Source organism: Sorghum bicolor, chromosome 5 (genome assembly GCF_000003195.3).
Source record: "Sorghum bicolor cultivar BTx623 chromosome 5, Sorghum_bicolor_NCBIv3, whole genome shotgun sequence".
In the NCBI taxonomy this organism is placed as follows: Eukaryota; Viridiplantae; Streptophyta; class Magnoliopsida; order Poales; family Poaceae; genus Sorghum; species Sorghum bicolor.
This window is the reverse complement of record NC_012874.2, coordinates 60,810,170-60,954,348: the sequence shown is the minus strand read 5'-3', so window position 1 is coordinate 60,954,348 and position 144,179 is coordinate 60,810,170. Positions and strand designations below refer to the sequence as shown.

General features: G+C 43.2%; 6 protein-coding genes and 1 long non-coding RNA gene across 25 annotated transcripts; 3 read left to right on the top strand and 4 right to left on the bottom strand.

The window, feature by feature from the left end:
* LOC8066054 (probable glycosyltransferase 6) lies at window positions 47,171-49,030 on the top strand. The gene has a single exon (XM_021461169.1). The coding sequence runs from the start codon at window positions 47,296-47,298 to the stop codon at window positions 48,742-48,744; it is 1,449 nt and encodes a 482-aa protein (XP_021316844.1). The 5' UTR covers window positions 47,171-47,295; the 3' UTR covers window positions 48,745-49,030.
* Window positions 55,574-62,932, bottom strand: LOC110435570. 16 transcript variants are annotated; one of them, XR_002453323.1, is made up of 5 exons: window positions 59,262-62,932; window positions 58,131-58,226; window positions 56,674-57,732; window positions 56,465-56,579; window positions 55,574-55,898 (listed from the first exon to the last, which is right to left on the bottom strand). It is a non-coding gene; the product is annotated as an uncharacterized LOC110435570 (long non-coding RNA). The 16 variants fall into 16 exon arrangements; XR_002453319.1 differs by having other exon boundaries at window positions 56,674-58,226; window positions 59,262-59,356; window positions 60,899-62,932; XR_002453320.1 differs by having other exon boundaries at window positions 56,674-59,356; window positions 60,899-60,964; window positions 61,069-62,932.
* On the top strand, window positions 71,148-73,763 carry LOC8057011 (patatin-like phospholipase domain-containing protein 4). Its single transcript, XM_002450860.2, has 7 exons — window positions 71,148-71,710; window positions 72,146-72,289; window positions 72,432-72,504; window positions 72,626-72,731; window positions 72,825-72,921; window positions 73,101-73,196; window positions 73,294-73,763. The coding sequence occupies exons 1-7, from the start codon at window positions 71,195-71,197 to the stop codon at window positions 73,435-73,437; spliced, it is 1,176 nt and encodes a 391-aa protein (XP_002450905.1). The 5' UTR covers window positions 71,148-71,194; the 3' UTR covers window positions 73,438-73,763.
* LOC8057010 (transmembrane protein 87B) lies at window positions 73,906-78,567 on the bottom strand. Of its 2 annotated transcripts, XM_021461344.1 has the most exons (5): window positions 78,145-78,562; window positions 76,468-77,404; window positions 76,018-76,113; window positions 74,636-74,772; window positions 73,906-74,464 (listed from the first exon to the last, which is right to left on the bottom strand). In XM_021461344.1, the coding sequence occupies exons 1-5, from the start codon at window positions 78,348-78,350 to the stop codon at window positions 74,299-74,301; spliced, it is 1,542 nt and encodes a 513-aa protein (XP_021317019.1). In that variant the 5' UTR covers window positions 78,351-78,562; the 3' UTR covers window positions 73,906-74,298. The 2 variants fall into 2 exon arrangements, with proteins under 2 accessions (XP_021317019.1, XP_021317020.1); XM_021461345.1 differs by lacking the exon at window positions 73,906-74,464 and having other exon boundaries at window positions 74,632-74,772; window positions 78,145-78,567.
* On the bottom strand, window positions 97,912-100,950 carry LOC8057008 (probable glycosyltransferase 6). The gene has a single exon (XM_002449604.2). It carries the CDS (start codon window positions 100,948-100,950, stop codon window positions 99,553-99,555), a length of 1,398 nt encoding a protein of 465 aa, XP_002449649.2. The 3' UTR covers window positions 97,912-99,552.
* Window positions 105,403-107,147, bottom strand: LOC8066053 (probable glycosyltransferase 6). Its single transcript, XM_002449603.2, has one exon. The coding sequence runs from the start codon at window positions 106,934-106,936 to the stop codon at window positions 105,587-105,589; it is 1,350 nt and encodes a 449-aa protein (XP_002449648.1). The 5' UTR covers window positions 106,937-107,147; the 3' UTR covers window positions 105,403-105,586.
* On the top strand, window positions 118,758-124,932 carry LOC8066052 (ultraviolet-B receptor UVR8). 3 transcript variants are annotated; one of them, XM_021461807.1, is made up of 15 exons: window positions 118,758-119,105; window positions 119,468-119,544; window positions 120,067-120,145; window positions 120,878-120,937; window positions 121,607-121,702; window positions 121,792-121,885; window positions 122,359-122,401; window positions 122,502-122,547; window positions 122,628-122,668; window positions 122,771-122,873; window positions 122,988-123,086; window positions 123,162-123,220; window positions 123,334-123,370; window positions 124,145-124,224; window positions 124,336-124,932. In XM_021461807.1, exons 1-15 carry the CDS (start codon window positions 118,859-118,861, stop codon window positions 124,459-124,461), a joined length of 1,287 nt encoding a protein of 428 aa, XP_021317482.1. In that variant the 5' UTR covers window positions 118,758-118,858; the 3' UTR covers window positions 124,462-124,932. The 3 variants fall into 3 exon arrangements, with proteins under 3 accessions (XP_021317482.1, XP_021317481.1, XP_002450904.1); XM_021461806.1 differs by having other exon boundaries at window positions 118,760-119,105; window positions 121,601-121,702; XM_002450859.2 differs by having other exon boundaries at window positions 118,761-119,105; window positions 121,601-121,702; window positions 122,988-123,042; window positions 123,154-123,220.

Sequence of the window (144,179 nt, the reverse complement as noted above, 5' to 3'; positions counted from 1 at the left end):
AATCGTATATTATGTGACATTGTTGACATTATCCGTATTCGAATCCAAATCTGACCAAAAATATGAAAACAAATATGATATCAGTGATATTCGTTCATATCTGATCCATTGTCATCCCTACCTAGCACCCAATTTAGAGCATCTCCAAGAGATTAGCCAAATCATTTTCTAAAGATAAATTTAGTTATTGTTGAAGAAAAAATGTTTTCAGTAGACTCTGTAAATGACTCTTTAAATTTAGTATCTCTCTATCCCACCTTATTCGCTCTCTACTTTTGGATAGTCTATCTCACTAGCCATTCTTTACAAAGTCTGTTGGAGTACTCTAATGTTTTTTTGTTAAATCTATTTTAGAGAGTAGCTAAATCAGTAAATTTAGCTAGTCTTTTTGGCTAATCTCTTAGAGATGCTCTTAGCAGGCTGCAAAGCATGCCCATGCGCTCAAAACGAGGTTTGAAGTTGCTATTGGTTGCACATGCATCGGGATTTTTGGAATAGTAGAACTTAATGCAAATATCTAGTAAACCAATATCTAATTTCTATATTTTTTAACCATTATATTTCTTAGGGCATGTACAACCCGCAGACGACCCTTTGTATCTAAAAACCTTGAATCTAACATACAGACATTTAAAATGACAAGTCATACGACCCATAAACAAAGAATAGTCTATACGGTGTTTAATGTTTTATATAAAGTGAAGATCAATTATGTATTTCACTTTGTATAGCATTTGTATAGCATTGTGTTGCATCGAACTTTTTAGGAATTGCAATAGTTTATTTCTCAAAGCATATCACCAAAAGAGATAACCAAAATATGACTAAAATACTTAAAGTATTTGAGCTTGTTCACTGTTCCTACTCAGATACAAATTCAGGTAGTAATCGAATGTTCGTGTGTTGTTGTAAAAAGAAACATCACATGTTAAAATGTTATTGCATCTGGACGAAGCGGACGTTGGTCGCTTGGCAACCCTGCCTGGGATCGCTACGCGCCACCTAGCATGGCCCGACGACCGATAGCACTCACCTCCACGATGCATATCTGGTGCTCCTCCAGCTCTGTCGTCTCCGTCGGCGGCTGCTCCACCTCCGTTGGACCAAGCAACAGCGGTGCGCACACATCTACGGCTCGGAGGTGAGCGACGGGAGGCTCGGGGGCGAGCCACTAGGCAGTCGACGGTAGTCCCTAGGGTCACGAGCCGGTGGCCGGTGACGAGCGCTACGATCCCGATCGAGGGGCGGCCAACGAGATTGCGCGAGCAGGTAGGAGGCCACCGAGCTCTCGCGCGTAGAAGAGACCGGGCACTCATCCCCAATTTTTTACAATTTGTAACTTTTTTTTGAATAAAATTCTCTTTTGGACCCTGGAAAACTTAATCGGACCTAGGGGGTCAACGCCATGCTTCATGGCGTCGAGGTTACACGGCTCGACGCCATGGATCACGGCGTCGACCTCTCTGGCCGACCCCAGCGTGGCTTCTGACGTGGCGTCGTATGTGGCAGAAAAAAAAGGCTCGACGCCACAGATCCTGGCGCCGAGGTATTGAGACAAAAATCCCGCCCGGCCTTGCCCGCCCGAGGCCGCCTCCTTCGTTCTCCTCCCCCTCCACGCTCCACGCTCAAGGCCGCCCGCCACGCTCCCCGGCCGCCGCTCCCCCCAGGCGGCCCGCCGCGGCGCCTCCCCCTGCCGCCCCCGCCGGTGCTCCCGGCCCTCCCCGCGGGTGCCCCCTGCCGGCCCCGCCGCTGCCCCCGTCCGCCTCGCTGCTGCGTAGGAGGCGCGCGAAGCACCGAGGTTAGGTAATTTTTTTAGTTGTATAATTGTTTAGATAATGTATTTAGTTTTGTAAGTTTTATATTTTTAAAATAATTCATGTAGCAATTTTTTATATTGGTATTAGTTTTGGTATAATTTGTATGAATATGAGATATCCATTATGTAATATATTGTTTATGTAATATTTGTAAAGTTTAGTTATGTAATTTAGAGTAGTTTATCTAATATTTGTAAAATTTAGTTATGTAATTTAGTTAGATCAATCTAGTTTGTAATTTTAGTTATATAGTTAGTTACATACGTATTTACTTACATAGATATATAGGTGTTTTACCTATATTAGTTATATGCCTAGTAACTTGGGTGTTTTGTATATCAATTAGATGGACAATGTAGTAACTCTATATCATGGAGGAATTGTGGAGGAAGATCAGTTTGGCAATGTTGGTTTTGTTGGAATGCAAAGGGTCCCTTTGATGTTTGATGAGCGGCCCTTGTTTTCTGAATTGATGGGTAGTGCTCGTGATGAGCTTAAATGTAATTCAAATGAAGAAGAAATCTTAGTTGAGGGGGTACTTCATCATGGCCGGTCAGGGACAATTTTTAGGTGGTTGGTCCCAATTGTATCCGAGGTTCAATGGGACAAATATGTCAAAACTGTCATGAAGAATGAGTTTCAATGTTTGGATTTGGTTGTGCGCAACTTGTCCAAGGAGCCAACCCCTCTAGTGGATTCTCCTCTTAATTGCCAACCACCCATTGGTGGGTTCTCGCCGGAACCGGACAATCCGGCACCCTCAGCTCCCCCAGTACCCAGTCACGAGGTGGGTGTGGAAGATGTGGTTGTCGTTCTTGATGCTCAATCCGGTCCCAATGAGGCTGGAACATTTGTCGGTGGTGTTGGTGTTGGCTGCCTAGAGACCCCTATGACCCAGACAATTCAATGTAAGTTGCGTAGTTACATTATTCATTTTGTTAGCCTTCCTTCGTCTATTTTCGTTGTCTCAATTGTATCCATATTTGTGGTTTTGTTGTAGGTGACAATCCAAGTAATGATTGTTGTCATCCTGTGCCTCCATCATTTAATGTTGACGCAGCTTTTATATCATCTAATAGTTTGGATGTTAATATTGAGGATGATGAGGAGCCCTATGGCACAGCTAGAGTTGTTGATTCCGATGATGACCGTCCAGTTGCACCTTTAAGTGAACAAGAAATGGAGCTTATCAGACGTTTCTGTCCTGATCGTGATCCACTAGTTCATGAGTTTAGTGACCTCAGTCATTCTCAAAATGCTTATGCAGAGGGAAGAGATGATGAGCTGCTGGAGGCTCCTGAGCCTAGTGACAGTGTGCAAATTCAGAAGGGCATGATCTTTAATGACTTGCCCAGCTTAAGAAGGTGGTTACAACAATATTCTGTAATACGTAAAAGACCCTTCAAGGTGATGCATTCCTATGTTGAGCGCCGCTACACGGTTGTGTGTGAGATGTTAGATTGCAACTGGAGGGTCTGTGCTCGTAAACAGAAGGCCACCGGGAAGTTCAAGATCACAAAAATTGTAGGTCCACACACTTGTGCCCAGACTGACCTTCAACAGAAGCATTGACAGTTGACCTCTACCCTTATTGCTAGTACGTTATGCATAACTTTAAAGGGTCAGCCCAACTTGAAGGTCAGAACAATTATGGACATGGCTCAGAAGATATTTAAGTATGATATAAAGTATGGCAAAGCATGGAGGGCAAAGCAAAGGGCCTGGAAGATGATATATGGAGACTGGGAGGAGGGGTACGAGTAGCTGCCAGCAATGTTCAATGCAATGAAAGCAGCAAATCCAGGCATGCATTACAAGTACATTCCGAAGCCTAATGAATGGAGGAATGGGAGGTAGATATTCTTTCATGCTTTCTGGTGTTTTCCACAGTGTGTCCAGGCCTTTAGGCACTGCCGTCCAGTGTTATCAATTGATGGTACTTTTCTTCTTGGCAAGTACATGGGCACTCTTTTGGTAGCCATTTCCTGTGACGTAGACAACACATTGGTTCCTTTGGCTTTTGCTTTGGTGGAGAGAGAGAACAAAGATAGCTGGGGTTGGTTCATGTGCCTTGTTCGGATACATGTCATTGGCGCACATAGGGAGGTTGGTGTCATATCTGATAGGCACCAGGGCATACTCAGTGCCGTACAGGAGCAGATTCCTGGTTATGCACCTTTGCACCATCGTTGGTGTACTAGACACCTTGCAGAGAATTTACTTCGGAAGGATGGTACGAAGGACAACTTTCCTCTATTCGAGGAGGTTGCTCGAATGCTTGAGGTGTCGTTTTTTGAGGAGAAGTTGGAGCAGCTAAAAACCGCAACAAATGTAGAAGGTAGGCAGTGGCTGCTAGGTTTGATGAGAGAACCTGAGAAATGGACAAGAGCCCATGATGATGGTGGATGGAGGTACGAGTTTCAGACTAGCAACATGGCAGAGTCATTTAATAGTGTGCTCAAGGGTATACGTGCCATGCCAGTCAATGCCATTGTATCTTTTACCTTTTATAGGCTAGTGGCCTGGTTCAACGATAGACATGCTCAAGCATTGCAATTACAGAGTAATAATCTGAAATAGAGTGGCCTGGTTCAACGATAGACATGCTCAAGAAGCACCTTGACAAGGCAAAGGAAAGGGCTAGGACACATGACATAGAGTGTTTTGACCATGCCACTAGCAAGTACCAGGTCACTGAAAGGGGTGGTACAACGTCAGATGGTGAGATCCGACCATCAAGGAGTTATATTGTTGTCCTTACTGATTTTTTATGTGGATGTGGGAGACCAAGACAGTACCACTCTCCTTGTTCTCACTATATTGCAGCAGCTAGGCATCGCAACTTTGACTACAAGACCAAGATACCATGGGAGTTGAGTGTTGATAGCCTTGTGCTTACTTGGTCGCCCCGTTTTGAGCCTTTCCTAGATGAGGGGCAGTGGCCAGACTACATTGGCCCAAGGTACATTGCAGATCCAGGTGCTCGCTGGAACAAACGTGCAACCAGAAAGCGGACGAGGCATTAAGATGGTCATGGACCAGATTTCAGGTAGAACGAGGCGAGGGAGAGTGTTGGCTATTCTTAACATCATTACCAAAAGTAGACTAAGTTCTCTAAATCTAGTAACGGTGCCAAAAATGCCAAACCTATCCCTCATACCACTTAAGTCAAGTTGTCATCCCCAGCATGATATAAGAGACGCGGTATTGAAATATGCAATTGCTCTTCTAAATAAATAATGAATGGGATCTGCAAGCGCACAGATTAATACCGATGTAGCATTTTAACCGGGAAGTATTCCAGGTATCGTTATTTATATTTTTACCACTGGGAAGGGATTAACAATCATCACTATTGATTACAGAATAGAATATGAGATTGAGCATCTATCATTGCATGTATAATTGAGAACATTTATCTAACTCTTCATACAGGGATAAGTGTCACATAAAAGATATATGAAATAATGAACAGTGATAAGGATAATTAATCTGATCATAACTTAGCCACATAATAAATATGATAAGCACCTCAATTAGATACTCTAGAAAGTCATTAGCATGGTATTAGAACGAACTACAAGAATATTCCCTAAGTTATTCTCAACTATATAGTCTAGCATTATCATAATTAGTGTAAGCATACTTAGCAATCATTGTGAGACAAGACTACGCCCATGCATAGTGATATTAGCAAGGTAAATGAGAAACATAGCAATCACTCCCCTGTAATAATATTGCTCTGCCAGCCCAATACACGAGAGGGGGACTATATAAGAATCAATGAAGCTGTCACTATCACGAACTACCCCACGATCTGGCATATTGGGTACAATCGCAGATAAATACGGTATAAGCACCACGCCTACACAATATCTATCATTTACCCATGGATCCGATGGATAAACGCTATACGATCCTAAGCATGTATATAGATCCAATCTAACTAAGCCAAGTACATAACTATGATAAACTAAGAACAATATAATCTTGAATATAAGCAAGTAGAGCAAAGTCATAAGCAATATATTGAAGTAGAACAAAGTCATATTCATAATATTGAAGAACAAAGATAATTAGAAGAACAATTAGAAGCACAATTAGAGAATTACCAAGAATCCTCTTGACAGACCCGGAAACCAATCGAAGATTGACTCCTTCTAGTTCTAATCCTATGTAGCTATGCTAATCTAGATGTCCAATTGATGTGGTGGCTCTAATCTTGATCAGAGGCTTCTTCTCCCTTGAAGAACAATGAATTAGGGTTGAGAGGCTCTCTCCTCCAGGGGCCAGGGGGTCTGTGTTGGGTATTTTAAACGCAAACAGAAAAATCCGCAAGCGCACGGATACCGATGTAGCCTTCACCCGGGAGTATTCCAGAGTATCGATTTTCCACAGGGAACGTGAGTGTACTAATTAAGATCCAAGATCGCCCAAGGATAACTATATAATTATTTTTGGTGGGAAGAGAGGAAGTTTCCTGAGAGTTCTCTAGTTGATCTAAGAATCAAGAATTACTTCAAGATTATCTATATCGGGACATCAGAACACTAACCACAGAAAGAGATGAGAAGGGGGCTAGGAAGCTCCGACTACGGTCCTACAAACATCGATCCGAACGAGGTGGAATACGTCGACCGTTAGGGCTGTCACTACCCTAAGGCTACCACAACAATCCGCAGGATTGGGTGCAATTCCAGGTAATTGCAAGACTAAACACCACGTCTAATCTATTAATTACTACTCTAATGTTTCAAAGATTAGAGCACTTGATGCAAGCGGGAATCCAATAAATAACTTGAATGTAAATAAAAGTAATTAGAGAACTCAGGAATTATGAATTGAAGAACCTGGAGAACGATGAAGAACGAACCAGTTGCTGCAAAAGTACAATGTTGAGGAAGATCCGACAGATCCGGCTCCTCCTCCGCTCTCCTCTTCTCTCTCCCTATTTTCTAGATTACAACTAGAACTAACTAGAACTAGAACTAGAGGAACTAGAACTAGAACTAGATGAACTAGAACTAGATCTAGATGAACTAGAGGTAGAACTAGAAGAACTAGAGGGATCCTCTCTACTTGGATGAAGAATTGAAACCCTAACTTTGATTCTGTAGAAGAGGTATGAACTCCAGGGGCCAGGGGGTCTGGTTTTATAGTCCCTTCAAGTGAATCTGGGCCATCGGATCAAACCGACATTAATCGCACGGTTTTCCTTGATCCTTTAGGTCGGTGGAGCATAATCCGCGAAACGTGTCCTGATTGGGCACTGTAGCTGGGCGGGCGCCTAGGAGAGTAGGGCGGGCGCCCTGCCTCCGAGCCCGATTGCCTTCCCGTTTGGTCCCGTGGCTTCTGGAGTCTTCTAGATGATAGAAAATTGCGCGGCATGTTAATATCTCTATGTAAACCCGACGTGTGGGCCTTTCCTCCATATTTCCTGATAACCCCCTGCAGAAATAGACAAACACCAAAACTCGTGGAATTCTGTCAGATAAAACCCTAAGTCTAGGTGTTGGTTGCATTTGGATCCTTTTCTATGATTAATTGATGGTTAAATATGAGCATTAAGGACTGTCAACAGTCTGGTTTTATAGTCCCTTCAAGTGAATATGGGCCGTTGGATCAAACCGACATAGATTGTATGGTTTAGATTTATCCTTTAGGTCGGTGGAGATCTCCCACGAAGCAGAGTCCTAATTGGACTCCAGAGGTGGGCGGGCGCCCAGGGGAACAGGGCGGGCGCCCTGCCTCTGGCCCCGTTTCGCCTCCGCTTCGGTCTCGTGGCTTCTGGAGTCTTCTAGATGTAAGATAATTGCGCGGCACGATAATTGCGCCCTGCCTCTGGCCCCGCTTCGCCTCCGCTTCGATAAAACTTACTCATTTACCTTTCACCATGGGACTTGTAACCGTCACTTCTGTCTTGAGTAGTTAAAAGATAGAACGGTCTAGTCAAGCACCATGTCTCTTATTCTTGATCAGCTATAGCTCTGGAGTTTTTGCAGATTTTTAAATAAAACTCAGAGATTCCTTGTATGACTCTCTCTAGTCTCTCTTTTGTGGTATTTCTGGATCCTTACCAAGGCATTAATGGTGTATGCCTTCTCTCAAAGTATGTGGTATTTGTGGTATAAGGCATAGTGGCATTGCCTTCTCTCTCACCCTACTCTAATAAGGTTTTGATATCTGGAGCTCATAGGTGGGAGACAGCTAATACATACTTTCAAGACATTTATTGCATAGTCAAACCATGGATCCAGAAGAACAAGTCAATAAGTCAAATCAAGATGTGCATGTGTGGCGAATGAATGGTGTAAGGTGATGATGGTGATAACAATGGTGAAAGTCTAATTCTACTTTTGCTCTTTTGAGGGGATACATACCTTTCTTGCTCTTTTGAAACTTTTTGAGGAGGGTGAGATGCTCTGTATTTTCTTTTTCTTTTCTCTCAGGTGGGTATCTTGTACCCCTAATTCTACTGTCGGACACTTGTCCATTTTTACCTCTCGTCTCACTTTTTCTTTTCTTTTGAGGTTCCGGGCACTTGCCCCTTTTTATTTCCTCGTATCTTCTTCTTTTTTTTCTCTTCTTTTTTTTTCTTTTTTTCTCTCTTTTTTTTAGAGCACTCATCTCTTGAAATAATGTAGCAAGTGGTAGTAACCAAGATAACTTGAGCATTTATTTCACTGGGGAAAACGGAAATGTTTTTGGCTATTCTCTCCCGGATTAGGAGTAGAATATTTTTGGGTGGTTCTGGGGATGGAAATGGGTGGATATATGTGGATGGTACTTCCGGAGTAGAAGTAGCATGTATGAATGAACGTGCAAGTGAATCTTGATTTAACCACATGACAGGCTCCTAAGGGTCTACACAGCTTGACCACACTCAATGCTCATAAGTAGTAAAGTAAATGTGTGGTTCATAGTCTAGCAAGCATGTATATATGGCTGTGGTAGGAATTTAAACTCTCATCATACAGGAACTCATCATGCAACATTTTAAAGATTTTTCAAAGATAAATTTCTCCAGAATTCTAGCATCTCTAGGAACAGATAAACAGCAGCTCAACCTTCCCATATCATATCCGTTAACGACTTAGACTTTAGATCAAGTACTCTTCCCACAAGTTCAGGTTTAGAGCAAATCTTAATTAATAACAGTCATGCCTAAACTTGAGAGAGATTTCAATTTTGAGAACTAGTCATGGCAGAGCAACTATTCATCATTTCCATGTGAGAGCTTATCATGAGGGTTCATAGCAAACTTTATTTATTTATTTATTTAGCAAACTAAGCAAAGATATAAGCACAAAATCTTTATTTGGGTTTTTATGATTATGCATCTTTTTATTATTTGAGTAAAATATAAACGCAAGTAGAAACACTTAGCTGGATAATGGGGGTGCTCTCCCCCAAGCTGGATTTGACGCAATTTCTTCTGATGTAGCTAGCAGGTGGTGGAGGTATATTTGAATGTCAGCAGCACCCTGACAGCGATTAGGATGTCCTCCGTCTGCTAGACTTCTTTGATCCTTGAATTCTGTGGAGCTCAAATAGACAACAAAGCTTTGTGGAACTAGTTAAGTGTTAGCATAAATATCTAGCCTTTATCATGTTGAGTCTCCTCAATAAATGTTACTCTCTTTAGTAGGATCATAATTTTATTTTTATAATTTTATTTTTATAGGACAGAAATATATTTATTTTATTTTTATGCCACCACAGTGAATGTACTTATGGGTTTTATGCCATGAGCACACTCACATGGGGCTTACTATTTTTACATTTTTATTTTCTTTTCAAGATGATATGAACCTGATTAACTAAGCAAACTATTTTAAAATAATTGAAAGGAAAAGATAACTACCAAGTTTACCTCTTGGCAAGGCGTTCGGTGTTTTTAAGTCCTCCGAACGGGACTCTCCATATTCTCAGTCGTCCTGGGATTCGCTGGATGGCATAGTCGGTGGTTCCGGCGGCGCTTCCTCTTTGTGTATAACTATCTTCTTTCTGCACACCTGACTCGGTGCTACGGTCTCCTCAGGACAGTTCTGTTCAAGCTGTATGTCTTTAGACCTTACGACTTCTCCTTCATAGTCTGTCCATCCGTCCTTGATGATTTGCCTCCTCTGGTTGCGGTTGCGTCGTATTCTTCTTGCCCTGACCTGCTTAGAGTCTTTGTGGGGGTATAAACCCCTATACCCTCATGGGCCTATATGGGCCGCACCATCAGAGGTGGCTCGGCCCACAAGATGAAGACGTGCGGCGCACGACTGGTCGGCGTGCACCGCAAGGCTACAAGATTTTGTACCAAATAGGATACTTTGCTTGTAACTCTGTCCCTTCAGGATATATAAGGAGGGGCAGGGGTCCCCTAGAGGACAAGTGATACATCATATTCTCTCAGCACAAATCAATACAACCAGACGCAGGACGTAGGTATTACGCCAACTCGGCGGCCGAACCTGGATAAAAAGCTTGTCCGTGTCTTGCGTCACCATCGAGTTCGTAGTTTGCGCACCGTCTACCGATAAACTACTACCGTGGGTATACCCCAAGGTAGACTGCCGACTAGCTTTCGTCGACAGTGGCGCGCCAGGTAGGGGGTGTGCGTACAGCTCTCCCGACGAACAAGATGGCCATCATCCCCGACTTCGCGGCCATGGCGGGCGACTTCACGTTCACCGTCAGCTTCAACAACTTCACCGCCATGACCACGGAGGAGGTGTAGATCCGATCTGCGCCAACCACTTCTTCATCGACGTCGGCGGCAGCTTCAACCACGCTGGCTACGACTCCGACTACTCCAGCAACGTCTCCGACCACGCCGACAACGCGTCACCCGCTTCCCTGCTACAAAGGGAGGCAGATCGACAACACCGACCTGCTCGGGCCATCGACCAAATTGTTTGGCCTACTTGCTCTGACCACGAGTCGCAATAATAATCGCCGCGAAGAACGACGCTACGACAACAGCGACCACCATCATGACAAGTCGAAAAGCTCGAAGGCCGGACAATTTTGTCGTCACTAACTAGACTTTCATCCAAAGATAAGTACACTTCTAATATCTTATTTATTTTTGGCATAATATTTTTTATTATTCTTCAAAACAACTTTTTTAGCCGACTAGTTTTTTCTCCTACACGAGCTTTCCAGAGCCGGTACTGTCTCCGACTCCTCCCTACACGTGCACGAGATCCGCCCTCTGCGTTCCGGGTGGTCGGCAGTACTCTCTGACGTGGCTGACAATCCTACGCATGCCTAGGTTCCGCACCTCATGCTGATTGTTGGCTAGACCAGAGCTGGTACAAGCTCTAGGATGAATTAACTACTTGTGCTAATTTTATAACAAAAAATCTAAAACTTATCTCAGTACTGATTTTTATCTAAAGTTTATTTATACATCATGTACTACCTATTCTTTATATTTATTTTTCAGGGGTTTGGCCCAGTCGACAAGCTACGCTCGGGGACTCGTCGACTATTCCCTACGCTGTGCCCGGGGACTGCTCCGACCACCGAGCACGTTTACGTTCCCAACCACGCTCGGGGACTTGTCGACTACTCTCTATGCTATGCTCGAAGACTGCGCCGACCACCGAGCACGTTTACGTTCCCAACCACGCTCGGGGACTTGTCCACCGGTCCCTACGCCGTGCTCGGGGACTGTGCCGACCACCGAGCACTATACGCTCGGGGACTGGTCGACCAGCTCACCAATTTAAGAGCTTGGGGACTGCACCGACCACCGAGCACTATACGCTCGGGGACTGGTCGACCAGCCCACCAATTTGAGAATTCGGGGACTGTACCGACCACCGAGCGTTCTATGCTCGGGGACTGGTCGATTAGTCTATTCAATTGCATACGAGCATGATATGCTCGGGGACTGGTAAATTCAATTTTTTAGACCTTGCTACAAGGCTCATACTTCGCCTTCCAGCAAGCTCGGGGACTACATCGGTACGATGCATCTGGCGATGCATCTCAGTTTCAGAATTTCTTTGAGGACTTTTCTTTTGACCCTGGCACCACGTGCCTACGTCACCTACTACCAGGCTCGGGGACTAAGTGGGCACACTTCACCTTGCGGTGAATGTGCTTGCTTTTTGAAAGACTATACTTTTCAGAAAAGTAAAGTGGGCACACTTCACCAGGAAAAAAATCTTTTTTAATTTGGAGCACCATGCATTCTTCGAACAACCTGCTTCTTTGATGTCAATGTTGATCAACTGTCTTTTGAGTTGGTCAAAATACCGTTGCAACTGTTTGGGCGACTTTCCTGTTTATTGAAGACGTCAAGCCTCGCTGATCGAAGAAGCTCAAGACGGCGTGTTACATCACAATACATGGTGCTCGGGGACTAGCTGTGGGGGTATAAACCCCTATACCCTCATGGGCCTATATGGGCCGCACCATCAGAGGTGGCTCGGCCCACAAGATGAAGACGTGCGGCGCACGACTGGTCGGCGTGCACCGCAAGGCTACAAGATTTTGTACCAAATAGGATACTTTGCTTGTAACTCTGTCCCTTCAGGATATATAAGGAGGGGCAGGGGTCCCCTAGAGGACAAGTGATACATCATATTCTCTCAGCACAAATCAATACAACCAGACGCAGGACGTAGGTATTACGCCAACTCGGCGGCCGAACCTGGATAAAAAGCTTGTCCGTGTCTTGCGTCACCATCGAGTTCGTAGTTTGCGCACCGTCTACCGATAAACTACTACCGTGGGTATACCCCAAGGTAGACTGCCGACTAGCTTTCGTCGACAGTCTTCAACTATATAGTTAGGGTCAGTAAAATAGCAGCGTACCTTCTCAGAGGGGAAGTGCATGTGGACTTCTCCGGTTCCAATGTAGATGATTGCTTTAACAGTGCTGAGGAACGGTCTTCCAAGGATGATGGGTGGATCGTACTTGTCTTCTCCCATGTCAATAACCTTAAAATCATCTAGAGCTGAATGTATGTTGGTTGTAGGGACATGGTTCCATGCAGGAGCTGATAAGTGAATGCGGCCATTATGTTGACGTCTGACCCGGTGTCGCAAAGCATCTTCTGAAAGTTGTAACCATCAATGGAGCACCGGATGCTTAGCATACTTGGGTCGTCCTTTTTGGTTAGGAACGGTGACTTAAGTCGACGATCTTGACCTCCTTGAACTGCAGTGACCATCTTTGCTGACTTGGTCCATATTTGCTTGTTCCAGTTCCTCCTGTTGGTCCTCTTCCTTGGTTCATGTCGGGATTGCTCTGGGATTTGTGTAGTCTTGTTCTTGAAGGAAAATGTCTCCTTCTTCCCCTTGATGTAGAAACTGATCTTGGCAGCACTAGCGTAGATGACAGCTCCCGAGGTGTTCAGGAATGGCCTCCCTAGGATGATGGGTGCCCTCTCATCAGTATCAGTCTCTATCACCACGAAGTCTGCTGGAGCGTATAAGGTACCAACTCAGACGTAGAGGTTCTTCAATATTCCCTTTGGGAAACTTAGTGTCTGATCTGCAAGCTGCAAACACATGGTTGTTTCTGATAAAGGATGTGTAAAGAATTTTTCATAGAGTACCCTGGGCATAATGTTGACGCTGGAGCCAAAGTCGCAGAGTGCTTCTAGAAAGTCCACCATGCCGATGGAGATCGGGATGACGGGGCATCCTGGATTGTCTCTCTTGACCGGCAGAAGGTCAGTAATTACTTCCACGGGTTACTCCAGTAGTTATGTCCTCAAGCATCTCAGGGCAGTGATTGCCTGAGTGTCTAGTCTCTCCAGTGTGTTTGTGCTCGTAGATCTAGGTTCTTCACTTGGTGGAGTCTGGGAGTTGTAAAAGTCCTTCATATTTTGCTCGAAGTGTACCTGCTCATAGAGACAAGGCAGAGATCAAGTGCATTGGCCCTGTTGGTGGAAAACACCAACAGAACCAAAAGTGTATTTGTTCTCTCTAACCTTAAGCATAGTGAGCAAGACAAAATTGATGGATAATAAGACCATGGGTGTAACATTTAAAACATTTGTCAGATCAAATCGCTCAACCTAATGGAAAGATAATCTATCTATATTTATGTTTTGTTTATATCTTCCAAAGATTGAATGTGCAACATTTTAGCTCATATGATTAGGAGTGTGGAATCACAAAGGTGGAAGGACTAAACATGTTGAATCGATTGGGTTGGTTAATCTAGAGTTGTAAATCATACATGTTTGTCTCTTTTACTCATGTGAACGCCAGAACCAAGGAGAAGCTTATAAAAGTGATAGTCAAGTACTTTAAGATGTTACCTTACTTGAAGAGTGATGGTACAGTATCACCTTGTGGAAGCTTTCCTCTCTTAGCGGTTGTGCATCGTGTTTTTGGCACCCTCCATGGATCATCTCTTGTGAGCTATGTCTTCCTTGTGTAAATTGTTAAACTTCATGTGTGTCTCTCTTTGTCTCCAATGTGAGTTTATCTCAGGACTTCCCAGGTTGATATTGAAAGTTTTCCTACAGGGGTTAGTCCAACAAAATATCCAATATCTACTATAGCATACTATCGGCTCAAAGATCAACCTAGACACCATGTCTAATTTGATTTAGGAGGGCATTTTAACCTAAGCATCATGCTTAATTTAAAATCCCTTGGAAGTAAGATCATCATTCCTAACTAAGCACCATGCTTAATTAAGAGATAAATGAAACTACTCCAAACCTAAACATATACTAAAGCAAATAAAGGTAGCATGAGAGCATTTATAGAGATCTACTTAAGTGAAGATGAAGTAGTGTGTTTAGTATTTAACAAATTGAGCATGTCTCAAAGGTAAGGACAACCAACATAGCAACATTGCAAAGGATGTTTTTATGTAAAGTACTCCCCCAAGCTTGAATTTTGTAAAATTCAAGTTTGGATGAATTTAATTTAATGTTGTATGATGATTGGTTGGACATACCTTGTGCTTGTCATTCATCCGATCGTCTTGCTTCAATCCTGTAAACGTTAGTGACAAGAATACCCGAAGGAATATTTTTACAATTATCCTTATATGCTCAACACACAAGGTAATGTTGCAAATAATTAAAAGCTCATGTTACAATCTGATCAGTGCTTGTTTTAGGACACTAAGCTTGTCCTTGGGAAACCATCAATTTATGTCAGTGAAGTGGTTTCCCCTCCAACGCTGACCTATATCAAGATCAACTCAACGAGATCTGCAATATTTAATGTAGACATATGCATCGACAACCACCCTTTTAACGTTTTCATGAATAGAAAGGAAGAGGGGGTTGGAGATCTCGAATGTGGTGATGTTGGAGAGACCAATGGATTGTGAAGATGTTGCATATGAGCATGGAGTAAATGAAGTGGCTATGAAATAAATTCCATGCTCATTAATGCATAGAGTGAAATCCTTGTGGTATGGTGAAAGTGATAAGGTGAGTGTGGTAAAAGAGGAAAAGAAAAAGGATACACGGACGACTTGGTTCGAAACTAGCACAGCTACCGTTCCCCGGCAACGGCGCCAGAAAGCTTGTTGGGTATTTTAAACGCAAACAGAAAAATCCGCAAGCGCACGGATACCGATGTAGCCTTCACCCGGGAGTATTCTAGAGTATCGATTTTCCACAGGGAACGTGAGTGTACTAATTAAGATCCAAGATCGCCCAAGGATAACTATATAATTATTTTTGGTGGGAAGAGAGGAAGTTTCCTGAGAGTTCTCTAGTTGATCTAAGAATCAAGAATTACTTCAAGATTATCTATATCGGGACATCAGAACACTAACCACAGAAAGAGATGAGAAGGGGTCTAGGAAGCTCCGACTACGGTCCTACAAACATCGATCCGAACGAGGTGGAATACGTCGACCGTTAGGGCTGTCACTACCCTAAGGCTACCACAACAATCCGCAGGATTGGGTGCAATTCCAGGTAATTGCAAGACTAAACACCACGTCTAATCTATTAATTACTACTCTAATGTTTCAAAGATTAGAGCACTTGATGCAAGCGGGAATCCAATAAATAACTTGAATGTAAATAAAAGTAATTAGAGAACTCAGGAATTATGAATTGAAGAACCTGGAGAACGATGAAGAACGAACCAGTTGCTGCAAAAGTACAATGTTGAGGAAGATCCGACAGATCCGGCTCCTCCTCCGCTCTCCTCTTCTCTCTCCCTATTTTCTAGATTACAACTAGAACTAACTAGAACTAGAACTAGAGGAACTAGAACTAGAACTAGATGAACTAGAACTAGATCTAGATGAACTAGAGGTAGAACTAGAAGAACTAGAGGGATCCTCTCTACTTGGATGAAGAATTGAAACCCTAACTTTGATTCTGTAGAAGAGGTATGAACTCCAGGGGCCAGGGGGTCTGGTTTTATAGTCCCTTCAAGTGAATCTGGGCCATCGGATCAAACCGACATTAATCGCACGGTTTTCCTTGATCCTTTAGGTCGGTGGAGCATAATCCGCGAAACGTGTCCTGATTGGGCACTGTAGCTGGGCGGGCGCCCAGGAGAGTAGGGCGGGCGCCCTGCCTCCGAGCCCGATTGCCTTCCCGTTTGGTCCCGTGGCTTCTGGAGTCTTCTAGATGATAGAAAATTGCGCGGCATGTTAATATCTCTATGTAAACCCGACGTGTGGGCCTTTCCTCCATATTTCCTGATAACCCCCTGCAGAAATAGACAAACACCAAAACTCGTGGAATTCTGTCAGATAAAACCCTAAGTCTAGGTGTTGGTTGCATTTGGATCCTTTTCTATGATTAATTGATGGTTAAATATGAGCATTAAGGACCGTCAACAGTCTGGTTTTATAGTCCCTTCAAGTGAATATGGGCCGTTGGATCAAACCAACATAGATTGTATGGTTTAGATTTATCCTTTAGGTCGGTGGAGATCTCCCACGAAGCAGAGTCCTGATTGGACTCCAGAGGTGGGCGGGCGCCTAGGGGAACAGGGCGAGCGCCCTGCCTCTGGCCCCGTTTCGCCTCCGCTTCGGTCTCGTGGCTTCTGGAGTCTTCTAGATGTAAGATAATTGCGCGGCACGTTAATATCTCTATGTAATCCCGACGTGTGGGCCTTTCTTCCGTATTTTCTGATAACCCCCTGCAGAAATAGACAAACACCAAAACTCGTGGAATTCTGTGAGATAAAACCCTAAGTCTAGATGTTGATTTCATTTGGATCCTTTTCTTTGTTTATTTGATAATTAAATTTGATACTTAAGGACCATCAACAAACTCCCCCAAGCTTACCTCTTGCTCGTCCCTGAGCAAGGATAGACTCAGCAATGGATCATAAGTTGTTGCAATATCTTTAAAAATTGACGGTACACATGCTTTTAAATAAGATCTCATCTCTGAGTTAGAGTAAACTGTCAAGACTTAAAACTTACTTACTTTACCTTCACCATGGGACTTGTAACCGTCACTTCTGTCTTGAGTGGTTAAAAGATAGAACAGTCTAGTCAAGTGCCATGTCTCTTATTCTTCATCAGCTATAGCTCTGGTGTTTTTGCAGATTTTCAAATAAAACTCAGAGATTCCTTGTATGATTCTCTCATATCTCTCTTTTTTGGTATTTCTGGATCCTTACCAAGGCAGTGATGGTATATGCCTTCTCTCAAGATATGTAGTATTTGTGGTATAAAGCATAATGACATTGCCTTCTCTCTCACCCTACTCTAATAAGGCTTTAATATCTGGAGCTCATAGGTGGGAGATAAAATATACATACTTACAAGACATTTATTGTATAGTCAAACCATGGATCCAAAGAAACAAATCAATAAGTCAAATCAAGATGTGCATGTGTGGCGAATGAATGTTGTATGATGATGATGATGATAACAATGGTGAAAGTCTAATTCTACTTTTGCTCTTTTGAGGGGATACATACCTTCCTTGCTTTTTGAAATTTTATGAGGAGAATCAGATGCTCTTCTTTTTCTTTTCTCTCGGATGGGTATCTTGTACCCCTAATTCTACTGTCGGACACTTGTCCATTTTTACCTCTCGTCTTACTTTTTCTTTTCTTTCGAGGTTCCGGGCACTTGCCCCTTTTTATTTCCTCGTATTTATTTTTTTTAGAGCACTCATCTCTTGAGATAATATAGCAAGTGGTAGTAACAAGATAACTTGAGCATTTATTTCATAAGGCAAAACACACATATTTTTGGTCATTCTCTCCCGGATTTGGAGTAGAATATTTTTGGGTGATTCTGGAGATGGAAATGGATGGATATATTTGGATGGTACTTCCGGAGTAGAAGTAGCATATATGAGTGAACGTGCAAGTGAATCTTGATTTAACCACATGACAAGCTCCTAAGGGTCTACACAGCTTGACCACACTCAATGCTCATAAGCAGTAAATAGTAAATGTGTGGCTCAAAGTCTAGCAAACATGTATATATGGCTGTGGTAGGAATTTAAAACTCTCATCATACAGGAACTCATCATGCAATATTTTAAAGATTTTCAAAGATAAAATTCTCCAGAATTCTAGCATCTCTAAGAACAGATAAACAGCAGCTCAACCTTCCCATATCATATCCGTTAACAACTTAGACTTCAGATCAAGTTTTCATCCCACAAGTTTAGGTCTAGAGCAAGCTTTAAATTATAACAGTTATGTCCAAACTTGAGAGAGAACTTAAAATGTGCAAATTAGGCAGAGCAACTATTCATCGTATCCATGCTAGTATTTTATTTAGATACAGATTAGCATAGCCACTTTATTTATTTATTAAACACACTAAGCAAAAGATATATATATAAGCATAAAATCTTTATTTGGTTTTTCATAGTTATGTATATTTATATTCTAATATAATATAAGTATAAAGATACATAGAAATACTTATCGAGATAAATGGGGGTGCTCTCCCCCAAGCTGAATTTTGACGTAATTTCTCTTGATGTAGCTAGCAGGTGGCAGAGGTGTATTTGAAAGTCAGCAGCATTCTGACAGAGATTAGAATGTCCTTCGTCTGCTAGTCTTCTTGATTCTTAAATTTTGTGGAGCTCAAATAGACAACAAAGCTTGTGGAACTGATTAAGTGTTAGCATAAATATCTAGCCTTTATCATGTTGAGACTCCTTAATAATTATTACTCCCTGTTTTATATTTTCGTTTTATAAAGCAGAAAAGAAATTTTTATTTTATTTTTTATGCCACCACAGTGAATGTACTTATGGGTTTTATGCCACTCGTATACTCACATGGGCTTACTGTTTTTCATATTTTTATTTTATTTTTAAGATAATATGAATATGATTAACTAAGTAAAATAATTGAAATAATTGAAAGGGAAAGGATAACTACCAAGTTTACCTCTTGGCAAGGCGTTCGGTGTTTTTAAGTCCTCCGAACAGGACTCTCCTCTTTCTCAATTGTCCTGGGATTCGTTGGGTGGTGTAGTCGGTACTTCCGGCAGCGCCTCCTCTTCATGTATAGTTATCTTCATTTTCCACACCTGACTTGGTGCTTCGGTCTCCTCTAGATAATTCTGTTTAAACTCTACGTCTTCTGACCTTACAACTTCTCCTTCATAGTCTGCCCATCCGTCCTTGATGATCTGCCTTCTCTGGTTGCGGTTGCGTTGTTTTCTTACCTGCTTAGATTCTTCAACGATATAGTTAGGGTCAGTAAAATAACGGCGTACCTTCTCTGAGGGGAAGTGCATATGGACTTCTCCGGTTCCAATGTAGATAATTGCTTTAACGGTGCTGAGGAACGGTCTTCCAAGGATGATGGGTGGATCATACTCGTCTTCTCCCATGTCAATAACTTGAAAGTCTGTGTAGACAAAATGATCGTCTATTTTGACTGGGACATCAGTTACTATTCCTTTAACTTCTCAAAATGTCTGATCTGCCATCTGGAGCTGAATGTATGTTGGTCTTAGGGGCATGGTTCCGAACAAGAGCCGATAGGTGACTGTGGCCATTATGTTGACGCCCGATCCGGTGTCACAAAATGTCTTGTAGAAGTTGTATCCATTTATGGAGCAATAGATGCTTGGCATTCCTGGGTCGTCCTTCTTGGTCAAAAACGGTGACTTAAGTTGATGATCTTTGCCTCCATGAACTGCAGTGACCATGTTAGCTGACTCGGTCCACACTTGCTTGTTCCTGTTCCTCCTGTTGGCCCTCTTCCTTGATCCACGTCTGGATTGATCTAGAATTTGTGTAGTCTTGTTCTTGAAGAAAAATGTATCCTTCCTCCCTTTGATGTAGAAACTGATCTTGGCAGCACTAGCGTAGATGATAGCTCCCGTGGTGTTCAAGAATGGCCTCCCTAAGATGATGGGTGCTCTCTCATCATTACCGGTCTCTACCACTATGAAGTCTGCTGGGGCATACAAGGTACCAACTCGGACGCAAGGTTCTTCAATATTCCCTTTGGAAAACTTATCGCCTGATCTGCAAACTGCAAACACATGGTTGTCTCTAATAAAAGATATGTAAAGAATTTTTCATAGAGTACCCTGGGTATAATGTTGACGCTGGAGCCAAAGTCACAGAGTGCTTCTGGGACGTCCACCATGCCGATGGAGATCGGGATGACGAGGCGTCCTGGATCGCCTCTCTTGACCGGCAGAAGGTCAGTAGAGAATTCAGTGACGGGGTTACTCTAATTACCTACATCAAACATGTCTACAAGATTTACATATTCTAATCCTTCCGGTTGTGATGGTATATCGGGGTTAGTAGTAGGAACAGCAGCAGCTATTTGATTTAACTGAGATTCAATCATTTTATTAAAGCTAATTTGATTCTTGATGGCAGTAGAGAAATTATCCATTCTATTATTTATATTTTCTAGCATTTTATCATTAGATGCCAATTTCTTAGATAGGTTATCCATTAGCTTTCTTTGATTAGACACTAACTCTCTCAGAGGTGGAAAATTATTATTATTGTTGTAAGAATTGTTACCTTGATAATTACCTGAGTAGTTAGGCCTCTGTTGATTCCAACCTTGATTTTGTTGAGGACGGTTGTAGTAGTAGTTGTTGTTGATGTAGTTCACATCCTCAAGTATCTCAGGGCAGTGGTTGCCTGAGTGTCCAGTGTCTCCACACTCCTCACAAGTCATGTGAGAGTCATAGATGTGCATAACTTCTTTCTTGTCTCCAGCTCTATCATCGAACTTCTTCATGAGCAGGTCTAGCTTTGCAGATAGCATGTCTACCTCCTTCAGCTGATGCATACCTCCACCTCTCTTGCGTGTCTGGGTCCTCTCTTCATTCCAGCCTTGATTGGACGCCATCTTCTCCACAAGAGCTGTGGCTTGTGGTATAGTAAGTGATAAGAATGCTCCTCCAGCTGCAGCATCCATGGTCTCTCGGGCACTGTTGCCGAGCCCATGATAGAATGTCTGCATCAATAGCCAACTCTCCATTCCATGATGGGGACATTCTAGGATGTAGTCTTGAAAGCGCTCCCATGCTTCTGGAACAGATTCATCATTTTGTTGCTGAAAACTTGTAATCTTCCCACGAAGAGCATTGGTCTTGCCCATGGGAAAGAACTTAGCTAGAAAGTTTGTTGAGCAGAGTGCCCACGTAGTATTCTTCTCCTTTGTAGCGTAGAACCACTACTTCGCTCTCCCTAATAGTGAGAATGGGAAGAGGCGAAGTAGTATAGCATCTTTGGAAACTCCTGATATGGTAAATGTGTTGCAAATCTCCAGGAAGTGTTGTAGATGAGCACTAGCATCTTCGTGTGCCTTCCCACAGAACTAGTTGGATTGCACCATGTTGATAAGTCCAGGCTTGAGCTCAGAGTTGCCGTCGATCTCTGCAGCAGGTCCAGTGCGGATGTTGTCCGTAGTGGGAGCTGAGAACTCGCGGATTGATTTGTTCGCCATGGCTTCGAACTCTAAAGACAAGTTCCGGTGATCTTCTTGATTGGATGAAGCTTCTTGCTGAAGTGTTGATGATCTCTTCTTGAGCTTGGCTCTCGTCTTCTTGAATAATGCTTTGGGATTGTCAACAAAATTTCCTGGAAGATGTCTTCTATTCATACATTCCCCTGCATAAGATAAAATAGAAAAATATCGGGGTAAAACTGTATGAGAGGATAGATAAGCTCAATCATATTAGTGATGCGAATGATAACTCAAAATCTTTTATTCCATTCCTGATTAGTAATCAACCTTCCCCGGCAACGGCGCCAAAAATGCTTGTTGGGTATTCTTAACATCATTACCAAAAGTAGACTAAGTTCTCTAAATCTAGTAACGGTGCCAAAAATGTCAAACCTATCCCTTACACCACTTAAGCCAAGTTGTCATCCCCAGCATGATATAAGAGACGCGGTATTGAAATATGCAATTGCTCTTCTAAATAAATAATGAATGGGATCTGCAAGCGCACAGATTAATACCGATGTAGCATTTTAACCGGGAAGTATTCCAGGTATCGTTATTTATATTTTTACCACTGGGAAGGGATTAGAAATCATCACTAATGATTACAGAATAGAATATGAGATTGAGCATCTATCATTGCATGTATAATTGAGAACATTTATCTAACTCTTCATACAGGGATAAGTGTCACATAAAAGATATATGAAATAATGAATAGTGACAAGGATAATTAATCTGATCATAATTTAGCCACATAATAAATATGATAAGCACCTCAATTAGATACTCTAGAAAGTCATTAGCATGGTATTAGAACGAACTACAAGAATATTCCCTAAGTTATTCTCAACTATATAGTCTAGCATTATCATAATTAGTGCAAGCATACTTAGCAATCATTGTGAGACAAGACTACGCCCATGCATAGTGATATTAGCAAGGTAAATGAGAAACATAGCAATCACTCCCCTGTAATAATATTGCTCTGCCAGCCCAATACACGAGAGGGGGACTATATAAGAATCAATGAAGCTGTCACTATCACGAACTACCCCACGATCTGGCATATTGGGTACAATCGCAGATAAATACGGTATAAGCACCACGCCTATACAATATCTATCATTTACCCATGGATCCGATGGATAAACGCTATACGATCCTAAGCATGTATATAGATCCAATCTAACTAAGCCAAGTACATAACTATGATAAACTAAGAACAATATAATCTTGAATATAAGCAAGTAGAGCAAAGTCATAAGCAATATATTGAAGTAGAATAAAGTCATATTCATAATATTGAAGAACAAAGATAATTAGAAGAACAATTAGAAGCACAATTAGAGAATTACCAAGAATCCTCTTGACAGATCCGGAAACCAATCGAAGATTGACTCCTTCTAGTTCTAATCCTATGTAGCTATGCTAATCTAGATGTCTAATTGATGTGGTGGCTCTAATCTTGATCAGAGGCTTCTTCTCCCTTGAAGAACAATGAATTAGGGTTGAGAGGCTCTCTCCTATAGGGGCCAGGGGGTCTGGTTTTATAGTCCCTTCAAGTGAATATGGGCCGTTGGATCAAACCGACATAGATTGTATGGTTTAGATTCATCCTTTAGGTCGGTGGAGATCTCCCACGAAGCAGAGTCCTGATTGGACTCCAGAGGTGGGCGGGCGCCCAGGGGAACAGGGCGGGCGCCCTGCCTCTGGCCCCGTTTCGCCTCCGCTTCGGTCTCGTGGCTTCTGGAGTCTTCTAGATGTAAGATAATTGCACGGCACGTTAATATCTCTATGTAATCCCGACGTGTGGGCCTTTCTTCCGTATTTCCTGATAACCCCCTACAGAAATAGACAAACACCAAAACTCGTGGAATTCTGTCAGATAAAACCCTAAGTCTAGATGTTGATTTCATTTGGATCCTTTTCTTTCTTTATTTGATAATTAAATTTGATACTTAAGGACCGTCAATAGAGAGCAACCCCGTTTGTTACTGACCCCGAGCAAAATCAATGTGGCAAATGTGGTAGACTTGGGCACAACTCGCGTACTTGCCTTTGGCCGCTAAGTCAGGTGCATTTAATATTCTATGTACTTTAGTTGTTAAATACTTTCATATGCAACTTACTTTTTGGCAGACATACATATTCTAGTGCTCCTTTGTTTAATATAATGACATTGTAATGTATTTTTCTTATTTGCTTAATTACTAACTAATGGATCAAATTTGTTTATAGGATGGAGCAGTTCCACCTCCTGGATCCATACTACAAGGAGAAGCACCGAGGACGACTCACTGTAGAGGGGGCGGTACTTACTTTGATCTTTGCTTTTTAGTTATTATTAATTTTCTTACTTATGCATTAAATAACTTGATTGTAACGGTTGTAGGAACTACCCCCGCTTCGACCTCGAACGCATGACAAGTTCGAGGAGATGCGGTATGACGACAGGTACACACCTCTGCTACAGAGGGCTGGCCTGGATGTCATACCGTATCAGGTTTGTCGTGGGTTGCCTCCAATTAACCCCGCGGCGATCACAGCTTTGGTTGACAGGTGCACCATTTCTCTATAGTAATCGTATGTTATTTCCAACTAATTTTATCTATCTTTTTGAAAAACCTAATAACAATGTTCTTTAATTTATAGGTGGAGGCCAGAAACTCATAGTTTCCACCTACCTTGTGGAGAGATGACTGTTACACTCCAGGACAGTCAGAAGATCCTGAGTTTGAGTGTTAGAGGTCGTCCAGTTATCGGACACTGCAGGCCCGATGGTTGGAGGGACAGAGTTGAGGCCTTCCTTGGAAGACCACTTCCTCCGGAGGCATCGGCGTACCGCACCACAGGGGTACCAATTGCTTGGCTTAGGCAGAGCTTTGGTAACTGTCCGGCACATGCGGACCAGGAGACAGTTGCCTACTACTGTAGAGCTTGGATCTTGCACCTATTTGGGTGTGTTCTTTTCCCTGACGAGACAGGAGACACTGCATCGTGGATGTACCTCCCGTGCCTCACTGACCGGGACACCACAGGTACTTACAGCTGGGCTTACACAGTTATTATTAGTTTGCTTACTTATGCTTACTTATGTATTAAATAAATTGATTGTAACGGTTACAGGTACTTACAGCTGGGCTTCAGGAGTGCTGGCTTACCTATACCGTAGCCTTTGTGAGGCATGTCATCGGACCGCAAATAGTTCTTCCGTTGGTGGTTGTGTTTACCTACTGCAGCTTTGGATGTGGTCTCGTCTCCCAGTTGGACGGCCCATAGTTGACGCTCCTCGGGACTGGTTTGCAGTGGGCAACCCTCGTCACCGCCCGACGTTTGCCCATCTTTGGGACCAGGCGAAAGTCCCCTTCAGCATGACTTCACGTGCGTACGTACAGTATGCCAATGAGCTCGACACGCTTAGGCCCTCCATGGTGAGTAAAATGTAGTAGTTGGTATATAGTTCTTGTACTATGTCAGCATGATAGTTTGTCTAACTTGCCATATACATGTCTTTTATTTGCAGGTGAATTGGGAGCCGTACACGGACAATGATGCGCTGCATCTTGGAGTAAGCAGCATGTGTAGCGAGGATGAAGACTTATACTTGATCATATGCCCTCTGATTTGCTTCTATGCTGTTGAGTGGCACCTTCCAAATCGAGTAGCCCGCCAATTTGGCTTGTGCCAGCAATGGCCTGTCCCGCCGTTCGATACTTCCATGGAGCTGCACAAGTAAGTCATTTTGGTAAATTTTTCATGCAATTGATAGAAATGTTTACTGAAATTTATTCAAAGTTCATTATTTATTCAATGTTCAATACCATAAATGTTGCTGAAATTTACATGATTGCTGAAATTTATTTGCTACTTGGTCCAATATAAATGCTTGCTGAAATTTATAAGCCCCTATATCCATGTTGGTACTTTTTACAGCTTGCTGAAATTTATATAAATGTTGCTGAAATTTACATGCTTGCTGAAATTTATTTGCTACATTTTCATTCAATGTTTGCTGAAATTTATTCAAAGATGCATATTTATTCTAAGTTCAATACCACAAATATGCTTGTGCCTATCCATGCTTGCTGAAATTTATATCCTTAGTCATTTCCATCGTATTTGATGCATTCAATTCCAACCTACTTGCTGAAATTTACATGCTTGTTGAAATTTATTTCCTAATTGGTCCAATAGAAATGCTTGCTAAAATTTATAACCCCCTATATCCATGTTGCTAGTTGAATATTTATAACCCCCTACTGATTTTTTGAATCAATGTTGTTTAATATGTTTTATTATTTTCATCTTTAATATTTAATTTCAGGATTGATCGTCAGAAGTAGAAGAAGACAGTTGAGTTTCAGACGCTGCATCGTCACCACATAGAGGTGTGGGACCAGTTTCATGACAACCTCTACGAAAATGAGCAACCACATACCAACTACAATTTTCGTGCATATCTTACTTGGTACCTAGGTGTTACACGAACAAGGTTGAAAATTCAGTGGACCCAAGCAGATTATGCGTACCTTGAATCATCTGAGGATGAGGACACTTCCTATGACCTTGCAGCACGACAAGGGACACTTATCGAAGCAGCACCTGTCTTGGACCGAGTGGTACATGTCCTTTTCACTTTACAATTGTACGGTTGTTGTATTGAATAAATTGCATCTATATAAACTAATACGTGTCTTATCTTATAGGGCAACGCAATCAAGCAATCTCTACTTGACATCGAACGGTTTCCAAGAACAGGTGTGGACGAGAACACACTAAACAACTTTCTTGGAGTAAGTATTTGACATCAAATTTATCTAAGAACAAGTATTACGACCCTCATTTATTATATATCTAACAATATGTAATCTTTGCATAATAGAGACTAGCACATAGGCTTAGGCGTGCTGCAGCTCGTTGCGGTTGCGGTACTAGTGCTGCGATGAATGTGCATGTGCCACAGGAACAACAATGCAACACACCTGTTGTGCATGGTACATCTTCTTTGGGAGGTATAAATTCATTAAATTTGTTGTTTACTTGAACTGATCAATTTTCATGGTATGATATAATGAATTATGTGCACACATCATTTGAACAATGTTGATAGGATCTGGAGGACAGAGCTCGTCTCGGCCAACCATGGACACTTTTCAAAGAGATCATGATGAGGATGAAGAGGGGGTGGCCGAGGAGCGTGACTATGACGAGCTTGGGTTATCTCAGCTTCCTGATGCTCCTTCTACTCAGCCTACGCAGGTTGCAAGAAGGCGACGTCGTTCGCCTTTTAGGTACACTCCAGGCACCGATGCTCTTGGCCACAAGGGTAAGGGTAAGACTAGGAGGCAGTGATGATGACTTCTGTGCTAACACCATGGTAGCAGCTTAGAATTGATGGCATAACTTTTGTTATTTTGCATGTATCGACACTGTGAACTTTGTGAACTATTTGTACTATATGAGACTGTATGGTCTTTGTGGACTATTTGAACTATCATTTCTGATGGCGTATGTGCTTGTTTTGTGATATTTGGATGAATCAATGTTTGTATTGTAATGTGATGTCTATTTATAACTGTGGATGTACCTAAAATAGGGGAAACTCTTGCAAATTTTTTCCATGAATTATTCAATGTAGTGCACATATTCTGTGGTCCATTCCTATTGGTTGTCGCAGTGTAGGCTTTTCAGAAACAGTGAACCAATATGGGCTTTTCATTGAATCATCACATCCGAAACAGTGAACGAATCTAGCCTTTTCAGATGACAATCCAAATAGACTTTTCAGTTTTCAACTAGGCTTTTCAGTAATCGAATCTAGGCTTTTCAGATGACAATCCAAATAGACTTTTCGGTTTTCAACTAGGCTTTTCAGTATTCGAATCTAGGCTTTTCAGGTGCATTTATTGTATATTACAACGGCTACCAAGTATTGGGTTCCTATATATATACGCAGTGGTGAGAGCGTTGCTACTCACTTGAGATTGTTAAGTTGAAGTAAAAATGTCTGGAGGGTCGTCTAGAGGGAAGGGAAAAGGAAAGGGGGCGATGAAGGGTAATCCCTTTCTTTGGGAGGGTCCTCTTGGTCCTAAAGACTTTGAGGAAGCAATTTATGATAGGTTCCCCCTTGAGAGCAAACATGATTTTACTAAAGAGGCACCACTGAGGGCATATGATGACCGAAAAGAAGAGTGGCCAAAATGCATGCATGGTGAGGATTGTTTGGTGCAGATGTACACAGAGGGGATAGATGGAGGGCGTCGTTTCTTCAAATGTCCACGAGCATGGGCTAAAGCTACATACTTATTCAACCTTCAATAAGATACTCTCTTGTGCTAAAGCTACATACTTATTGCAGTCATCCTTGTCAAAAGAGAACTGTGGCTTCACCAGATGGGTCGATCCTAGACCTATTCATCCCCATGCAGAGTACATCTACTACCTGCAGGACCGTATCTTTGATTTAGAAACATAAGTTAGCAGTGGTTATAAGGACGACGAAGAGGACGACAACAGCAATGCTACTGGCTCACAAAACACAATATGCAATGATCCATACTGCATCTGCCCTAATCACAAGAACAAGGGCCCTCCTTCACCACCACCCCCACCACCATCAACAACAACGGGAGGATACTATGGAGAAGGGGCAACACAGTTTGCTATGTGGCCACACTACTAGGTCGAACTGAACTAATTCACAGGCCACATCCATATGTTTGTTGTTTGGTTTAATCACCTAAGGCATGTTAGGGTTAGTCGAAAGAACTATGCACCTTTGTGTGGTATATGTTCTCACATGCCATTTCATGTGCTTGTTAATTGTTTGAATTACCTAAGGCATGTTAGGTTTAGTCTCGGACCTCTGCACCCTTGTTTGGTGCATGTTTTGACATGCCATTCAATGTGATGTGTGCTATTAGTTATGCAATATACTAGTTTGTTAACTTCCATTTCAACTAATTAACCTCATTTCATTGCCTATGCAATACTAAAATAAAAATATTGACTACTAATAAAGAAACCAAATTAAAATTGCAAAAGTGCATTACATGACAACAAATTGAAAAGTCCAACAGTAAACAATATTGTTCATGAACCAAACATAGAACAAGCACATAATGTAACTACTGAGTGCAACGAGGCCACTTTCCCTTCCTCTGGGCATCTGGATTCTCATCCATCGCTGCCTTCGCTCGGCGCACACGCTCAAGCTTCTTTTCCCTCTCCTCCCGAGCCGCAGCAACACGTCTTCTTTCCTCCTCTTTCTTGTGCTCCCTCTTTTGAGCCTCCTCTCTGCGTCTCTTCTTTAATATCTCTGCACGCTCTGCATCCCACTCCTTTAGGCCTTGTAGAAGCCGCTTGTCGGACTCCTTAATCTCAGTGTCGATCCACTGCTCAAAATCACACAATGGTGGAGGGGTCTACAACAAATATATTTGTTAAAAAAATTAAATCATGCTTCATAGGACATAATATACTAAGTGCACAATAGAAAAATTAACTTACAATAAAGTTACTGCGGCGTTGTTTTGGTGTAGGCTCCCAGGCATAATTGGAACACATCCAATACCGCTGCCGATAGGTTTCCTTGTCTTCTGAAATGTCTACCTTGCAAGGATCACCACAAAAGCACATAGGTACTGGAACACCGCTAGGAAGCGGCTTGTGGATGTACGGACTACCGGTCGTCCGGCCATAGCTACAGTTCAAACATTTCAATTCTAATAAATCATAGCAATAAACGATTTAACCTAAAACTATAATTTACCAAATGATAAACAATAATGAATGAAATTTATCCAAACATGTCGAAAGGTTACCTTGGTTTGCTACTTTTTCCACGACGTGGCATTCTACGATTGCATAATATAAATATTAATCATCCATTCAAAAACCTAGTAATGGTTTATCTAAGTCTACAAAATACGTGTAATATAGTCAAATCAATGTGTCAAAAACTAAGAGGTGAAAGAGTATACCTGGCTCTTCAAGATCTATGGATCAAATCAAACTTTTGATGGTCCAAATATTGAATCCAAATTCGTGCTCGGTTTTTGGAGAGGAAGAGCCGAGAGGGGAGAAGAAAATATGAAAGGCGTCCACGGTTAGTGAAGGGTGTCTGCTGGTTTGTAGTTTAGAACTCGACGCCGTGATCTATGGAGTCGAGCTCGACGCCATGATCTACGGCGTCGAGCTTTCTGCCACGTCTCTGCCACGTCAGAAGCCACGCTGGGCACAGCCATGGACCTCGACGCCGTGATCCATGGCGTCGAGGCGTGTGACCTCGACGCCATGAAGCATGGCGTCGACCCCCTGGGTCCAAAAGATTAAGTTTTCCAGAGGTCCAAAAGAGATTTTTTTTCAAAAAAAGGCCAAATTTTAAAAAATTGGGGCACTCATCGGCATGCCGTGGAAGGTGAGGACACCAGCGCGAGCCAAGGCACACGGGATCCACCCCGCCAACGAGTCATCCTCACTCTTCATCTTTGATAAGCGAGAAATCCAAAATAGACGATATCTATATTTCGATATCCAATTGAAGAGGTTGTTGGAGCGTATTTTTTTCACAAACATCTCTATTTCTGTAAATTAGGAAAGATGGACTTTTTTGAGATGCTTTTAGCCTTTTTTGTGGGGGCATCAGCCAAACTTTAGTTGGACTATGAACCAAACAACATATTATCTCTAGATGCATAGCAAAATGAATGTAATAAAAAAAGTCAAAAGTAACTTATATTTTGAAACAAAGGAAGTAGTTTTGTACATGTTTAGATATTGGTGCCTACTTGACTATGGCAAACTTTAGGTTGCCTAATGTTAGTCGCTACTTTATGCTCATAAAGGATGTACAATAACTGTAATTTTTAAATATATACATATCCTTACTTTCATCAAGCTCAGGGTTCCTATGCGTAGATAATGAACTACTTCTCGCGTCCTAAAATAAGTGTCAATTTCGTTTTTCGAGAAGTCAATAACTTTAACTAAATTATGTTTAAGAACATTTTAATATTTATATAATTTAGTATTACTAGGAAATATGCCCGTGCGTTGCTACGGAAGAAAGATTGTATGGTTGGAAATTGCATGATGCACCTCCCAGTTGCCTTCCTCTCTATTGGGCTTCTAGCACCCACAATCGGCACCTCACACAGGATCACTGCCTCACCAACCTTCCACGACGTCCTACCCTAACCATAAGGTTCCTCTCTACCACTCCAGCATGACGCCCCGTCGCTCACCCTACGCAAACTCTTACAATTGTTTGTTGAGGATTAAAAAAAAGAAAAAATGGTTTTAATTATGTTCTTGATTTTCTAGTATCTAGTTAGATTTTGGTTCATCAGGTGTTGGGTTCAAGCCCTCAGATTTGCATAGTTTTTTTTCCCTAATTTGTTATTTATGGGCGGACAGAAAAAGTGGACAGACTAAAATTATTAAATATTAGGTAAAGATTTACATGTTCTCTATTACAATAGATTTTTTATTATTAGTCGGGTCCGTCGATGTCGTGATCAATTTGTTGCATTGTTGGAATTTGGAAACGGATCGGACTCTGTATTCTACTCGAACTCAATTGACCCGGCCGAGCTGTGTTCATATACTATGGACGGAGAGAAAAAGTGAGCAGACTGATTTTTTCATGATTAAATATTAGGTAAAGAATCATAGTCGGATGGACTGGTGAACAGAATTTTTTGGTGAACAAAATTTTATGGTGAACTAAATTTTTTACAATTTATTATTAAGTATAGATTAATTTTTTTATGCTAAGAAACCGTAGAAGCTAATAGCTAGAGATATCCCCAAGATAGCTGCTAAATAGGCCATATTTCGCGGCAGCTAAAATCTTATCAGGCCAAGAAAGTCCACCAGCAGCCCAACTAATACGTCCCAACCCACCCAAAAGGCCCCAAGGTAATCCTAGCGTGTATCCAGTCTTCCACTCATCTCTCTTGATAAAAAACGATGGCGGCGGCGGCAGCTTCCGGTCCCCGGAGCCCCAAGCCGCCGGCGGATCGACGACCTTTGTGCAGTTAGTGGAGCCACCAAGTGTAACACTCTCGTGTTAAGCGAACTAAAAATGGGACATGTCATCATGATCATTGCATCAAAAATATGTTAAGCACACACTAATGCATTAACCTAAAATAAGTTTATTTTGGATGAATGTGTTTAGGAATTTAAGTGTGTTTATTTTATGTATGGATGCTTGTTTGGAGTTTAAAAACGTTGGGTGAGGGTTTTCCGAGAAGCTTAAAGGGGGAAAACCCTAGTTTTCCAAAACCCTAAGTTGCCCCCTTTTGTGTAATTTAAAAACTAAGCAAAATTTGAAGTTGAGTTCAAAAGCAAAGTTGTAGATCTTGTCAAGATGTATAACTTTGGTGTTTTGAGTTTTTGGAGTTTCCATACAAAATTCAAAGTAATTTTGAAAATACAGATTTCCGGGAAGTGTCCCCTTTTCAAACTTAAATCTCCAATTCAAAATTTATTTGGAATTTTGAAAAGTGGTCAACATGAAAGTTGTAGAGTTTGAAAAGTTGAACAACTTTCATGTTGGGAGTTTTTCAAGTTGTTATACAAAATCAAAAGTAATTTTGGAAATTTTGTTTTGCCCCAATTCAAAAATTTGGAATTAAACTTGAATTTCAAACTGTTTGGCCAATTTAGCTATTTTTCCACTCAGTTTTGGCTCTGGTCACCAAAAGATATTTTGTAGCTCACAAAATTTTGTATAACTTTTATTTTGATGAAATTTTGACTTCTATTCAAAGTTTGGTTGCATTTCACAAAAAGTCAGAAAGGGTATTTTGGGGAAGAGGGGGATAAGCTCGGTCCCTGTTCATGGCGGTGGACCGCCGAGCTGGGATCGACGTTGCCAGCGCGTGAGCCGCCGTTTCACCCCGTCCTAGCGCGTGTTTACGTTCGTGACGATGTGGAGCAGCTGCTGGCAACCAGAGGCGCGACGTGCCCTTCTCTTCTGCGAGCACCGACTGCTTTTCCGCCACCGGAGCACCGAGGAGCAGTACCCCGTCCTCATCCAAATTGGCCGTGCTCGATCCTCCTCGCATCAAATTGAGCCGTCCACGATGATCGACACCTCCTTGCGCATCTCCAGAACCCACCTTTCTGTTCCCTTTCGCACCTGAGCGCCGGAATTCCTCGTTTTCCTCCTCGCCGGAGTAAATCGCCGCCGAGCTCGAGTCTTCTGTGGTCAGCCCATCCGGGCAACTTTCTGCTCTCTCTTTCTCTCATCTTTGCTTTGTCATGACCTTGTGATGCTCATCGGCTCATTATTTTCTCCGTTGCTTCACAGCTGTCACCGGAACGTCGGTTTCTTCGTCGGAGCTCGCCGCCGGAGTCTCTGGCCGCGTGGACAAGCAACACCCAACTATTCTCCGCTCCTTCTCTCTGCGTCAGCACACCCAGGGTGAGACGCCGATGCTTCCTGACCTCTCCACTCTTTCTCTACCGGTCCCGAGCCACCGGCGTAAGCACCGCCGCGGCCATGTCCGCCGCCGCTCGTGGCCAGAGCTCGCTAGAGCAGTAGAGTACGGGTTTGCTAGTTTGTTCGGTTGCGGGTTGCTTGCTGGTGCTCGTGCTCGTCTCAGTTTGGCTCGGGGTGACCGGAGTTGGCCGGCGTAACCCACGCCACCGCGCTCTGTCGCGCTCTGGACGGCCGGAGTGCCGAGGACCTCGCAGTTGTAAAGACGAGAAGAGGGAGGGGTTCGTGTGCAAAGCCGTAGACTCATGTGAATAGTAGCCTGGTCTGCGGGTTGGTTGCTAAGAAAGCCGAGGGCTTTTCTGCAAATCTACCAGCGCGCACGGGGGAGGGCCGGCTGGGCCAAGTTTCACGTGGGCTTGGGCCGAGCTCCTGGCTGCAGTAGCACAGTGTTGCTTTTCTTTTTCTTTTTGTTTAAAAATGAGTGATGTTTGAATTTATACCATGAATTATCTGCTGATCCAAAAATTATGAAAATTTTTGTATGGCTTCCTTAAAATGAGTAGAACATATGAAAAATATTAGATTCCATTTTCTGGCAGTTTGCATATATATGAAAATTTCCCCTGTTTAATAATAAATAAATCTTCCATGATTTTTAGTAAATTATGGATATATCCAAAAATCATGAAATTTAATATGTGAGCTTGTGTTAATGTTATTTAGCTTCATGATTAATTTCAGCTCTGTTTGATCAAGTATGCTCTGTTTCTTAATAAGGCTATTTAAAATGCTTATAAAAGAAATAGAAATAATTAACCCCTTTAGGCTTTGGGTGATATTTTGGATTGTTTGATAACCAGGGTTACTTAGCAATGATATGCTCCCTGGTTATGGTTTATTTCATGTAACTAATCCTTGTGATATGTTGAGTTCATAACCTTGTTTAATAAAAATAATAAAATGAATTTAGCAATAAACCATGCTTTGATAGCTAGCTTACTTTGTTTCTTTACCATGAAGGTAAATTGTACTCGAGATAGTCATATTTATTGTTGTCATCCAAGAACATGTAACATGTCTTTATTATGTCTTGAGTATAGTATAATCATGCATATGCACTTTTACGTATAGAGTACGCTCCGGAAGAATCTGATCCCCAGTGGGTTTCTTCCGAGTTTGTGGATTCTTCGAGAGTAGTTGAGTTTCCGAACGTCCCCTCCGATCAAGGCAAGCCCCGGACATTAAACTCTATCCTTGTATTTTCATAAAGTTATTTATATCACTTGAGTTAATATGATGCATTAGGTGAATAGGAGTTGAGTGAATCCTATTTGCTGCATTATCTACCTTGATGATTTCCATATTAACCTTGATACTTGCTTTATGAAAATGCTAGTATGCTTAGCCATGCTTATTAGATAAGTTTTCAAATGAGAAAGTTTGAAGGGTTGTTGTGGAATACTTTTATGGTTAATGATGTTTAACTTGAGACCGGTTGATGGACTTGCTTTAAGAATGGAGTCTTAAAGTAGTGTCTCCAACTGAGTCGATTAAGGACCGTACCGTTGATTGGCCTGTTGTGATTGAGACCTTTGAGTACAGCCCACATGCGGCGGTAAGCCTTACCTATAGCTATTCCGATACTTGAGAACGGCTAACCGCGTACTGGGAGTGGAGAGATGGCGAGAGTAGCGTGTACCCACCTTACGGATCTGAGATGACCGGGAAACATCTAGATTGGCTGTAGGATGGTGGTGTACTGTACTCTCGGGTGACGCTGGACCCGTTCTTGTATGGGAGGATCTATAGAAAAGGTTGACATATGCAAGATTAAGTTCTACATATGTCGTGTGGTACTGAATCCCCAGCTGGGTTTAATCGATTCGAATCGCCGTGTTTCCTCGGATATGGAGCCTCAATCCTCGTACCATCATCGTAGTAATAAGTGAATCTTTGGTATAAGAAAAAGGTGTTTTGTTTATGAAAGTTGGATAATGATCTTAGCTAGTTATAAGTGATAATCTTGAGTTAAAACTTGAAAGTAGGCTTTACGCTTAGTAAGCTTTTATGCAAAAGAAATACTTTGAACTTGCTAAAGCATTACCTTGAATCCCTATAGCCTGCATACCTGAGTCTTCATCTCTTTTATAGTCGGTTAAGTCTTGTTGAGTACTTTTGTACTCAGGGTTTCTTAACCCATGTTGCAGGTGAATCTCTTGCTAATCCTTTTGATGGTCATGGTTACTTTACTCTTGTGGAGGAAAGTGACGATGAGGTTTCTGATGTGTGACCTTGGGCAAGTAAAAGTTGTTGTGTGAATCTATGGTTTATGTAATAATAAAGTTCCGAAGCTTTTATGTACTTATGGTTTGTAAACTATGATCTTCAGTTTCAAACTATGTTATGTAACCTTTCCGCTTTTACTCTGATTTCTCTTACCTATGAAACGTTGTAATACTGTGATGCTTGATGAGGGAATTCCTGAAAGAATGTTACGTGGATGATTCGGGTTTCCCGAGGACACCCGACAGACTTCTTGAGTCATTTGGAACTCGTGCACGTCGATCAGAAGTCTTTGGGACAATGATGTGTGCATGTGGGCCACTTAATTCAGGAGGTTCTGCCACAGCTGGTATCAGAGCAGGTTTCCCTTAGAAAGTATAGCAGTATTCGATTTTAAAAACTTCAAAAGCTTTTGAGTCAAACTAAATTTCAAATTAGTTTGAGTCCAAATTGCTTCTAAGCTTGTCTTATGCTTCTAACTTGCCTCAATTCATTCTTTAGACTTATCCTTCTATTCAACTGGATATGTTTTTAGTATAATTATGGTGATATCTATATACAAGGAACGATGCTTATAATGTTATAATATTGCCCTATTTATGAAAAGAACGTTTATGCACTTTTATATCAAGTGATTAATTTAAAGTTAATTACTTGTTTGATGTATGCTTTGTTCGTAAGTACGCTTCATGCATCATTAATGATAACATGTAATTAACTTTCCTCCTTAAAGTGTTAATAACTAGGGGTAATATGTCCATCTAATTGTAAAACTCTATCCTTTAACCTTGGAACATATATAGTTCTAATATTCAAAATAAAACTATTTTGGCAGATGGCACGTACCCGCCTAACCGCCCGCAAGTCCACCGGAGGTCGTGTCCCCAGGCACCAGCTGGCACCAAGGGATCCGCCACCCTCCGATAGCAGTGACAGCAGCACTGACAACTCCAGCGACGGAAACGGAAGTGACACCAGCGGAGGTCCTCCTTCGCCAAGGACCTACAGGCTTATGAAGAATGATCTGCGCCTGATGCTCACTGACAACATCAACATGGAAGTTCAGCTGTATCATATGGCGGGGTATGTGGTCACTCTTGAGGCTTATGCCAACACCCTCCATGAGGAAGTGCACCAGCTGCAGGATGCCCTCAATCCACCCGAGGCTCCTGAAGCAGCAGAGGAAGGACCAGTTGTCATCCAAGTGGATAGTGATACTTCTGAGGATGAAGCAGAGGAACCAGGAACCCCCACTCCAGATGAGGGTGTTACCACCAGTGAGTCGGAGATGGATGACGACTAGGTGTTGAGAAGGCAAGAAGTATGACCGAGTGTGATCTTCTGACTTTGTAACTTAGTTAGTCAGAAAACCTCTAGTATGGGAAGTTGTGTAAGATAGTGGTTTCAAGTAGTCCTGCCCGGGAGCGGACTTGTATGATAAATAAGATGAACTGTTTGTGCTATGTAAGCCATGATGTATGATGGTTAAGTATGCATGTTAATTAAAGTGTGATGTGTTTTTAAACAGATGTCTGCTAACAACCATGGAGCTAGTTCTTCCCAGGGTGGGGATGATTTTCCTAATGCACCACCAGTTCCACCCTCCTTGGCTGATGCAATTGCAGCATTGGTCAATGCAACAACTCTGTTAGCACAAAATCAGAATGCTGGTCAGCGTGGCCGTGGTCGCCATAACAGAGAAGAAACCACATATGTTGACTTCACAGATACTCGTCCCCCAGTATTCACAAAAGCTGATGAACCTCTTGAAGCTGAGGATTGGCTTCGCACTATGGAGCAAAAGTTCAGTCTCATCAACTGTACTGAAACTCAGAAGCCAGTTTTTGCTGCTCAGCAGTTAAGAGGAGCAGCAGGAGTTTGGTGGGAAAACTTACTGGCTGTTCAACCAGCCCGCCACCGAATCACTTGGGGAGAATTCAAAGAAGCCTTCAGGGCCCATTACATTCCCAAGGGAGTTATGAAAATGAAGCTTGAAGAGTTCTTAGCTCTCCGTCAGGGGGATGACTCAGTTATACAGTATATTGGAAAGTTTAATCATCTATCCCAATATGCAATTGAGCAAGTCAACACTGATGAAAAGAAGAAGGATTGTTTCATGAGAGGCTTGAATACAAAGCTTCAGCTGATGATGGCATCATGTGGCAATATATCTTATCATGAGGCAGTGAACATTGCTATCTCCAGTGAAGAAAAGAATCGCAAACATAAGGAGGCTAAGAAGAAGAAGGGGTTTGTCTCAGGGTCGGGATCATCTGGCGGCAACAAGAAGCGTCAGAGGCTTGTTTATCACCCAGCTCAGCAGTTCCGCCCATCTTATCGCCCTCCTTATCAGCCACCTCAGCAGCAGAATATGCAGAGGAATTTTGCAAGGCCGACAATGCCATTCAATGCTCAACGTCAGCCAAATGCTCCTGCTATTCGTCCGCCAATGCCACAAGCTGCAAACAACCCTTGTCACAATTGTGGGAAGAGTGGACATTTTTCTCGTGAATGTCCATATCCAAGGCAAAATATTCCAAATGCTAATGCACCAAGACCAGTTGGAAATCAGCAAGCAAATACCAACGAGGGTAATGCCCAGAATCAGCAGAAGGGTAAGGGTACTCAGAAAACAGGAAGGGTTTTCCATACTCAAGTTGAAGCTATACCTGAGGGAGAACCAGTGATGCTTGGTATGTTCCCTGTTGCCCAACACCCAGCACTTACACTTTTTGATTCTGGAGCATCACATACTTTCATGAATAGAGCATTTGCGGAAAAGTATAATATACCTATTGGTGCAACCAAAGATGAGTTCTTTATACAGTCACCTGGGGGTCGACTATGCACTAAAGAAATGGTACATCAGGTACCAATAGACTTGGGTGGATATATATTTCCAACATCCATGATAGTGTTAAAAGATCCAAGTATAGATGTGATCTTGGGTATGAACTGGATGAGTCAGAGAGGTGCAGTTATAGACACCTTAAATAGAACTATCAGGGTCAACTTACCTAATAGCAAGTCTCAACTTCTTATCCATCTTCCTACCCTTAAGAGAGCAGTTGAGCAAGTGTGTGCTATCTCTGTTAAGGAAATCAAGGATATTCCAGTGGTCTGTGAGTTTCCTGACGTGTTTCCAGAAGATTTACCTGGTTTGCCACCGGATCGTGATGTGGAGTTTGAAATAGAGCTCAAGCCAGGGACAGCACCAATATCTAGAAGAGCTTATAGAATGCCACCAAAAGAGTTAGCAGAGTTGAAAACTCAGTTGCAAGAATTGATGGATAAAGGTTTTATTCGACCTAGTTCATCACCATGGGGTTGTCCGGCAATCTTTGTGAAGAAAAAGGACCATACCTTGAGGCTATGTGTAGACTATCGTCCTTTGAATGAGGTAACAATCAAGAATAAGTATCCTTTGCCCCGTATTGATCTTCTCTTTGATCAACTAACTGGTGCTAAGGTATTTTCAAAGATAGACTTGAGATCGGGGTATCATCAAATTAAGATCAAGCCAAAAGATGTTCCGAAAACAGCATTCACTACCAGATATGGTTTATATGAATATTTGGTCATGTCTTTCGGTCTGACAAATGCCCCAGCACATTTTATGTATCTGATGAATTCAGTGTTTATGCCAGAATTAGATAAGTTCGTGGTGGTATTCATTGATGACATTCTCATCTATTCCAAAACTAAAGAAGAGCATGAAGAGCATCTCAGGATAGTGTTGACTCGCCTAAGAGAACATCAGTTATATGCTAAGTTTAGCAAGTGTGAATTTTGGATAGATGAAGTTCAATTTTTGGGTCATGTCCTGTCGGCTGAAGGTGTTGCAGTAGACCCAAGTAAAGTTCAAGAAGTTCTTGACTGGAAGTCACCAACTTCAGTACATCAAGTTCGGAGTTTCTTAGGATTAGCAGGGTATTATCGCAGGTTTATCCCTGACTTCTCCAAGATCTCTAAACCAATGACAACACTGCTGAAGAATGATACCAAGTTTGTGTGGTCATCCGAATGTGAAGAAGCTTTTCGGACTTTGAAAAAGTTGTTGACCACTGCACCAGTGTTAGCTCAACCTGATATTGAAAAATCTTTTGATGTGTATTGTGATGCTTCAGGCAAAGGCATTGGGTGTGTACTAATGCAAGAAGGCAGAGTTATTGCATATGCTTCACGACAACTTAAGCGTCATGAAGAGCATTATCCAACCCATGATCTAGAGTTGGCAGCTGTAGTCCATGCTCTAAAGATATGGCGACATTATCTATTGGGCAATACTTGTCACATATATACTGATCATAAGAGTTTGAAATACATCTTTACTCAGTCAGAGTTGAATATGCGCCAGAGGAGATGGTTAGAACTGATAAAAGATTATGATATTGAGGTACATTATCACCCAGGCAAAGCCAATGTAGTGGCAGATGCACTCAGTCGAAAGAGTCATTGCAATTGTCTGGAAGTTAAGCCAACAAACCTTACCTTGTGTTATGAATTTGAGAAGTTAAGTCTTGAAATGATTCCACAAGGGAGTTTGGCAAATATGACAGTTCAATCATCTATCAAAGATCAGATTATTACAGCTCAGAGAGAAAATAAGGGTATGAGCTTTTTGAAAGAAAAGATCCAGTCTGAGCAGAATTCCAAGTTCAGAATAGATGAAGCTGGAGTAGTTTGGTTCAAGGATCGTTTAGTAGTTCCAAAGGTCCCTGATCTCAGAAAACAAATTCTTGATGAAGCTCATGCAACAAGACTTTCAATCCATCCAGGCAGTAATAAGATGTATCATGATTTGAAACAAAGATTCTGGTGGACTAAGATGAAGCTTGAAATTGCTAGTTATGTGGCTAGATGCGATACTTGTCAAAAGGTGAAAGCAGTTCATCTTAGGTCTGCTGGAGAATTGCAACCATTGCCAATTCCATCCTGGAAATGGGATGACATTAGTATGGACTTCATAGTGGGTTTACCCAGAACCTCGAGAGGGTTTGATTCCATATGGGTCATTGTTGATCGTCTGACCAAATCAGCTCATTTCATTCCAGTAAGAAAGGATTATCGAGCTTCTGATTATGCTAAGATATACTTTAACAGAATTGTGAGTCTACATGGTGTTCCAAAGACTATTGTATCTGATAGAGGGACACAATTTGTGAATGCTTTCTGGAAGCATCTGCATAAGTCCTTGGGTACCAAACTTCTGCATAGTACAGCTTATCATCCACAGACTGGAGGTCAGACTGAAAGAGTTAATCAGATCTTAGAAGATATGTTAAGGTTTTGTGTGCTCAGTTATTCAGAGAAGTGGCACGAATGTTTGCCTTTAGCAGAATTCTCTTATAATAATAGTTATCAAGAGAGCATTAAGATGGCACCATTCGAAGCTCTGTATGGCAGAAAGTGTAGGACACCTTTGAATTGGTCAGAACCTGGAGAACATAGTCTCTTCGGGGTTGACTTAGTCAAAGAAACCGAAGAAAAAGTCAGGCTCATTCGAGAGAACATGAAGGTAGCACAGTCCAGGCAAAAGAGTTATGCTGATAAGAGACGTCGATCTCTTAGCTTTGAGGTTGGTGATTATGTATACCTCAAAGTGTCACCTATGAAAGGAGTCACTCGTTTTGGAGTAAAAGGAAAGTTGGCACCTCGATATATAGGTCCATATCAAATCCTTGAAAGATGTGGGAAGGTGGCATATCGTCTAGATTTACCACCACAGTTGTTATCAGTTCACAATGTGTTCCATGTCTCTCAGTTGAAGAAATGTCTTAGAGTGCCTGATCATATCATTCATGTTGAAGAAATTGAGTTAAAGCCTGATCTGACATATTCAGAGTATCCTATCAAGATTCTGGATCAAAAAGATCGAGTCACTCGCAGAAGAACTATCAAATATTACAAGGTGCAATGGAATCAACATACCGAAGATGAAGCCACATGGGAATCCGAAGAGTTTCTCTTAGAACGTTTTCATGAGTTTCTTTCTTCCGTCTTACCCTTGTAATCTATAGTGTTATAATCTACCCCTGTTTTTTTTTTGTAAAGGTTGGTTTTGGAAGTGCTTGACAAACTTCCTTTTCCATTAGTTAGACTTTAAGGTAAATCTCGGGACGAGATTTCTTTAAGGGGGAAAGAGCTGTAACACTCTCGTGTTAAGCGAACTAAAAATGGGACATGTCATCATGATCATTGCATCAAAAATATGTTAAGCACACACTAATGCATTAACCTAAAATAAGTTTATTTTGGATGAATGTGTTTAGGAATTTAAGTGTGTTTATTTTATGTATGGATGCTTGTTTGGAGTTTAAAAACGTTGGGTGAGGGTTTTCCGAGAAGCTTAAAGGGGGAAAACCCTAGTTTTCCAAAACCCTAAGTTGCCCCCTTTTGTGTAATTTAAAAACTAAGCAAAATTTGAAGTTGAGTTCAAAAGCAAAGTTGTAGATCTTGTCAAGATGTATAACTTTGGTGTTTTGAGTTTTTGGAGTTTCCATACAAAATTCAAAGTAATTTTGAAAATACAGATTTCCGGGAAGTGTCCCCTTTTCAAACTTAAATCTCCAATTCAAAATTTATTTGGAATTTTGAAAAGTGGTCAACATGAAAGTTGTAGAGTTTGAAAAGTTGAACAACTTTCATGTTGGGAGTTTTTCAAGTTGTTATACAAAATCAAAAGTAATTTTGGAAATTTTGTTTTGCCCCAATTCAAAAATTTGGAATTAAACTTGAATTTCAAACTGTTTGGCCAATTTAGCTATTTTTCCACTCAGTTTTGGCTCTGGTCACCAAAAGATATTTTGTAGCTCACAAAATTTTGTATAACTTTTATTTTGATGAAATTTTGACTTCTATTCAAAGTTTGGTTGCATTTCACAAAAAGTCAGAAAGGGTATTTTGGGGAAGAGGGGGATAAGCTCGGTCCCTGTTCATGGCGGTGGACCGCCGAGCTGGGATCGACGTTGCCAGCGCGTGAGCCGCCGTTTCACCCCGTCCTAGCGCGTGTTTACGTTCGTGACGATGTGGAGCAGCTGCTGGCAACCAGAGGCGCGACGTGCCCTTCTCTTCTGCGAGCACCGACTGCTTTTCCGCCACCGGAGCACCGAGGAGCAGTACCCCGTCCTCATCCAAATTGGCCGTGCTCGATCCTCCTCGCATCAAATTGAGCCGTCCACGATGATCGACACCTCCTTGCGCATCTCCAGAACCCACCTTTCTGTTCCCTTTCGCACCTGAGCGCCGGAATTCCTCGTTTTCCTCCTCGCCGGAGTAAATCGCCGCCGAGCTCGAGTCTTCTGTGGTCAGCCCATCCGGGCAACTTTCTGCTCTCTCTTTCTCTCATCTTTGCTTTGTCATGACCTTGTGATGCTCATCGGCTCATTATTTTCTCCGTTGCTTCACAGCTGTCACCGGAACGTCGGTTTCTTCGTCGGAGCTCGCCGCCGGAGTCTCTGGCCGCGTGGACAAGCAACACCCAACTATTCTCCGCTCCTTCTCTCTGCGTCAGCACACCCAGGGTGAGACGCCGATGCTTCCTGACCTCTCCACTCTTTCTCTACCGGTCCCGAGCCACCGGCGTAAGCACCGCCGCGGCCATGTCCGCCGCCGCTCGTGGCCAGAGCTCGCTAGAGCAGTAGAGTACGGGTTTGCTAGTTTGTTCGGTTGCGGGTTGCTTGCTGGTGCTCGTGCTCGTCTCAGTTTGGCTCGGGGTGACCGGAGTTGGCCGGCGTAACCCACGCCACCGCGCTCTGTCGCGCTCTGGACGGCCGGAGTGCCGAGGACCTCGCAGTTGTAAAGACGAGAAGAGGGAGGGGTTCGTGTGCAAAGCCGTAGACTCATGTGAATAGTAGCCTGGTCTGCGGGTTGGTTGCTAAGAAAGCCGAGGGCTTTTCTGCAAATCTACCAGCGCGCACGGGGGAGGGCCGGCTGGGCCAAGTTTCACGTGGGCTTGGGCCGAGCTCCTGGCTGCAGTAGCACAGTGTTGCTTTTCTTTTTCTTTTTGTTTAAAAATGAGTGATGTTTGAATTTATACCATGAATTATCTGCTGATCCAAAAATTATGAAAATTTTTGTATGGCTTCCTTAAAATGAGTAGAACATATGAAAAATATTAGATTCCATTTTCTGGCAGTTTGCATATATATGAAAATTTCCCCTGTTTAATAATAAATAAATCTTCCATGATTTTTAGTAAATTATGGATATATCCAAAAATCATGAAATTTAATATGTGAGCTTGTGTTAATGTTATTTAGCTTCATGATTAATTTCATCTCTGTTTGATCAAGTATGCTCTGTTTCTTAATAAGGCTATTTAAAATGCTTATAAAAGAAATAGAAATAATTAACCCCTTTAGGCTTTGGGTGATATTTTGGATTGTTTGATAACCAGGGTTACTTAGCAATGATATGCTCCCTGGTTATGGTTTATTTCATGTAACTAATCCTTGTGATATGTTGAGTTCATAACCTTGTTTAATAAAAATAATAAAATGAATTTAGCAATAAACCATGCTTTGATAGCTAGCTTACTTTGTTTCTTTACCATGAAGGTAAATTGTACTCGAGATAGTCATATTTATTGTTGTCATCCAAGAACATGTAACATGTCTTTATTATGTCTTGAGTATAGTATAATCATGCATATGCACTTTTACGTATAGAGTACGCTCCGGAAGAATCTGATCCCCAGTGGGTTTCTTCCGAGTTTGTGGATTCTTCGAGAGTAGTTGAGTTTCCGAACGTCCCCTCCGATCAAGGCAAGCCCCGGACATTAAACTCTATCCTTGTATTTTCATAAAGTTATTTATATCACTTGAGTTAATATGATGCATTAGGTGAATAGGAGTTGAGTGAATCCTATTTGCTGCATTATCTACCTTGATGATTTCCATATTAACCTTGATACTTGCTTTATGAAAATGCTAGTATGCTTAGCCATGCTTATTAGATAAGTTTTCAAATGAGAAAGTTTGAAGGGTTGTTGTGGAATACTTTTATGGTTAATGATGTTTAACTTGAGACCGGTTGATGGACTTGCTTTAAGAATGGAGTCTTAAAGTAGTGTCTCCAACTGAGTCGATTAAGGACCGTACCGTTGATTGGCCTGTTGTGATTGAGACCTTTGAGTACAGCCCACATGCGGCGGTAAGCCTTACCTATAGCTATTCCGATACTTGAGAACGGCTAACCGCGTACTGGGAGTGGAGAGATGGCGAGAGTAGCGTGTACCCACCTTACGGATCTGAGATGACCGGGAAACATCTAGATTGGCTGTAGGATGGTGGTGTACTGTACTCTCGGGTGACGCTGGACCCGTTCTTGTATGGGAGGATCTATAGAAAAGGTTGACATATGCAAGATTAAGTTCTACATATGTCGTGTGGTACTGAATCCCCAGCTGGGTTTAATCGATTCGAATCGCCGTGTTTCCTCGGATATGGAGCCTCAATCCTCGTACCATCATCGTAGTAATAAGTGAATCTTTGGTATAAGAAAAAGGTGTTTTGTTTATGAAAGTTGGATAATGATCTTAGCTAGTTATAAGTGATAATCTTGAGTTAAAACTTGAAAGTAGGCTTTACGCTTAGTAAGCTTTTATGCAAAAGAAATACTTTGAACTTGCTAAAGCATTACCTTGAATCCCTATAGCCTGCATACCTGAGTCTTCATCTCTTTTATAGTCGGTTAAGTCTTGTTGAGTACTTTTGTACTCAGGGTTTCTTAACCCATGTTGCAGGTGAATCTCTTGCTAATCCTTTTGATGGTCATGGTTACTTTACTCTTGTGGAGGAAAGTGACGATGAGGTTTCTGATGTGTGACCTTGGGCAAGTAAAAGTTGTTGTGTGAATCTATGGTTTATGTAATAATAAAGTTCCGAAGCTTTTATGTACTTATGGTTTGTAAACTATGATCTTCAGTTTCAAACTATGTTATGTAACCTTTCCGCTTTTACTCTGATTTCTCTTACCTATGAAACGTTGTAATACTGTGATGCTTGATGAGGGAATTCCTGAAAGAATGTTACGTGGATGATTCGGGTTTCCCGAGGACACCCGACAGACTTCTTGAGTCATTTGGAACTCGTGCACGTCGATCAGAAGTCTTTGGGACAATGATGTGTGCATGTGGGCCACTTAATTCAGGAGGTTCTGCCACACCAAGCGCGGCTCTAAAGCTCTCAGAGGCCCCAAGCGGCACCAAGCGACGGCAGCGGTTAACAGCGACGCGGTCCTCGGAGCCCCCACGCGATGGCGACGGTTCTGCTGCAGACCTGCAGTCCTGTAGCACGAGCAGCCACCGATCTGCTGCAGCATGGTGGCAGCGGCGCCCACGACGTTCTACTGCAGCACGGCGGCGGTGGCAGGTCTGCTCGAGTTCTCTTCTTCAGATCTGCACTTCTTCTCCAATACAGCTACAACACTGAATTGAAGGCAGATGTGGTCTTTGTGAATTTTGTGGATGTTTGGATCGCTTTGTTAATATGTCCATCTACGGACGTCTGTGATGTGTTGGATTTGGATGCAATTTATTTTCCTTCCTTTTTTTGCAATGGCTATTCTACTTTGATTTTGGAGTGGAGATTGTTACGAAGTAGGGAGAGGCCAATGTATTACTGACTGACAGAAATTTGTGGCAGACTTGAAATTTTAACAAATATATATTAGGGATAGATTTTGCCAATTCCGTCTAGTTGTCCATGGTTGATTCGATTTGGTTAGATGTTTTATTTCCTTTGATTTGATTTGGATTTAGACTTGGATTTGATTGGTTGGATGTGATTTCGAGTCTGATTTGGGAGAGAAGTTTCTTTCTTGTCTATGTTGGGTCGGATGCAATTTTTTATCCGATCTTCACCATTGATATAAGTAGCCAGACCAAAAAAATCCATACCAAAAAAGTGGCGGAAATTTACCGCAGCTTTACCCGCTCTGCCTGTATTATCTGTGTTCTATATGGATTTTCATACGGACCGGAGTCGTGGCGGATACAAAAAGAAAATTAGCTGACGGACAGACTAACAAAGCAGACTCCGAAGGCAGAAGATTTTTTTTGACAGACTGAAATTTTCACAATTTAGTAGTAGGTATAGATTAGCTAGATCGTAATCTATTTTTATAATCAACTTATTTAGAGATACAAATACCGCTAATAATATTCAATAGTACGTGAACGGCTCAATAATAATACCATCATATCTAAACCAGCAAGAAGTTTCTATCTCATACGATATCTAGCAGTACGTACCGCTGGTATCTGTATCTCCTACGTACATTGCGTCATGCACAAGAAGGTCCTGTAGATATCTCTGTGGTCAGCGTACGGCAAAGGGCGAACGTGGCCGTCGTGCCGTGCCCATGCCCGGACCTCGCGCTAAGGGAAAGAAGAAAAAAACAACAGGTCCGATCCGGATCCGGTGCCCCCAGTCGCCCCGCACCGTCACGAGCTCACACGGCGTCGTCCGCTCACTGCCTGACTCACGACAGGACACATTGCCACAGCGCCCGGCCGCCTGCCTGCCTGCCTGCCTGCCTGCTTCAACAGCGCATTTTTTTTTAACAAAAAAAAAGGGCCTGCTTCAACAGCTTGACCGATCCATCCGCAGGCCGCGGCCCGCCCGCCCGCGCTTTTATCCAGCAAGCAGGAAGGGAACCACCACCGCTTCCTCGGCCGCTGCAGCCGCGCCCCCGTTTCGCTCTCCTCTTGCGCCGCGCTGCTCCCGTCAAGAAAAGCCACCCCCCCCCCGCCCGCCCGCGCCACTTGCCTTTGCCTCCCTTTCCCCCCGCCTCGAAACCCGAGCGAGCTTTAGCCTTGTGCCGCACACTTCCCACTTCCGTTCCACAACACCCACACGCGACCGAGGCGAGCGAGCCTGCGCCATGGCCGCGTCCGAGTCCGTGCCGTTCTGCGTCAAGGGCGGCGGCGGTGCGCCGAGGCCGCACGGCGGCCACCTGGTGCTCCCGGCGGGGCGGGTCCGGGAGGGGCTGGCGTTCGCGGCGGGCGCCGTGGTGGCCGCGCTCGTGCTCCTCTCCTCGGCCTCCGTCCTCGCGCCGCCGCCCGTGCCCAACATCGTCTCCCTGCCCGTGCCGTCATCGTCAGCCAACGCCGACGCCGCTTCATCCTCGCCGTCCGCCTCCGTGGCCGCCGTCGGGAAGGGCCCGCGCACGTTCTACGACGACCCGTCGCTGTCGTACGCCGTGGCGGTGGGTCAGCGGCGGCGGCGCGACATCACGGACTGGGACGCGAAGCGCGCGGCGTGGCTGCGGACGCGGGGCCTGGACGGCGCGTCGGCGGCGGCGGGGGTGGCGGGGCGGGTGGTGATGGTGACGGGGTCGCAGCCGGAGCCCTGCAAGGGCCCCGGCGGCGACCACGCGCTGCTGCGGTTCCTCAAGAACAAGCTGGACTACTGCCGGCTCCACGGGATCGAGCTGCTCTACAACACGGCGCTGCTGGAGCCGTCCATGGTGGCGTACTGGGCCAAGATCCCGGCCGTACGCGCCGCCATGCTGGCGCACCCGGACGCCGAGTGGGTGTGGTGGGTCGACGCCGACGCCGTCTTCACCGACATGGACTTCTCCCTCCCGCTGCACCGCTACGGCGGCCACAACCTGGTGGTGTACGGGTGGGAGCGGGAGGTGTACGAGGAGCGGTCATGGGTGGGGCTGAACGCCGGCGTGTTTCTCATCCGCAACTGCCAGTGGTCGCTGGACCTGATGGACGCGTGGGCGCGGATGGGGCCCGCGTCGCCGGAGTACGCGCGGTGGGGGAAGACGCTGCGGGAGGAGCTGGAGGGGAAGCCCAACGACGAGTCGGACGACCAGTCGGCGCTCGTGTACCTGCTGTCGCGGCACCCGGAGCGGGCGCGGTGGTCCAACGCCACGTTCCTCGAGTCCGGCTACTACTTCCAGGGGTACTGGGCGGAGATCGTGGACCGCCTCGACGGCGTGGCGGCGCGGTACGAGGCCGTGGAGCGCGGCGGGGTCGGGCGCGGGCTCCGACGCCGCCACGCGGAGCGCGAGCACCTCCTGTACGCGGCGGCGCGGCGCGAGGCGGTGAGGCGGCGCGACGGGAGTGGCGGCGGCGTCCCTGGGCCCGACGGCGGCGGGCAGAAGGGGTGGCGGCGCCCCTTCGTGACGCACTTCACGGGTTGCCAGCCCTGCGGCGGCGCGCCCAACCGGATGTACACGCGGAAGCGGTGCGCCGAGGGGATCCGCCGCGCGCTGGCGTTCGCGGACGACCAGGTGCTCCGCGCGTACGGGTTCCGACACGCCGCGCCGCTCAGCGACAGCGTCGCGCCGCTGCCGTTCGACTACCCCGCCGCGCACTGATGAGGGTGGCACCGGCACCGTCGTCCGTGGACGGTGGTCTATACGGCTATAAATGAGACAAGCTATGGATGCAGATTGTGTCAGTCATCAGTGTGTGCTGTAAATCTTGGATTTGGGTGTCATCATACTCGTACCGTCAGGGATTTGGGCCTGTTATGATGAGAGTGGGCAGATTTGGGCCTCTTTTTGTAACGCGTGGATTTCGTCCAAAGACTGAAATCACTGTGTTGTCGTGTTAGAGTAGGGCCCTGTTTAGTTCCTAAAAGTTTACTAAATTCTTTTAAGATTTTTTGTCACCTCAAATCAAATATTTAGACACATATATAAAGTATTAAATATATATTAAAAAATAACTAATTACACATTTGTAATTTATGAGATGAATTTTTTAAGATTAATTAGTTTATAATTGGACAATAATTATGAAATAGAAATAAAAGTGCTACTGTAGCTAAAATTTTTCACCAACTAAGGCCTTGTTTAGATGCTAAAACTTTTTGAGCATCTCCAAAGGCTTTGGCAAATTAACTTGGCATTTGTTGTTGTTTGCAAACTCCCATAACAAAATGCAAAGGATAAAAATAGGCCATCTCCAAGGGAATTGGCATTTGGACTTGGCAAAGGATAAAAATAGGAGGTCTCCAGGCGCGCGCGCTTTCCTTGCGCGTGACTTTGCACGCGTGATCAAGTTTGCAAAGCTGTCTACAACTTGGCATTTTTGCCAAGTTTGCTCCCTCATTTGCCAAGTTGCCCAAATTACAAACTCCAAATGCAAAATCGCTGGATATCCCTTTTGAAGCTTTTTGGCAAATTACTCAAATGCAAACCTCAAATGCAAAACCCTTGGAGATGCTCTAACACTTTCGTTTGTTTGTGGCAAATATTATCTAATCATGGACTAACTAAGGTCAAAAGATTGGTCTCCTGATTTACAGACAAACTATGTAATTATTTTTTGTTTTCATCTACATTTAATGCTTTATGCATATGCCACAAGATTCGATATCATAAAGAATCTTAAAAACTTTTTGGTTTTCGGGGTGAACTAAACAAGGCCTAGTACTGACATTGCTAAAAATGGAACCGTTTGATTCGGCAGGAATTCTGAGGAAACGACCATAGAACTTGAGTGAAAGAAATCCCATGTTCCGGACGGACGTGGTCAAGGCTACGTCTTGTTTATCGCGAGTTTAGACCTTGTTGAGTTGGTAAAAATTTTACGTTTCGGGTACCGTAGCACTTTCATTTGTATTTGATAATTAAGTCTTGTTTAGTTCACCTCAAAAATCAAAAACTTTTTAAGATTTCTCAATCTTGTTTATCGCGAGTTTAGACCTTGTTGAGTTGGTAAAAATTTTACATTTCGGGTACCGTAGCACTTTCATTTGTATTTGATAATTAAGTCTTGTTTAGTTCACCTCAAAAATCAAAAACTTTTTAAGATTTCTCTTCACATCGAATCTTGCGGCACATGCATGGAGAACTAAATATAGACAAAAATAAAAGCTAATTGCACAGTTTACCTGTAAATCGCGAGATAAATCTTTTAAACCTAGTTACTCCATGATTGGACAATGTTTGTCAAATAAAAACGAAAGTGCTACAGTCTCGAAAACCAAAAACTTTTTGGAACTAAACAAGACCTTATTATTCAATTATGGACTATGTTGAAAAGATTCGTCGAATTACAGGTGAACTGAATTTATCAAAATTCAAAAAGTTCCTAAAAACGAAAGTAATCCAAAAAAACTTTTTAGAACGATGACTTTGAGATTCGAGAGCGCTTGCCGCGGGTCAGTGTCGGCGTCGCGTCGGTGTGGCTGTTGCGCTGCGTCGGCGGCGGTCCGTCCCCATCCCATCCTCACCCGCATCCGCATCGGAAATCTTCCCGATCCCGAGGCAATTGCGTTGTTATTTGAGCAACAGCAGCGACAGTTGCATTGGTGATATGGGCTCTGACGATCCCTTGCCATGCCACGTGCCAGACATGGGCCGCTGCTCACTGCTGCACGAGGAGGACGACGACGACGAGATCCCACACCGGGACCGGGGGGGGGGCAATAGTAGGATCGCCGGGGGACTACTCGCCGACTCGTGTGGGTTCTTGGACTGTTGGTCGTCGCCTGGCGTGAGACCGAGGCGAAGCGACGACAACGAGCAGAGCAGGTACATATACTACCTGAAATTACTACTAGGCATTTTACTCACATGACCAGCTCGTGAACTTACGCGCAATTCTAATAATCTTTGGCATAGTCAAAGGATCCAAAAAATGATACTTAAAAATATATAATTCTCATTTTCCGAGAAGGTTAATCTTTAAATTTGACCATATGTAAAAAAAAAGACATTGACATTTGTGACACCGAATAATTAGATGAATTGTGAAAATATTTGCGTATAAAATCTATTCAGAGATATAAACGTTGACGATATTTTTCTATAAACTTGATTAAACTTAAGAATATTTGATTAACCTTACAACCATAACTTCATCTGTTTTTTGGAGGGAGAGAGTACACATGTCTGGTGTTTCTAGGTTGAGTATACCATGCCATGTCAATTGTTTGATCCGTACATAGTTCTTCTAAGCAAAGGATGAAGGTTTTCCTCATGAATCAATCGTCTAATATAAGCTACAACTACAAATTAGCACTTGAAGTGACTCAAGGTCTGTTCTGTCGTACCGGTCCTAGAATATGCTCCGATATAACAATTTTTTTTAATAATGGATATAAAATCCGGCTTCATCTATCTGAAGATAGAGTCAGGCCAATTATTACAAATCTCCAAACACCACTAAAAAAGTTCAGCTAAAGCACAAAAACACACACGCTAGGTAACAGAAAAATGTTCCTGTCTAAGCGAAACCAACAAGTCTTTGATGCAGCCATCCATTAGAACCAAAGAAATCTAAGGCTGATGTCTCAAAATGAGTGGCTACCGAGATTAAAAGACTCTTTCGATCTTCATGCCGCTGTAGTTGCGCCCATTTACGTAGCCAGTGGGTTCCCCTGAATAGTACCTGCAAGAAAGTTTTTGGGTTTGCATTTGTCAAAAACAATGTCATTTCTTGTTAACCAGATCGCCCATAATAGTGTGGATGTTGTCATTAATAAATACATTATACTTTTTGGTTCCTAGTTTAGTCCAAGAATTAAAAATTCATCCATATTAATTGGCGGTTTTAGCCCAAAAAGCATATGAATAGCGTGGCACAAAAATTTTGCATTAGAACAACTAAAAAAGAGATGGTTAATTGTCTCTGGTACATGATAAAAGGAGCATTTTTTTTGTCTCCAAACCAGTTTCTCTTAGCCAAATTATCTTTGGTTAACGGAACCCCTCTTTTTAAATACCACATGAAAATTTTTATTTCCATTGGCAGTTTCGTTTGCTAAATATCTTGTGACATCCTAACACCATTATTAATCAAGCAACATATATTGACTTGACTGTGTAAACCCTAGAGGCCTGTAAACCCCAAACAAACATATCTCTATCGTATAGTAAGTTAACTTGCTGTAAGGAGGCTACGATTCGATTCCAGTTTCTCAAGTTCGCACCAACTAAATTTCTTCTAAAAGAGATATTTAAATTAGGCAAACTCATGACTATAGCAATTGTATCTTGTTTCCTTCTAACAATACTAAACAACTCAGGAAACCTAGTTTTAGGGGTTTATTTCCTAGATAAGTATCAACCTAAAATCTAGTTTGTGATCCATATTTGACCACAAAGTAATTAGCAACTAGAACAACCCAAGTTGCATACTTGCAGTATACATTCTCATTGTAAGGAAAACGACACCCTACAAAGTGTCATTAAGTGTTTTGGTGATTGTATGACAATATGGTCGATGGGATTAACATTATTTGTTTGGAGAGTCAAAGTATCTCGAGTTTAACTAAATTTTGTTACATCTTACATCGTCCAAATAGACATTTGCCGGTTAATAAATCTCACTACGTGACTATGATTTTTAAGGATATTGCTAATATTAATAAATGTCTATAAAACAATAAAAGTGCTGCTGGAAATCAAGGTCTTTTTGTGGAACTAACATATACCCTTATGTGAGACACGTGTAAGGTGGTTTCAGCAAAGCGCTTATACTTGGAGCTACTTCCTCCATCCCAAATTGTAAGTCATTCCAAAAATCTTGGAGAGTCAAACTTTTCTAAGTTTGACCAATTTTATATTATAAAATAATAATTATTATAGTACTAACTAAGTATCATTAGATTCTTTCTTAATTATATTTTCATAGTATACTCACTTTACGTTACAAATCTTAGTATTTTTCTCTATAATTTTGGTCAAACATAAAAATACTTTGACTCTCCAGAATTGTTGGAAGGACTTACAAACCATAGTGCAGCTTCGGCGCCATGACGAAGCCAAATAATTGCTTCCAAGTGACTCAAATTTACCATGTACTCCGTCCATTGTCGAATATGCAAAGAAACAGAGTATTATGAACTCACGTTAACAGGCTATTTTTGGCTATAGACTTTCGTCATGTTAGGTCTTGTTTAGTTTACCCCAAAAATAAAAAAATTTTCAAGATTCTCTATCACATTGAATCTTGTGATATATGCATAGAGTATTAAATATAGATGAAAAAAAACTAATTGCATAGTTTGTTTGTAAATCACGAGATGAATCTTTTGAGCCTAGTTAGTCTATAATTGAATGATATTTGTCAAATAAAAATAAAAATGCTAAAGTATCAAAATCTAAATTTTTTTCGGAACTAAACAAGACCTTAAAGTCAGATACATCATCATACATGAAACGGATGCATTAACTGTCTAAGGGCGGTGGCACAGTGCTAACATGGGCTGTGACTATCACAACGAATCAATAAAGGCTTGTTTGGTTGCCCTCATGAGACCATACCATACATATATCTCGCGATATAGCGTGGTTCTATTTTATTGCCTGTATGCAGCTTTGGGTCAGACTGGCATGCAAAAAAGAGCCCACAGCCAGACTGAGGAGGAACATCCGAATCGGCCGTTCCTGGCCAGCCAGGCTGGGCAGATGCAACCGTTTACGTGGCTAATGGTGTATTAGTGCATGATTAGTAAATATCAAGTGATATTAGTGTACTTTAAAGTTGATTAAGATATAATTAGATAAAATAAGACCTGTAAGAGTGTATTTATACACAAATAAAAATTATAATCATAATATTATAATATTTTTATCTCATACAGCTTACCTTCGTACAGGCAACCAAACAGCATCTAATCAGAGCCTGGCTCCACATATGCATACAACCAAACTAGGCTTCCTGTATGCATTCGGCTAAGCCAAAGGCTGCATGGCTCCCTAGAGCTGGTCTGGTTGGGATGAGAAGGGAACGAAACAGACCAGAGTTTGTCTAGAATCGGACTGCCAAGAACTGCTGCGACTTTGACAAGCTGAAAAACATGATGTCAGTTCTGATGGAGATTAGGGAGTTGAGTACCTTGTTTCAAGAGTTTAATTTTTTCCTTTGCCTTTCGCTCTTGTAATTTTTTCAAGAGTTTGACTTTGACAAGCTGAAAAACACGATCCTAGTTTAGCACATATGTTAGCAAAACAGGTCACAAACAAAACTTGAGTCTGGTGGTGGTCTATTGCCATTTCTGGTCTCTTGGCCTTAGACCGTAATCCTCCCTTTTGATGAATGAAATCTCCACGATCGCCAAAAAAAAAGACTATGGCCTTGTTTAGTTCCGAAAAGTGAAAAGTTTTCGGTACTGTAGCACTTTCGTTTGTTTGTGACAAATATTATCCAATCATGGACTAACTAGGATCAAAAGATTCGTCTCGTGATTTACAGTTCAATTGTGTAATTAGTTTTTGTTTTCGTCTATATTTAATGTTTAATGCATGTGCCACAAGATTCAATGTGACGAGGAATCTTGAAAACTTTTTGGTTTTCGGGGTGAACTAAGGCCCTGTTTAGATTGGAGACCAAATTTTTTTTTGTGTCACATCGGATGTGTCGGAAGGTTGTCGGGAGGAGTTTTTAGAAACTAATAAAAAACAAATTACATAGCTCGTTAGAAAACTGTAAGACAAATCTATTAAGCATAACTAATCTGTTATTAGCACATGTGGGTTACTGTAGCACTTAAGACTAATCATGGAGTAACTAGGCTTAAAAGATTCGTCTCGCGATTTTCAACTAAACTGTGTAATTAGTTTATTTTTTTTATATACATTTAATGTTCCATGTATGTGTCCAAAGATTCGATGGGATGGATGAAAAAATTTTGGGTGGGAAACTAAACGGGGCCTAAACAAGGCCTATCACAATGAACCCGGATTTACGCTGTCAATGGGAACGCGACACGTGCACTGGGGCCCATCGAACTTGTTGCCCGTGGGCCGTGAAGTACTGAGCGGGCGCAACGTACTGTAGTATGCTTGGTGGAAAAGCGTGACACGGACACAGGTCAAATAGGCCTTGTTTAGTGCCGAAGCAAAACATTTCACGACACTGTAGCACTTTCGTTTATTTGTAGTAACTATTGTCAAATTATAGACTAACTAGACTCAAAAGATTCGTCTCGTCAATTCCGACTAAACTGTGTAATTAGTTTTTATTTTCATCTATATTTAATACTTCATGCATACGTCTAAAGATTCGATATGAAGAAAAATCTTGAAAAATTTTGGGTAGAGGTAAACAAGACCTTAATGGATTCCTCAATCTCGTCTTTTTCTCTTTTTTTTCCCTTCCTACGATTTCACCTCCTCCATTTCAAATTATAAGTTACTAGTGGACAGCACGCACCCTGTGCCGCGGTAAAGCAATGTAGCTTTTAGTAAATAACGCAGGAAAAGAGAGCTGGTTGTATATATATACATATTATCACAAACTTCAGTAATAATCGTGAGTAGTTGATAGGTACATTGTGCAAGATTAGTAGGGCGCAGACCCGATATTACAATAGGTTTTGGCAGTGTCGAACTACTATAGTACATGAGAGCGGCAGACATGCTTGTAAGGATGGTTATTTTTTGCTGGTCTTCAGGTTGGATTTTTGCTGGTCTTCAGGTTGGACGCGACGATGATCAGTAATTCATGCTGCGGTTGAATTCACATTCACATTCATGTTCGCTTGAGTTGTGTACCGGTGACAATCGCTCGATGTCTGTTAACAGAGGAAAAAATGCTGACGAAATGTAATTGTATGAATAATTGTTATTTCTTTTTGAGTTCAGAGTAATAGGCTCATTTGCTTGGTTTTTGTATGTCTATATTAAAACACCGAGAACTATTTAAAATAAAATGAAAAGCAGTTGTAACAATAGGAACTAACATTCTTAGTGTCGAAGTACTGCACATGCATATTGGTATGATTAACATTACAAATACCTGAATTTGTTAACAACACATGAGCCATAAAGAGAGAGAAGGAACAGAGAGCAAGGATATCAAACGAAGCAGCTTGAACTGAGAATTTGCTCTTTACATGGACACCCGCATATGTATTCACTTTTTAGAGATAATGTTAGGGCTGGTGCCATTTTTTAGGTGTAAGGACAAAATAGTGTAGTGTTGTAGAAAATTCTATGTGCAAAAAAAGCCAAAAAAACGCACACATAGTATTAACCTGTAGGTAACTGGTTTGTAAGAGTGGTAACACACATGATAGAGAAATTCATAAGGTCAACCGAATTTATCTTGTTTTTGTGCTCTAGGTCTAGAAAACATCACCTTGTTGTTGAAGAAAATAGATTGACGCATGACCAATATGGGCGATGCCATGCAAGATATCCGAGCAGGGTGCCAACAAGCAGCAACACCATATGGTCCATCCAAAATCGTGAATCTATATAAACAAAGTGCTGAAATCAACAGGAATGGGGCACATGTTGAAAAAACAAAACATAGTTTGGTGATATGGAAGAAAGGAGAGTACTCACCCTATGAAGATATTGAGCAGCAGGAAGAAATCGACAGCTGGCAGCCTGGCACTGTACACTGACTATTGAACTAAGCAAGCTTAGGTTACTAAGAAGGCTCCAATTTAAGATTAAAAGGCACTTGAATGTTGCCTTTCATGGGTGAAGTTTGGACTGATGAAACATATCTTGCTACAGTTCGTACATCACAAATCTGAAGTAGGCAACAAACTATTATTTACGTAACAAATGTAATATGTAACTTTTGAACGACAACATCGCACAACCTTAAACAGACATGATGAGCATTTTTTTTGGTTAAAAAAGTTACCACTACAACAAGAGCCCCCAAATCACATTGGAACCGATGTCCACAAAGTTGATAAATGAGATACTATACAGAGATAGATCATGAATAGGCAATATTGGTATTACAAAGTTAATGACACTACCAGGGAATTCAAAAAAGACTGTGAATTAACAATGACAACAAAAGTATGCTGCAGCAATGAAGATGGCAAAAATCTTTTTCTGAACAAAGACATGATTTTTAGAGGCCTTAGAAGCATAGCAATCATCATTTGTTCATCTACTTGGAGCTTCAAGGCATGCTGTGAACCGGTTTAACCTTTAAAATCACATGATATAAGCAACAGCCATGCCAAGTACCTCACAAGAGGCTGAACATCAGATCATATCATTGAGAAATAGATATGAAATTTTCATCACAGGCTGAAGAGGGGGAAAATAGCAAATAGCAAATGCTCAGAACATTGGAAGAGGCGTTCAGAAGGGGCGGAGCGGCGATTGGGGAGCGGCATGTGGACGAATTTTTTTGGCAACATGGACAAACCACGGCCAAGCAGATGAGCTGAGCAAAGGTGGACTAATAAGAAAACGTGAAGGTGACATGTCGGCGTGGAGCAGTAAGAAATATTGGGGCAACATGACCCCTCTGGCTGCCCGGCGAGTGCCTACGGCTTGTTAGGGTAAATGCAAACTCACACCATATAGGGTGATAAGCTCGTGAAGCTCTTTGGCAACATCATCCTTCTTAGTTATCACTTCCTGACAACAGTTCTGTGAAATAACAATGACAACGAAAGTATGCTTCACCAATAAAGAAGGCAAGAATCTTTATGAATAAAAACTGAATTTTTAGAGAACTCAGAAGCATAGCAATCATCATTTGTTAATCAACTTGGAGCTTCAAGGCATGCTGACAAACGATTTACCCTAAAAATCACATAATATAAGTGACAGCCATGCTAAGTACCTCACAAGCGGATGAGCATCAGATTATATCATTGAGCAAAAAATATAAAATTTTGGTCATAGGCTGAAGAGAGGGGAAACGGGAAATGGCAAATGCTGAGAACATTGGAAGAGGTGTTCAGCAAGGTGGAGTAACGATGGGGGAGTGACATGTGGGCGGAGTTTTTTAGACAACATGGAAAAAGCACGGCCAAGCGAATTACCTGTGCAGAGGTGGACCAATAATAAGAAAAGCCGAAGATGACATGTCACCGAGGTGGACCGGTAAAAAATTTCTGGGCGTTATTAGGGTAAATCCACTAAACAAAAAATAAGTCCATTTTAGCTAGCGTGGAAAAGGTACAAAATCTCTCACACACCATCAGATCACTCATAATAATAAGGTCAGCTATTTAAAAAATATCTGACTATGCATTTTTACCAGTAGAATATATGCTATAAATTTTGACCACGAACAAAGAAATAGCAGGTGTTGTGGATGGTACAAAATCATGGCAATTCATGGAATAATTATATTGCACAAATCAAGAAAGAGGATCAACATTCAAAATTACATGTGACCAACGAGCTAGCTAAAGGGACATGAAGTGATAAAGAGCATTCATCTTAAAAAATGTATTTACTATTTGTTCATAAGAAAATGGAGCCATGGAAACCAGGTGATCGGAAAGAAAAAATATATTTACTATTTGTTCATTATATTGTATTCTAATAAAGGATCCATCTTAGCTGCTGTACAAAAGTTATCAAATATCTGACACACCATCAAAGAATGGGTACATATACAGAAGCTAATCCTTGCAGACTTTTTAGCATTTCTAAATTGCTTAATACTGTTAGGCACTCTACTAATGTGCTACAGGTAAACAAACTCTCTCTCATCACTGCGTTCTCTAATTTGCATTACCCAAACCAGGAGAAGGGAAGAGTACTACAACTTTGGTGTAATAATGCATAGATAAATTCGCAAAAGAGAAAAATATGGCATGGCAATTTGGAAGAGAATAACTATCGATGGTAGCCTTGATTTGGCTGGGAAATCTAAACCTAGTGATTCCAGTAATGTTAGTAAATTGATCAAGGTCAACACAAGAAAGATAAAAGATCCTCAACGAAAACAAAGTAATAGGCCAATACTCATATATATGGAAAAAAATGTTTGTTGATTTAGAGTTTTTGTTTTTGTTGGAACTTAAAATGAGTTGTCAATGCGCGACTACATGGACCAAAGTTGCCTGTAGCAACAAATTTGTAAGCAATATATAATGAGAAACTCATAACTGCAATTGGTAACTATGTATCTCGCCTAATATGAAAACAAATAAAATATGTACCTTCTTTCAGCTGCATGATGCACTTAGACTCCTTGACCATCACTTGCAGTTTGCCAATCAATTTCAAAGATAGGCACTGCTAGCCAGCACCATGACTGAACCACCACAAGGCACACACCATGAGATCAAAAGCAGTGAGCATTTAGAAGTTGTCAGGTTGCCTAAACCTCAGGACATAAGACTAAAAAAATGTAAACTAATAACCAGCTGTTTCAGGTATACAATAAATTCCAAGTAATATGTAAATTAATTGATTACCTCTCTGATGCCTATATTTTTGTAATAACTTGCACATATAGAAACTGAGTGGCCATTTAAAAGGTCTGAAGTTGCACAAACTTTTAATAAACAATATTAGGTGGTGAAATTGTAAAAATATAGCCATATTCTGTCAAGCCATAGAACCATAATGATTTGCAACTGATTTTAGGTAGCATCTGAATGAAGGCAGGGAAAATAGAGTATTTCCTTTGGGTGACATAGTCTTGCTGCGATAAGTACTCCTCCATATCTATTTTACAATCGAGGATGTAAGCTAGATATTATCTGCAAGCTTCATCTCTAGCAATAGTAGCAAATATATTTGACATTTTTAACTAAACTGGAATGAACTGTCATAGTCAATATAACCTAAGCACTCATAATATACCATTAACAATAATAGTAAAAACCATCTTACATAAAGCACATAGACTAACTCGAAGAGACAAAAAATAAGAGTTGTTTTAGAGCATCCAGGAATTTCCATTGGACCAATGGCAAACTCATTAATAGTTTGAAGAGTTGGCAGCATAAGAGGCCAGCTATGTCTTAGCACAACACACCAGCTATTCAAGAAACAATAATTATGCTCTTATAAGTTGTAACACGTATAAGAAACTAGGAAGTACGTACTCATGTAACGATCCTGCAATTCTATTGATTCAACTTGAGCACATAAAATTCAGATGCAATGTAGACTATAGAAAGTGCATATACATCTATGCATTGTACCTCAATTGTAGACAGATCAGAACAGCAATAAAAAATCATGTAAGAACAAAAAAAGATACACACATCACACACTACAGGCAGAGTTTCCATCTAAAATCGACTACTGGCATCATTCAGGTCCCAGTAACTAATTAAAAAGCAACCATTCAGGTATGCCAAGGTTTGAACACAGGGGGCTTTGAAAATAATGGCATCACAAATGGTAGTGAAGAAAAAAACAATGTTACATTTAAGCTCATGAATATTCTTAGGAACAACAAAAACTTATTCTAAACATGGAGCAAATACCATTCGTGTAAGAAGTTATCTCAGCAACTAATTTAGGAAAAATACTAATAGTTCTCTGGATGAACTAAGGCAGTAAACAATCAACAACAACGATATTGCTCCATAGTATACAATTCTAACATTTCTCTTGAAAAAGTAGCAGATCAAGCTCAAAACATTCAGCCATGATAGTTTGAAGACAAGGAAACGAAAAATCATCACGAACTAAATAAGCATCAGGCACTTCATTAGCACATGAGATAGAAAAAGGTAATAAGCATCCTGTATCAACTATTCATGTGGATTAAGATGGTACCTACAGTCATGTACTCACTACTAAAAAGCGATTAAGGCCCAAAACAAAGTTCTAAACTCACCTATTTCCTTCAGAATATCCTAGGAAGATCATGTTGGATAGCACACTCTCCAAGAACCCATATGCCCTGAGAAATATTTCGACAAAAGCTCATTTGTTATCTAAAAAGTTAGCATAATGCAAATAACAAAAAGCACAGCTACTCATTTTTGTAAATGCAAATCTGCATACTTATACATGCACCTCTGCATAATTCCAAATATTGTTCATGTAATTCTTCGCATACCTAATATAAATCAAAAAATCAGCAATGTAGGACCGGGACATTTTTTCAGCACTCAAAGGCAGTAGATAAAATATGTGAGAAACCCGCATAGCAATAAATTTCTTTGTAGGGGCTCTGACTCATAATCCATTGCAATGTAACTAGGATATTTTTTTCAGCACTCAAAGGCAGTAGATATTGAGAAACTAGCATAGTAATAAATTTGTTTTTAGGGGTTCTGACTCATAATCCGTTGTAATGTAAATCTGCTTAGAGATAGTGAGTCTCTTCAAGAAGGCAAGAAACAACAGAGACAACATGAAGCAACTGAGCATGCATAATTAGAACCCAAACTAATCTGCGAGCATAGTATAATGGTAAACAATTAGAAGCAAACAACATGTTCGTAATAAGAGTAACTTAGCTGTAACCATATCTTGAACTCCTTCTCGGACATGTTTCTGTTGAGTTCAGTAATTAGCTCAACAATGTGCAAGATTATCCAAACAAAAAAAGAACCCCAATATAGTAAACCTAATTAGTTAACACAAATACGAACTATACAATGAGGTGGTCTAAACAGGACAATTCGGTGAAATAGGCAATATAACACAGCCACCAATTTGGAAACCAAACGACCTTCGATATCTCCTAGCTGTCTGCGAATTAAAATAGAACTCGATATAGCATGACAAATTTAATTAGAAGTTACAATATATCAGGTAAATATATCTTGAAAACAAATATGTATGATACACAGAGAATATACATATGGAAAGGCTGCGAATTAAAATAGAACTCGATATAGCATGACAAATTTAATTAGAAGTTACAATATATCAGGTAAATATATCTTGAGAACAAATATGTATGATACACAGAGAATATACATATGGAAAGGCTAAATCAGATTCAGAGTAAGGCTACCTGGTGCCTTTATCATTAGGAGCCATGGCAAAGAGATGAGGACCCGACCACAAGAAGCCACACCGGTGGACAGGTGAGAGCAGGCCGCACCTGCGCCCACCAGCGGTACCCGCAGGCGCCACGCTGTGCTGCACCGCTGACCCGCCTGAGCAGGGGAAGGAGGGGGGCCATGCGGCCGCGGCTGACATACGGAGCTGGCCACCACGGGGCTCAGCCACGCCTATGCGCATGCAGCTGGAGGGCTGCTCGCGCCGCCCCCTGCCGCATCGGGAGAGAGGGAGGGAAAGAGAAGAGATTGTCGGGACTCACCTGCGAGGGGAACGGAGGAGGAGGGGGCTGCCGGTGCGGACTCACCCGTGAGGGGAACAGAGGGGGAGAGAGAGGGGGTGGCCATCCGCCATGCCGCGCCTCGCGCCCATCGCCGTCTTGGTCGCCCCTGGTGGCAACATCGGGAAGAGGACGGAGGAAGAGAGAAGCTTCTGGTTTCCACCGGCGAGGGAGGGCGCGCAACCACGTCGGCGGCCACCAGCAGGGCCTGGTCGGTTCGCTGCGACCAGATCGGAGGCCCCCATGGCACCTAGGGTTTCCTCAGGCCAGACACAGTCATGGTCGCGGGGAGAGAGAGGAAGGGAGAGGACACGAGGGTGGGGAAGGGAGCGGTGGAGGTGCCGGTACGCTGCCTCGGGCCAGCCGGACGAGCTGGCCGCGGCTCCTGCCGCCACACTGGGAAGTCAGGCGAGATAGAGAGGAGGAGGAGGAGGAGGAGGAGGAGGGTGGCTGCGGCGTGCCGCTCCGCTGTTGGTCGGCGTCGTTGCCGTCGCCCCTGCTGGCGTCGGGAGGAGGAAGGAGGGAACGAAGAGAGAGAGGAGAGGAAGAGTCGAGGGGAAGGAGAGGCCGAGGAAAGAGGGGTCGGTATTTTTTTTACGGCAAACAGTACTTTGGGGTGACGTGGCTGGCCTAATCTTTCGGAGAATGACATAGGATTGAAGTAGAGAATTCTAAGAATTTTAGAGAGTTAAAGCATTTTTAAATTTGACTAAAAATATAAAAAGTAATATAAACATTTATGTCATAAAATAGGTACACTATAAAAATATAACTAACAAAGAATTTAATGGTATTTAGTTGATATAAAAATGTTATTATTTTGTTATATAAATTTAATAAAAGTTAAAAAACTTTGACACTCTAAAATTTATGAAATGACTTATAATTTGAGACGGAGCTAGTAATTTTCTCCACGAGAGCTGTTAGGATTAATTAGAATAATTAATTAAATGATCAATTAGTATATTTCTGTCATTAGACACGTGCTAATGACCGAACCGTCGTGACATCGTTTTAGGCCCCGTGGGCGCCAAAGCATCGTTCTTTGTGTCACTGACACAATAATATATATATATAAATTACTGTTCATTGAATACAGACAATCATTATCATCTATCACTTTTACATCAAACACGTTATCAGTCACGTGCTCTGTCCACTCGATAGCAAGTAGGCCAGAGAGAAGATCACCGGAATTTCGCCGGAAAGGTAGCCATGGCATCCCTACCTGTTCCCTCCATGAATGCCAAGGTTGATGCCATCACCGACGCCGTCGAAGCCGCCATCGCCCGCGGCAACAACCACCCTGGAGGCGTTCGCCGCTTCATCCTCCAGGGCGCCATCCGTTGTGCCCTTCGCGACATCGCCGAATGCCGCATCACTCCTCGCCGTCTTCACGGCGCTGGACCAAACGCTGGCGGCCGCCCGACGACGCCGCGCCCCGTGCCGCGTTCGTCGCGGCTGCAGTACGCCACTGGCGTTTGCCCCCGCCATGGAACGACTACCTTCGTTCGTAGGGTTGGGGGCCCGTCACTTGCCTCGCCGCCGCTGTCGTCTCTGCCAAGACCATCCACATCGATGTTGCCCCCGACGCCTTCATTCTCGCCGACCGTGCCTGCACAGCCATGGAACGGAGGCGTTCGTCCTCGCCACGCCGGTATGACCGCGTGGCCACCGGGCTTCGCCTATGATATGGACATCGGCCTCCCTCCGCCTCCTCCTCTCCCGGCCGGCCGTTCCTACGCCGAAGTCACTGCCGCCCGCCCCGCCTAGACGCGCGCCGACAATCTCCCGCGCGGCGGCGACCTCGGGCCGGGATTCGTCTCCTCCGTTGAGGGCTAAACTGCACGGGTGGGGTCGGTGGGGGTGGATCCGCCGCTCCCGGCTTGCAGCACCGGCCTCCATGGCCGGAGCTCGTCGGGGACGCGCGGGGTCCACCTCGCCGGCCGGCCTCCATGGCCGGAGAAAGGGTTTCGGCCCCGATGCGCCATGTGAGGAGACAAGGGGAAATGAGGAGGCCCTAGGCAACACTGGGGCTCGACGGCGGCGGTTAGAGGCAACGGCGGCGGCGGCAGGGCACCAGGTGGCGGCGGCGGTTGGGGGCTGGGTGGTTAGGGTTTCCAACCCTAACCACCAGCTTAAATAGGCCACGACGGTGGGCTGGCTGGCCTTGGCTGGGCCGCGCCTGGCCTTCGGCTGAGCCGTGCCCTTGGCCTTCGGCTGGGCCGCGCGCCTAGCCGGCTGGCTTGGCCGCTGGCCTGGCTGGCTGCCTTGGCTCCCTTTTCTTTTTCATTTTCTTTTATTTTATTTCTGACAGCAGTAGTTTTAAGTTAATTAGCATATGGTTTGCTAGATTAATCCCTGCAAGAACATCTATATTTGTATGATTGTTGTTGCTCTATACTGCTGGACATGGCCAATGTAAATAAATAATTGTGGTTTGAATATTTTATTTACAATGGCTTGTTATTTGATTATATTTTGGTATATGTGGTACTCTAAAAACCCCCTATTTGTACCACATATAACTATATTACATTGGTGACTTTGATAATTATTTTTGTGATCTGTTAGTGCACCCAAACCCCCCTGTTTTGTACTAACATAAGGTTACACTTAGAATTTTATAATAGAAATAGGGTATGTCGGTGCCCCAAACCACAAATTTTGCACCACATACAAGTTAAATTGCTATTTAACTTAGCTACAATTTAACTATGACATCTTTATAATCAGAATTATTTCTAGATTACCATAGGATTAAAATTTCAATATACATATCTTGATTATTTCGGTTAAATATACACAAGGTAATAGAGACTATGGCAAAGGCTGCGCTTAATTCTTCATGAATTATTCTGCCTAGAGACCATGCCATAGCAGTGATTTAATCACCTATTACTGAGAGGTCTACATCATTTTTCTTTGAAATTTGATGATTACCTGCATTGTGTATCCAAAATAAAAGTGTTGGATTGTTATATCATCATATTATTTTGATTATACACAAGGTAGTAGACTCCTAAGTAAAGGTTGCATTTAATTCTTTATGAATTATCTTGCCTTGAGACCATGCTTCAGCAGCAATCTAAATTGCCTACTATTAAGATCTACTCTTTGTCTATGACATAGAGACTATCTCACTTGTGTTTATCAAAATTAGTGGTGATTTGGTTGTATGGTCTACACAATCTCGTGACTAATTACAACAAATCCAACACTAAGATAAGATATAAATCATAAAAATATATTGCATTCAGAATTACAACTCTAACATGTTTTTAATTTACCATACGGTAAATTAATTAATCCATGGTTGTGCATGTAGGATTATGACTTCTACTAGAGAATTTGAGGAACTCTCTTTACACGGAGAGAATTATCCTACATGGGCTTCTGATATCAAGATTGCACTTGCATCTCGTAGTCTTTTGGCAACGATACAGGACCCCCAGAATGGGGATGCCTTGCAAGAAAAGCAAATTTATCAAGCTTTGGCTTTACTACGGTTTTATATTCATAAGGATATAAAATCTGAATATGTTATGATAGAAAATCCTCGTGAATTATGGAACGCTCTAAAAGAGCGATATGAACAACAAAAAGAACTCATTTGGCCACAAGCCAATCATGAATAGAATCACTTACGTCTCCAAGATTTCAAATATGTGGCAGATTATAACCATGTTGTTCATAAAATTTGCTCCAAGTTGAAGTTTTGCAAAAAAAGAGCCATCAGATAAAGACAAGATAGAGAAAACACTCTCTACCATGCTCCCATCTGATAGAGTATTGCAACAGCAATACAGGGCTCATAATTACCAAGCATATTCTCAGCTTATCCATACATTAACTCAGGTAGAAAAACATGATGAACTTCTTTTAAAGAATCATCATAAGCGCACTGTTGGTTCGGCGCCTCTACCTGAGGTTCACAATGTACAGGAAAAGCCTAAGAATAAGTTCAAAGGAAAGTTTCCGAAGAACAAATTTGGTAAACGCAAATTCAACAAAAAGCAAAGGTTTAATCACAATAAGAAGAACAAGGACAATGCAAAAGCTCCCAAAAATGACAACAAGTGTCATAGATGTGGAGATTTTTCGCATTTTGCCAAGAATTGCCGTACTCCAAAGCATTTAGTTGCTTTGTACCAAAAGTCCTTAAAAGAGGCTAAGCCTGCACGAGATAAGAAATATGAAGCACACTTCAATCTTGCAACTGAGGCTAACAAGGAAGTGGGTTGTTCCAAGATAGCCCCTAAGGAACAAACCCATAGTAAATCTCTCAATATTGAAGAGAAAATGCCATCGACACACAACATGCTCATAGATTTCAAATCTGGAGACATGTTTGGAGATTTAGAATAATCTCATAGTCTGAAACTTGATATCATAATAGATATATATATATCCCTATATATATAGTGTTGTAATTAGTCTAAGTCATATCTTATATCTTGTGTGCTTGTGAATTGTACATACTTGTTTTGTTAGATCAAGTTTGTATCAAGTTTTTCATATTGTAATATATCATACTTGATATTCAATATATTATTATATACTTGTATGATTCATTTATAGTATTTATTTTCTTTACTATACATATAGATGTCTGATGAACTCAATCCACTGGAGGAAGAATTATGTATTGTGGACTCAGGGGCCACAAACTCTATACTTAGAGAAATTAAATATTTCCAAACTCTTAAGAAAAGAGAAGGGAACATCTTGACTATTGCAGGTCATGATGCGTTAATAGTTGGTTCTGGACGAGCCACTATTACTCTCCCAATGGGTACACAGATTACGATAGAGGATGCATTGTTGTATCCCGAATCAACCCATACCCTTCTAAGTTTTAGAGACATCCGTAAGAATGGTTTTCATGTGGAAACACATGAAGACAGTAAAGAGGAATATCTTCTCTTTACCAAACTTACGGCATTTGGTAAACGAATTTGCGAAAAGATTTCTTCACTCCAACATGGATTGTATTTCACATACATAAAACCTGTAGAACATATTGCCTACAAAATAGTTTTCCGAGATGTCGATACATTCCGTAACTGGCATGATCGACTTGGGCATCCTGGAATAGGGATGATGAGGAAAATTATTAGCAATTCTACTGGTCATGACATGGAAAAAGCAAGATTTCCCCAAAATAAAGATTTTTGCTGCACTGCTTGTGCTACGGGGAAATTAATTTTAAGACCATCACATCTTAAAATACGAGCTGGACCACTTAAATTCCTTGAACGAATTCAAGGAGATATTTGTGGTCCGATTCAACCATTATCGGGGCCGTTCAGGTATTTCATGGTTTTAATAGACGCATCCACTAGATGGTCTTACGTGTGTCTTTTATCGAAACGTAATCATGCTTTTGCCAAAATAATGGCTCAACTTATTAAGTTGAAAGCTCATTATCCTGAACATCAGATTCAATCAATTCGAATGGACAATGCTGCTGAATTCTCATCCCGTGCTTTCAATGATTATTGCATGGCATTGGGAATTCAAGTCCAGCATTTAGTTCCCTACGTCCATACACAAAATGGTTTGGCTGAATCGTTGATTAAAAGAATCAAGCTCATTGCACGACCATTGTTAATGAATTGCAAATTGCCTACGTCATGTTGGGGTCATGCAGTCCTGCACGCTGCAGACCTAATCCAACTACGACCAACTGCATATCACGAAACCTCCCCAATGCAATTAGTACGTGGGAATCCTCCGAGTATTTCCCATTTGCGTAAGTTTGGGTGCGCTGTATACGTACCCATCTCACCACCTCAACGAACATCAATGGGCCCACACAGGAAATTGGGTATCTATATTGGATACTCATCTCCGTCAATTATTAAGTACTTAGAACCTCTTACAAGGGATCTATTTACTACCCGGTTCGCTGATAGTATTTTCAATGAGGATCATTTCTCGGCATTAGGGGGAGAATTGTACCAAAAGGAATGCCAGGAAATAGATTGGGATGCTAAAGGCATCTCATTTACTAATCCACGTACTACAGAAGCTGAACTACAAGTTCAAAAAATCATTGATTTGCAAAATATTGCAAATAATCTGCCAGGCGCTTTCGTTGATCATAAAGGTGTCACTAAATCTCTACATCCTGCAAGGAATGTGCCTGAACGAGTGGAGGTACCTAATAAAACCACTCAACCCCAATTTGGTAAAAAGAGGGGGAGAAGCACTTCCAAGGAACAAGATCTGATTATTGACAAGCAAAGACACCTAAAGGACACATATTGTCCACCAACTAGCTCAGTTATGCGCATAAACACTGAGGCTGGAACAGCTGAAAACCCTCGATCCATCATCTTGGGAAATCATGATGAATCTTTAAAGGTAGACGAAATTTCTATAAATTTCGCTGAGACTGGAGAATCTTACAATCGTAAGTCCATAATTGTCGACATTTATTTCTCTGAAGAAATTGCAAATATCATCCAAACTGATACAGATCCCAAGTCCATGGCAGAGTGCAAAAAGCGCTCAGATTGGGATAATTGGAAGATAGCAATTCAAACAGAGATTGCCTCGCTTTATAAAAGGGAAGTGTTTTCGGCTGTAATGCTAACACCCCCTGGTATCTTCCCTGTGGGATACAAATGGGTTTTTGTCTGCAAAAGGAATGAAAACAACGAAGTGGTGAGATATAAAGCAAGGCTAGTGGCACAAGGTTTTACGCAAAGACCTGGCGTTGATTTCAACGAAACTTACTCTCCAGTAATGAGCGGAATAACATTCTGATACTTAATAGCATTGGTAGTACAAAATTGTCTATCTATGCAGTTGATGGACGTCGTGACCGCATATTTATATGGGTCATTAGATTCGGATATATACATGAAGGTTCCAGATGGGATCAGTATACCGAACCCTAAGGCAAATCGCAATATGTATTGCGTAAAGTTGCAGAAGTCATTATATGGCTTAAAGCAGTCAGGCCGAATGTGGTACAATCGGTTAAGTGAATTCCTTAAGCTAAAGGGATACACAAATAATGATGACTATCCCTGTGTCTTCATTAAGAAGTCATCAACTGGATTCTGTATTATATCAGTTTATGTTGATGACCTCAATATTATCGGCAATGGATCCGATATTGATGAAGCACGTCATCATTTAAAGACGGAGTTTGAGATGAAAGATTTGGGTCAAACCAAATTTTGCTTGGGTTTACAACTTGAGCACTTACCTTCTGGTATATTCGTATACCAATCTACCTATGTCCAAAAGATATTGGAGAAATTCAATATGGACAAGTCATATCCAACAAAAACACCAATGGTAGTAAGGTCCTTAGATGTGGAAAAGGATCCATTTAGACCTCGGGAAGAGGATGAAGAGATATTGGGACCACATTTCCCATATCTCAGTGCCATAGGAGCACTAATGTATCTTGCTAACAATACCCGGCCGGATATTGCATTTGCAGTAAATTTGCTGGCAAGACATAGTGCTGCACCTACCAAACGCCATTGGGTAGGAGTCAAAATGGTATTTAGATACCTTAATGGCACAAAAGATCTTGGTTTATTTTATAGCAGAAATCAAGATCCAATTTTGTTAGGATATACAGACACTGGTTATCTATCAGATCCACATCATGGTAGATCCCAGACGGGCTTTGTTTTCTTACAAGGTGGTACAGTAATATCTTGGAAGTCTTCAAAGCAGACATTAACATCCACCTCTACCAATCACTCTGAAATAATTGCTTTATATGAAGCATCACGCGAATGCGTATGGCTTCGTAGAGTAATTCACCACATAACACAATCATGTGGTATTGGTATAGCTGAGACACCAACGATTATCTTTGAAGATAATTCGGCTTGTGTTACTCATATAGAGTCAGGATATATTAAGAGTAATATGACTAAGCATATTATTCCTAAATTATTCTACCCTCATGAGCTCCAAAAGAATGGAGAAATAGAGATCTTGCAAACGAAATCTTGTGATAATCTAGCAGATATTTTCACAAAATCTCTACCATACTCCACATTCAAGAAATGTGTTGATGGAATTGGTATGAGAAAGCTTAAAGATTTGCAAAGATCAGGGGGAGAATCTCTCTAAAAGATATTCTACTTCATCATTATATTATACTCTTTTTCCTTTATATGAGTTTTACTCTATTAAAGAGCTTTCTCACATAAAGTTTTTAATGAGGTAATAGTAACACAAGGTAATTGTCATATTATCTATTTTTCCTCATTGAGGTTTTTCAAGGATAATATTTGACATTTTGATCTCTGATCAAATTGTTTTAGACTAAGTCTTTAGGCCACCTAAAGGGTCTATTAACATTGATTTTATATATATCATGGTGTTTCTCCTTATTTTTCCCTAGGTTTTAGGGAGTTTTACCTGGTATATCCATATACTTTGGATTTTTCGCACAGGGTTTTTCCAAAGCTTCAAGACATTTACTGATGAACAAGAAACGGTGCCCACAAGAAGATTAACTGATCAAGGGGGAGTGTTAGGATTAATTAGAATAATTAATTAAATGGTCAATTGGTATATTTCTGTCATTAGACACGTGCTAATGACCGAACCGTCGCGACATCGTTTTAGGCCCGTGGGCGCCAAGGCATCGTTCTTTGTGTCACTGACACAATAACTACCTCTTTTATATATATATATATATATATATATATATATATATATATATATATATATATATATATATATATATTACTGTTCATTGAATATAGACAACCATTATCCTCTATCACTTTTACATCAAACAAGAGCTACACGACGCGTACGAATCCGTGGGAACCCCGCACCGCATCGCCTCGTATGCTTCGCGCGTGCACACGCGTCGGTGGCGCGGGCGCCGGCGGCCGACGAGAGCGCCTCATGGCCTCCCTCATCCGCTTCCTCTCTTCCTCCCCCTCCTACTCCACCACTCACCTCCCGCGCCAGCACCAGCCCCAGCCGCCGCCAGCCGCAGCCGCAGCGGCGCGCCCATCACGGTTCCGCCTCCTGTTCGCGCGCGCCGCGGCGCGGCGCGACCCCGAGCCGACGCCGGTGCCGGCGGTCGAGGAGAGGAGGTCGCTGGCCGTCAGGACGGGGGAGCTGTTCCTAGGGCTGGCGGCGCTGCTGCTGCGCGGGGCCGGGGCCGGGGCCGGGGCGGCGGTGGAGGAGGTGGAGGCGAGGGACGGGGTGGTGTGGGAGCAGCGACCCGAGGACGTGGACGCGGAGCGGGCGCGGCGGGAGCTCACTAGCCCCGGCTTCAGCTTCTCCGCGGCGGGGCTGCTCTTCCCCTACCACCTCGGCGCCGCGCAGTGCCTCATGGACCGCGGATACATCACCGTAATCTTACGCCGCATCTCGTATTAATCTTTCCCTTCCATGCGCACGCCTATCTGATGTCGTAATGATGCATTCCAGCTTTTGATAGGATTGAACAGATGAACTGTGATTTGTGATGTTGTGCTTACAAACTGTGGAGTCCCTTTCCAAACAAGATTGACAATATTGCAGCCAATAACTTAGCATAGTTATAGTTATAGAGCAATAATGGTTGAGTCTGGCACTAGTACTAGCTTCTTCGTCTCTTGGGACCTCTTGGTCTCAAGCTAGTTTATGGGTCGTAGCATCTAGCTATTTGCTTGTTACAGTTATGCATGGGAACTCATGTGTCCATGTGTGGTTCACGAATTTTGTGTGATATACATTATGCACTCTTAATGTTCATGTTGTGCAGCCCTCATTATAATGATTTTGTCTTTCCGGAACTTATATTAGGAGAAAACTCCGTTAGCTGGCTCATCAGCGGGTGCCATAATCTGTGCAGTGATCGCATCTGGGAACACAATGCAAGATGCTCTGCAGGTGACCAAAGTTCTAGCTGACAACTGCCGGAGTAAAGGCACTGCGTTTCGCCTTGGGGTATGTGTTCCCATTTTGCTTGGAATTCCTCTTTCCTCTAGGTATTGCAGATGAAGTTTGGCATCCCAGTTACTAAGCAGTCCTGTATTAGCGGATTGAATTTTATTTGGTTACACCCCTGTAATTCTGCGTGCTTCTGTAGGCTGTACTCAAGGATGTCCTTGATGAGTTTCTCCCAGATGATCTTCACATTAGGTGTAATGGAAGAATTCGTGGTAAGCTTCATTTTACAGTCACTGCCTCTCCATATTAGATATGAGTATCTTCTGGTATTTTGTTCTTGATAAGAAGTAACTTGGTTTTGCCATTTTGAGAATACTTATTCTTCTCATACAGTTGCTATTACTCGGCTATCCTGGAGGCCTAGGGGCTTGCTGGTGGACCAATTTGACTCCAAAGAAGATGTCATTAATGCAGTCATTACATCCTCCTTCATTCCTGGGTAAGATCCGCTAGCATGTTCTTTCCTATACGTTTATGTATCTATTATCTTTTTTGTTAGAAGTGTTAAACAACAGTTTTCTTCTGATTTCAGGTACTTAGCACCCAGACCAGCTACTTTCTTCCGTAATAGGCTCTGCATTGATGGGGGCCTTACATTGTTTATGCCGCCCACTTCTGCTGCAGAAACAGTATGTGCCTTTTGGTTTCTGCAATTCTGACGCTTAATCTTAATGTATGTGACTGGCAAAATCATATTAGACAAACAGCATATTGTACCACGGGTGGCACATAGTTCCATTTCAGATACATGAATACATACTATCTGTTTGTTCTGTGGTGCTCATTACTTATCTGCCTACCATTGTAGGTCCGAATATGTGCTTTTCCAGCCAGCCGCTTGGGATTGCAAGATATTGGGATCAGTCCAGATTGCAATCCAGAGAACAGAGCTAGTCCAAGACAGGTGACTCAAATTTTTTCCAACTTGTACATACTTCAATTCCATGGTCTATTGCTGACCACAGTACTTTGTTCTCAAATGCCCTCTAAACCTACTGCAGCTGTTTAACTGGGCTCTGGAACCTGCTGAAGATGAAACTCTAGACAAATTATACGAGCTTGGGTACCTGGACGCAGCTGTTTGGGCTGAGCAGAATTCTGCCGAGCTTATCACGAAGAATGGTCAATCCCTTGTCGCTGATTGAATCAAGCTCTGTTTGCTCAAAACTAATTTTGGTGTCCTAAGCTGAGTTCATGGGAGTTTGTACATGTAATATATTGTAAAGATAACACCCTCACTGTCGAAGGTGGCATTGTACTGCATTGGATTTGAGTGTGTAGAAGGAGCACATGAAATGGTGATGCCAGCATTTTAGCTGTGACAGTAGTGCAGAACATGTTGTTCGTAGGGTCTTAAAAGCTGATCAGCATAATCAAATGTGTATGATTATAGATGATGAGGTTTGACCTGAGCTTAAAACAGGTGGATAATGTTTGTGCCAGACATTTATGGAAACTTTTACATACTAAACTTTTGTGTAAGCGTAAATTGATAGTGAGTGAGTTGATCAGTAGCGGTCAGTGTTCGATTCTCTGATTGGATGTGACTATGTGAGCTTCCAGTCTTGGAAGTGAATCTGTCAATCCTTCGCTCAACAATTTCGTGCAGGATGTGATTATGCATCAGAAAATGTAAAACCGGCAAACAAAACAGTTATGTACATTGTTATAAATAATTTGCAACACCTTGGCCTATCTGAGGTCTACATCAAGCCAGAACCATATACCTCACAGGAATGGAGATAATCGCGCACTCCTACAACAACCTTATGTAACTTTGGAACAGAAGGGCATTGGAGACTTCTACAACCTGTAACTTTGGAACAGAAAGGAATTGGAGACTAGACCACCAAAGCACTTCTACAACCACCATATGTAACTTTGGAACAGATGGGCATTGGAGACTGGACCGCCAAAAATTAGACAGGAAAAGAAGTATTCTTGGAACATTATTGCTCCAAAATATCAATTGTTTCTGGGACCTGGGCATCAGGAACAAGAAAATGCTATTCCCGCTTGTCCTCCTCAGCCTCATCATCTAAGCTGAAAGCACCGCTAACACCAGCACTTCTGTCCTTGTCAATCTTTACCATCCCTACTTCACCATCTCCTTTTGTCAGAGATTGGGATTCCTCATCGTCATCGTCAGCAGCTTCACCTGAATATGCATATCTGAACAAAGAAACGGCATATTGATCACAGAGCGGTCCATACACATAGAACAGCTGCTATTTTTCTATTGAAGTTGGTAATTTTTTGGCACTTCATGGATGATATGGTAAGGCAAGAAGCAACCAGCAACCAGATAGATTATGCATTGCACTGAAAATGGAAGAGAATTACCTTTGCGAGCTTTGGGATGGTGCCCACAGATAACAAATCACAAGAAGCAACACAAACGCAAGAACATCCCAGAAGGCAGTTATGATCCAGGCACTCTGCCACCTCTCACTGAAGGGGTCTGTCGCTTTGAAATAGACCTACAAAATCAGTCAACAGTAACAAATAGGTGATTCAAATCTACAAGGTTCAAAACTGAAGATTCTCGAAAAAGAAATTTCAAATAAATTATGCCAGTTTAAATATCATCGATTAACAAGGAAACTATGTTATCTCCTTGTACGGAAATTTCAGAGGTTTATGCATATACAAAAAAATTTGTTTGATCATAGATGCTTATGAATCAGAATAACTTTAACCAATCCAACAGCCTATGAATAATACTGACACATGCATTGGATAAAAACTGCATGCCATTCCTAATAGGTTTCATGCCTTTGGTGGTGGTAAACACTGCATACCATTCATCAATTAGTTTGATGTCACTCCCTCCGTTCCAAATTATAAGATGTTTTAACTTTTCTATACACATTGCTTTAACTATTTATCTAGAGTTCTAGACAGTGTGTATATCTTAGTGCATAGCAAAAGATATGTACCTAGAAAAGCCAAAACGCCTTACAATTTGGAATAAAGGGAGTAGCATATTACTTTGAGAGAAAGCTCACTAAAAGAGGTCTTAGCTATTAGTGTAGATCACTAGATCTTATTCTTATGAATTGGCTCCTCAGCTGAAGATGATTTCGATGTAAAAACTAATATGGGAGTACTTTTCTTGAACACGCAGGAAAACAAGATGAGAATAAAATGACTATTCTAATCATAGAAACATGTTGATACAACACAATTTTATTCAATGTCCAATATTAGCACAATGACTATTCTTGTAAGTAGTTTGATCCAGTGGCACAAGACCAGTCATTGCCAATTTGCAATATTGTGGACAGCAGAAACTTGTTTAACGCATAATCATTGGTTTACGAAAGTCAGTATTAAGAACTGTAACCTAAGGAAATCTGCTAAAAGTGTAAAAGTGACATGTTGATGGTGATATTTTTCCATCAAATGGCAGAAGCGTTTCTATGAGAAAATAATTGGATTAAAAAAATCCTTATTTTGAATTCAGTGAAAAAGTAACAATCAAAATATCCCTATACATGAATAAGAAAAGATCCCAAGTCCATTGGTCAACTCCTTCTCTCGTATTGGAACGGCACAACTTCAGGACGTTATAAAGACGAAAAACTTGGACCTTCATTAATCTTACAGCAATCTAATGGACCAAAAGGCAGCAAGATAATCTCATGTTGTTAGAAGAAATACACCCAAATGTTCATGTATAGACATAATGTTCACTATGGATTTATTTAGAGAAATTTACATACCTCATAACCAATCCAGGCAACTGAAGCTATCACAGAAACAGCCAATGCATTTGTAAACTTTCTGTATATATCCAATTTCACAGAACTCCTCCTTGCCTGATGAACAAGAAAAGTAGCAAGTTTAAGAAGCAACACAAAACACTTCATTCAGGTTTAACAGGTTTCCTAACAATTTCTAACTGTTCAAGAGCCTGTCCTAACTTGCACTCTTCCTGGACACATGAACCTATGTACTTCATGCTTAATACAAGTATTAAGAATTTCTAGCATACTAATAAATCTGGCAGATCTAAATTAGCCACATTTCCTTAAATAACAAAGAACTACTGCATTACATATGGAAGTACTGACATTTGTGGAAATATACAAAGTCTAGACTGTATGAATTTACATAAAGAAAGCAAAATTAGAAATGCTTCTACTTGTTAAACTACACTAAATTTAGCTTACCTGTAGTTTCTCTAGAGTGCGGGAAAGAGATGTGAAAATCCAGAGTATGAGAAAAGCATCCAAAAATGCATCAGGAAGGACCAGGAAAAGCCTTGCTTTGCCTGATATATCATTAATTGTTCCAACATTTTCTGCGATGTCCAGCAACTCAGACGCCAGGAAATATGTAAGTCCGAGTAGCAACACCTTGGAAGTGAGTCCTCCCAAAGTTGGACGAACAACACCATAACCCATTGAGATAGAAAGGATGAGTAGACGCGAAACTGTTTTTCTGATAGCTCCAACAGTGACCACCCAAGTTGTGATTCCAACTGGCCGCACACCACTGCTGTTGAAGTTCAAGTATTCAAAGTACCATAGTGTCATCTCAAACAGACCAAGTGCAATGACTAGAGTGATCCAATTCTGGATTGGCAATATATCCCTCCAGAACCTTATGTATTGGCTAAACCAAACAATCATTACCAACAGATATGCCAGCGACATGAGAACATAAAATTTCATCAAAGGCGCCATTCGTCCTGGCAGATAACCACCAGGATTCTTCCAGATAGTCTTCCCACTCATAGTTAGGCCTCTCAGTTTTGGATCACAGGATATGAAGAACAAGTTGTACATGCCTGTCTTTGTAATGCGCACTGGCTCATCTTCTAACTTCACTGAAAGGTGATTAGCGCTGAAGTGTGTGTCTAGCACGTAGGGCCAATCTGGATCATCAGAGGACGGCCTCCTGATTACTTCCCCTTGCTTGCAGCCCTCTAGTTTAGCAAGGTCAGGGGTACAGCATATGGACCTCTGTCCACCATAGGCAGATCCCCCAATGTTATCCCTGTCTGCAGCTTCAAATAGGATAGCCTGTACCAAGCCTGTACTATGTGCCATTTTTGCATGTGATTCCGCAGCTTCTGGGGTTCTCCAAAATGTAACATTCACAAACCTGAGAGAATAAGACAGGACATGTAATATATCAAATTCAGTGCCACACCACATGGTTTAAGTGTTACAAAATTAGCCAATTAGTAAAGTCAATTGTACAAATTTAAGCCTATTTGTGTTTTCTGAAAGGATAATTGTACACGAATGGGATGGGATTCTCTAGATTAATGGCTAATGCAACCAAAAAAAAAAGAAAAGGAAAAGATCGATAACATTAAAGCTTGCCCTTGTTCAATGTGGTGGGCACTACCCTTTACAATAGGTAAGTACATGTTGAACACAAAGTAAAAAGGCAGCCATAAAACACAACCAAAATGCGCTGGTTTAACACAACCAAACAGCTGAGCCCCACTCTGAGTAAGATGAATGTGGGCAGCACCACCAAAATTAAAACAGGCTAAGCACATCCCCGTCTGCATCCAGCTCCTCAGCACGAGCCCAAATTCCCAAAGCACGGCGAGCGACCCCTTGCACATTTCACAACGAATCACAACACACTGATCGTTACCCAGGCGCTAAACCTTTCCACCAAATGTGGCACTAAGCAAGCAGAGCAGCGGAAGCTGCAGCAACCAGTTCCCATTTCCAGTGGCGCGCTCTAACTCCACCGTCCCCTTAGCTGTAGCATCACACTAGCTTATAAACTACGGCCAAACACTGCGTTCTCCAGCCATCCGAAGGCAAGGGGTGAGGGAGGGAGGGAGGGAAGCGGGCGTGGGGTCGAGAGAGAGGGTTCCTCACTTGATGAAGGAGGATGGAGGGGCGGCGGGGTCTGCCACGTCGGCGACGATGCCCTCGCTGCCGCCGGAGAGGAGGAAGGCGTTGCCCACCTCGCGGAAGGGTTCCCGGTCGTAGGTGTGGATCGACGCCTCCGCGCCGCGGGCCCACCACCCGGCGGCGAGGGCGGCGAGCCCGGCCGCGAGCACCGCGAGGCGGCGGAGATCCATAGGAGGGGGGGGGGGGGGGGAGGCGGGAGATCTCGGTCGCGGCTCGCGTGGTGCGGTGGGTGGTGGTTGGTCGGCGGAGTAGATCGGTCACTCGCTTGTCACCGGAAGCGAAGGAGGTGGGGCCGACCCCGTGGGGCCTGCTGGTCAGTGACGCCTGAGAAAGGACGGGAGTGGCAGCGCAGCGGAGGCAGGAGGGCGAAGAGAATGTTCGCGCAGCGGAATCACACAAGTGCTGGTGGCAGGAGCCTTTCGGATATGTGTCTTTTTTTTTATCACATAAAACTTTGTTTCCATTAACAACTAACTCCAGGTTTGTCCCTGGAGACTAGTTCAGATACAAAAGGCGGTGCTTGGCTCATGAACATATGAGAGCCAGAGGTAATAACACACGTACCATAAGCAGCCATACAATCGGCTACTTTGTTACAGATCCTAGAGCAAACAGAGATTTTACAACTGTTAAATTGAAAAAACATCAGCTCTCGGATCTGTATAAACAGAGCACCAAGTGGACTTCTATCCAAATCCGTCGATTTAAGCGCGCAGCCCAGCATAGATGCATCAGTTTCCAAAATCACATTAGTCATGCCCAATTGTGCAGCATGCTGCAAGGCATATAAAGCAGCTAGCGCTTCCGCTTGTAGGGGACAGGTAACACGAGAAATATTCCCGACACCTCCCTCCAGAAACTGTCCCAAACTATTTCGAATAATAAAACCCCAGCCTCCTTTTTTCAAATTCGCTCGAAAAGATCCATCGATATTAATTTTGTATATGTCATCTGGGGGTGGTCTCCAGCATTCCTCCTTGTTCAACTTATTGCTCTCTTTTTGATCTTTCGTAAGTTTTTCAAATTCCATCATATAATAAGCCACTGAATGACACACTTCAGCTTAAGTAGCCATTCTCTCGCCTACATTTGCTTTGTTCCGGGCTGACCACCATCGCCAAAGAAGGACCCAAGTTTTTAACTGATCCTTTTCCTTTAAAGTCCATATTTTCTCAATCACTTCTTTGCCTGATCTGCAAGTTTCCAGTAACTCCCTTATATTTTCCATGCACAATCTTCTCCAACATAGCTTAACTGCTTTGCACTTAAAAAATAAATGGCCACAATCTTCATCTAGTCTGTAGCAAATAGGACAACGAGTGTCAAGATTGACTCCTCGCCTTGCAATATTCCTTCTTAGCGGTAACGTGTTATGAGCAAAGTGCCACAGGAACATCTTGATCTTATTTGGAATATTAAGCTGCCACAATTTTCCCCATCTAAAGCCATATGTATTCTGATTTTCCGCCATTGACGTAGAAGCATCAGTCCCCTTCTGATGATCACGGATTTGTACTGCTAGCTTATATGCTGATTTAACAGAGAAAACATCTTTTGAGTCATAATGCCAAGCAGGCCAGTCTACAGCTTCATAATCAGTAGGAATCATAAGAATTGCCTCTGCATCCTCTGGCCAGAAAACATCACTGATTAAATTTTCATCCCATGTTCCTGTGCTCGGGTTTATAAGGTCTGATACTTTTGTTATAAGATAGCGACCCCTCGGGGTTATTGGTTTTCTGGTAGTTCCTCTTGGGATCCAGGGATCAGTCCAAATATTAACATTAGAACCGGACCCAATTCTCTAGATAATTCCTTCTTTTAACAGATTAATTCCATCAATTATGCTCCTCCATGTATATGAGATTCCAGCTCGAGCCTTACATTGTAGAATATTTGAGTTGGGGAAATATCTCGCTTTAAGAACCCGCCCGCATAAAGTATCTGGTTCTATTAGGATGCGCCATGCTTGACGGGCCAACATTGCCAAGTTAAAATGATATAGATCTCGAAATCCCAATCCCCCCCTTTTCTTTGATAGAGTTAGCTTTTCCCAACTGAGCCAATGAATTTTATTAGTTTTGTCTTGTTGGCTCCACCAATACCGTCCAACCATTGAACTTAAATCGTCACAAAAACTTTTTGTAAGATTAAAACAGGACATCGCATAAGTCGGGATTGCTTGGGCAACTGCCTTGATAAGGATTTCTTTACCCGCCTTGGAAAGCAATTTCTCTTGCCAACCTTGAATCCTTGCCCATATCCGTTGTTTGATATATTCAAAAGCTTTCTTCCTTGACTTACCTACAGAAATAGGCATCCCCAAATACTTTTCACTCCTTGCTTCTTGCATAATGGACAATTCCTTTCTCATTTCCCCTTTAAAGTAGTCTGAAGTATTAGGGCTGAACATGATGGAAGATTTGTCCTTATTAATTACCTGGCCCGAAACTCTTTCATAAATTTCAAGAATATGCTTTAGTTCATGTGCATCTTCTTTTCTGGCCCTCATTAGCATGAGTGAATCGTCTGCAAAGAAAAGATGGTTCACCCTAGGCGCCCCTCTGCAAATTTTAATTCCCTCTATTTTTCCAGCATTTTCAACGCTTTGAAGCATGGCTGACAGGCCTTCCGCACACAAAATGAATAGATATGGCGATAGGGGGTCACCCTGCCTTAAACCTCTTTTTGGCACTATTTGATCAGTATATTCACCATTAACATTAATGCGGTAGGATACCGTAGTGACACATTTCATGATTAGATGAATCCATTTATCATGAAACCCCAATTTTCGCATCATGCCCTGCAAGAAAGTCCATTCTACCCTGTCATATGCCTTACTCATATCCAATTTAATAGCAGCCACTCCATTTTTTCCTTTCCTTCTTGATCTGAGGTAATGGGTTAGTTCGTAGGATAACAACACATTATCTGTAATCAACCGACCCGGGACAAAAGCACTTTGGGAGGGAGATATAATCTCAGGTAAGAAGTTCTTAAGCCTATTTGCAAGCACTTTTGAAACAATCTTATATAGCACAGTGCATAAGCTGATGGGTCTGAGGTCTTTAAGCTTGGTTGGGTTTCTAACCTTCGGAATAAGGACAATTATAGTATCATTCCATCCATTTGGCATGTCACCACCATTCAGAACATTATGCACTTCTTGCTTCACCTGGTCCCCAACCACATGCCAGAACTTTTTATAAAAAATAGCAGGGTAGCCATCAGCTCCTAGGGCCTTTAAATCTCCAATATTGTCCAATGCTGTCCATATTTCCTCATCAGTAAATGGCTTCAAGAGTGCTTCATTCATTTCTTGGGTTACACATTCCTGGACACACTCAAGTATTTTGGTAATACATTCACATGAATCAGCACCTACAGAAGACAGAAAAAGTTGCTGGTAGTGGTTAGCTATAAATCTTCTCAAGTGCGGGCCCTGTACTGTTCCACCACCTTCATCCTCCAATTTCCTCACAAACTTTCTCCTTCTCTTTTCTGAAGCTTTAGCATGAAAAAATTTAGTATTCCGGTCACCCTTTGTTAGCCAAGCTATATGTGCTCTTTGCTTCCAGTAGACATGAAGTTGGTCCTGTAAGCGTTCTAACTTATACCGCATTAAATGTTCCCGGTTTACTTGTTCTTGTGAAATTCTCATTCTCCTACATTTCTCCAAGTCATTTCTCACCTTCTTAATTCGTTTCTCTAATTCCCCCAAAACATTTTTGTCCCATTCCCATAAGTCATACAACACCATACTTTGTAAATCCATCATGCAAGCACCCCCATTCTCTACAGCTGCTGCCCATGCTTCTTGTACCCGAGCACTACATTCTTCCTCCTCGAGCCATTTAGCCTCAAACTTCCTTATTATTTCCCGTGGCTTCCCCCACTCATTGAGACCCCTATCCCCAACCTCTATTATTATTGGGCGATGGTCTGAATGGCGTTGTTCACCATGGATTACTCTCACCAGAGGAAAACAACTGCGCCATGCATTATTTGCCACCGCTCGGTCTAGTCTTTCCTTTGTATAACTTGCAGCATCTCGATGGTGGTTTCTCCATGTGAAGGCATCACCGACAAAACCTAGATCATGTAATTGACAATCTTCTAATGCTTGTCTGAATTTCTCCATGCATCGCTCACTTCGTGGGACGCCTCCTTCCTTTTCACAATTGAAAAGTATTTCATTAAAATCACCACAGCATAGCCAAGGTAAATTGTTTTGATCTTTTAGGGTACGTAAGAGTTCCCAAGTGTTAATTTTCTCCTCATTTCTTGATTCCCCATAAATTCCTGTAAATCTCCATTCGAGGCCGTCTTCTTCTTTCACCACAGTGTCAATATGATATTCTGAATAACTCCGTATAGTAACATCAACCTCTCTTTTCCAGAAAAGTGTTATACCTCTGCTTGTTCCTACACTATCGACCGCAATCATATTTGGCATATTCAGTCTCCATCGCCACCACTCCATCCATTTACTATCATGCTTTGTTTCAGAAAGAAAAAGCACGTCGGGGGCTTCGTGCTTCTGGACATCCAGAAGTCCTCGAACTGCCGGGCCATTCCCCAACCGCCGGCAGTTCCAAGCGATAAGCCTCATTTTTCCTGGCGGAACTGCTCTTGCAGTCCCGCCTGAAACAAATCATTTTGCAATATTATCTCCTCTCCACTCACCTTTTGCTTTTTTAGCTCCTCTCCGTACTCCATGTCCTCGTCCTGCAAATGCCTCTTTTTTGCCTCTAGTAAATCTCCACATTTTGCAAAGTTCCTTAGTTCCCGAGGAATTCGTTTGTAAGATCCCCGATGCTTCCTTTCATCCTGATATTCTTTTCCATCATTGTGTACAGGGGCCGACAAAGCCTGACTTGCATCTAGTGCAGCTATAATCACCCCCTCTTGTTGCACACAATCCACCTCCATTTGACCAAGCTCGTCATTTCCAGCCACTTCCTCACCCCGAGTGAAGTTCCCATCCCTTCCTGGAAGTATTACCTCCTCTCCTAACTCCTTCCCATTATTTTCAGGGAAAACAACCTGGGCCAGATGAGAAGCACTGTTATATGAAAACTCAATTTCAGGTTGCCCTTTCCTTGGTAGATCTTTCCTAGTATCTCCATTTACAGCATCTTCAAGAATAGGCTTCTGTGGATCGCTAATGGTTCCATCCTCAATAAAATTCCTATCAATCCGGGAAGATTCCTTCGTCAAACTAATTTTTGATTTAGTTATTTCCTTCTCTTGACTATTATTTGATTTGTCTCTGCACTTTAGCTTTAGGAAGCTCCCTGAACTACCTCCATCAGACCATTTACTTTTATTATCATTCACCACTCTCCTTCTCGATGGGTTGATTCTTAGCCATTCACCAAACTGCTGCTTCTCATCTCTTCCTCCATAGTTGTCACAATCCTTATCAATATGCCCCAGCAAACCGCACACATAGCAAAAATTTGGGAGGAACTCATATTTTAAAGGGCACCAAAAGCTTTCCCCCTCTTGATCTTCCATCATTACACCTCAGAGTAACGGTTTCCGCACATCCAATCTGACCTTGATCCTCAGATACTTACCAATTACAGAGCCATCATCCTCTGCATCCACCTCTAGAGTCTTCCCCACCTTGTCCCCAATCTTCCTTCCTGTAGCCTCATTCATCATTCCCAAAGGGAGGTCAAAAACACGAATCCAGACTGGAGTGTAAATGAACTCTAAATCTTTTAGCCGCTTTTTTTCATCAAAATCAACAACAATGAGCAGATCCCCACCAAACTCCCATGGTCCCTCTATAGTTGCTCTTCTTTTTCCACCGGGTTGCAAGAAAGAAAAGAGGAAAAAATTATCACCTAGTTCCTTGCAACGAATCCCCTTTCGCGGACACCATATTTTGCCCAGAGATTGCGCCATTCCATCTGCATATCCAGCCTTTCCAGAGAAGAGTTTCCCGACAGCTTGTACCACCTTGCTTTCCTCCGCTGCCATCGATCGCCATTCTCCTCTCACCCCATTTCTCTCCTCCTCCGAGAGCTTGAGACCCTTCATAAGGCCCTCAATCTCGTCTCCACCACCTCCTCCCTGAACCCTCACCATCAGACCACCCCACACTGTTTTTCACGAGAATGTTCAGAGAAAGAAGCAACTGGAACAGCCTACTCGAAGGTTAAAACTGCACAAATGTGTCAGCAGAGATGTGGAATTGAACTGTGAATGGGTGGATTTGAGCGGGATTAGAATGAGCAAACCCAATCCGAGATCCCTTGTGCGGAGTGCTACAGGGTCCGGAACTTCCTCCAAGTCGCCAGGGCTCACGAAAGAACGAGACGACCAGAGACTTTTTTTCTTTCGGATATGTGTCAAAAAAAGGTTTGGAGGAGAGAACACAGCATGGAATGACCAGATGAAACAATGTTATAATAAACGTCTCATTAATTCAACACAATAACACACATTCAAAACAAGGAACCAAGGGAATATCTAAGGCCAGGTTAGCGTGACACGGTTCAAGTTCTAACACCAGGTATAATAATGGGTTTATAGTCAAGCTAATACTAATGTAGAGGAGAGAAATGATAGTTTGGCTCTTATGTAAGCACCAAGCTGAGCACGAATGCATAGGTAGTAGTGGGACTAAATAGCAAGTGTTGTAAGAAAAAATAAAAAAGTGAATGTGTTTTAGAGACAAGTATGAGACAACTTATTGTATAACTTGTCTCTAATCACTTGGCTTATAGCCAAACACTTGGCTCTATTATTGACCTTGCTCTAAGGCTAGTCTCGATGCATGTTTCATGAGAGTGTTATGCACATTAAATAGTGTGTCACATAAGCAAAATTACTGACTTGACAGGATCATTAAATGAAGGAGTTTCATCAGATGAGAGAGGAGTTTCATCCCCATGAAACTTATGTGGCTCGGTTACCTAGTTTATAGTCTTAGTAACTATGTTATGAAACCATACATTAAGACTGGCCTAAGTTGTTGAGACTCTGGTGCGCTGAAAACAGTATAGACAAGTTTCATATGCATAAAACTTATTCCATCCCATGAAATTTTCATTGTCTTTTGGTCGATACTATGTATATCAACTTATTAATGACCTTGAAATCTCTATCGAGACTAAATTAGACCTTGTTTGGTTGAGTTGTGCCTTTTAAAAAAAAGACTTTGTGAACTGTCAGATGTTGGAAAATTATTGTGGATTTGTGGGAAGTGAGAAAACCAAAAATCATTTGGTGTAACAGATGTTGCTTCTGAAAAAATATTATAGGAGGCCCGACATGTTATTCATGGCCCATGTGTCATTCTCTTCCTCATCTTCTCCAGCATGCTCCCGTTCATCTTAGATGACCCTGCCACTGCTGGCCGCTGAGAAAACGGAGGGGGTAAGATTGAAACCTATCAAACGCAAAGGGTAGACTATTGTATCACGTTTGAAAATAGAGGAATAAGCTAGCAAATTGTGTGGCTGATAGGCTGCTCAAACAAGCCGTTCTGAGCTTTTTGTCGTGCGGAGGCTTAAAGACAGCCTACGTGTCATAGATTGGGATTAGCCCTGCTCTCTCTCCCCGCTACTGCAAATAGGGCCTATGCGGTGGCTACAATGAGCTAGCCGTGAAGCATTAGAGCAAGTATTATGGTGAGCTGTAAGCTAGCTAAACGCTGATGTGGAGGAGAGAAGGAAGGAGAGAGAGGAGAAGCAGGCTGTAAGCTTACAGCCAGCTTAGACACAATAACCAAGAAACTTTGTGAGAGAGATAAGTGGACCATGTATTAATAGTGAATAGCTAACTATTGTATGGGTGGGTTAGGGGAAGGCTGTAAGGAACCTTACAGTCAGCAAGTGGCCTGTATTATTAAACTTGCTCTTATGTGACATGCTCTGCTTGACTGCTTCTTCGTCTCTGAGATCATGCGCCAGCTCTACTCCGTGGCGCGCATCGGGTGCTCGTCATGGGACCGCTTAGGTGTGCCCCGGCCAAGCTACACCTCGTTGCACGTGCTCTGTCGTGAGCCATCGCGTTCATCGTGGTGCCGAGCTACTGGCCATCTCTACATGGCTCGTGGCTCCACCCTTGCGGCCCGCGCTAGGACACTAAGAGCAACCGAACAACCTGATGCTGCAGGCAACTCCGTCAGCAGTCCAGCACCCGCTAGCCGTCAAATCCCTTCACCGCCACACGTTAGATCTGGGATGGGAGGCACCTGATCGAGGCTATATGGGCCCAGATTTAGTGCATCAAGCCTGCCATTGGTTGTCCTTGCTCCAACAGCGAGAGGAGAGGTTAGGAGAGGTGTGTCACCTCTTTGGGCGCCGCAATGAGCCGCCGCCACCGCTAGCTAGAGGACGACGACAATGGGTAGGGGAGCTGCTCGGCTCAAGATCTAGCGGCAGTGGCAAGTGTCACCCCCGAGGTGCCCAGGGAGGCGGCTAGGGGTGTTAAGATCCCATTTGGATGTAGACGAGACCCGAAGCCAGGTTTACCTAAAAATAGTATTTCGAGAGTGTAGGGACGTAGATGACATCTCGTGCCAAGTTTGAGGACCGGTCATGAATTTTCCTCTTTTTTTGACTTTGCAATATGGACATTAATTAATTAATTAATTATGGGTTAGGAGATGGACGGACATCGTTTATCGATCATATTGATGTGGTGGCGTGTTTGCAATTTTTTGATTGAGTCTCGGACGATATTGGGTGGCGCGTGTAGTCTATACTTATATCCCATGTTCTCGGGCCACATCTTCTATCAATGTACGTGAAGTCTTAAGTCTAAAAAACTATCCTTTTTAGAGATATGCTGATCAGCATCATGGGACATGGACTGGATAATAATATAGCGGCATATATACGTGGATTGCATATGTACGCACGGTTAGAAATAGCGACACAAGAAGATCTTTTTTAATAAAAAACGGTTGGAGCAACCAAATCCTGAACAGGAGAAATTGATGCTTATGAATATATCAAGGGTGTATATCAGCTGCACATGACTAATGTCGTCAGTCGCCTACAATCTTGTGCTGGCGCCCTTCTCCTCCTTGTCCTCGCAGGCGCCCTCCTCACTTGCCTCGTCGGCGGCAGCACCCTACTCCTCGTAGGTGCCCTCCTCCTCACCCCCACCACCACCCACCACTCCACCCGGTGTGCTAGGGTTTTGCCAGAGCTCCATGGTCGTGGTAGACGCAGGAGAGCTCTAGTGAAACCCTACCACGCCTACGACGGTTGCCTCCTCCCTCCTCCTTCCACGGCGAGCTCCAATCATGGAGCTCCATCGTCCCAACTTGTTCTAGTCGCCTCCATCGTCTTCAGAGCCCCTAAACTGCCCTATCATCATCCTCACCATCTGGTCAGCCTTCCTTCCCCTAAACCCCTTCTCTTCTAAGCCTACGTAGAGTTGTGGAAGAAGGGGCGATGGCCGATGGGGTGGGTGCGGGTGGGCCACAGGGTCAGCTGCCGAGGAAGGAGCTCACCAGAGTTGGGGCGTGGGTGGAGCCATTGGTGTGGAGCTTATCGGTGATGAGAGATAAAGAGGGCAGGCGCAGGTGAAAGTGCATCTAGCTCTTTGTGGGTTTTGGTGAATTGAATGACAACATAATTAAAAGACTAATAAGTTTGCTAAGTGTTGAACAGGATATTGAATTGCATATACTTATGGATTGTGTATTAACAAATATGTTCAAGGCTCAACAAGCAGGCAAACTTGATGATACGCCACATAGTGTTGAAATGAAGGCCAAATTGTGTATTGTTGTATTGGAGGATTATGGAAACAATCTAGCTCAAGCGAGAGACAACAATGCAAATGGAATCTATGAAATGGCTTTTATGTTATGGGATATCATAGCATCATGTGAAAGCAAGCATATTTAACAAATGACAAATGAGACATGAGTTGATGATTTTGGATTGGTCTCTACAATGACTTCATTTTCATGAACAAGAAGGGATTAATAGTGAACTAGCTTTGATCAAGGTTGAAGAATGAATCAAGAATGCATAAGTGACTAAATATCAAGCAAAGGTCAAAAGACAAAGGATATAACTCATATTGGATACAAGTAGGTCTCTATGATTGTTTTGCTTGTATGGATAAAGATTTGGTAAATCACTTTGCAATCGATTTGATCAAGCTAGAAGTATAAAGACAAAGATTGAAGTGAGTATTGAGTATCAAGCCAAAATGAAGAGGATGTAAGGAATCATGAATTGGCTTAACCATATTGATGCTGATCCATATAGTCTCTATGTGAGTCAAACTGAAGCTTGATTGATCTCAATATTTATATCTAGAAGATTCAAGCAAGGATCATAATATTAAACAAATGGTTATTCAATGGATTCTTAATATGATATGACTTGAGTATGGCTTGCTAAGGTGAACATAGCAAGAAAAGGGCTTCGAGGGACTAAGTGGATGTGAAGGGACAAGCGACAGCTTTGAAAGGTCCTAATATGGCTAGAGGGGGGGTGAATAGCCTATTTAAAAATTCTACAAACTCACTAGAGCAAGAGGTTAGTAAATAACAAAGCGAAGCTTTTTGCTCTAGCTCTAATGGGGAGTTTGCAAGCCACCTATCCAACAATTTTAGTTGATATAATCACTAGGCACACAAGAGCTATGTCTCTACTTACACTAGAGAGCTACCTAAAGTTTCTAAAGAAGTAAGTAAGCTATTCTAGATTGTGGGAATGTAAAAGAGAGGGTTTGATCTTTATACCACCACGTAGAAGGGATGAACCAATCATAATATATGAATGACCAAGCATCGAGAGAATGCCAATCAAACTCAATTGAGACACTGACTTTTCTCCCGAGGTTCACGTGCTTGCCGGCATGCTACGTCCCTGTTGTGTCGACCAACACTTTGTGGTCTGGCGGTTAATTGGGACTCCACACCCAAACTCACCACGAGCACCGCAAGGACCTACCACAAGTGAGGTAGCTCAATGACACGCGCAATCCACTAATGGTTGCCTTTGGCTCTCCACCGGGTAGGCACAAACCCCTCACAATCACCGAGAGATGGCTACGAACAATCACCAACTCGTGCCAATTCTCCTCTGCTGCTCCAAGCCATCTAGGTGGTGGCAACCACCAAGAGTAACAAGAAAACGACAGCCAAAACGATCCCCAAGTGCCACTAGATGCAATCACTCAAGCAGATACACTTGGAAACACTCCCAATCTCACAAAGATGGTTACTCTATGAAAGAGATGAGTGGGAGGTGTTTGCTTGGTCTCACAAGGATGTCAAGTATGCTAGAATGCCAAGAGAGTGAGCCCCAAGCTGGCCAACACGTATTATAAGCCCCTCAAACAAATAGAGCCATTGGCTCTTTCACTAGGCAGAAATCAGGACCACCGGACACTTAAGCAGGAGCCAACGGACACTCAACCTCCGCGTTTGATGCTCCAGATCCAGCCATGTGTCAGCTAATCAAACCTCGCGCGTTGATCTCTAACGGACCAATTTGAACCACCGGACACGGTCAAGTAGGTACTGGATGCGTCCGGCGCACACCGGTCACGTACGTAGAGAGGTTGTCAAACACGTAGGATCACCGGACTCGTAGCACTAGACTCACTCCGAGCGTCTGGTGCTCTCAGTCAATCTCACTGCTGAAGTCAAGCCACACCGGACGCAAGAACGTCTAGCCCACGTCCGGCGCTTAGCGTCTGATGCTCAACCCTAACAATGCCAGATACTGACAGCACACCAGTCACAGGCTTAGCGTCCGGTGCCTGCGGTCAGAGCGTCTGGTGAGTGTTTTTTAGAGAGAAACACTCTGACGACTTCTCCAAACTTTCCATCGGTGCAATAGAAAATATGCATTTCATTTTCTCAAAAGCGCCGAATCCCGCCTCGCAAGCTCGACGAGAGGGAGAGAGGATCCCAAACTCCTCTCTACCCTTTAAACTCCACCTCCTTCTCAAATTGTGCCAACACCACCAAGTGTGTACCAACAAGTGCACGTGTGTTAGCATTTTCACATTCATTCTCTTTGAAGGAGTTAAGTTAGCTCACTAGGTTATAAATGCATACACATGAACAATGACACCTAGTGGCACTCGATAACAGCTTAGCCAAAGAATTCCCCTCTTTATAGTATGACTATCTATCCTAAATGTGATCACACCCTCTATGGTGTCTCCATCACCAAAACCAAAACCCTAAGCAATACCTTTGCCTTGATCTCCATAGGGTTTTATTTTTCTCTTTCTTCTTTTTAAGTTGAGCACTTGATCATCTTATGGTCATCACCATCATCACCTATGATCATCACTTGCTCTGTCGCTTGGCATGTACCAACCTCATTAAGTCTACACGCACTTAGTATAGAGGTTAGTACTTAGGGTTTCATCAATTATCCAAAACCAAACTAGGGCTTTCAGGCTTAAGGACCGAGGTACTATGGCTAAGGTGAAGAAGAGAGTACTTGCATTGAGTCAAGGAACTAATCAAGCCACGAGGAGTCATATTGTGTTGAGGATCAAATCATTAGTGGAAGTGACTTGAAGCCATGGAGGTGAACTCATATTTATGGAAATGGCTCAAGTTACATGCTCAAGGTGTGTTTGCTCAAAGAAAGGAGACAAAGTTAATTACAATCCTTTATGGAGTAATATTGAGAAGAAATGGCATATGAAGACATTAAAGACTCAAGTGGTTAAATTTGTTATATTCTCTTCTTTTGGAGTATAGGTATGTCGTACTATCAAGGGGGATGCAATACGAATGATAGACAAGTCTCAAGTACTCAAACTAACCGAACCCAAGTGCTAATATAAGAGAAAACACTTAGCACTACACCTACACTTGTTGATCTCGGAGCTTGTTCTCCATAGGGTTGGATAGCCCTCGAAACAAGTTTTTTGAAAAGTCCAAGATCACTGCAAACGGAGTTCAGAGTAAAAGATTATGGCTTTTTCTATAAGGTGACCTGTGCTGTTTTTGGGAGGACGGCAGTGCTGCACTTTATGGGCAGCAGTGCCACCCCTGTACAGTCACAATGGCTAGTTTTTGAATATAACGACTAGTTGAAGTGGGATGAATATATATACCCATTCCACAGCTCCTGATCGTGTTGATGATGCTTCATACTTTCCAAACCCGTTCCAAAGCCTCTCCCCAATCCTCTCTTTCACGAGAGTAAAGTGTTTAGTGTATAATTAAGTGTTGGGGCTGTGTGATTAAGAGTTAGAGAGCTTATTAGAGTAAGATTAACCTTGAGCACTTGCTGGGCTTCGTCGATCTCCATTGTGCATTTGTTACTCTTAGAGGTGAAGCCTCCTAGATAGCTAGGCGTCACCCGGCGAGCTCCCACGCTTGTGGTGAGCAGCGGGACAGTTTGTAACCATTTCTTACAGCTAGTGAAATCACCCCTCCTTCAAGAGGCAATGCTCTTGTTTGGAGAACGAGGGAAGGGCAAGCCTTGATGGCAAGTCGGTCCTTGTGTGGGCACCTCAACAGCGTGGACTTAGGCCAGCCCTAGTGGCGACGCCAAACCATGGAATAAATATTCTGTGCTGATTTATATTCTTGTATTACTATTGTTGTTGAAGCTAGGAAATTTACCCGATCCAAATTTCCTTGGTTAAATTTTGAATTGTGCTAAGTTCCTCCTACGCAGGGCGTTAGTGCCGCCCTCAAAGGGTGGCAGTGCTGCCCTCTAATCAGATAGAATTTCAAGTTGAAATTTTGTAGATTTGTCACTGGATATCTCTAGTACATCTTCACCAAGTTTGGACTTTATTGGACACGCGGTTGCAAAAAGGCAATGCTGCCCTCAAGAGAGGCAGTGCCATCGTGAGTTTTAATTTCTGTCTGAGCTGAATTTTTGTAGGCCTATTCACCCCCCTCTATGCCTCCTAGGCGACATCAATGTCCTTTCAGCAGGTGAATGACACTTTGGCAAAAAATCAGTTGCCTGCGAAGGAGTAATCCTGAAATATCAATGATTCTAAATAAACCATCATGTCATCCTACTAAAATCATGTAAAATTAGTGGACCTGGCGTTAAGAATTTTTGTCCTTGAGAACAAGGGAGAGGAAGAACGGGTGAGGTTGAACATGATATGGTAGTGAGACAATGAAGATCCGACGATCATTGCATGGTAGAATTATTAAACTTAAAAGACAGGCACCAACTAAATAGCAGTCCCTTAGTCGAATCTACTAACATGATAAAGTCAAGGTCCAAACCAGCCCAGTTCCTTTATCCAACGACTCTGGTTCATTATGTGTTCCCCACATATTGGGAGAGATTATTAGTGATTTGCTACAACATCTTCGACTATTTCTAGTCTTGCAGGAACTAACATTGGTACAACTCTTTATACATCGGGTACAAGTCCTAAGCCTTACTCAAGAATGAGTGAAAGAAGCTTTGGGGGATCTTGTTGGCGATTGTTAGGTGCAGATTTCAATCACCAATGCTTGGTAAATGATGAATAGGGTAGGGACATGTTTTGATGCATTAGACAAATAGATTCCATGAGTTGTGGTGGTTCTAGATCTTTTGCAAGTCATGCTCAAGATACACACAGAAACACATTAATGGAGCATATGAAATTAGGGTGCAAAGGTGGAGTTCATATGGGATCAAAACTATCATAAATTCACCATATCAAAGAGTTTGTCAAGATGAATGATTTGGACTTTTGATTTTTCCACTTTGGAGTGTGCGAACACAAAAGCTACGCCTCCTAGAAGTTTATGGCGTGCATTGGGCTAAAAAACGAGGGATGGTCAGTCAACCCATGTATCCACAAACATAGATCAACTGACTAAAAACCAAACCGAATGACCCTCTCCTTAGTCCTTACTCATCATAGCAGGTTGCAAGGAAAAATGGGGCACATCATAGGCCTTAATGCATCACTAGATTTGTTTATAAAATTAGCTATGTCTATATAGAGAGATTTGCAAGACGTTGAAAGCCTAAAGTGAGTGTTTTGACAAAGTTGAGCACACGGTTGAATTGAACCATAGGACTTGTAGACTGTTAATGAAAAATTGATATATGCTCAAGAATATAAGTGTCTCTATATAAATACAGCACCCTATCATTCTACTAAAATAATGTAAAATCATGGGCCTGGCCTTAGAGAATTTTCAGGCTAGTGAGGGAGAGGGAGAAGAGGTGAAGTAGGACATGATACGTGAGGGAGAGGGAGAAGATGTGAGGCTGAACATGATACGGTAGCGAGACGATGAAGATCCAACGGCTCTAGTTCATTGCATACATAGGAGAATTAGAACTTTTAAAAATTAAAATTAAAAAACAGGCGCCAGGCAAATTGCACTCCCCTTATTCTCCTACATACATACATACTACAACTAAAAAGACCAAAACGTGGACAAACTTTTCGTGCGACATTCTTCTCTCGCGGTTTCGTCCTGCCCCTGCGACGCGCATCCCGCCCGGCTCTCTCTTCCGCTCGGAGCCCCGCTCCCAAATCCGCCTCTCCTCGCCGCCCCCTCCGTCCCTCCCAGATCCGCGTCGACGCAGAGCCCCCCCTCCCAGATACTCCTCGGCCCTCCCGTATCCTGCTCGGAGCCCCGCTCCCAAATCCTCCTCGGCGCCCCCTCCCAGATCCTCGTCGACGCTCCCCTCCCAGATCCTCCTCGGCGCCGCCTCACCAACCCACGTTCGCCCGCAGAAGCCACCGCCGTCACGTCGTCTCTCCCCTCTGCAATCTCCTCTGCTCGCCCTCACCCTCACAGTGGTACCGCTCGCCCTCGCATTCGTTGTTATCGTCTCCATTGCACACGCTGGTGGTGGCGTCGCACTCGGCCCTCGCCCACACCCTAACCATAACCACGCTGCTGCGGCGGGCATCGTGAGCCGTGGCAGGGACGGGGCAAAGCGGCGTTTGAAGTGTCGGACCCAAGATCTACGCGTCTCAAGTTGAAGTGATGCGGCGGATGCAGCGTCTTAGGGCATCATCGATAGGGTGGTGCTAGAGGCATCGTATACCCGCCGGCGGCGGCCAACACCCACCAGGTATTCGTACCCCTTCTCTCCCCTTCCTGTTTTCTGAAACCGAGCACATGGATATTATTTTTCTACTATGAATCGCTAGCTGCAGCTAGCATCAGTCAAGGCAATTGCTTGAAGTGTATAAAAGTGTTTTTTCTGCAGTCGATTATATTGATGGTCTTATTTTCTATAGTTGTAAATCCTACAAATTAGCTAGACACAAACTTGTGTATGAGGAAGTCGCAGAGCCTGTGCTTGAGGCAAGTCTTGCATTCCAGATGACACTAATTAATTTTGGTGTTTACCTATGTCTGGTAAGTCTGTAGAAATTGTGGTGTTGTATCCGATCTGTCCAATTCTAAAAGTAAGAAGAAAGTTGAGGGATCTTTGCTTCAATTGCTTAGGGCACATCAGGGGTTTCAATGACTGAGTGTTTTTTTTCTGCAGTCCATTTTGCTGATGGTCTTTTTTTCTGTAGTTCAAGAGGCTGAACCTGAAGAAAAATTATTGGAGGTGTGAATCCTACAAATTCAATATGAGCATGAGTTTATTTCATCATTTATTCTGCTGAATATCATTTAATTAAGTGTCACTTTAGCTCTTGTAGCTGCACCATAGATATATCGCTGAAATGCACCATAGATATATCGCTGAAATGCACCATAGATATAGCTGCATCATATAGTGGCAAATTCAAATGCATACTGTTTAGAGCATCTCCAAGAGATTAACCAAATCATTTTCTAAAGATAAATTTAGCTATTGTTAAAGGAAAAACGTTTCTAACAGACTTTGTAAACGACTCTTTAAATTTAGTAGCTCTCCATCCCACCTTATTCGCTCTCTACTTTTGGATAGCCTACCTCACTAGCCATCCTTTACAGAGTCTCTTGGAGTACTCTAATATTTTTTGTCAAATCTATTTTAGAGAGTAGCTAAATCAGTAAATTTGGCTATTGTTTTTGGCTAATCTCTTGGAGATGCTCTTACAGATAATTTACATCAGTGTCAGCACCCAAACCGGAACTTCTTACCATCCATATCAACTGTTAGGAGGGCCTGGAGTGTTGGTATTTTGCTTCTTTTTTCCATCTAGAAGTAAATTGTGAACTCAATGAAGTTGTTCTAGCATATGTTTTGTTTGACCATTCAGTCATTAGCTGACAGGAGGGTCTGGACTGCATATTCCATTGTTGGTCTTTTGCTTCTGTCTTCCTCCAAGCAGTTCTGTTTTTTATCCTTTTGTATGTTGCATCGCTCTTTGCACTGGTTCTGTTTTTCTGGATCCATCTGGCTGCAGTCTGTTTTGTTCTGGATTAGTGATGGATTTGGAAAGCGAGGTGACTGTGTGATATGGAAGTGATCACATGGTTTCCACCACAACTCTTGAGCTCTTTCCTACAAGAGAAATGCAGGATTTAATGCTGGCTGTTTTCTGTGACATTTTCTCTTGTTTGCTTTAGAAACATTTTTTTAACAAACTATGATAGTTGAAATTGTATCCCACTATCTCCAATTGCTGCTTTGTGTTACCAGTGGATGGATCTTGGATGTGTTGCTTTCTCATGCATGCATTGGTGAAATAATAGCAATAATGTATATACATTTATTTTCCTTTTACTTTCTTTTTTGACTGAATGGCTACTTGAAAATTGTTAATTCTAAAACAGGCAGTATAGCTATTATGTGCTTCACATTATTGTAGTATCTTTTCAGGCCTGACCATACTACCAGAGAGCTGGAACATCGCCACCAAGGTCCACTACCACGCCGCCATCGAGGACCAATGCCACATCCGCTCAACCATTGCTGATACCAGGTGTTCCAACCCCCTTCTTTTTGCTTCCTGCTGTGCAAAATCGGCCAACCCTAACTTTGTTGTGTAATTAATCTTACCTTTGTTGTGTTGTTGGAGATGATCGTGAGTCCAACATATTAGTTAGCTCAATGTGTTGTCTGCATCTGAGAAACAGAGAGAAGCAATTTACAACGCATTTGCACAATCAACGATTAATTTCCTTTTTCACTGCACAATGTGTTGTGACAATTGTCTCTGTTATTTGGAGATACACATTTCTTGAAATAGCCAAACAGTGACTAGAGCCTTTCTTACTTATGGAGAGAGAGGTCATGCTTAGGGGGGAAGAGCTCATGATGCTTAGGAAGTTTGTTCAGTTGCATTTGTGAAGTATTTGGCTTACAATTCTCTTAAAATAGAATGAACACTTGTTGGTCATTTATTGCTTTTTGCTCTTACTTTCTTTTTTGCTATTACCTGTCTATGGTTGATTGCTTTATACTCCGACCATCACCGGCCCACATCACCGGCCATCTCTCCCACGCGGAACTCGGGCAGTCGCTGCCATTGCTGAGGGTGTCGCCGTGAGGGGAAGCTGCGCCATCACAGATTGCCAGTGGGGAACAAACAAGACCTAGGAGTGGCGACGACATCGCGTAAGCCGAGCGGTAGCGGCAACACGCATTGTTGACGAGCGTTGAAGGCCACGCATAGGCACCGAGGTCCATCCTAATCTCTGGTTTATTTTCTTGTGTGCACTGTCCTTTCTTCATTAATCCCATTCTATCACGATTTAGTCAGTTCTCGATCTGTTACTGTCCCGATGAACCACTACTCCAACTAAGAAAATATATTATCAAGGTGGGCACCACTATTGATTAAATAGTAAGATCGAGGCCTACTGATGGGGCACACATGTCTCAATATATCTTCTTTTTTAAACAACAATGATAACAACAGCCAATGTAGTAACATCAGTTAATTAAGCTACAATACAGGGGATACCACCCTATATATCTATACTTAGATCTTGCGAGCCATTATTAAATCATGTCTCCTCTGCCCTTATATAGGAGAAGCCATTCAGCTGCCATGCATTATGCATTCTATTTTACTACAAAAGCCACATCAGTCATATTTATACATCTGACCTGAAGCCCGCATCGCCAGAGAGGACAGCTTGGCAATCAGGCATCGCCGCCCATCACCTCTGGCTACCTGCCCATTCTAGGTGCTGTTCAATCGCCCTTCAGTTCATGGTCCGGCAATTGACTGAATGACTGAATTGGATATAGATTTACTCAGCAAAACACACAGAGGCGAGGTCAACTGCAACTTGTAGCTGGTTCAGTTGGACTGCTTTACAGTTAGTTGTTGGTAGAAATGCAGGCTGCTTAGGATCTAAATTTCTTTAAGATGGAATATATAGCATCTTATTTTCTGTGAAATGTCAAAAGGAGAAATGTATAATTTATCAGTGCATTTGGTTTGAGTATAGCATACGGGTTTGGATACAATTTTGTTATATTTTGTGATGCTTTATATAGTAAAATAACACTCAAATTCTGATTTCATTACAGGTTAAATCTTGTGATCTCAGATGAGAACTTCACCTGTAATTTTTAGTATCTTAAAGCATGTTTCTTTTTTTTATGTTTTCTTGCCAATACTGTCTGTATTCTATCATTTTGAAGGCAATAATTTAAAGAAATCTTAACTATGTCCAGTTTTGGCTCATGTTTTTACTAACACGTGTTCCCAAATGATTTTTTTCTTTGCTAGCATGTGGGTGTTTATAGTTTAATTATTTTTATACTGTAGAAAATACAAGAAGTGAGACATTTGTGTCATCATCTCCTGTCTACTCTGTGGCATAGTCACCCAGAAGCTGTAGGAAACCTTTAACACCTCGCCAAACACAGTAAGAAGGTTAGTTTGAATGTGAACCCTGCCCCACAACTGCTGCAGTGAAGTTCAATTAGTTTCTGTATGCTCAGACAAAATTCAAAGAAACCCCTTCAAAATTATCTTTTCTGTTTTATTTTTCTGGCCTCCTACATGCCTTTCTCAGGAATACAACCATCTAGCAATGACATGTAGTCTACAATTCTGTAAACCTGAAATCTATAAATACTGATTATGTTAGCACAAAATCAACAATTGCCGAATACAAATAATACAAATACATAGGTTACTGCTAAATACTGAATAGTGAAAACAGAAACTACAACCATGAGTTTCCTTAATTAATTGCCCTCTTATACCTGTTGTTTATTTATTTTCTTCAAGTCATTCCTCGCCTAATGGTAAAATAAACTTGCATCTGAGAGGCTTGTCCACACTCTTGCAAATAGATAGGGCTATTCTAAAATGTGCCTACATGCAAGCATTAGCCGTTACTCTTCAGACAACTGAAAGTTGAATTCCACTCTAGATTTGTTGATTTTTTTTGGTACCTGATAGATCTTTAAGATAGAAGGGAGGAAGTATGGTATTTTCACTTGTTGCCTGATAGCTTTCAGAGGTGCTTAATATATGATCTACTTAATTTGAACTGCTAGAACTGAGATATTCGAATATGTGTTTTTCTTCTCATGTCCCATCACTTGAGTTCCAAAAAAAGACACTCCTTGTATGTATATATGGTCTATCTAGATGTATGGATTTTGACATACTGCGGATCATTTGAATGCACTGGACATTCGAATGATGCATGCATATATCTCTTTACTAATAGTATATAATCTGATTTATTTTATTAGTCACATTAATTTTATGTTTCGAGTAGGAAATGAGAGAAAAATAAATTGCCAATAGCATGAAGCTGAAAACTAACTATATGTGATCTTTTCTATGATTCTTTATTTCCCTATAGCCACCCAGCCTGCACTTGTTTTCACTTGTCCATATTTAATTTGGTTTTACAGGAGCGGTTTGCAGCTCCATATGTTTTATTTGTTAATATTTGTGGTCATGTACCTACTACTGTGGCTGTACATTGGTTGATTCCATTCATCATCACAAAAATAGTTTTCCTCCAAGCAACATTGATTGGCACACAAAGAAGCAAAAGCATGGATGCAAAGGACATTACTCTGTCAAGCAGGTGAAGAGATGATGTACCATGTATGATTAGTGGATGGGTAGATAAAAGAAATTGGTATAACTATGTAATGGCTGATATTTCGATGATGTGGCTTGATGCGAGAGTATATTAGGTGATATAGATTATCATTATGAGCTACACTCTTAACATTGTTTTTTTTGTAATGATACAGCATACGTCAAACTTGAGTTATAATGTTAATTTCATGAACATTGCTTTTTATATTAAATGGCACTTTAATGTTGGTATTTAATTTGACAGTATTATTATTTTATCATGTGATCCGTATATTTATAATAAAAAAATTTAGTTGTCCCGTAGCAACGCACGGGTACGCTACCTAGTCAAAACTATAAACACGAGACAAATTGAGGCCCAAACACAAATAGGCCCAGTGTTCCTTTACCTCCCGTAAACATCGCCGCCAAGATCTCATCACGCAGCTAAGCTTGGAATTGTGAATTTTGCGTTCAATGCTTGCGGGCGCGCGCGGCGGGGTAGTCGAACGGCAGCGCCCGCACGGTGTCGTTGAGCGGGGCGGCGTGGCGGAACCCGTACGCGCGGAGCACCTGGTCGTCGGCGAACGCCAGCGCGCGGCGCATCCCGTTGTCGCAGCTCTCCCTCGAGTACATCGGGTTCCGGCCGCCGCTGCATGGCTGGCATCCCACGAAGTGCGTGATGAGCGGCCGCCGCCACCCCTCCACCCCGCCGCCCGCCGGGCCCGGGACGACGCCGCTCACGGCCGCGTTCCGCGCCGCCGCGTACCGCAGGTGCTCCCGCTCCGCGTGCCGCCGCCGGAGCCCCATCCCCATCCCCCCCGGCGTGCACGCCCGCCGCTCGACGGCCTCGTACCGCGCGGCGACGCCGTCGAGGCGGTCGACGACCTCCTTCCAGTAGCCCTGGAAGAAGTACTCCGTCTCGACGAAGGTCTTCTTCCCCAGCCTCTCCCAGCCGTTGAGCAGCAGGTACACGAGCGCCGACTGGTCGTCCGCCACGTCGGAGTCCTTGTCGCCGAGCGCCTCCCTGAACGTCTTCCCCCACCGCGCGTGCTCCTCCGGGTAGGCCGGGCCCATGCTCGCCCACTCGTCCATGAAGTCGAGCGACCACTGGCAGTTCCGGATGAGGAAGACGCCGGCGTTGAGCCCGAGCCACGACTTCCGCACGAAGAACTTGTGGGGCCAGCCGTAGACGACCAGGTTGCGGCCGGCGTACTTGGCGAGCGGGAGGGAGAAGTCCATGTCGGTGAAGACGGCGTCGGAGTCCACCCACCACACCCACTCCGCCTCCGGGTGCGCGACCATGGCGGCGCGCACGATGGGGATCTTGGCCCAGTAGCCCGTCATGGCCGGGTGCAGGAACTCCCGGTTGTAGAGGAGCTCGATCCCGTGGAGGCGGCAGTAGTCGAGCTTGTTCTTGAGGAACCGCAGCAGCAGGTGGTCGCCCGCGGCGCCGGGGCACGGCTCCGGCTGCGACCCCGACACCATCACCACGCGCTCCGGCGCGTTCCGGCGGCCGCGGGAGCGCAGCCACTGCGCGCGCTTGGCGTCCCACCCGGTGAGGCGCCGGCCCGGCGCCGCCACGGCGTACGACAGCTCCGGGTCGTCGTAGAACGTGCGTGGCCCGTCGTCTGGGCCGGGGACGGGCACGGGCAGGGAGACCAGCAGGCCGCCGCGCCCGCCGGGGTGGAGGACCGATGACGTGCCCACGAGCGCGAGCAGGGCCGCCGCGACGCCGGCCGCGAACACGAGCGCGTCGCGCGCGCGGCGGCCGCGGCCGTGGCCTGCCGCCGGCCCCTGCGTGCCGTGGTGCTTGCTGCTCCCCGCCGAAGCGGAGACGCGGAGCGAAGCGGCCTCCGACGCGGCGGCCATTCCGTGCTACCTACCGTTGGCCGTTCTCGCGCGGCGCGGGGGCAGGTAGGCCTCGCCTCGATCGGCTCGTCGCCGGTGCCCGGCCGCCCGGCGTACTGCGGAGTGCGGACGTGTCTGTAGTCTCGTAGGTACGAGGAAATTAAAAAGCAAGAGCCTCCGCTGGGATCACGTGAGTGAGGCCGAGCGGAGCAGGGCGGCTAAAGGAAGCAGGGGCTCATTATTTTCTTCTTTTTTTTTCTTCCGGGGGCTCGTGCAATTTGCATATAGAGTACGTACTCCTGTGCATTGCACTCGAGAGTCGAGATAACAAAACGCTTGGAAGTATCCTTTATATTTAATTAACACATCCAACGGTAAATTCTCAAGATCGGTCAAATCAAGATTCAAGAGAGTACCCTACTCGGCAAGCATGTAAATGTGAAATGTTCTTCTTGGCTTTAACTACCGTAGCACTTTTGTTTATATTTGATAATTATTGTCTAATCATAGACTAAGGCCCCATTTAGTTCCCCTTTCTAAATTTTAGCCAATTAAATTTTAGTCATTTTAGTAGCTAAAGTTCCAAACATATTGACTAAAAAGGAGCTAGAATAGTTTAGTCCACTAGTCACCCAAGAGTAGCTAAAATAATTTTAGCTAGCTAAAATTTAGCAAGAGGAACCAAACGGGACCTAACTAAGCTCAAAAGATTCATGTCGCAAATTATAGTCAAACTATACAATTAGCTACTTTTTTATCTATATTTAATACTCTATACATGTGTCATAAGATTCGATGTGACGAAGAATTTTGAAAAGTTTTTTGATTTTGGGGTGAACTAAACAAGGCCCTAGTTGAGATATTTTGATTCTTTAGTAAAGTTAGAATAATTTATAATTTGAAATAGAGAGAGTATGAGTTAAGGGTGTGTTTGGTAGGGCCTTAGAATGTCTTATAAAATATTTTAGATAATCTATCAGAATTACTTTGAGAGATTGTTTAGCTGATAGACTAAATTCTGATTAATAAATAATTTTCATATAAATTAATATAAATGGAAACATATTCTTCAAAAAAAAATTCGTTGTGATCTGATCCTATTTAGTTTACATCACTTGAACCAAGCAGCGCACCTAAAATTTAATTCGAGAGATGAAGGGAGTAATAATAATCTAAAGTGAATTTTTAGAGTGCTTGGAAATAATAGGAGCCTTCCATTTCATTAGATCTAATGGTCTAAAAATAGGAAGAACCACACAGAAAGAACTTAAGTTGTGGACCGGAACCAAAAAGATGTGGACCCGGAACTGGTTTCTAACTAAATTGGGAGGGTATAACCGTATTCTTACATCTCAGGAGCTGTTTCATCTCTTTTTTTTTTTTTACGAAATGTTTCATCTCTTATCCTCTTGAGTCTTGACGCGCCGGCAGCGCAGCGGCCCCTTGCACTCGTCATGGGCAGGCTCTCATGCGGGTGCTCTTTCAATGCATGAGTGGACTCTCCGATAGCCGGGCCTACAAGCTGTCGGCGGAGGTACCTACGGAGGGCACTCACTGCGCCCTGGCAGCGTCGTCTCCGCGGGTGCTGCCACCGCGTCCTCTACGTCGCGCACACGCTCTCCTGCAACCAGTGCGGCCGCGTCGTTGTCCGCCTGTGCAACGTTAATCCTGATGCCATCTTCCTGCGCAGCGGCCGTCAACTCCCGAAGCGGCGGCACCATCGGAGGATCGTCCTCGTGCTCGACGAGGCGGTCATGGACATGGAGGCGCCGGGCGCGGATGCACTGCGGCCGCACAACGGGTACTGTCTGGATGACGAGCCTCATGTCGTCGGTGCGCGCCTGCCTGAGCGTGCTACGACGACCAGCGACGGGAAGCCGCAGGGCCGGGGTAGCCGGCGCCGCGGTGCTCCTTCTTCGCTGTCTCGACATCCTTGCCGTGACTAAGGCTAGTTCCATCGTCGTGTCTCGCTTTGACGTCCTCACTACAGCCGCAGCTGCAGCCGTGCGCGGCGATGGCCGCCCGTGTCACGACGCATCCTCCGCGGGTGCCGGCGGCTGCGGCGTCGGGTACGACGAGGAGGGACTGGAAGCCAGTGATCAGCAAGGCGGCGAGGTAGGAGGCGGCTACGCAGGGAGCAGCTAGATCTCAGAGCAGCGTTCGTAGAATTCGGTCGGGGAGTCAGAGATTCAATACAGTACTGAACCACCCTTAATTATATTTAATTAATTTTTTAATTAACACCTGCTGCAAATAATTTTAACAGGAGGAACCGCTGGTTCCTCCCAAGCACAGTAACAAAGCTCTAATCTATATATACTACTGTACAAGCTAGCTCGAAATCCACGGCTGCCGAGCCCGGGTACAGTTTACTGTACTCTATGTTTGCCTGCACGTCGGTCACGCAAAATGCGCAAGGGAACCACACGTTTCGTTTTTGTTGCAGGTTAGCTAGGTTAATTATTACCAAGACCACCTCCTTTGTCCCCTAGACTCCGAAATCGGAAATGTTTTTTTTCTGATTTAATTATATATATAAACAAGCAGGAGTACGACGTATTGCAGGTTTTGCGCCTGTAAGTATTGCTTATTCTTCTCTGATTGCAGTGCTAACTTGATTAGTACAGAATAATACCATGAGATTTCGGCCCTGTTTGTCTCCTCTTGATTTTTTTAACCCCCATCACATCGAATGTTTGGACATATGCATAAAGTATATACTATTTATAAAACGAAAAACACAACTAGAGGATAATTTATGAGACGAATCTTCTGAGTCTAATTAGTTTATAATTAGACACTAATTGTCAAATAAAATAAAAATGTTAAATTTTAACACCCCAACCAAACACCCACCGAAGACTCGCTCTCTCAGACTCAGACGTCAAACTGGGAGCACGTGTCGCCGACGACCGATCTAAGGATGCGCGGGTGCGTGCTCACTGCTCAGGAAATGGTTGTGTCTGCCTAGCGGAGGCCATCTTCTTAGGTCAGTGTCAATGCATAGTTTCATGACACAGTTATTAAGACTATAAACTAGGTAACCGAGCTACATGAGTTTCATGGAGATGAAACTTCTCTCTCATCTGATGAAACTCCTTCATTTAATGACCCTACCAAGTCAGCAATTTTGCTTATATGACACTATATTTAATGTGCATGTCACTCTCATGAAACGTGCATTGAGACTAGGCTTAGGCTCTTCACAATATGAGTAATGTCTAAGAGTGTTCTTAATAGAGTGGAATAAAACGCTAGCGACGTGGACTCTAGAAATAATAAAAAAAATAAGAACCAGAGTAAAGGAGCGCATGAGCTGTGAGAGGCTTTCTCGAGTGACGTATAAGACTAGTGATTAGCAACTTGCTAGCGCTTAGTGCTAGTGATTTGGCTTCTATTGGGGACGTCCTAAGGAGTGTTTAAATCTATAAGCTAAAGTTTAAACATGTCATGTTAGATGTTATATGGGATATCACATTGAGTGTTCGGATAGTAAACTATCTATGTTTACCACCTCACCATAATGTTTTGTTTCACTCTTACTTACAGCTTGTAGTTTTACTTATTTTAGAGCACCATGAACAGTAGAAAATAAGCTTTGAATCTTGGACTTTTTTTTGACAATGTGTACATCTATAGATGTAATACATTACATACATGCATCGTTTTATGTTTTAAACTACTTCTATGTATATTTTTCTGAGGACTTTTCTTTGCAATACCATCAAAGAGATAGTTTTCGCACCTCATAGATCTCACTCGCCTGAGATTTGGAGAGCGTTTAGACGATGACTCTCCCATATGTCCACGCCCACGCCCGCATGTGGTGTCTTCCTCAACTCCAGCAAGCTTCTCTCTCTCTCTCTCTCTCTCTCTCTCTCTCTCTCTCTCTCCTTCTTCTTCTTCTTCCCTAATGCCGACGACTTTAGAAAAAAAAAGGAGGGGATCGGGGGTGGTATGCCAGTCAAATGGTAGGGGGATGGTGCAGTGTGGTTTACTGGCACTAGAAGCGGTGGAGACGGCCGGGCTAGGACAGGGCCAGTGGCGTGGTGGCGGTGGGATGGGGGAGGGGAAGAAGGAGGCCGCCACAGGTGCAATAGGATCTCGTTGGAACTTAGTGGCATCGACCACATGCCGTGGCAGAGCAGTGGGAGGTGGGCTGGGAATGAGGGTATGGGGATGGGGGTGGGGGTAGGGTGAGTAGCGTGAATGGCTCGAGAAGGAAAAAAACAGTGTGGTTGTTGGGCGATCTAATCTGCACCGTTGTTTTCTCATCCAACGGCTCACGATCGTCTAAAGCCGGGATCTAAAAAAATTCGCACGTTCTAAGGGAGATGTGTAGGAGTGAGTCCTAAAGTAGAGTGGGCACACTTTTCTCTAAGCTCGTCAATCCAATGCTCAGAAAAACGAAGAGAGAGCTCAAATCAAGTGCCAAATATGGAACAGACAGAAAAACGGGTGCTGGAGCGACGCTGATAAAAACACACTCTATTGTAGCATTGCTGTTTAGCTTTCGCCGATGGAACTACAAACGTTTTATATCAATTATCAATTATCAACGATGCAAAGAGGTAGAAAACGTGATACAACTAAGGCCCAATTTCTTTTATACTTTCGTGTAGAAATCCGCGGGCAGCTCCCGTCTCGCCGCTCGCCGTCAATGCTTGCGGGCGCGCGCGGCGGGGTAGTCGAACGGCAGCACACGCACGGTGTCGTTGAGCGGTGCGGCGTGGCGGAACCCGTACGCGCGGAGCACCTGGTCGTCGGCGAACCCGAGCGCGCGGCGCATCCCGTCCTCGCAGATCTCCCTCGAGTAGATCTTGTTCCTCTTGCCGCCGCAAGGGTTGCACCCCGTGAAGTGCGTGACGAACGGGCGGCGCCACCCGGACTGCCCGCCGCCGTCGGGGCCCGGGACGACGGCCCTCACGGCGGCGTTCCGCGCCGCCGCGTACCGCAGGTGCTCCCGCTCCGCGTGCCTCCGCCGGAGCGCGGGTTCGCCCTTCCGCTCCACGGCCACGTACCGCGCCGCGATGGCGTCGAGCTTGCCGACGATCTCCGCGAAGTAGCCCTGGAAGTAGTAGTCGATCCCGAGGTAGGTCTTGTCGCCCCATCGCTCCCTGTTCATGAGGAGGAGGTAGGCCAGCGCCGACTGGTCGTCGGACTGGTCGTCGGACTTCTTGCTGAGGGTGTCCCTGAGCGTCTTCCCCCACCGGGCGTACTCCGGCGAGGCCGGGCCCATGCTGGCCCACTCGTCCATGAAGTCGAGCGACCACTGGCAGTTCCGGATGAGGAACACGCCGGCGTTGAGCCCCACCCACGACCGCTTCTCGTACACCTCCTCCGGCCAGCCGTAGAGCACCAGGTTGTAGGGGCGGTACTTGGCGAGCGGGAGCGAGAAGTCCATGTCGGTGAAGACGGCGTCGGCGTCCACCCACCACACCCACTCCGCCTCCGGGTGCGCCAGCATGGCGGCGCGCACGATGGGGATCTTGGCCCAGAACGCCACCATGGACGACGGCTCCAGCACCGCGTTGTTGTAGAGGAGCTCGATCCCGTGGAGCCGGCAGTAGTCCACCTTGTTCTTGAGGAACCGCAGCAGCAGGTGGTCGCCGCCGGCGCCCCTGCACGGCTCCGGCTGCGACCCGGACACCATCACCACGCGCTCCGCGGCCGGGCCGGCGTTCCGGCCGAGCCCGCGCGACCGCAGCCACTGCGCGCGCTTCGCGTCCCAGTCGGTGACGCGCCGGCCGAGCGCGTACGAGAGGTCCGCGTCGTCGTAGAACGTGCGTGGGCCGTCCGCCGGGCCGGGGACGGGGAAGGCGACGAGCTGGCCGGCGCGCTCCGGCACGAGGATGGACGCCGGCCCCAGGAACGCCAGCACGGCCGCTGCCACGCCGGTCGCGAACACGACCGCGTCGCGCGCGCGGCTGCTGCTCGGCCTCGTCGGTGGCGCCGCTACGCCCTTCTTGTTGCTCGCCGCCGAAGCGGCGGCGTCCGGCGCGGCCATGGGAGTGGGGACTAGAGGAGTGTGTGGGAGTGTGGACCGGGATTCACGAGGGAGGAGATCGAGGAGTGCGCGCGGGGGTTGACTGCGTGCGATGCATGCAGCTCCGGTGGCCGGTGGGCGGGCGGTGGTCGATCAAGTCACTCACACGTGAGGTGGTCGGCGTCGCCGTCGGTCTCGGCGCGCGACGCGGCTAGGGATCGGAGAAACTGTTGGTTTCGACACATTCTTTTATCTCTGGAAGGCCGGATGGCAGTGTCGGCGGGCGTTTAGAGCGCAGTTTAAAATTTTCAGAGTGCATCGTGCATAGTATCCTGTTTGCAGTTTGCTTGACCGGAGGTGAGCTAGTACACAATTTTTACTTGCCATAGAGATAAAACTACTAGCTAGTACCCAAAATTAAACTAGACCACATTCTACTTCATATAACCACTATAGGCTCCATTTGGTTTTCGGATTTGGATGGGGTGAATTCAATTGGGTTCCAACGAAGAGAATACATAACGAAATGGAAATGGTTCTAATTCGACTATTTTGTTTGATTATTATCAAATAAATTGCTAACAGGAGATTCTCATTATCTCATAAAACCTGCTAACAGGAGTGTTAAGATAGGAGATATTTTTCCTATATCTAGGTTCAGTTGTTGTAGCGTAGCTAGATATATCTCTGTTGAGATCTTGTTGTAACAAACTCTGTAACAACCTTCTGATGTATGCCACCGTGGGGAGGCTATTTCCCTACTCTATATAACATGGAACCGAGGGCTAGGCAATGCACCTCGTTAACCAATCTTGACATGGTATCTAGAGCCTAAAGTTCCTTGCGGAATTCTGCGCCATGGCTACCTCACACTCCGCCGCTCAGTACACTGCAATCACCGCCCTCGGTTTCCTTCCTGTCAGCGAGAAGTTGACACGAGGAAACTGGCCTCTCTGGCGCGCACAAGTCCTCTCCTCCATCAGGGGAGCGGAGGAATTTGACTTCCTCAATCCCACTGCTGCGCCGCCGGCCAAATATCTTGTGAAGAAGGCGGAAGGCGATGAAGATGCTAAGAAGGAGGCGCCGATCCTAAACAAGGAGTACACCTCCTGGATAGCAAAGGACCAACAGGTCCTGAGCTATCTTTTCGTCTCTTGCGGCCGTGAAGTTCTGCAGCAGATCTCAACTGCGCAGACGGCTGCCGAGGCATGGGCCAAGATCGAGGAATTCTTTTCCTCCCAGTCCCGTGCACGCGTGATCAGCACTCGCATGGCGCTAGCTACAGCGTCTAAAGGTACATCTACCATTGTTGAGTACTACTCCAAGATGAAGGCCCTAGCGGATGAGATGGCCTCCGCAGGGCGCCGGCTTGAGGACGACGAGATGGTTTCCTACATCCTCGCCGGCCTCAACGACGACTACGACTCCGTCACCACATCGATCTCCAACCGGGTGGAGCCTATTGTAACATCCCCGATGTTACGGTTACTAAAATTTGGATCATGTCATCATCAGCATTGCACAGCATATTTGTTAAGCACACCCTGATGCATTAACTTAAAACAAGTTTAATTTATTTGAATGTGCTTAGGGAATTAAAGTGTGTTTATATTGTGTATTGATGCTTGTGTTGGTTGCTAAAACCCTAGGGTGAAAGATTTCCGAAAGGTTAGGGGGGAAACCCTGATTTTTGAACCCTAGAATTGCCCCCTTTAGCACAATTCAAAAACTAAGCAAAATTTGAGGTTGAGTTCAAAAGAAAAGTTGTAGATCTTGTCAAGATGTACAACTTTGGTGTTTGGAGTTTTTGAAGTTTCAATACAAAATTCAAAGTAATTTTGAAAATACAGATTTCCAGAAAGTGTCCCCTTTTCCAATTTGAACTTCCAATTTAAAATCCATTTGGAATTTTGAAAAGTGACCAACATGAAAGTTGTAGAGCTCAAAAAGTTGAACAACTTTCATGTTGGGAGTTTTTCAAGTTGTTATGTAAAATCAAAAGTAATTTTGGAAATTCTGATCTGCCCCGATTCAAAAATTTGAATTTCCCCAAATTGAATTTTGAACTTCAAACTGTTTGATCAAATTCACCATGTTCCACTCAAAATTAGCTCTGGTCACCAAAATATGATTTGTAGCTTATAAAATTTTGCACAACTTTCATTTTGGTGAAACTTTGGCTTTAGTTCAAGTTTTGGCCGAATTTGGAAAAGGGACAGAGAAGAGGTGATAAGGGAGGGCTACAGTGATCCGATGGGGATCACGAGCTCGTCCACTGCGGCCGCAGGGCGGGCAGGCGCCGCCTTTGCACGCGCCGCCACGCGCCCAGCCACGCTGCTGCTTGGCTGCGCGAGCCCGCCGTGAAGTGGACAAGCCCCGGCGTGCTCATCCATTCCCCTCGGTGATCCCCCTGTGCGACCGCCTTGCTTTTCTCTTTTTCGCCCAACGCCGACGACCCCGCTGCGCCACCCAAATTCACCGTTGCCTTAGCTTCTTCATCCCCAAGCTCTTGCTCCCAACTCCGCCAAGAATCCCGCAACCGTTTGCGCCCCTGAGCGCAAGCTCTACCCTACCGTAGCTCCAACCCGAGCCGTTCTTCTCCAACCCCGGCCGAAGCGCCGCCGCGAGCACGTCACCGTGGCCAGCGTCTCTCCGAGCCTCCCCGCTGCCGCTTCTTACTTTGTTGAAGTCGTGGTGAGCCCCTGATGCTCATACGTCCTTTGATTTGCGCTCTACTCACTCGTGGTGGTCGGAATGTGCCCGGCCGAGGCGGCCATCCGCCGTGCCCGTGGCCACGGGGGCTAGGATAGGGGAGAGTGGGTGCAAAGGGTGTCTATGGGTGCGCGGAAGGTTGGGGAAGCTAACGCGTCTCACTGCGGAGGCCGAGAGCTCGCCGATGGCGTGCTTGAGCTCGCCGAAGCCGCGGCGCAAGGAAGAAGACGGAGCTGACAGGCGGGACCTGCCCGTCAGTGACCGTGTGAGGAGGAGAGCGTGCGCGCGCAGCGCCCGCGTGGGCCGAGCGGGAGCGGGCCGGCCTGCGGGCCGATTTCCCGGCCTCTCGCTGCGCAGAAGTGTTTTTCTTTTTCTTTTTATGCAGTTTTTGCTTTATGTTTGATTTTGTGTAATAAATTATTTAGTGATCCAAAAATCATGGACATTTTTGTATAGATTCCTAAAATAAGTAGAACACCAGAAAAATAGTAGATCTTCTTTTATGATAGTTTGCATGTGTATAAAAATTGCCTCTTTTAATTAGTAAATAAAACTTCTAGGAATTTTAATAATTTATTGATATGTCCAAAAATCACCAAAATTTATGGGGAGTCTCTGAATATAATTCCCTCGCTTCACCCAAAATTTGGTGGCATTTGGATAAGTTTTGAATAAAATATTATTAAACTCTTATTTAGTAATTAAATAATAATTCTAGAATAATTAGATAATAATTAGTTAAATCCTCATAATTAGGGTTTAAGTGATTTTGGGATTGTGTGATGACCTAAGGTCATTAACCTTAATGACCTTTGGCATTTAATTATTGTTTGGCATTAATGCTTAATTACTGTCATTAATAATTAATTAAGAATTAATTAAGGTAAAAAGGATTAAAAATTAGTTAATCTAGGATAATTATGAATTGAGAGAAGTCCTAATTTACAGATGCTACCTCTTGGGTAAAGACACTCAAATGATAAACAACTTTATTTATTGTTTAGTCTATGTTGCACCGAGAAGGCAAGTTGTACTCGACTTGGTCCTTCTTGCATATTTATCATACGCATATCATGAGCATTCATCATTTTGCGTATAGTGTCCGTGACCGAAGGAGCGACCGTTGAACCGCACCCCGAAGTCGGTGCTCCGTTCGAGGAAGTAGGATCCGAGACTTGGGAAGTCTCCGAGGGTCCATCTCTGCCCTGCAACCAAGGCAAGCCCCGGATGCATTAACCCCTCCTTGAATGTTTTAAGTCTTTTATCACTTATGAATTGAAAATGCTGCATTAGGTAGTTGAGAATTGGGTTAACCTACTTGCTGCATTTACTACCTTGATATTTGTTATCTTGTCCTTGGCGCCTGTTTTATTTTAAAACTGCGTAGTGATGCTTAGCCCTGCTACTAGATAGGTTTTCAAACAAGAAAGTTTGAAGGGTTGTTGTGGAATACTATTATGGTCAATGATGTTTCAACTTGAGACCGGTCGGTGGACTTGCTTTAAGAATGGAGTCTTAAAGTAGTGTCTCCAACTGTGTCGGTTAAGGACCGGTCCGTTGATGGCCCGCTGGGTTGAGAATTTATAGTACTAGCCACTTGCCCTCGGTAAGCCCGATCTTGTAATCCCTCGATGCGAACAGCTACTCGCGCACTGGGCGTGGAGCGATGGCGAGAGTAGTGTGTACCCACCTTACGGATCTGAGATGACCGGGAAACATCTAGGTCGGCTGTAGGATGGTGGAGTACTATGCTCTCGGGTGCCGCGAACCTAGTCAAATTTGGGGAGAGCTTGATTTGGGTTGACATATGCAAGATTTGGTTCTACATATGTCGGGTGGTTAGGAACTTCAGCTGGATTGCTAAGCGGTTCGAATCGTCGTTGCTCCCCGATTGGGAGACTCAATCCACTGACCCTCATCGTAGTTAAATATGCAACTAAGTGATAAAATGAGGAAGGGGGAAATGTCTCATGAGGTTCGGATCCCAATTCCCGGACTCAGAGTGACATGAAGCTATGGCCGTTGGATATGTAATACTTTAATTAAGGACTAGGAACTTACAGACTTGTCTGTAAGAAGCAACTAGATAGACTGTCCTCGAACTCCTCGACCTCTTAAGGAGAGAAATTCGCGGGTAAAACTTGAAAGTAAGGATGCACTATTAGTAAGCTTTTTAGCAAAACACTTTGGCTCCTTGCTCAGCCACTCCTTGTCTACCCTAAGCCTGCATTCCTAATTTCTCCTCTTTTTCCACCGGGTAAGTCTTGTTGAGTACTCCCGTACTCAGGATTTACAACCCCTGTTGCAGGTGAAGCTCAGGAGCCGACCTGTTTCGGTCCCTGTTGTGTGACCGTCGTCGAGGTTGACGACGAGGAAGAGTGAGCGTGACCCATGGGCAGGGTCTGTAAATTTGTGCTGTGTGTACTAAAGTGCAAGTTGCTCCGCTGGACCAGGCTTGTAATAACACTCTACTATTTGGACAAACTCCTTTTGTAAATTAAGTTATGTAATACTTCCGCTGTTTTACTCTGAACTATTATTTTGGTCTTATGTCGTCTGTGATACTGCAATGTCTTCACAACGAGTGATCCTGGTGTTAAGGTGGCCACTTGCTATCCTGTAAGGGCGAGGAGAAGAAATTTTCGTTAATTGACCATCGCTGGTGGTCAAGACGAGCTTGTTTGATACGCCCCAGGTAGCGGTGGAATGAGCGTCCTGAGATGCTCATCGGACTTCTAGAGTGGGAGGATCCCCGACATCGCTGTCAGAGGTCCTTGGGACAATGACAGGTGTCGGTGGGCCCAAACACTTAGGAGGTTCTGCCACACCTATCTCCTTGGGAGAACTCTACACCCAATTGGTCGCCCATGAGCAGCGGCTTGAGTTGCGCAACGGAGGGATCAATTCCTCCGCCAATCTTGTGTCCCGGGGAGGACGCGGCGGCGGCAACAACCCCAACTGGGGTCGTGGTGGCTTCAGCCGCGGAGGCGGCAACGGCGGACGCAACAGAGGTGGACGCAATAGTGTCAAGCGTGTCCCGTTCCAAGCCAGAGTCATCTGCCAACTCTGCGGCAACGAGGGCCATCCTGCCCTCAACTGCTTCAAGAGGTTTGATCAATCCTTCTCGGGTCCTCCACAGAAATCGGTCTCTGCTGCTACATCTGGATATGGAGTAGACACCAACTGGTACATGGACTCCGGTGCCACAGACCACATCACCAGCGAGCTGGACAAGTTGTCAGTTCGTGATCGATATCATGGTGGGGAGCGCATCCATGCAGCAAATGGCTCAGGTATGGAGATAGCACACGTTGGTCATAGTACTGTGCAATCCCTACCACATAAAATTCATCTTCGCAATGTACTTCATGTTCCTGCCGCTAGCAAGAACTTAGTTTCTATTAATCGTCTCACTCGAGACAATAATGCTTTTGTCGAATTTCACCCTGACTATTTCTCTATAAAGGAGGCGGCGACGAAGAAAACAATTCTCAGAGGCAAGGCTGAAGGAGGCCTCTATCCTATCAAGTCCCTTCCGAGTAGAACGTCGTCCAATAAGCAAGTTCTTGGAGTCACCAAACCAACCACGTCTACCTGGCACAGTGGATTAGGGCATCCATCTACTTCTGTCATTAGTCAGATTGTTAGTCGTCATAAGCTTTCTTTAATTCATGATGTGAACAATAAACATGTCTGTGATGCATGTTAGCAAGGCAAGAGTCACCAGTTGCCTTATCCCAAGTCAACGAGTGTGTCCTCTTTTCCTTTAGATCTTATTTTTTTCTGATGTATGGGGACCTGCCCCAACATCCGTGGGTCTATTCCAGTATTATGTTACGTTCATTGATGATTTCTCTAAATTTACTTGGATTTATTTGATACGCCACAAGTCCAAAGTCTTTCAGTGTTTTCGTGACTTTCAAAACCTTGTTGAGCGACAATTTGAAAGGAAGATTAAATCTATACAGACCGACTGGGGAGGGGAGTATCAGTCTCTTAGTTCCTTCTTTAAACGTGTGGGTATTCACCATTATGTTTCCTGCCCACATGCCCACCAACAGAATGGAGCTGCCGAGCGCAAACATAGACATGTTGTAGAGGTAGGCATCACTCTTCTTACCCATGCATCTATGCCGCTTAAATTCTGGGATGAAGCCTTTTTAACAGCAGTGTTCTTGATTAATCGGTTGCTGTCGACGAAAGCTGGTCGGCAGTCTACCTTGGGGTATACCCACGGTAGTAGTTTATCGGTAGACGGTGCGCAAACTACGAACTCGATGGTGACGCAAGACACAGACAAGCTTTTTATCCAGGTTCGGCCGCCGAGTTGTCGTAATACCTACGTCCTGTGTCTGGTTGTATTGATTTGTGTTGAGAGAATATGATGTGTATCATCTGTCCTCTAGGGGACCCCTGCCCCTTCTTATATATCCTGAAGGGACAGAGTTACAAGCAAAGTATCCTATTTGGTACAATATCTTGTAGCCTTGCGGTGCATGCCGACCAGTCGTGCGCCGCACGTCTTCATCCTGTGGGCCGAGCCACCTCTGATGGTGCGGCCCATATAGGCCCATGAGGGTATAAGGGGTTTATACCCCCACAGTTGCCCTCTCCAGTAATTGACGGTGACACGCCCCTTCATCGTTTGTACAAGCAAGAGCCTGACTACACCTTTCTTCGCACTTTCGGCTGCGCAGTATGGCTAAACCTTCGCCCTTTCAATACACGCAAATTACAGTTTCGTTCCAAACATTGCATATTCATTGGATACAGCAACACTCATAAAGGGTTTAAGTGCTTAGATCCTAAAGAAGGTCGGGTCTATATATCCCGGGACGTGGTGTTCGATGAGTATGTGTTTCCTTTTGATGACCTTCATCCTAATGCTGGCGCTAGACTTCGTGCTGAGCTTCGTGTCCTCCCTGATGCCCTTCGCAGTCAATCTTCTGCTTTTGGGGATGCGCACATACTAGATCAACGTTTGCAGTCTCCTAATCCCACTGATGCGTGTTCCAGCTCTTGTAATCCTGTGCAGGCTACAGAAAGAAATTTGATGCCAAATGACGCCGGGACGGGTGAGACCGAGGTGGCCTCTGCTCCATATTTCATGTGTCACCGAGGAGGAGGCAACACGGCTGCCGATGCTGATCTCCCTGACACCGCCGCTGCGCCCGATTCGGGATCCCCTCCGGGATTGGTGTCGACAGATGGCAGTGCTGGGCTGTGGGGGGAAGGTGCGGAGTCAGGTGCTGGATCTTCTGCGCCGACCTCGGCTTCGACCACAGCAGCGTCGGGTGGCGACTCGCCACACCACGATTCGGCGACAGGAGGGCAACACCAGCAGCAGCAGGTCTTGTCACCGGGATCAGGTGCGACGTCTAATTCTGCTGCCTCCCCGGCTGCTCCTGAACTCCCGGCTGCTTCGAACCATCTCGGCCTGCAACTCGACTTCAACATGGGATTGTGAAGCCACGACAATACACCGACGGTACTGTTCGGTGGTGCATGGCTGCCTCATCCTCTCAAGAAGAACCCAGCAGTGTCTATGAGGCTCTCAAGGAACAACGTTGGGTAGCTGCGATGGATACTGAGCATCAAGCCTTGATCAAGAATAAGACATGGCACTTGGTGCCACCACCAAGAGGGAAGAACATAATTGACTGCAAGTGGGTTTATAAGGTCAAGCGCAAAGCAGATGGTTCAGTGGACCGCTACAAAGCTCGGTTAGTGGCAAAAGGGTTCAAGCAACAGTATGGCATAGATTACGAGGACACCTTCAGCCCTGTCGTCAAAGCTGCAACAATACGATTGGTTCTTTCCATTGCCGTGACAAATGGGTGGACATTACGACAATTGGATGTTCAGAATGCATTCCTTCATGGAATTCTGAGTGGAGAAGTCTATATGAGACAACCACCTGGGTATGAAGACAGGGCTCGACCTCAGTATGTTTGCAGACTTGACAAAGCCCTCTACGGCTTGAAGCAAGCCCCCCGTGCCTGGTATGCAAGACTCTATGCCAAGCTGGAGTCACTAGAGTTTATATCATCAAAGGCGGACACATCTTTGTTCTTCTATAATAAGGGCAAGGTCAGTATGTTTGTTCTTGTGTATGTAGATGATATAATTGTAGCAAGTTCAAGTTCTGAGGCAACAAAGGCACTGCTATGAGATTTGCAACATGAATTTGCCCTAAAAGATCTAGGAGAACTTCACTACTTCTTGGGAATTGAGGTGAAGAAGGTTAATAACAGTTTGGTACTTTCACAAGAGCGATATGCAGCAGATATTCTAGCACGCTCTGGCATGAGCAACTGTAAGGCAATCGACACACCACTGTCAAATACCGAGAAGCTTAGTGCTTATGAAGGAGCAGTCTTGGGGCCTGAAGATATAACCAGGTACAGGAGTTTGGTAGGTGCACTTCAATATCTGACGCTTACCAGACCTGATCTATGCTTTGCTGTGAATAAAGTCTGTCAGTATTTACATACGCCAACTGTGGTTCATTGGAGTGCAGTTAAGCGTATACTTAGATATGTGCAAGGTATGAAGAACCTTGGGCTCCGGATTGGTCCTTCAAAGAGTATGGTTGTTAGCGCTTTCTCTGATGCAGACTGGGCTGGTTGTGTGGATGACAGAAGATCAACTGGCGGGTTTGCAGTATATCTTGGTGAGAATCTGATATCCTGGAGTGCTAGGAAGCAGGCCACGGTATCACGTTCCAGTACAGAGGCTGAATACAAGTCTCTAGCTAATGCGACTGCTGAGATGATTTGGGTTTAGAAATTGCTAAAAGAATTCAAGATTCCTCATCCTCCCATGGCTCGGTTGTGGTGTGATAATCTTGGTGCCAAATATCTTTCAGCCAACCCTGTGTTTCATGCTCGTACCAAGCATATTGAAATTGATTTTCATTTCGTCAGAGAAAGGGTTGCCAAGAAGCTTCTTGAGATTCGTTTTATTAGCACCAATGATCAAGTAGCAGATGGATTTACCAAGCCTCTTCCTCGAGTTAAGCTTAGAGAATTTAGAAACAATCTCAACCTTGTATGTGGCTGAGATTGAGGAGGAGTGTTAAGATAGGAGATATTTTCCCTATATCTAGGTTCAGTTGTTGTAGCGTAGCTAGATATATCTCTGTTGAGATCTTGTTGTAACAAACTCTGTAACAACCTTCTGATGTATGCCACCGTGGGGAGGCTATTTCCCTACTCTATATAACATGGAACCGAGGGCTAGGCAATGCACCTCGTTAACCAATCTTGACAAGGAGATTCTTGGTATTTAGTAAGAATATAATCCAAGGATTGAAATAGGCTACATTGCAACTATCTAGAATCTAGATTGTAATAATATCATTCACTATCCATAAGTGATCTAAATATGCCCTTGTTTTACTGCATCTTTAGAAGTATCGCGATGAGACCAAAAGGTTGACTTAAGGTATGACATTTTAACAGTAATGACAAGGAAGCATGCCCTTATGGTAGTTGACCCTTAAGGAAATAGGGTATGTTTAGGTTTGACATCCACTAAGCTAAACTGAAATTTAGCCATCGCCAAAGTCAGGTCATGATCAAGACTTGATAAATACTCCCACCATTCTAAATTATAAGCTATTTTGCCTTTTCTAGATATATTTTTTGGACTGTATATCTAGACATAGGCTCTGTTTGGTTCCCCTTGCTAAATTTTAGCTAGCTAAAATTATTTTAGTTACTCTTGGATAACTAATGGAACTAAACTATTTTAGCTTCTTTTAGTCAATGTGTTTGGAACTTTAGCTACTAAAGTGACTAAAGTTTAGCTAGCTAAAATTTAGTTGGTGGAACCAAATAGGGCCATAGTATACATCTAAATACATGTTAAAAACTATCTAGAAAAGCCAAAACTCTAGAATGAAGGGTGTAGTTGTAAAATTGAAGTGCCTGGATTACTACCATTACACAAAGTGGATCTCATATATAGAATCATCAAAACATAGGTATTAAAATCATAGGTTTAATTACAAGGAATAAAATGATCCAAACGCATTAGGAATCAAGATATAGGAAATAAGCAATTTGAATAAGGTGTACCACATAATCAGAGCATTCAATACATGAATCTACAGTTTTTTCCCCTGAGCAAACATGAATCAACAGCTGCCACCTCAACCTCCTCCGTACAATTTTTTCTGAGCGAAAACCTCATCCATATATATATATATATATATATATATATATATATGCAGTGGCGGAGCCAGGAATTTCATAGAGCCTGAGCGAGATAAAACACCATGCTAGTAGTAAGGTCACTCCCAACGTACAAAACACATGGTTCTATGTTCGTCAATTAGGATATCAATTAATTAAAAAAATGATGTGACACTGCAATTAAAAAATAATAAAATTATTTTTAAATAAAAACAATGTCTACATGTGAACTAAAACATGAAAAGATGTGATAAATAGACGAGTAAGATAAAAGATATATTATTGGAAAAAGATATTGTGCAAAAACTATCTAATAGAAATACTTCCTCCATCACGAAAAGAAAGACGCTACGACATGCATGTTGGCCAAACTTTCTTAAATTTAGCTAGCTTTATACAAAATATTAGCAATATTTAGATTACCAAATAAATATTATGAAAATATATTCCAAGATTTATCTACGGTTTTTAATGTTGCATTGTTAGTGTCTAACAAAGCTATGTAAAATAGGAGACATAATAACTATATAATATACAAGCAAAATTAGACAACCAAGTTTTAAATTTTAAACTAAAATAATCACTGAGTCTTTAGCACGTCTGCTCCCTACCTCATCTCTATATGTAGCTTCTTTTTTAGTTTTATTTGAAGTAGCTTTTGTTTTTTAGTAGGATCTGAGCTTTATTTTTTATTTTTTGTTTTAAGCTATGACTAAATATTTGTGTCTGCAGCAGCCGACGGAGGAGCCCGGCCACTGGCCCAGGGTGGCCGGGCCTTGGCTCCGCCCATGTATACATGGGCAAGGCAAAACCAAAAAAAAAAACATTGTAAGCCCAATATCCACCAAACCGCGGGGATCTTTGCATCCTAACGTTTACGGCCCATTGTAGCCCATCAGGCCATCCCAATATTCCTCTCTCTCTCTCTCTACGCCTGCCAGCGAACGCTGTCTTGGGTCCTGTGTCGCCGACGTGGGCTCGCCGTCGCCGCGAGCTCCACCTTCCTTCGTCTCTCCGCTCCGCGCCGAGCGCGATGTGGCGAGCGACGAGGCGGTGTCCGCCGCTGCTGCGGTGGTTCTCTTCGGACGCAGCCGCCTCCAAGGCGGCGCCGCGGCGGCAGCGGGTGGCGGCGCTGTGGGGGAACGGGGACTACGGGCGGCTGGGGCTGGGCGTGCTGGAGTCGCGCTGGAGCCCCACGGTCTGCCCCTTCTTCCTCGCCCGCGCCGCCGACCCGCCCGCCTCCCTCGCCTGCGGCGGCGCGCACACCCTCTTTCTGACCCGTATGTATGCCCCCCGCCTTTCCTTCCCCACCTTTTTCATCTTCATTCACTTAACATCACCATCTACCTTGTCTGGTAATACGAGAGCAGAGATCATGCTAGAGCTGATTCCTTGTCTTGGTTCACGCAGTTAAATGATTTTATTTTTACCTACCATACTAACATTGCTAGATATGTAATGAGCTGATTTTGACCATATGCTCTGAGTTGGAGTGATCGTAGTTATACTAATACACAGTGTCACATTGCCCTGCTCTTCCGGCCAATAAATTAGCATAAGCAAGTGAACAATCAGCATTTTTTTTTCTGTTTGAATTGTGGTGTTTAATGCGGCAGAGGTTTTCCTTTCTGTTTTTATGCAGAGAGTGGGCGAGTGTTTGCTACAGGGCTGAACGACTTTGGGCAGCTCGGGGTAGGATCCTCGGTTACACATACGCTGGTACTGATTCTTGCCCATCTTATTTCGTATGTTTGCTTCCACATTGTCTATTAGCAGAACTTTGGCATGGATACTCCTAGCTGAGGGAAGAAAAACCTTGGCTAAGTATTAACATTTAACTGGGAGACAAATGGGAGCAATCGTGTTTCCTATTTACCATATGACTAATCATGCATTTCAGTAAAAAGTATATTTTGTATTACCTTGAGGACACGGATACCCTTGGAAGTAGACCATATTATTTTACTGGCACTTTTCAGAATCAGGTTTAGTCATTTACATCAGTCGCTAGATACGTCAGGCTTAAGAAGCAAAGCAGGTATTACTGGTCATTCACAACATTTATTGACATGTTATTTCTGTATAAGTATAACTTCAATTAGCTTTGGTTTTCCTATCTGTGCTTTGAATGAATTTGATGTTTTTTCTATATAATCTACGAACCCTGTGAATCTGATTATTCCACATACTGTGTCCTTCCTTTGTCTACAGTATATAATTTATTTTTTCCTTTTCATGCAGGAGCCTGTTGAAGTTTCTGGATTTCACGAGAGAGTTGTAGAAGTTTCAGCTGGCAATCATCATTCTTGTGCAGTTACCGGTAAAGAAAATAATTAAGATTCTGTTAGGTGCCTGGTTTTATTCATCATAATAAGGTGAAGCTATTAACTGAAAATAGCAGATGGAAGGGAGGGTGCCATCTTCTATGTTACTATATATTTTTAATGGAGCAGGAGATAGTTCAAGCTCTTGGGTGTAGAAGTTGGTGCTTCCTTGCTTCTTGTTTGTGTGGGCCTAAACACACAAGCATAGGATGAGGAAATAAACATTTTTGGCCTTTCTGGTTGTTTCAGTATTGATCTAGTGCTGAGTGTTCATGATTTCAAGCATATTGCCATTCATCGCATGGGAAGCTACATGTGTTCATGCTGCTGTAATACATTCATTATTTTTTTATTATGGTCCCAGTTACTCTACTAGATCTTGACAGTGGATTTGATAAACCAAAATACACTCTCCTTAGGCCTAAGTGCGATCACACCTTAATTGAAATATGCTATTGCTCATTTGCTAATTGAGCTGTCATATGCTCTGTAAACTTATTGATTTTTTTAAGGTTATTGTCACTGAATGCTGCACTGCAGCATACAACACATTACACCATAATAATGTTTTACTGGTACCTGGATAAGTATAACAGAAAAGAAATGTGATTACCATTTACCATCTCTTCTATTTCTTTATCAGATTGATTTCTGCTGCACATATGTGCTTTATAATAATTGTATTACCAATCTCCACTAAAATTTTGTGTTTTGACATTCTTGAACAGCGGATGGTAAGCTCTTTGTTTGGGGCAGAAACTCAGGTGGCCAGCTTGGCCTTGGTAAAGGTAATAGTGTCATATCCATTCTTTACTTCCTTAATGCCACCTAGGGATGAAAACGGATCGGATACGAACGGATATCACTGATATCATATTTGTTTTCATATTTCTGGTCGAATTCAGATTCGAATACGGATAATGGCAACTATGTCGGATAAGATAGGATTGGATGTCGACATCATAAATATACGATTTAAGTATTCGAATACGGATACGGAATCGGATGTTGAATATTCGGACTCGAATACGGACAGATCTAAACCCTTCTAAACGAATTTGGTCTCGAATACGGTCGGAAAATATCCGTACAGTTTTCATCCCTAATTGCCACCTATTCGTCATATCCATAACTGAGTGTTCTGGTATCTATACTCTGACGCTATCAACATCAACTTATTGACACTGATGAGTGCTTGATCCCACAAAAAATAAAATCTCTGTGTGAGGTTTGGAAATCTTAATAGATAGCTTCAAAGCCCTTAGGTATTACTTGACTACTGTTTCAACTCGCCATACATGCCTTTATATTATTTTTTATGCAGCATAATCATGTTTCTCCTAAGATTTTGCTAGGGACTATGGTAGATCATGCTAGGGAAAAAATTTCCATCAATTATCCTTTTGGCAGTTTTATTTCTGAGATGGAGTTTTTCTTTTTACTTGCTTTAGGGGCAGGTAAAGTTGTTTCTACCCCAACAAAGGTTGATTGTTTGACTGACTTCAGAATAAAAATGGTTGCTCTGGGATCAGAGCATTCAATTGCTGTTACAGGTGACTAAGAAATTGGTGCTTTTTAGCAGTTTTATTTAAATATTTCTACCTTCCAGAGTCTGAGCCTCTCCTATCATTTACTTCTCCAGAGGAAGGTGAAGTCTTGAGTTGGGGAGCTGCTGGTTCTGGTAGGCTCGGACATGGCCGTCAATCTAGCATCCTGGGATTTTCTCTGACCACAAGGTATGGTAATATATATTTCGTAAAAACTTATTCTGTAAAAAAACTTGTGCTGGAACTTAATTGTGTATGTACCCTATGTCATGAAAATCCTTAATCATAAGAGATGAGAATTTTTCTACTGCAAGCTGGCGTGCCTAAGTACACAAGAGAGCTATGTGCATGATTTTAAGGGCGAATGGGCCTTCTAAGTATCTTAAGCAGTTAAAGCTTGTGGCAAATGAATCGGTGTGGCATATATGGGTATTGTTTGTGCTTTCCTTAAATTGGACAAGGTTGCTAGATTATGTAGTATTGTAGTGTGAGTTTTGAGTAAAATGCCTGATGACATATAGATATAGAAGTTCAAAACTTGGAAGGCTTCTGTTGGATATCTTGCGGTAAAATAGGTCTGACAATTATGGATATGTTTGTACTATATGGTGTTAAATTGTTTGAAAGATAACAAATCGGCAACTATGTCTTCACTTGTGCAGTGAATATACTCCAAGATTGATCAAAAACTTTGATGGTATCAAGGTATTGACTTGAAACAAAACATGCCTCTTAATCAAAAAACGATCTCTTATTGTCATGTACTGACTGTCTTCTATTTTGTATCTGTATATGCATTGACTAGATTAAAAAGATAGCTGCAGGAATGTTGCACTCAGCTTGCATTGATGGTAAGCATACAGAAAAGAAATATTCAAATTGTGCAAATCATGATTACCCATCTTATGATTTCCCTATGTCAAAATTGCAGAAAAAGGTACTTTGTTCATATTTGGGCAGAAGACTGAGAAGGTGGTATCCAATCAGGCCACCTTGGCATTTATTTTTTCATTTCCCTTACCAAAAATACTTTTTATCTCCCTTCATTTCTTTGGATTTAACAAAATCTTTTAGGGATTTGGAAGATCAAATGAAGCATTCAGACCAAATATTGTTGAAGAGATTCCATTTTCAGAAGAAGTTGCTTGTGGAGGTTACCATACTTGTGTTGTAACAGGTATTGGTGTTTGATGCAGTCTTTGTTTTGTATCTTGTTAATGTGGAATTATCAAAATTTTCAGCTGTTAACTTGTCATATAATTTTGAAATGTATACGCTGATGTTTTGACAGATAGCGGTGATCTGTATTCTTGGGGTTCAAATGAAAATGGCTGCCTTGGTCTGGGGTATTTCATCTATGACTTACTCAAGAACTTGCCTACATCATCTTGTATCCTACCTATATCAGTGTGCATCCAATGTTGAACTTGTATTCTTACATGATTATCTCTAACCAGAGGTACAGATATGGTTTGCTCTCCAGAAATTTTGAAAAGCTCGCTATTTAAACTTCCTGTATCTAAGGTTTGTGCTTCTGGTCACCTATTTCATTTTTGTTATATATTGCACCACTTAAAAGACAGTTCTTGTATTGATGCATGTTGGAGATGGAGTCCTTGACCATTTTCCCTCTGTAGGTATCTTGTGGTTGGAAGCACACAGCTGTAATTTCAGGTATCATAATAATGCTTATTTTTCACTAGTATGTTGGTTCTAATTAGTAGCAAATGCTAGTAAACATAAACTCCTTTTTTTTAGTCTTGACAACAGCTTTCTCAATAAGGGCTCCATACATGGTTTGTTTTGAGGGTATCTTATAGGTCAAAACGATTGTTTTAAAAGCTCTGGTAGAATAGTAGACTAGACTATACTTTGAAGTGGACACTTTTGGGTTGAATTCTTCTGTGTTTACTATAATCTAACACTTCTGTCTGAGGTTCAGATTAACAATGTGCCAACTCATGTTGAGTACCTTATAACCTTTTAACAAACATACCGAGGGTTATAGGAAGCAAGGAACTGTTCTAGAAATTTCTTGGATTTAGGTCAAAATTTGAACTGCATCCCAAAGATTTGGATCCCAATCCACCCTTTCCAAACAGGTCCTAAAGGCCGTTTGCAGGTTGAATCAGGTTAACTGTGTATCTTTAAAAATTGATATGGATCTTGTGAACTCATAGTTCTAGGTATAAAAAGGACTGTAAATTTATTAAAAAACAGAGGCTCTGGCACAGTTCTGGATAGTGGCCCAAACTGTGCCAATATGGATGATGGAAGACTTTTGGGGCAGAGTATTAAGTGAAGTTGGTTTTTTTTTTTCTTTTGGTCTGGCTTTTTAAGCCAAATGGATGACAAGATTGCCTGTGTTATGTATTGGGTAAATTTTAGTTGTCGAAATAATTTTTTCAGTTATATTTTATCGCTCTGTGCTCACCTCATAACATCCAGGTGATGACATTTACACATGGGGTTGGGGAGGCGCCAATGGAACTTTTTTTGAAGAGGGGCATTCTTCCGGTGGACAGCTAGTGAGTTGCTTTCTGCCACTACAACTGTTTCTACTTGATGGTGATGATGTGCGGCATGCATAATCCCCACAGGACACCAGTCATATGGTCAAACTGCCTTGCTACTTTCAGGGACATGGAAATGACGTAGACTATTTTGAACCTATGATGGTTCCCTTTGGCAAGAATGCAAGAGCCGTCCATGTATCGTGTGGCTTCAATCATACTGGTGCAATTTACGAGTACTCCGAGGACTGATTGATGTGCCACCTGCAGACAGCAGATCAGCATGTCTTGGAGACTTGGACTAATTATCGAATTATACTCAGTAGAAGTGCACATAAACAGCAGAAAGAAGCTCTGATATTGGACCTGCACCTATGTGAAGAGAAATATAGTCTATAGAACAGAGTGATACCACCCCCCTGATTGAGCGAGGGGGATGTAAATCAAACAGAATAAGAGATAAACTGGATGCATTTTATGATGCATCAGAGTTACAGGTCAGTGTATAGCGTTCCAGTCGTTCCTTCATTTATTGGGTGGTTATGTATTATTTTGCCAGCTAATAAGAAATCCATTGCCTGAGGTCTCAGCAGGCTGTTCGTGTACATGATGAGTACTTCACTGCTTGGTGTCTATGCTAGCTGTGTTTCTGTGTAAATAATACATGAATCAATTAATCCTGTTTGTACAATTAAAAATGTACATATATCAGTGCATCGTTCATTATTTTTTTTGGAAGATTTATGACCTCTTTGTTGATATCCTATGTTTGCCGGTTTAGTGAAGCATGTGGACTGTGGTGACACGGTAATTTTCTTATTCGAAACACTACAAGAGAAATCTCTCCAAAGCATTTCATCATTTGACTTAGTTTTGCCTGGTGTCGAGTCTTCCTGATACAACATCTGGTGCTTAGGGAACAGTACCACTTCAGCTAGCTCATAACAATCTATGTCATTACTTTTCCTATGTGGAAGAGAGAAAAGATGAAAAAGAGAAGAGACTATCTCTTATCTCAACACCTATCTCGCTCAGAAAATAAGATAATCTGTGGGCCTGCTCAAATACAGAGAGGAAAGAATGTAGAATAAATATCATTATATGTGGGGTTCACATGATGAAGTGGTAATGACATGGCTTATACAAGCTAGTAGTTGACTCAACTGTTGAGGACACCCTTATAGTTTGTGAGAACACGAACAAACCCATAATGCCACATGCTACAAAGGAACAAGACCCACCAATTTGGTGTGCATAGTTTGTGGAAATCTTTCGGTTCGAGTGGTTGGACTGGAGTCATGCGCAGACGATTTCTCGGTGACCAAGGGAGAGACTTCTCGTATAACTGAAAAAATTCTCACGTGTAGGTGACCAAGGGCGAGACTTCTCGTATCCATCTTCGACAGACTTCTCGTCTCTATCTTCGATGGCGGTGGCGGCACATCGGCGCATTGCTATCGTCATACCGTCTGGACCAAATAGTCCCATTGTTTATATAAACCCATGATGTAACATGCTACAGTGAAACAAGACTGACTGTATGTCATTGAAACAACTTTTAAAATGACCCATAGTGTGATGCTAAAGTTTTTTTTTTTGAGAAAAGGGTGACATTAAAGATAGACTATGGTATAGTGAGCGAAGTTTTCTAAGGTTGTTTTCTTAACAGGCTGACAAGGATTAGAACATTAACTTAATAAACCCTAATGAGACGAACTAAATTGTTAACCAATCCTATTCATTGGCTCCTAGTTCATTTGAGGTGGAGAGAAAAGATACTCTTGTCAACAATATAGGTGCAGATGTATATAAAACTGTTTTAATCCTTAGTAAACAAGGTCTGAAAAGTCATGAATGAAAAGTACCCTTTACTGATTTGTTATGAGAGAAAAATACTGCTGAATGGCTAGCAAATTCGGCAGATAAGCTCAAACGAACAGGCTAGAGCCACCTTTTTGCCTTTGGTTCTGCCTTTGTTGCCCATCTTCTTTGTGGATGGGGGAGATTGAGGTTTGAATCCGTCCAGTCTGGTCTTGAGCCTTGAGCTTCTACGAAGCATCTTAGTGGAAACCGGGGTGATACTTCTTTTCTTTTTTGCTCTAGTTACGGCGCCCAGGAAGCCATCAGGAGGTGGCAGAGGATCAGATAGCTTGTAGCTTTCAGGGATCACAGGAAAGATATTATTCCTGGGTTCAGCTTGGGCCTCCAGCTCCTTGGTTTTGCTCTTGAACTTCTTTCTGTAGTAGACCTTGGTAACGGTAGTGGCTCTGGTTGGTAAGACAACTGGTTGAGCCTGCTCATTTGGGATAAATTCAAGGTTTCTAGGACTTTGGTCAATCTGCAGAGGGTCTAAATTCCCTTCTATTGGAAGTGCTGAAGCTTGATCAGTCATGTTGATGGCAATCTTGACTCTTGAGAGAGCTGATGCCCAGCGCAGCTAAATCAATCTGGATTAGGGAGCTCAGAATGTCAATGCTGCCAACAAAACGAGGGGTACCAACTAGCAATTGGTTGTTGATCATTTGCCTTAACCCTACAACAAGAAAATTGTAGATAGCAACCTTCTGGTCAATGTCCCTTGAGGATTCCAACTGAATGCCTGTGGGGGAAATGGACGCAGCAGACAGGGTTGCTGCAACTTGGCTCTGGTTGGGAACACTCTGCCATGGTTCAATTTCCACAATTTTGTCAGCACCTGTACCAGCTTGGAGCAAAGGAGCAGATGAACCAGAGTCAGCCTGAAGAACCCCGGATCCTTGGTCTTGAATCATGTCATCTTGATTCTGATTCTCAGCAACAAGCTCATCTATGACTTGATCAGCAAGCTCTGCAATGTGAACCTCTTCACCTGGCACCACTGGCGGAGCTACGTTGGGGCCATGCTGGGCCCTGCCCCCCCCCTTGCCTCCACGTTTTTTTGAAGGAGCCCATATGATGTTTAGCCCAAATCGTATAACACACGCACAACTTGTTGTGTCCACGTCTCGACGACTCGGCGAGGGCGAGGCACAAGCGGCCGGTGGTGCTGAAGCAAATCTGCGAGTCAAGTCAACACCTCAAACACTGCGGCCCTTAGTGGTGATTGACGAGCCGACGGTCGGCGGCCGGCGGCCGGCGGGCCCTGGAGTCCTGGATGGCTCGACGACGGCCAGCTGACGAGCAGGCGCCTTCTCCTCCGATTCTTCTCTGTGCCTGTGCGTACAGGCTATAGGTACATTTGATTTCTCATTGATTCTTCTTCTTTCTTTTTTCTTTGCTTCTAGATTAAAATGGATAGAATATATAGGTACATTTGATTTCTCATTGATTCTTCTTCTTTCTTTTTTCTTTGCTTCTAGATTAAAATGGATAGAATATATATTAATATATATACTATATAAGTGGCTGATTGAGTGCGTACTCAGTTGAGATCTTCTGTTAATTTTTTTAGAGAATTTTAGATGATTAGACCTAAACCAGCAATCCCCAAATTGAATGATTTTTCTTTTGCAACTCAATGGAAGCTGAATTTCTTGCTAACAACATGCTAGTACACATAGAAGGTGAAATTGCAAGAGCCTACAGTTACAAAGATATAATTTCTGATTTTCAATATTTAAAGAAAAGGAGAGTGGACTTTTGACAAGTGATAGTTCTATCTATATGTTACATGTATTTTGGGATGTGTGTATATATGTGATGGTCTTCATGAAAAAAAAATAGACCACACAGTCAACTGTATTTTGTTTAGTGTGGCCTGATTGTATAAATAGTAACTAGTAAGACTAATTTCTCCACTATCTATGTACTTATGGGTTTAATTGGCAAATTGGCCCCTCCTATGCTTTGTTTCTGGCTCCGCCACTGCCTGGCACTACTGGACCCTCAAATGGATGAGGATTCCCATTGTTGGCTGGGGGATCCTCTTCATTAGTAGGCCCAATATCAACCTACTCAGAGTTGAACATATAGACCGGGACAGTCCAAGATTTTCCAACCCCACCCAATTCTTTCCCGTGCTTGATAACTAAACTACGAGGGACCTCTAGCGGGTTATCAATCATTACTTTAACCAGGGCCCTAGCAAGAGAATGACCCTCTGAATTGCAGAAAAGCAGCTGACCCATGACACCACAGACTTGTTTCATGATGTTGGTATCTTTGAGATCAAGCAGGTAGCTACCAACAAGTTCTAGTGAATGGGGATCGCCTAGCATTCATTGGGGCCTCATCATGTTTGACAAAACTCAACACCCTATTTCCCACCATGTGAGGAATTGTGGCAATCAAGGTATCTCTCTGACACGGGTTTGCCAGCTGATAGATGCCCACACTGTGAGGATGAGAGGAGTAGAGTAGGACATTCTTTGTTGAAATATAAGACATTTTCATATTTATTTTAATCCATAAAAATGACGCAATAAAAGGGATAATTACGACATGAATTATTTGAGAAAAATAATTCATGACAAATATTAAAAGGATGACTATCAATTTGCAGAAGCAAATTAAGAAGACAGAACATACAACTAATATCATTTTATTTATGTGAATCATCATAGATGTGAGCAATGTATCCTCAATAACCGAAACAAAGATGAGTACAGAAATATATGGTACCAGTAAAAGATTATTACATGATCATCCAAGCAAAATATGCAGGATAATAGCAAAATGCTACCTAGGAACATCATGATATTAATAGTGAAATTAATAATAGGATGAAGGAGATTATACCCTGCGGCAGAACCGCTCGCACCAGGAAAAGCCATGGTGGTGCTTTGTCGTTGTAGTCGTCCCAATCGGTGCAATGCAGAGAAGGTTGTCGTGTAGTCGCCGCCGCAGAATCACCAGCGAGTAGTCGTGTCGCCAACACCACTCTCCAAAAACGTAATCGCCCGTCCTCACCCGAGCAGATGAAGCGCACGACGGAGACGCGTTCCGGAGGCCTACTCTTTCATCACTGGTGCTCGCCGGAGATGGAACGGAAAGGACTTGCGCAACTGGATGTGGTTTTTCCTTGGAGGAGAACCGAGAGGGTGCGAGTTCTTTTATAGGCAAGCAGAAGGAGGAAGGCCAGGCGCGGAACAGAAAAGTCGCGACTCTTTGCGATGGTGGAGACGGAAACGGGCAGGAGTAATGGGAGTTACCAGAAACTCCTCTCAATCAAAACCATAAAGGCAGGAGTTATGGGAGTTACCAGAAACTCCTCTCAATCAAAACCATGAAGAAATGAGATGCAAAATTAAAGGCCTCGCCCGCCCGCCCGTCCGCTCGCCCGCTGCCTGCCTGCCTCGCTACGCCACGCCACGCCACATTGTCTCTCGGTTAAATTCCATACGGTACAAAATAAATTAATGCACACGTAAGGACCATATAGTTTAATAGATATTATTAAATTAATGGGCTAGGCCCATAATATCCAACAATCCCCACCAAACTCTAGGGTACACAATTTGAAGTTCTCAAATACCACATTCCTTTTATATACCAGTGTTTCGATGGAGACTGTTAAGTTGAACATCCATCTAGAAGACTAGCTACACTCAGCCACAACTGAACAATGGACAGAACCTTGAATTGACAGTTTTGTGTGAGATGAGTTTCACAAAGCCTCTTAACTGATACTAGGCTGCCAAGTGCCTTCCCTCTGTTTGAAGCATATAAGTCACACTTCGGGGCCTTTTCATGAGCATCTAGAGATTACCCACATCTCATAGATTGTGACTAGCAATCGAGCTCATATAGGTGTATTCCTTATAGGATGTCCTGTAGGATAACATCCCCGCTATACAAAGCCGCTTGGATCACATTAAGAAGCTAATCAACCTGCCTTATAGTACTGGAGAGACGGTGCATCTCCAACGAGCTGAGTTATAGTCTAAGGGGTCTCTCCCTCAGTCAGTCAACAGCTTGTTTCACCATCCTAATTCACGGGATCTCCGATCACATAGGACAGGTTACTACTGTTGCTGGCTCTACGTGGGTCTCAAACCCAGCTCCCTCGACGCGCCTTCTATCACATTTCATGACAGACCCTTAGTGAATTGATCTGATTGTTTGATGTATGGACATAGTCTAAACCAATTACTCTAGAGTTTCTCAATTTTCTGACAGTCTTCAAACGCCGTTTCACATGCTTTGTGGACTCCATGTTATCCTTAAAACTGTTTACCTTTGTAATCACAGTTTGGTTATCACTGTTCATAGAAACTGCCGGGATTGGTTTCTCAACAATCGGCAAGTCCATCAGGAGATCTTGAAGCCACTCAGCCTCAGCACTAGCAGTATCCAATGCGGTCAGTTCTGCTTCCATTGTAGACTTCGTTAAGATAGTCTGCTTGCAAGACTTCCAAGAAACAGCACCACCTCCAAATTGGAACACATATCCACTCGTGGCATAAAGCTGATTTGCATCAAAAATCCAATTAGCATCACAATAACCCTCTAGTACCCTTGGGTACCCGGAAAAGTAAATGCCATAACTCATTGTCCCTTTCAAGTAGCGCAACACTCTTTCAAGAACGTTCTAGTGAGTATCTCCCGGATTTGACACAAACCGGCTCAATTTGCTCATAGCAAATGAGATATCAGGCCTAGTTGCGCTAGCTAGGTACATGAGAGAGCCAATTATCTGTGAATATCTCAATTGGTCTGTTGCAATTCTGTGATTCTTTCTCAAATAAACACTTGGATCATACGGGGTAGGAGTAGGCGTACACTCATTGTACCCAAATCGGTTCAAGACCTTTTCCACATAGTGGGACTGCATAAGAGTTACCCCACCATTTCCTTCCTCCCGTGAAAGCTTAATGTTAAGAAGGACATCAGCCTCACCCAAGTCTTTCATCTCAAAATTGTTTGACAAAAATTCTTTTACTTCTTTGATCACATTTAAATTGTTTCCAAATATTAATATATCATCCACATATAAGCACAGTATCACACCATCACCACCACCAAACCGATAGTATACACATTTATCAACTTCGTTCACAGCAAAGCCGGCTCATGTTAAAGTTTTGTCAAACTTCTCATGCCACTGCTTTGGAGCTTGCTTTAGGCCATACAAGGACTTCAATAACTTACAAACCTTACCCTCCTGACCATTTGCAATGAACCCATCGGGCTGATCCATGTAGATCTCTTCCTCAAGCTCTCCATTTAGGAAAGCTGTCTTAACATCCATCTGATGAATGAGAAAACCATGTGAGGCAGCCAGGGATAGCAACATACGAATGGTCATCAGTAGAGCAACAAGTGAGTAAGTGTCAAAATAATCTTCACCTTCCTTCTGGGTATAGCCTTTAGCAACAAGCCTTGCCTTGTACTTCTTAATTGTACCATCAGGCCTCAGCTTCTTTTTAAACACCCATTTGCAGCCCACAGGCTTGCAGCCAAATGGACGGTCAACCACTTCCCACGTCCCATTGGACATAATAGAGTCCATCTCACTTTGCACTGCCTCTTTCCACATATCAGAATCAAGAGAGGAATATGCCTCAGAAATGGTCGTGGGAATGTCATCCATGAGGTATATAATAAAGTCTTCTCCAAAGGATTTAGCAACTCTTTGCCTCTTACTTCTTCGAGTGACAGTATTATCAGCCTCCTCAGAATTTTGCTCAAGCTCATGGGTGTTGTCATCAGCGTGTATATTTGAATCATGAGATTCAGGAACAGAGTCATGACTAGACACGCAAGGTGCACCTATTTTCATAGGAAATTCATTCTCAAAGAACGTGGCATCTCTAGACTCCATGACCGTCCCAACAGCCATATCAGGAGCATTAGAGTTTATTATTAAAAACCGATAGCCCACACTATGAATGGCATAGCCGAGGAAAACACAATCTACAGTTTTCGGTCCAAGCTTTCGCTTTTTGTTTATTGGCACGTTCACTTTGGCCAAACAACCCAAAACGCGAAGATAAGAAATATTTAATCTCTTTTTCTCCCATTCCTCAAATGGAGTAATTTCTTTGTTCTTCGTGGGCACTCTATTTAGGACATGATTCGCAGTTAGAATTGCCTCACCCCACCATTCCTTAGATAAACCAGCAGTCTCCAACATGGCATTCACCAAATCAGTTAGAGTACGATTCTTTCTCTCAGCAATCTCATTGGATTGAGGTGAATATGGAGGTGTCCTCTCATGGATTATACCGTGCACCGCGTAGAACTCAGAAAATTCAGTAGAGAAATACTCTCCCCCGCGATCGGACCTCAACCATTTGATTTTCTTCTCAAGTTGATTCTCAACCTCAGCTTTAAAGGTTTTAAAATATTGTAACGCCTCATCTTTTGTTTTAATTAGGTACACATAGCAGTATCGAGTGCAATCATCTATGAACGTTATGAAGTATCTCTTACCACCTTTTGTTAAAATTCCGTTCATTTCACAAATATCGGAATGGATGAGTTCAAGTGGTGCCAACTCTCTCGCCGCAGCAGCCTTGTGAGGCTTGCGAGGTTGTTTTGCCTCAACGCATGTATGGCACTTTGAATTTTTGGCAACATCAAATTTAGGAATTAAATTTAAATTAGCTAAGCGAGACGCAGCCAAAATTAATATGACATAATCGAGAATGCCAAACATTCATCTCAACATTAACATTATTAACCACATTGTTCACGGCAAGAGGTAAAGTGTCAACCAGCGACAAGCGGAACAAGCCTCCGCTTTCATAGCCTTTTCTAACAAAGGTTCCATACTTTGACATTACACATTTATTAGACTCAAACACAAGTTTAAAGCCATCACGACACAACAAAGATCCACTAATCAGATTTTTCCTTATAGAGGGGACATGAAGCACGTTCTTGAGTTACACGGTCTTCCCCGAAGTAAGCTTCAGATCCACCGTACCAACACCATGAACACCAGCACGAGCACTATTCCCCATCAGCAAGGCTCCACTCCTCCCGACCTGGTAAAAGGAAAACAAGGACTTATCAGCACACACATGTATATTTGCACCTGTATCAACCCACCAATCAGGTGAGGAACAAACTGCAAATGCAGATAAATTGCCATACCCAAAAGCACCTGCATCAGTCTCAACTCTCAATGGCGTTAGCTGTCTTCGCCTTTGGTGGGGGGCTTCCATTTAGCCTCAGGACACTCTCTAGAGAAGTGCCCATTGTTCCCACAGGTGAAGCAAGTCATCTTCGCCTTGTCAAATCTCATCTTCTTGTTATTACCTTTCTTGAAGGAAGTAGTGGGTTTCTGCTTAAGCTCCTGCTAGGGCTTCTTCTTCTGTGGTTTAGGACGAAACTTTTGCACCACATGTGCACTAGTAGTCGCCTCACCATTCCCGCCCTTGCCCTTCCCCTTGACATCCTTTGCTCTAGCCTTGTCCTCGACATCAAGACTGCCAACAAGTTCAACAATACTAAACTGCTGCCTCTTGTGCTTCAAGGTAGTAGCAAAATTAGTCCAGGAATATGGCAGCTTAGCAATAATGCAGCCTGCCACAAACCTGTCAGGAAGAGGACATCAGTACAACTCTAATTCTTTCACCAGTCCCTGTACCTATGAGCCTGTTCGACTACAGAACGGTTATCAACCATCTTGTAGTCATGAAATAGCTCCATGATATACAGCTCAGAACCAGCGTTAGAATGACCGTACCGGGCCTCAAGAGCCTCCCACACAGCTCTGCCCGACGGGAGTGGTATTTAGCCATCAACCAGCGAATCATGGATGATGCTCAACAGTGCAGCCTTGCATATAGTCTCAGCATGTCCCCAGGCCTCCTCATCCTGCTCGGATCTCACACCGGCAGGCTGCTCGTGGAGCACATGACCACAACGCATAGCTGACACCATAGAAGGGCTTTCTCACGCCACCTCTTGTATTGAGTGCACTCAAATGGCATAGGCTTTAGCATGCCCACAAAGCCAACAAATGAAAATGGCCTGAAATTACATTTTTGTATTGTTGAAATATAAGGCATTTTCATATTTATTTTAATCCATAAAAATGACGCAATAAAAGGGATAATTACGACATGAATTATTTGAGAAAAACAATTCATGACAAATATTAAAAGGATGACTATCAATTTGCAGAAACAAATTAAGAAGACAGAACATACAACTAATATCATTTTATTTATGTGAATCATCATAGATGTGAGCAATGTATCCTCAATAACCGAAACAAAGATGAGTACAGAAATATATGGTACCAGTAAAAGTTTATTCACATGATCATCCAAGCAAAACATACAGGATAACAGCAAAATGCTACCCAGGAACATCATGATATTAATAGTGAAATTAATAATAGGATGAAGGAGATTATACCATGCGGCAGAACCGCTCGCACCGGGAAAAGCCATGGTGGTGCTTTGTCGTTGTAGTCGTCCCACTCGGTGTAGTGCAGAGAAGGTTGCCGTGTAGTCGCCGTCGTAGAATCACCAGCGAGTAGTTGTGTCGCCAACGACACTCCCCAAAAACGTAATCGCCCGTCCTCACCCGAGCAGATGAAGCGCATGACAGAGACGCGTTCCGGAGGCCTACTCTTCCATCTCTGGTGCTCGCCAGAGATGGAACGGAAAGGACTTGCGCAACTGGATGTGTTTTTTCCTTCAGAGGAGAACCGAGAGGGTGCGGGTTCTTTTATAGGCAAGCAGAAGGAGGAAGGCCAGGCGCGAAACAGAAAAGTCGTTACTCTTTGCGATGGTGGAGACGGAAACGGGTACGGGAGTTACCAGAAACTTCTCTCAATCAAAACCATAAAGGCAGGAGTTACGGGAGTTACCAGAAACTCCTCTCAATCAAAACCATGAAGGAATGAGATGCAAAATTAAAGGCCTCGCCCGCCCGCCGGTCCGCTCGCTCGCTGCCTGCCTGCCTCGCTACGCCACGCCACGCCACGTCGTCTCTCGGTTAAATTCCATACGGTACAAAACAAACTAATGCACACGTAAGGACCATAGAGTTTAATAGATATTATTAAATTAATGGGCTAGGCCCATAATATCCAACAATCCCCACCAAACTCTAGGGTACACAATTTGAAGTTCTCAAATACCACATTCCTTTTATATACCGGTGTTTCGATGGAGACTGTTAAGTTGAACATCCATCTAGAAGACTAGCTACACTCAGCCACAATTGAACAATGGACAGAACCTTGAATTGACAGTTTTGTGTGAGATGAGTTTCACAAAGCGTCTTAACTGATACTAGGCTGCCAAGTGCCTTCCCTCTGTTTGAAGCATATATGTCACACTTCGGGGCCTTTTCAAGAGCATCTAGAGATTACCCACATCTCATAGATTGTGACTAGCAATCGAGCTCATATAGGTGTGTGTTCCTTATAGGATGTCCTATAGGACAACATCGCCGCTATACAAAGCCGCTCGGATCACATTAAGAACTTAATCAACCTGCCTTACAGTACTGGAGAGACGGTGCATCTTTAACGAGCTGAGTTATTGTCTAAGGGGCCTCTCCCTCAGTCAGTCAACAGCTTGTTTCACCATCCTAATTCACGGGATCTCCGATCACATAGGACAGGTTACTACTGTTGCTGGCTCTACGTGGGTCTCAAACCCAGCTCCCTCGACGCGCCTTCTATCACATTTCATGACAGACCCTTAGTGAATTGATCTGCCAGATTGTTTGATGTATGGACATAGTCCAAACCAATTACTGCGGAGTTTCTCAATTTTCTGACAGTCTTCAAACACCGTTTCACATGCTTTGTGGACTTCATGTTATCCTTAGAACTGTTTACCTTTGTAATCACAGTTTGGTTATCACAGTTCATAGAAATTGCTGGGATTGGTTTCTCAACAATCGGCAAGTCCATGAGGAGATCTCAAAGCCACTCAGCCTCAGCACTAGCATTATCCAATGCGGTCAGTTCTGCTTCCATTGTAGACTTCGTTAAGATAGTCTGCTTGTAAGACTTCCAAGAAATAGCACCACTTCCCAGGGGCATTCAAGTCAATTGTGAGGCCACTTAACTACCGTTAGTCTTCAAAATGGACGGAATGACACACGGATATAGCCGAAGATGAAGTTGGGCATAGCGGTGCGAAACAACTTTTTAGTGGCCTTCTGTTTGGTCAATCTTTCTAATGGCATACAGGTAAAATGCTCTATTAGCAACTGAAAAATGGTTGTGATGATCATTCTCATAAGAAACGTGAAATCCCGCAAGTGACACCCAAGCAGTAATGAAGAGGCATAGCCAAGGAATCTTCAGTTAATTGGAAGAGGTAGTGACAAAAAACCACCAGCATGAAGAAGGATCCATTTGGAGATGAAGAGGGATGGTGCACTGAAGACAAGAGCTCATGAACCACCTCAGCTTCAAAGCGCTTAGCCCGGGAGAGGAAGCACCTTACAGAGTGACACAGGGGAGGAGACGAGAGAGCCCGAGACGGAGGAGGAAGCCGTAGAGATCTACAACATGCATTGAAAGCGTCGTGAGGTGGGGAGGGGGGGTTGGGGGGTGGGTGGAGGAGTGGGGCGATGGGAGGCACACGGCGCGGAGCTCTACAGCCGTTGACGGCGGCGGCAGCCATGGACGCAGAGGCTAGGTGCAAAGAGGGTGGAGCGGTCCATCTCTGGCATAGAAAGAGCATTCTAGTTTCCCATTTTCCTTCTACGACGGTGCAGGTGTTCTTTCATCAATGTTTTCTAAGTTTGAGAAAGATGGACTGGTCTGGTCTGAAGAAGGATCCTATTATCTCCTTCTCTCACATGCTAAACCTTCTCTAACATAGGTTACTTAAGGTTCAGACTATAGATGCTTTCTTCTAGGCTTTTTCTGAGCTGGCAGTTGCTGCCAGTGTTGATCCACATTATATGATAATATTGTACTTCTCCAAATGTATAATTTTTTCATTTCTTTGTTTCGCAGACTATTGATGCCCTAGGCTATGGGAATGGCAAAAATTGCAGACTTGATGATGTAACATATTCTGGTTCCAGCAATCAGTAACATACAGATCAAGGTTTCTGTAGAAGTTCCTGAGGATGGTGGTCCAGAATACTCTGTATCAGTCTTGAGTGTAGTCCCTACCGAGGAAATAAAAGTAAGACTTTCATCGTGTTTCCTGATTTCTAAAGAAAATTGTTTGTCAATACATTTATTCTAAGTAATAACTTTCTGTTTTCAAGGGGTACCTTGACCCTATTTGTTGTCAGCTGTGTGCATTTCCCAGTTTTTCAACACATTACTATATATGTGCTGGATGTGTATCTTCATTTTAAGAAACAATTCAATTGGTAAATGTTATATTTTGTTTTTTTAGCAATATTGAGCAGGGGAACTAGATATTTGTTCATCTGGAACCACAATCCATAATTAGTTTTATTTCCTGATTACTTTCTGCAGATTAAGTAAACTTGCTTCGTGTTTGCATTAACCTTTTTTTTTTCTCGTGAAAACACAGGAGAACTGCGCTTCATTATATTAAGAAGAAAAAAAGGGAAGAGACCTCAGTTACAACACACCACACCACTCTAAAATAAAAGTACATACGTGCCTGTGAAAACAAAGAGGCGACCAGGATTAGGCGACCTCCAGGCTACAGAGCTACAGGAGGAGGGGGAGGCTGGGAAGCCAAGAAAGATAGCTTCTTTCTGCACCTCTGCGGCCCAAACAATTGCAGGAGGCCGAGCCACCCACGCTGGCTCCTGCCGCCGGCCGCCGGGGGCGACGTCTTACGCTCGCACCGGCGACTAAGCGTGCGCTCCGGTCTTCCTCACCGCCGGCGTCCACTGCTGCCACTTCGGGAGACGACATTGATCGACGGCGGGCGAAGGGACGTGAAGCGTTGTCAAGAGAAGTCTTGTTAGCGGTGTTGGCGAGCAACCATCCAAAGCTGATCCATGGAGTGCCGATCAAGTCCAAATTCTAGGCGCTGGAAGGCGAGTCGGATTCGGAGGAGGATGAACAAGGGCCGGCCTCGCCAGTGACTCCTTCCACACCGGAATTCATCAACGCGGCCCTGTGCAGGTTTTACGTTGGATCAACTCTCTAGAGCGGACCAAGGTCTGGACTCAGGTAAGAAAAATTCCCCCGGTGGTCTTCAACTTTCAAAATCTATCGTTTCTATGTTGGTTCAAAGGAAGATTAAGGGAGTGCCATGGCAGGGGCCTTTACCCAAACCTCGCGTTTCTCCACCTAGAACGCTGGGGACTTCCTGGCCAAAGCTACTCACCATAAACCGTCCCGATCTCAAAGCTTGCCGGCAAGCCATTCTCCGGCGAGAAGGAAAGAGGTTTCAAAATTTTTTGAAATAATAACAAAATTTGAGGGCACCGATCCACTTTTTCCTCCACTTACCGGTGCGATCCCATCGATCCTGGATGGATCTGGTTCTCACGGTGTGGTAGGGAATGAAAGTCAGGTGCGTCGTGGACCCCCTGCTCGAGTACGACTTGGACCTGGCAAATTCTTTCGGCCCATGAAGGGTCTCTGCGCCCTATTCTCTCGCACTGGTACCAAACGCCGACCTCCTCGTGTTTCCAAGCAGCCGCCACGGTCCTCATCGGTACTGCGATCGTGGACGCGGTACGGGAGGGTAAGGCAACGTACATGCAATGGACAGGCACTGGTGGCGGATATGGGGAGGATGGAGGAGGAAGAGGCTATAATCCTGGGTTCAATCCTACTTATGAACCAGGGATCAGAGGTAGAGGCCGTGGCCTTCATCCTCGCGGCCGAGGACATGGAAGCCATGGCAGCGGGTTTGGGGGTCGTGGAAACTACAACCACAATGCCTATGGTTACAACTTCAGCTATTCTGGAGAAGGCCATGGCGGTGGTCGTCCTCCTCGTCCTGGCTATGGTGGAGGGCGAGGGACCAGTGGGTGGAACTACGGCCGACCTCGTCGTCAACATCCGGCGGCAAATAACCTGGCCGAAGGTCGAGGCCCTCCTGCTCATCACAACGTGGGAGGACAAACCTTCCGACCTGCTTTCCAGGGATGGGGTCTCACTAAGGTCGGACAAGGAGCCGCACCAAGCCACCAAGGTGTGGAACCTCACACATCCATCTCGAACACCCAGGGAGGTCCGGCGCTACAGACTTCACAGCCTGTGCCGATCACGGGTACAGCAGGGCAGGAAGGGAAACCACCATTGGGGCCTGAACCTGCGCTGTACAAGACGGGGACGGAGGCACAAGCTTGTGCAACCGTGATGGCAACCAAGTCTACATTAGCACATGCTGCGTTAGAGGTACCCAGGGATACTGTCTCACCAAACTCTGAATTAGCAATCATGAATAATGAAGTTCAGAGTTATCTAACAAGGGGTCACAAAAAAGTAACGGCAAACCTTTTTGTTATCGTTCTCATACAAAAGGTCATACCATGCATGTTTGCAATGCGATTCTATGTTGTGACATATGGTGTGGTGATCATGTGGTTAAAGTTTGCCCAAATGTGAAGAAGATGAATATTACTGCTCTACCTTGTGGATATGCCATAGAAGGTTTGGGCTTTTATTTTATCCCGGTTACTGAGAATCCAAAAGAGAAGGTTCCAAAAGAGAAGGTAGAGGAGAAATCTGCAGTGGTACATGTTTTAGAAGGTTCCATTACTGCTGAGCAATTGGCAGTGGAACTAGAAAAACTACTACTAGGCAAAACCAAGTGGGTGATTGAGGAGAAAGGCAAAGATGCCTTCACCACTAACTTCCCATCCTCGGACTTGCTGGATCTATGGTAAACTGGGGTGACATGAACACAAAATCAGTAAAGGGAAAAATTCGCTTTGAAAAGGGTGTAGAAGATGATGTCTATAAATATGAGATTGATAAAGTTTGGGTGCAGTTCAAGAGACTTCCTAAAGAGTTTAGGGAATTCCCAATCAGTTGGGCAATTGGTTCCATCTTAGGTGAATTTTTTTTATTTTTAGCCTAAATTTGAAAAAAAAAATACAAATTTGACCCTGTTTAGAAAGTATTTGCAAATCTAGGCCGTTTTGCCCCGCCCCCATGCATGGCGGGGCAAATACACAGGACCCCGTCATGCATGGCGGCGGGGTGCACTGGTGACGTGGCGCCTGGGTGGCGGGGCACGCTAACGTGTACCCTGCCATGACCATGGCGAGTTTGGGCACCCGCCGTGAATCATGGCGGGGCACGATTGGACATGCGGCAAGTTCATGGCACTGCTTCGATTGGACATTGTTTGGCCGTTCCAAAAAAAATTTGCAAATTTTTTTAGATTTTCCATCACATCGAATATTTAAATGCATGCATAAAGTATTAAATATAGACGAAAATAAAAACTAATTACACAGTTTGGTCGGAATTGATGAGACGAATCTTTTGAGCCTAGTAAGTTCATGATTGGATAATATTTGTTAAATATAAACGAAAATACTACCGTGTCGATTTTCTAAAATTTTTTAGAACTAAACAAGGCAGAGCCTATTGAGAGCAGAGTGAGGGTCTTGGCTTGTCTTTGCATGCAGCAGGCAGTAGCAGCAACACTTTTCCCGAGGCTGGTTCACGTGGGCGCAGCTTCTGCTGCTAGAGCTAGACTACTGAGGCCTTGTTTAGATACACCCAAAAACTCAAAACTTTACAAGATTCTTCATCACATCGAATATTGCGGCACATACATGGAATATTAAATATAACTAAAAAAGATAACTAATTGCACAATTTACCTGTAAATCACGAGACGAATCTTTTAAGCCTAGTTGCTACATGATTGGATAATGTTTGTCAAATAAAAACGAAAGTGCTACAGTGTCAAAATCCAAAAAGTTTTTGGATCTAAACAAGGCCTAAGTGGTCAGTTCGGCCACTTTTCCCGAGGCCTTGTTTAGTTCCAAAAAATTTTGTAAAATAGAAATAGTAACATATTCATCTGTATTTGACAAATATTATTCAATCATGAACTAACTAGGTTCAAAAGATTCGTCTCGTCAATTCCGACCAAACTGTACAATTAGTTTTTATTTTCGTCTATATTTAATACTTCATGCAAGCGTATAAAGATTGATGTGACGGGAATCTGAAAATTTTTGCAAATTTTTTTGAACTAAACAAGGGTCGTGCGTGTTCATTCGTACGTGACCAGACCACGACCGCTGGGTGGACAAACAAGTCTTGTCAGCCTTGTTTAGTTCCAAAAAATTTTACAAATTTTTTTAGATTTTTCGTCACATTAAATATTTAGACATATGCATAAAGTATTAAATATAGATAAAAATAAAAACTAATTGTACAGTTTGGTCGAAATTGACGAGACGAATCTTTTGACCCTAGTTGGTCTATGATTGGACAATATTTGTTAAATACAAACGAAAGTGCTACAGTACCGATTTCCAAAATTTTTTGGAACTTAACAAGGTGCGGGTGTGGGCGCGGACGCGTGTGGGGTAGGACAGAGGGAGAGAGAGCGGGAGCGGCGGCTTTTGGTGGGCCTGGGCGTGCCCCGCCATGATCCACGGCGGGGTGCCCAAACCCGCCATCGGTCATGGCGGGGTACACGTCAGCGTGCCCGTTCAGCCAGGCGCCACGTCACCAGTGCACCTCGCCGCCATGCATGGAGGGGTTCTGTGTATTTGCCCCGCCATGTATGGGGGTGGGCCAAACGGTCTAGATTTGTAAATACTTTTCAAACAGGGTCAAATTTATATTTTGTTTCAAATTTAGGCTAAAAATAAAAAAAATTCTCTTAGGTGTCCCTAGAGCTTACCAAATTCACAAAAAAGTTTGGCAGATCAAGAATGAAAGTAGCCGTGCTTGATCCTAGTCTTATCCCCAATTAGTGGATGTTGTAATTGGGGATTTTGGTTATGAGCTACAGTTCAGAGTGGAAGAGGGTATGACTGATGGTGAGGTAGAGGTCATAGATATGGGCCTTGTTTAGTTCACCCTGAAAATCAAAAAGTTTTCAAGATTCTTCGTCACATCGAATCTTGTGGCACATGCATGAAACATTAAATATAGACGAAATAAAAACTAATTACATAGTTTAGCTGTAAATCACAAGACGAATCTTTTGATCCTAGTTAGTCCATGATTGGATAATATTTGTCACAAACAAACGAAAGTGCTACAGTTCCGAAAAGTTTTTACTTTTCAGAACTAAACAAGGCAATGGACTCTACCATGGAAGATGACGACCCTAAAAAAGAAAAACAAAATGAAGACAAAACTGATGAGAATATGGATATAGGTGGCAAAAAAATTGAGGAACATGCACCAAACAATGCTGCTGGTAGCCAGCTACCTACTATCGGGGGCGCTGCCCAGCAAGTGCTTGATTCTGAGAATTCTGTAGTCCATCAGACTCAACCATTGCAACCAAATAAAAAACCAGTTTTGGTGCTAGCTCAAAATGAGATGCTCCGAGGCGGTGATGGCCAGTGGAAGGCCAACTTGATTAAGGCAAAAAATGACTCTGGGCTTTTGAGTAAGATAAAAATGCAGAATGGTGAGACAGTATCACCTAGGAGATTAAGCAAGAGGAATGCAGCAACTACATACCAAGACTCAGTGGAGAAAGCATCAAAATTGAAGGCTCACAGAAACCTTGAACCCGAGCCAGTCGAAAGGTACTCCCCACCCATGCTCTTTTATTTCTCGTGATGATTCTTCGCTGTTACTTACTACTAAATCTTTAGGGGTCGTTCTAGGGAACAGTGAACAATATGTTTTTAAATCAGGCCTTGTTTAGTTCACCCCGAAATCCAAAAAGTTTTCAAGATTTCCCGTCACATCGAATCTTGCGGCACATGCATGAAGCACTAAATATAGACGAAAACAAAAACTAATTACACAGTTTGTCTGTAAATCACGAGACGAATCTTTTGATCCTAGTTAGTTTATGATTGGACAATATTTATCAAATAAAAACGAAAGTGCTACAGTAGCGAAATCCGAAATTTTTTCGGAACTAAACAAGGCCTCACTAAACTTATTAAGAGATTCAGTGTTTAATGATTATTTTTAATAGAGAAAATAATCGTGTGTGAGATGAATACGAGAATATTTTTATTCCGCATATATTGTTGACATGTGCATTTATAGGAGTGCGAGGTTTGTTGGGTGAGCTTATGATGCAAATGAGTCGTATTGCTCAGATATTTTAGTCTGGAAGATTGAAATAAGTTGAATACTTTTTTAAGTTGTTGGAACGTATTCTTTTGGATTTCTAAGATATTGATAATTATTAAAATAATTATGCCAGGGAAAACTTTGTGATCTCTTGCGCACGATAATAATTTTGGCTAGTCAATTAGCTGTATGGAATATTAATACTAAACAAATCTGGGTACCCAATAAGGAAGTATCCAGAGAGACTGAGAGAGGAAGGTTTTGGAGATCAAGGATTATGGTTCAGTACGTGACTCGAGTACACGCCTGCTGGCCGAGATACTACGGATATGTGCGTATTTCCCGGCTGCGTGCATACTCAATGAGTTTTGGCTCTTTACTGGAAAGAAGTAATAGTCCAAATAAGAGAAGCTAACTACCAAAAGAAGTCCTGGGTAGATACGCACTTGGAGATATGATAGGAATCTAGTCTATCTAGATTAAAGATGCATAGTTTTGTTTTGCTTGGCCAAGAGAGTTACGTTGACGCCTGGCCTGCTCCCTATATAAATCAGCCGCAGCCAACAGGGAGGGACCCTGATCCTTTGGACGCACTAGCAAAAATGCCCGTGCGTTGCAACGGGAGAAAAAAACTATAAAAGATTAATAGAAAATAAGAACATAATGTTACATATTTACTTATATTTTACCCTTTCTATAAACACTAAAAAGCTATAATTTATCTTACGATGACTACATTACGTGTGCACCTCAAACTAATTGCACAATTTGGTTGTAAATCGTAAGACAAATTTTTTAAATCTAATTAGTCCATGATTAGCCATAATTGGTACAACATACATGTGCTAATGTCGAATTAATTAGGTTTAGTAAATTTGTCTAGTTTCTAGACAACCTTTATATAATTAACTTAATAAAAATGTGTTGGTGCAAAAGCTGA

Bases quoted from the DNA above. Each gene is read 5' to 3' on its own strand.
- LOC8057010 (XM_021461344.1), bottom strand. From the start codon at position 78,350: ATGGATCTCCGCCGCCTCGCGGTGCTCGCGGCCGGGCTCGCCGCCCTC. The intron at 77,405-78,144 runs GTGAGGAACCCT...TTATTCTCTCAG, and splicing joins CCTCCATCCTCCTTCATCAA to GTTTGTGAATGTTACATTTT. The intron at 76,114-76,467 runs GTAAGCTAAATT...CTTGTTCATCAG, and splicing joins GCACTCTAGAGAAACTACAG to GCAAGGAGGAGTTCTGTGAA.
- LOC8057011 (XM_002450860.2), top strand. From the start codon at position 71,195: ATGCTTCGCGCGTGCACACGCGTCGGTGGCGCGGGCGCCGGCGGCCGA. The intron at 72,290-72,431 runs GTATGTGTTCCC...GTGCTTCTGTAG, and splicing joins GCACTGCGTTTCGCCTTGGG to GCTGTACTCAAGGATGTCCT. The intron at 72,922-73,100 runs GTATGTGCCTTT...CTACCATTGTAG, and splicing joins CCACTTCTGCTGCAGAAACA to GTCCGAATATGTGCTTTTCC.
- LOC8066052 (XM_021461806.1), top strand. From the start codon at position 118,859: ATGTGGCGAGCGACGAGGCGGTGTCCGCCGCTGCTGCGGTGGTTCTCT. The intron at 122,874-122,987 runs GTATTGGTGTTT...ATGTTTTGACAG, and splicing joins CCATACTTGTGTTGTAACAG to ATAGCGGTGATCTGTATTCT. The intron at 123,221-123,333 runs GTTTGTGCTTCT...TTCCCTCTGTAG, and splicing joins TTAAACTTCCTGTATCTAAG to GTATCTTGTGGTTGGAAGCA.
- LOC8057008 (XM_002449604.2), bottom strand. From the start codon at position 100,950: ATGGCCGCCGCGTCGGAGGCCGCTTCGCTCCGCGTCTCCGCTTCGGCG.
- LOC8066054 (XM_021461169.1), top strand. From the start codon at position 47,296: ATGGCCGCGTCCGAGTCCGTGCCGTTCTGCGTCAAGGGCGGCGGCGGT.
- LOC8066053 (XM_002449603.2), bottom strand. From the start codon at position 106,936: ATGGCCGCGCCGGACGCCGCCGCTTCGGCGGCGAGCAACAAGAAGGGC.